At 57.2% G+C, this 121896-nt stretch overlaps 5 protein-coding genes across 7 annotated transcripts; 4 read left to right on the top strand and 1 right to left on the bottom strand.

The window, feature by feature from the left end:
- Positions 1-256: 256 nt before the first annotated feature.
- EHD2 (EH domain containing 2) lies at positions 257-22303 on the top strand. Of its 2 annotated transcripts, XR_013634955.1 has the most exons (6): positions 257-1440; positions 6820-6917; positions 13834-14246; positions 19316-19480; positions 19739-20496; positions 20543-22303. XR_013634955.1 is itself a non-coding variant. In XM_073321735.2 (5 exons), exons 1-5 carry the CDS (start codon positions 1043-1045, stop codon positions 20408-20410), a joined length of 1746 nt encoding a protein of 581 aa, XP_073177836.2. In that variant the 5' UTR covers positions 257-1042; the 3' UTR covers positions 20411-22303. The 2 variants fall into 2 exon arrangements, 1 of the variants encoding a protein (XP_073177836.2); XM_073321735.2 differs by having other exon boundaries at positions 19739-22303.
- Positions 22304-25024: 2721 nt separating this feature from the next.
- On the top strand, positions 25025-35265 carry NOP53 (NOP53 ribosome biogenesis factor). Of its 2 annotated transcripts, XM_078850295.1 has the most exons (13): positions 25074-25308; positions 26988-27052; positions 28203-28287; positions 28673-28884; positions 29876-29946; positions 30056-30151; positions 30464-30568; positions 31338-31511; positions 32353-32528; positions 32988-33054; positions 34344-34420; positions 34898-34954; positions 35195-35265. In XM_078850295.1, exons 1-13 carry the CDS (start codon positions 25091-25093, stop codon positions 35199-35201), a joined length of 1410 nt encoding a protein of 469 aa, XP_078706421.1. In that variant the 5' UTR covers positions 25074-25090; the 3' UTR covers positions 35202-35265. The 2 variants fall into 2 exon arrangements, with proteins under 2 accessions (XP_078706420.1, XP_078706421.1); XM_078850294.1 differs by lacking the exon at positions 35195-35265 and having other exon boundaries at positions 25025-25308; positions 34898-34958.
- Positions 35266-38109: 2844 nt separating this feature from the next.
- On the bottom strand, positions 38110-43987 carry LOC140901912 (gap junction delta-2 protein). Its single transcript, XM_073321364.2, has 2 exons — positions 43917-43987; positions 38110-39215 (listed from the first exon to the last, which is right to left on the bottom strand). Exons 1-2 carry the CDS (start codon positions 43985-43987, stop codon positions 38396-38398), a joined length of 891 nt encoding a protein of 296 aa, XP_073177465.2. The 3' UTR covers positions 38110-38395.
- Positions 43988-72145: 28158 nt separating this feature from the next.
- SELENOW (selenoprotein W) lies at positions 72146-80413 on the top strand. The gene is made up of 6 exons (XM_073321455.2): positions 72146-72444; positions 75143-75167; positions 75719-75772; positions 76726-76800; positions 78274-78393; positions 79603-80413. The coding sequence occupies exons 1-5, from the start codon at positions 72416-72418 to the stop codon at positions 78352-78354; spliced, it is 264 nt and encodes an 87-aa protein (XP_073177556.1). The 5' UTR covers positions 72146-72415; the 3' UTR covers positions 78355-78393; positions 79603-80413.
- Positions 80414-83267: 2854 nt separating this feature from the next.
- LOC140902013 (histone H3.3A) lies at positions 83268-88276 on the top strand. The gene is made up of 4 exons (XM_073321584.2): positions 83268-83415; positions 85528-85683; positions 86655-86808; positions 87588-88276. The coding sequence occupies exons 2-4, from the start codon at positions 85556-85558 to the stop codon at positions 87714-87716; spliced, it is 411 nt and encodes a 136-aa protein (XP_073177685.1). The 5' UTR covers positions 83268-83415; positions 85528-85555; the 3' UTR covers positions 87717-88276.
- The last annotated feature ends 33620 nt before the right edge of the window (positions 88277-121896 follow it).

The following is a 121896-nucleotide window of genomic DNA, read 5'->3' as shown; positions in this document are numbered from 1 at the left end:
CTGTGACTGGCTGCACCTGGTCCCTCCTTTTGCTTCTGGCAGCAGATGCTTCAGTCCCCCGCTTGGTGGCACCACAGGCTGCCTGTCTAGCCCACAGTCCTGCCTTCAGTACAAACCCTGTTCGTACGCCTCCCCGCCCCCCGCAATATTTGTTCTCAAGTTCCCCCCACAGCCCCTCTGTTAATTTATGTTAATATATTCCGCTGTCTGCCTTGTGTCATCTGGCAACTCCTTTACCCTTAGGCAGCCTCCCAGCCCCTCCTCAGATGTTCTGCAGGATCTTCTGCAAGTTCACTGAAAGATTTTTTCCTCCTTTAGGAAAAAAAAAAAAAATTGCACGGGCCAGAGAAGGATTTTTTCTCTGCAAAGCGCCATTAGCAGCTCCGACCCTGCTGAGATTGCTCCTAGCGCCAGCTTTCTCCGTGCCGCTCAACTTTGTTTTTTGAAGGGGGGAAAGGGGAGCGCAAGTTCCTTCCCAGACGGCACCAGAAGAACCCACCCCCCATGCCAAGCGTATGCTCCTGGTTTAGGAGTGATTATACTTGGGTTTCTTTAAATCGAGCAGCATACGCAACACTGTGCCTTTAAATTTCATCTGATTACCAAATCCAGGTCTGGAGATCACCCAAGAGATCCACCCGTCTCCCCACGAAAAAGATCTATCCATTTGGATCTACTGATCAGAGATCTGCTGATTCCCGAGCGGTCTATTGGTTTCAGATCTGCCAGTCTCCCATTTTCAAGATCTTTCCATTTGATCTCCCAGAGATCTATCCATTTAAAGATCTATCAACTTTACATCTGCTGATCTCCAAAAGACCGTGGCTCTTCCTGGTTCTCGACGGGGTTTTCAGCTTGGATTAATTGATCTCTGTATCGGATCAGTTGAAGTATTGACTCTCGGATCTATTGATCTCGGAAAGATCTATCAACTCCGAACTATTGATCTCAGAAAGATCTATTGATTAGGATCTATCGATCTCCCAAAGGAGTCCCCATTGCCCTGTTTCTCCCCAGGTGTGTACGGCAGGACTAGGGGAAGATGTTCAGCTGGATGAGGAAGAACGAGAAGAAGACCCCTGAGGTGATCCACACGGTCACCGAGGGGCTGAAGAACCTCTACAAGAAGAAGCTGCTGCCCGTGGAGGAATTCTACCGCTTCCATGACTTCCACTCGCCGGCCCTGGAGGACGCCGACTTTGATAACAAGCCCATGGTTCTGGTGGTGGGGCAATACTCCACGGGGAAGACCACCTTCATCAAGTACTTGCTGGAGCAGGACATCCCGGGCAGCCGCATTGGGCCCGAGCCCACCACCGACTCCTTCATCGCGGTCATGCATGGCGAGACCGAGGGGATCATCCCAGGCAACGCCCTCATCGTTGACCCCAAGAAACCCTTCCGCAAGCTCAACCCCTTCGGGAACACTTTCCTCAACCGGTGAGTGCTGGCCCCCCGCTCGTGGGCCCCCTGCTGCCAGCGTCCCCATGAACTCGACCCCCGTCCCCACACATGCACAAAACCCCATCGCTCGTGTGATGGCCAGCACAACTGGGCCTACTGGGCAGCCCTTGAGTGAGCTTCCCTCTACAGCCACTTATCTCGGCCCAGGCTAGCCCACCACACAACGATCGAGGGCTGCTGGTCCTCCAATGCCTTTCCTCAATGCTCCCCGGCCACCGCTAACTCAGGCCAGCACTGCCCATCCAGGGCTGCTGCTAGTCCTCCAATGCCTTCCCACAATGCTCCCCGGCCACCGCTAACTCGGCCCAGGCTAGCCCGCCACACAACGATCGAGGGCTGCTGGTCCTCCAATGCTTTCCCACAATGCTCCCCGGCCACCGCTAACTCGGCCCAGGCTAGCCCGCCACACAACGATCGAGGGCTGCTGGTCCTCCAATGCTTTCCCACAATGCTCCCCGGCCACCGCTAACTCGGCCCAGGCTAACCTGCCACACAACGATCGAGGGCTGCTGGTCTTCCAATGCCTTCCCACAATGCTCTCCGGCCACCGCTAACTCGGCCCAGGCTAGCCCGCCACACAACGATCGAGGGCTGCTGGTCCTCCAATGCTTTCCCACAATGCTCCCCGGCCACCACTAACTCAGGCCAGCACTGCCCATCCAGGGCTGCTGCTAGTCCTCCAATGCCTTCCCACAATGCTCCCCGGCCACCGCTAACTTGGCCCAGGCTAGCACTGCCCGTCAAGGACTCCTGGTCCTCCAATGCCTTCCCACAATGCTCCCTGGCCACTGCTAACTCGGCCCAGGCTAGCACAGCCTGTCAAGGACTGCTGGTCCTCCAATGCCTTCCCACAATGCTCCCCGGCCACCGCTAACTTGGCCCAGGCTAGCACTGCCCGTCAAGGACTCCTGGTCCTCCAGTATCTTCCCACAATGCTCCCCGGCCACCGCTAACTCGGCCCAGGCTAGCCTGCCACACAACGATCAAGGGCTGCTGGTCCTCCAGTGCCTTCCCACAATGCTCCCCGGCCACCGCTAACTCACTGTGGCGCAAGAGAGGGCCGCTTATTCTCCAGTGCCTTCCTGCAGGGACTCTGTGCCACGGCCTTTCCTTGCCATCTACAAGTGCCTCCTCTTCCTCGTCTTCAGCCCACACCCGTGCCAGCCCAGGCTGAACTGGCCTGGGTCCTGCAGCTGTTTAATCGGCATGCTCCAGGGCGTGAGCAGACCAGCTCCATGGAGGGGTCAGGAATTTCCCCCATGGGGTAAGATGCCACAGCTGGCTACCTCACGGTCCTCAGGAGTGTCTGGCTTGACCCACTCTCTCGTGGACAGGAGACCTGGCTTGATGGGCCTTTGATCTGGTCTGATGTGCCCATTCCCAGCTCCTTTTAGAGTCTCCTCCTCTCACTTGAGCTTAAGCAATGGGACGTGACATAGGAATGGCCAGCAGGTCCATCTAGCCCAGAGAGCTGTGGGGTAATCTGGCCACTAGGGGATGCTTTCCCCAATCCCCAAGACTTCAGCTCATGCCCTGAAGCTTGGGGACTTATATCCCTTATTAAACCAAAAACGCAATCTGTCTAATAAATGTTCTCTTTATCCCCAGCCCTTGCTTGAGTCCCTGACCACATGGCCTCAGAGCTTGTAGCAGGGAGTTCCACGGGCTAATGCCAGGCTGCATTTCCTTTCATCGGTTTAAACAGCTGCCATTCAGAGTCAATGGGCGCCCCCTGGCCCTTGGGACAAGCGGGGGCAGCCCGTTCCCCTTCTCTAGCCCCTCCCATCCCCAGCTCCTGCCCCTCGCCTCTCCCAGCCCCGATCTATCCAGCCTCGCCCCCGGGCGGAGCCCTGGATCATTTCTACAGCCTGTCTCCACACTGGGGCTCTGCCCCTCCTGTGTGTGTGTGTGCAACCCAGGGGGTGTGTGTGTGTGTGCATACATCCCTGCACGCGTGTGTACGCATCTGGGCGCAACTCGGTGTGAGTCCATGTGCGTGCATTGGGGTGTGTGTGTACACCCAACATGGGGAGGGGCAGGGCACTGCGGGGGTGGTTCAGATCCAAGCCCTCCTTTCTTAGCTTCATACACGCCCGTTAACCTGGGGGAGCGGGCCTGTGGGTGTCAGTGATGGAATTTGTGGCTAAGCCCCCGGTCCTGCTTTGTAAACCTCTCCCATCGAGCCTGTCACGAGTCTCAGAGTATCCCGTGGGGCTGCTCCCCCGACCCGCACTGAACTGCAGCTGCCTCTGGGGTGGAACATGGCAGCGCTTCAGTGGCAGCATGCAGCAAGTCAGGATGATAGCAAGGCCGCATGAGCTTGTTGTCAGGGCTCCTGGGTTCTTTCCCTGACTCTGCAGAGCCCTGCACATGTCATTTCTCCTCTTCGGGTCTTACGTCCTACAGAGCTGGGAACAGGCCCCAGGAGTCCTGGCTCCCAGTCCCTCCCTGCACCAGCCACTCAGACGCCCCACACCTTTGCAGAGCTAGGAACAGAACCCAGGAGTCCAAACTCCGATGTCTAACAGCTAGACCCTACTACTTTCCCAGAGCCAGGGATCGGCCCCAGGAGTCCTGGCTCCTAACCCTCCCTGCTCTAACCACTAGACTCCACTCCTTCTCTGAAAAGTGGAGATCCCTTGCCCCATCTGGCACAGCCCTGCCTTGGCTTCCCGCCCTCACCTTGCTCCACCATTGCAAACAGCTGTTCAACCCTGCATGTCCCTGCCCAGCCCCTTGGGAGAAGCCTGGGATGTTGGGTTTGGCAGGGGAGGGGCTACACCTGGGGGACCGTGGGGCTGCAGCTGTAGGGAGGGAGGTTTAAACAGCAGCAGCCCCCTGTGATGTGCATCCAGCCTGGCCTAGTCTCGTGCAGTGCAGAGGACACCTGTTCCCACCCAGCCCTGGTCTGTGGTGGGGGGGCCAGGCTGGGGGCTGGGGCTGAGCCAGGCTCTCAGGAATGCAGGGCCTGTGGCCCAGTCCCCTCCCCAGCCCGGGCTGCCTGGAAAGAAGGCGTCATGGCTCCAGATGCGCTGGCGGCAGGAAGCCATGGGAGGACAGGCCCCTTCTCACGAGATGGCTGGCAGGAGGCGCCTGGGGCGGGCAAGCTCAGCTCGGGGCTGAGCTGAGGGGTGCAGGCGGGGAAGATGGAGTGAGGGGGGCCTTGAGGAAAGGCTGGGGCCCAGGAGATAGGGGTTCAGTATCTGGCTCTGTCACAGACTCACTGGAAATCGCATTGTGCCTCGGTTTCCCCTGTCTGTAACATAGGGATAATATGTCTATGGGGGACTGGCTCTCACTCTGTGTCTGGGCAGCGCCCGGCGCGACAGGGCCCCAATCTCGGTCGGGGTCTGGGCAGCACCTGGCACAATGGGGCCCCGATCTCGGTTGGGGTCTGGACAGTGCCTGGCGCGACGGGGCCCTGATCTCGGTCGGGGTCTGGGCAGCGCCCGCCGCGACAGGGCCCCGATCTCGGTAAAACAAAATGAATTTTAACTCTGGAAACACTCTCCTTTCTAGACAAACAGGCCAGGACGCCTAGGTTCTTTTCATGGACGGTGGCGGGTTTCCCAGGGAAACGGGCCCTGGAGCCCAACCTAAAGTCCACTGAGGTCAGTGCAACGGCTCCCGATAGCCCCCTGGCTGGAGCAGGCCCCAGGAGACCATCTGGCCTGTAGCTCCAGCCCCTGCTTGGACGCAGCCACAGCCGAGCTGGGAGCCCCCCGCTACCTTCGCTGCCCGGCTCAGCTGGGCCTGGGCAGGGCTATTTTTAGCGTTGTGTTTATATCAGACCAGCCCAACTTCCTCCAGCATGGAGGAGTTTGTAAACACGGGCTCCTCCCCATGAGCCCCCCACTCGCATGCCACGGCCCGGCTTCCTGCTGATGCTGGGCTGCTTTCCTGCAGGCTCCCCCACCCTCCCAACCCGGGCCAGGGAGCGTGGGGCAGCATCCCCCCATCCTCTGCACCAGCCCTGGCTCGCTCTCCTCTTCCCAGATCCCCCAGCCTGCGTCCGGGCTACTCCTGCGTCTTGCTCCATCCTTCATTCCTTCTTCCCCTTCCTTTCCGCCCAGCCCCCCCCCAGCCTTTACCCTGGGCCCTGCCACTGTGGCCTGTCTCTCTGCCCTTGGCCCGCAGTCAGCTGTCCAGCCTCCGTCCACGTGTCCGGTGCCGCTGTGCCCCCGGGAAGGCAGAGTGAGGGAAAAGGCGTTTTCCCGCATGAGCTGATGCACCGGGCGCTCTGCGGTTGGGGGAGGCGCAGAAGAAGGGCGGCCCCAGGCTACGTAGGAGGCTGGCAAAGAGGCCAGGGGGTGTCTGCTTGCACCCTGGGACTGAGGGGGCCGGATCCCCAGGCCCGATGCAGCTTCACGGTGCCACCATCCTCTCCAACCAGCTCAGGGCTCCCCTGAGGCTGCTCTACTGTATGTGGTGGGGTGACCTGGCTCCCCAGCACCGCCAGGGCCCCAGGGTCAGGGGAAAGCAGGGACTCCCCAAGGCTCAGGGTTCTGTGATTCCCCCTCCCAGCACCTGGAGTGGGAAAAGTGGCTTTAAACCCTCTGAATCCTGGGAGCTGTCTGACCCTTAGTGCAAATTACAGCAGCCTCAGGGCTGCTCTAACTCATCGGTGGGACCTGAGGGGCAGAGAATAGCCACAGCGCAGTGCGGTCCAGCCAGGCCCCCGATTCATCCCCTGTGTACTGGGTGGGGGTGGCAGAGAATAGCCCCAGTGCAGCGCGCTCCAGCCACACCCCCGATCTCCTCCTTACGCAAGGAGAAGGGGGCTGGCAGTGGGGTGGATGAGCTCTCTTTAAACAGTAACTGTTTTCCACCTGCTTTCTCAGCAGTAGAGATCAAAGGTCATGGGATAAACCTGCCAACACCCAAACACAGTAGCCCCTGGAGTCTCCAATTACACCAGGTGCTGCCCAGACCCTGACTGAGATCAGGGCCACATTGTGCCGGGCGCTGCCCAGACCCCAACCGAGATCAAGGCCCCGTTGGGCCAGGCGCTGCCCAGACCCAGACCGAGGGGACTGTCCAGAGAGAGTGAGACTGTCCCTGCCTGGAAGAGCTCCCACTTTAACTCGGCATGGGCAGGGTGGGGAGACAGGCACCAGCGGGGAAGAGACTTCCCCCAAGTCCCAAAGCAGTTCAGTGACAGAGCCATGCCGTGAACCCAGGAGTCCCGATTCCCAGCCACCTGTGATCTGACCACTAGACCCCGCTCCCCTCCCTGCAGCAGGATAGGACCCAGGAGTCCTGGCTCCTCGTGCGGAGCCCTAGCTGCTAGGCCGAGCTGCCCCACTCCTGTCCCACGTGCTGCCATTGCTCATGGCTGCTTCCCTCTCCTGACAGGTTCATGTGTGCCCAGCTGCCCAACCAAGTCCTGGAGAGTATCAGCCTCATCGACACCCCGGGGATCCTGTCGGGAGCCAAGCAGCGCGTGTGCCGGGGTAAGGCCTGGGGCGGGGGGTAGAAGGGGACAGGGATGGGGCGAAACTGCACTGGCTCAGTGCTATGTGGCTGGAGCAAGGGGCGGGGGCTTCATCTTGCCACATCTGTAACCCCGGCTCCCCCCCCCCGCCCCGTGGGGATTCAGTCAGGGGCATGTTGATTGCCAGGGTGGGTGGAAGGGCTGCGGAGCCCAGCAGGTCAAGCCAGGACTCCTGGGTTCTGTCCCCAGCTCTGGGAGGGGAGCGGGGGCTAGTGGTTAGAGCAGGGGGGCTGGGAGCCAGGACGCCTGGGTTCTCTCCCTGGCTCTGGGAGGGGAGTGGGGTCTAGTGGAGTAGAGGGGTGGGGGGCTCCCTTCAGACGGGTGTGTGTCTCCATGCACCCCGGGCACCAGGACACCCTCGCTGCAGAACGCCGCCTTTCCCAGCCCCGCCCTGTCGAGCGCACACTTGGCTGGGAGGCCTGTTGCTGCAGGAGCCAGGCCTGGGCCAGGGGCATTTTTTCACCGTGAGTCATCGTCGCGGGATGAAACCACCCGTTGTTGTCGTAATTCGCTTGAACAAACTGTTTGTGCATGTCGGTGTGTGTACGCGCCCCGCGTGGCAATGCGTGTGCCCTGGCTGTGTGCAGGCCCAGGGCTCGGGGGGGGGCCCTTGGGCACTTGCAGGCTGGTGCGTGTGTTCACGGGCGCCCACGTTTGCATCTGTGCCTGCAGGGCGGGGCATGTGTGTGCCCGCTTGGCAGGCCGTGCGTGCGAGTGGTTGCCTTGTGGGTGCCATGCACCAGGGCTGAGCAGGGCCCCTCACTGCCCACTAGCGGGTGTGACTGGGCTTGTGGCTCCCAGATTGACGTGGCCCAGCTCCCCCCCAGGTTGGGGGATGACAGTGGCGGGAGGCGAGAGGCCAAGCCCCAGTGGGGATCCTCCCATGTGGGATCCTGGCCTGGGACAAACGTGGGTATTGCCACACTGGCTTTGGAGGTGGGGCTGGGGCTAGGACTCCTGGGTTCCCAAAGGGGAGCGGGGTGGGGCATGGAGCCATCAGACAAATAAATCTCAGGCTTTGTCTCTGCTCTGTCCTTGGCCCTGCCATGCAAGCGGCCGGGTATGTTCCTGGCACGGGGCTGGCATTGCCCCCCGGGCTCCAGCCGGCCGGGAAATACTGACTCAGTCCTAGAGCCCGACTTCACGGGACACGATGCAGCAGGGCTGATTCCAAACAGGGAGCAGCTTGGGGGGCGGGGGAGAGTGGGGGCTGCATTATCCGAGCCCCCAGCGCCTCCAAAGGGCCAGGGCTGCCGATGCTGCTGGGCGAGCGCCATAGACAGGTGGCCCAGGGGTGGATGGAGCAAGGGCGCTGAGTTACTCAGACACCTGCTCCCCGAGCTCCGCCAGGACCCCAAACACCCAGCCTTGGGCTCCCCTGCCCCCCACAACTCTGACAGTGCCCATCACTCTCAACCCGCAGCCCCTGCTAGCCCAGCCCTGGGCTCCCCGAGCTCTGCCGGGGCCCCTCACGCCCGACCTGCAGCCCCTGCTGTCCAGCTCTGGCTGTCTCTCTCTGCCCCAGCCAGACACAGAGCGAGAGCCAGTCACGGCCCCACGGCGCTGCCGGCTCAGCAGACCAGGCCAGCAAAGGGGAGAGGGGAAACGTAACCCACAAGCAGGGACGTTTTCTTTCTTGCTCTCGTTCCTGTACCCCTCCCTCCCTCCTGCTGGTTATAAAATCATTCCTGGAAGGAAACGATTAGCCACCACGGGAACAAATCCGTTACAAAGGAGGGTATTGAGTGAGAATGAAATGTATCAGGGCCGGAATCCGGTGCAATAAGTAGCCTCAAGGCACGCAACTCGTTAGTGAGCCTCATCAGTGGAGCAGGAGGCATCCTGCAGAGTACCGCCTTTGGGGAGCTGGGGGGTGATGCTGTGTGAGGAGGGATTGGTCCTCAGATCAATGGGGGCTGAGATGCAGGCAGCCACCTCTGGGGTGGAACGCGAGGGCTGTTTATACGGGGACCACTCGCCTAGTGCCGAGATGCAGCCACCTCTGGGGTGAGGTGCAGGGCCCTGTTTATGATTCAGCAATGCCAGCCAGCCGTTCGGGGCAGGAAGTGAGGGAGAATCCTGTCCAAACGAAGCTGGGCGTGCAAACTGAAGGAGGCCGATGACATCGCTCTGCCATGGGATCCGACTGGGCCTCGGAGCATAACCTCCCAGCCAGGGCCGTGACTCTGTTTGGGCTGGATCCCCGTCAGCTGAGCAGGGGCTGGCTGTTCCCGCACTGGGATGCCTGCCAGGGAGCATGAGGCACGGAGGAGTCGGCCCCGCGTGCCAACAAAGGGATGTCCAGGCCTCTGGCCCTGCTGGGCAGGGAGCAGCTGCGGGGGGAAGGCCCTGGGAAAACCAACAGAGACACTGGATAACCTGTTGCCACACAGCAACCCACACCGGGTGTGCGGGGCCATCAGCTCCCAGGGAAGCTGAGGGGCAGTGGCTTCCCAAGGGCAGCTGGGTAGAGAACCCAGGCGTCCTGGTTCCCAGCCCCCCACCCCTGCCCCGCTCTAACCACCAACCCTGCTCCCCTCCCAGAGCTGGGGATAGAACCCAGGAGTCCTGGCTCCCAGTCCCGGTTTTGGACCATAGGACCAGGCTTTGATGGCTATTCTAAACCAGAGTGCAATGCTGGTGTGTAGCAGCTACTGCATGCCACCCCCGAGGTGGCTGCATTTCAGTCCTGGCTGAGGGGCTCTCTGTATAAACAGCTGCCAGGGCCCATCACAGAGGTGGCTGCATCTCAGTGCCGGGTGTGGGATCCCTGTACAAACAGGCCCCCGCCCTGCACCGCAGAGGCGGCTGCATCTCAGCGTCAGGGACCAGGCACCCGTTACAAGACGGTTTATCACAGCACCGTGAGGCTCCTGGCAGCCCAATTTCAGAGGCACTGAGCACCTGCCCTCCCAGTGACCCCTGGCCCCTGCGGGAACGTGCCCTTCCTGCCCTAAGCTGGGGGGTCCCCGGCCTGGATGTACCCTGGCTGGAGGAATGTAGTGGGGGGCGGGGACGTGCTTTCCCACTGACGTGTCCGAATTCCTCGTTGGGATTCCTCCCCTTTGAATTCCTCGCTGGCGAGCTGCCAGGGGCTCCCGGGGCCCATGTGGGGAGGGGGCTGCATTCCAGGAGGGGTTCACCCAGCTGCTAGAACACAAGAGGCCCCCCCCGGGGGGGCTCCCTGGCCCAGCTGCCCACCTGGCACCCTTTGGAGCTGGAGGGAGCGCCATGCAGGCGGTGCCCGGAGGCATGCAGGGAATCCAGCCCGACCCAGGGGCATGGCGGCTCAGTAAACACCCCGATGAGTCCAGGGCGCCCTCGGCTGCTCGCAGCTGTCCCGTGTTCAGCTCACTCCTGTGTGCAAACAGCCCGCTGGGACAGGCCCAGCTGTGCATCCCAAACAAAACCGATCTCCCTCTAGCAGGCAGGCTGCAGTGTTATCGTAGGGTCGCTCGGAGACGGCACGGACCTGTTCGTTATCGTAGGGCCGCTCGGAGACGGCACGGGCTGGTTCGGTATCGTAGGGTCGCTCGGAGACGGCACGGGCTGGTTCGTTATCGTAGGGTCGCTCGGAGATGGCACGGGCTGGTCACACTGGTTCGTTATCGTAGGGCCGCTCGGAGACGGCACGGGCCGGTTCGTTATCGTAGGGCCGCTCGGAGACGGCACGGGCCGGTTCGTTATCGTAGGGCCGCTCGGAGACGGCACGGGCTGGTCACGCTGGTTTGTTATCGTAGGGTCACTTGTGAATCCTGCACCACTACATTGGTCTGTTATTGTAGGGTTGCTCGTGCAGCCATGCGTCCCCACGAGCGGGCGTTGCAGCTGCCCTGGGACTGAACCCAGGAAGTGCCCGATGGGGCAGTTCGGTTCAGGCCAGGTCCCTGGTGTGCTGTTTCTGGGAACAGGGTGGGATCTGAAATCCCCCAGCAACCAGCAGGGCCAGGAGAAACAGAGGAAGAAGCTGTTAAAATAAAGCAGGTGATAAGCCAGGGCAGGGAGGTTTTTGTGGGCAGGATCAGCTGAGCCCCATAGCAACGGGATGGGTCACAACACGCTGAGAAATCATGCCCGTCCTGCCAGTGGGGCTGTGACAGCAGAGGGGAGCGCGGCGGGGGCAGGGCGTACGTCCTGAGGGCGTGATCGTGGGGGAGACGGGGGACAGCGCACGTGAATGGGAGCAGCACAGCCCGCTTTGACATGGGGGCACCGGGAGCATTGCTAGTGAAAAGCTATGGCCAAGTCGACCCCTGTGAGGCCAATCAGTGCAGTTCTCTCCTTGCTTCACAGTTGGGGAAACTGAGGCACAAAGAGGCGGCAGAGACTTGCTGAAGGCCATTCAGTGAATCACTGAACCCAGGAGTCCTAGCTCCCCTCCCCCTACTCTAACCACTAAATTCCACTCCCCTCCCAGAACCGGGGACAGGAGTCCTGGCTCCCAGCTGCCCCTCCCTGCTCTAACCACTAGACCCCAGTTGAAGATAGCTAGTGGCAGTTTTTCGGGGGGAAGGAGGAGGTCCCCTGAGGCAATGGAAGCCCAGAGCCCCGTCCCCTGGTGAACCCCATCACCGAGACACAGCAACTGCCCAGGTGGGCTGCCCGAGGACTGAGCCAAATGGGCCAGAGCGCAGAGGAAATTCCTGCCGTGAGCTGGCACCATCTGGATCTCAGGGTGTTTCCCACGGGGTGAGTTATAGCCCTGCTCCCAGGGCCAGCTTCCCAGCCAGGCCTGAGCTGCATGGCAGCTGTTTATACAGAGATCCTTCACCCAGTGCTGAGATGCAGCCACCTCTGGGGTGGGGTGCGGGGCCTGTTCAGACAGTGCACCATAACCCACCACACAGTGCTCCAGGCCTGCAAGCGAAGGCGAACCCTGCAGCTCGTGACATTAGGTGCAGGGCACCGTGAGATCCAATACACCTTGGCAAGCTGGTGTGGGGGAAAGGCCAGCGCGGCTGTCGGGTAGGCACAGGGTCTGGTCCAGCTGCCGTTCCTGCCCCTCGGGCCCCCCTCCCTCTCTAGAGAATCCCCTGAATCCCATCTGGGCTGGACACACAGCTTAGCCGCGGCTCTCCAGCCGGCCCCAGCCTCCCCTTCCCCATCCCAGCTCAGCGGGGGAAGCAGCCCGTCGCCGGGAGCCCCGGTCCTCCTCTGGATCGGCTCCCGATCGGAGGGCCGGGCGCCAGACCTGGAAACTCACTGGCTCCTTCCCTGCTTGTGTAAACAGCAGGGGACGGAGGAGTTCGCAGGACCCGATTCTCCCCCCACCCCATCACTGCAGCCAACAGGGCCAACGCCTGCTCCCCGCCACCCCAGAGAAGCCGGGGGCCAGAGGAGCGGGGAGAACGTCTGGCTGGCTGCAGCAGGCCAGAGCCCCTCGCCCGGGCAGGGGGCTGGGTCACTGGAAAGCCCCGTGCCCTGGTTTCGCTGATTCCCCCTGGCACGGGAGGCCACCCCAACCTTTCCCAGGACCCCCCGGCCAGCGGAGAGACGCCCGGAGGGGGTTTGCAGCAGCCCCGTCCGGTCCAGCTGGGTTTTTGATTCACGGTGGGGCCCCGGCTGGCTCAGACTTTCCTCTGCTCAGTCTCAAGGCTTCCTTTTTTGGTGCTTTGGAGACACTGGCCGCCTTGGGCTGCCAAGTGGGAGGGCCGGGGGGGGAGAATCTGCTGGGCTCCAGCAGCAATCCTCAGCGAAGCTGTTAGGTTTGCTGGGGGGGATGTAATGAGACGTCTCTTCTCTCAGCCCCTGAGCCTCCCCCAAATACAGGGGACCCCGATCTGGGTTGGGGTCTGGGCAACGCCCGGCACGATGGGGCCCTGATCTCAATGGGAGGCAGTGGGGGGTGAGGGAGGCAGGGTTGGGGGTACACTAGGGGAGGAGCAGAGGGTGGGGGAGGGGGTCTGTTGGGGGGAAGCAGGGGCCCCTTTCCCTCTCTCAACCCATGAGCTAGTCCTCTGGGCCCGGCGCCAGCGGAAGGGGTCAAGGAACTTGCTGCCTAGGGACCCCAAAGCTGGCAGCGAGGTCCACGGGCACCCAGTACACTCTGCAGGGTACGCCCCATGCCCTGGCAGGGCAGTTGTGGGGCACAGGGGCTGGGGACTGGAGGGGCAGGGCTGTGCTGGGCATGGGGCGCAGGGGCTGCGGAGTGGGGGGTACGGGGGTGTGGGGCACAGGGGCTGGGGAGTGGGGAGCAGGGCGGGCATGAGGCAGGAGGGTGAGGCAGGGCGGGCAGGGGGCACAGGGTCTGGGGAGTGGGGAGCAGGGCTGTACTGGGCACAGGGGCAGGGGGGCAGGATGGGTGTGGGGCACAGGGCTGGGGAGTGGGGAGCAGGGCTGTGTTGGGCACAGGGGCAGGGGGGCAGGGCGGGCATGGGGCACAGGGCTGGGGAGTGGGGAACAGGATGGGTATAGGGTGCAGGGGCTGGGGAGTGGGGAGCAGGGCGGGCATGAGGCAGGGGGGCGAGGCAGGGCGGGCGGGGGGCACAGGGTCTGGGGAGTGGGGAGCAGGGCTGTACTGGGCACAGGGGCAGGGGGGCAGGATGGGTGTGGGGCACAGGGCTGGGGAGTGGGGAGCAGGGCTGTGTTGGGCACGGGGGCAGGGCGGGCATGGGGCACAGGGCTGGGGAGTGGGGAACAGGATGGGTATAGGGTGCAGGGGCTGGGGAGCAGGGGGCACGGGGGGCGTGGGGCACAGGGCTGGGGAGTGGGGAGCAGGGCAGGCGTGGGGCAGGCGGATGGGGCAGGGCGGGAGTGGGGAGCGGGGCAGGCGTGAGGCGGGGGGGCAGGGCTGGCGCGGGGCACAGGGCAGGGTCTTGCCCGCCGGGCCCCGCGCCCGCCCCTCGGGCCCTGACGGCATCTCCCCGGCCCCGCAGGCTACGACTTCCCGGCCGTGCTGCAGTGGTTCGCGGAGCGCGTGGACCGCATCGTCCTGCTCTTCGACGCCCACAAGCTGGAGATCTCGGACGAGTTCTCGGAGGCCATCCGAGCCCTGAAGGGCAACGAGGACAAGATCCGGGTGGTCCTGAACAAGGCCGACATGGTGGAGACGCAGCAGCTGATGCGGGTCTATGGGGCCCTCATGTGGTCCCTGGGGAAGGTGTTCAACACCCCTGAGGTGCTGCGTGTCTACATTGGCTCCTTCTGGGCTGAGCCGCTGCTCGTCTCCGACAACCGGCGGCTCTTTGAGCTGGAGGAGCAGGACTTGTTCCAGGACATCCAGAACCTGCCCCGCAACTCGGCCCTCCGCAAGCTCAACGACCTGGTCAAGAGAGCCCGGCTGGTCAGGGTGAGCGGGGGGACTGAGGGGGGTCGGAGGAGGGGACTGGGGGGCCGAGGGGGTGGGGGAGCTCTGGGGAGATGTGGGGGGGGGCACTGAGAGGGACAGGGGGATCTAGGCGGGTCAAGGAGGTGGGAGGGGGATTTCCGTGGGGACGGGGGGACTGAGGGATGCAGGGGATCTAGGCTGGCAAGGGGACCGAGGGGCGTGGAAGGGGGCTCTGGGGAGGGGGTTGGGGAGCACTGTGGGGATCTAGGCGGGCGGGGGGACTGAGGGGGATGAAAGGGGGGTTCTGGGGTCATGGGTGGAGGGCACTGAGGGGGACGGGGGGACTGAGGGGGGTGGAAGGGGGCTCTGGGGTCGTGGGTGGTGAGTACTGAGGGGGGCAGGGGGATCTAGGCAGGTGGGGGGACAGAGCGGGCAGGGAAGGGAATAATAGGGGGGTGAGTGGGGGGCACCAAGAGGGACAGGGGGGACTGAGGGGACAGAGGGAGCAAGGTGAGGGACCAAGGAGCCCCTGGCCACCCAGGTGGCAAAAGCGCCTGGTTATCATCCAAGCCACCAGGACTCCTGGGTTCTATGCCTGGTCTAGCGTGGCATGGGTGGCGTGGGGAGGGGAGAGGTCTAGTGGTTAGAGCAGGAGGGGCTGGAAGCCAGGACTCCTGGGTTCTATTCCCAGCGCAGAGAGGGGAGTGGGGGGGGGTCTAGTGGTTAGAGACCCCTTGGCTGCAGGAAGTCTTACATTCTCTGCTAGCTGGTGGGTCTCAGGCCCATTGCGGGCCCTGCACCCCCGAGCTTGGGGCGAGTCTCTGAGGGCTGCTTTTGGGGCTGCGTTTCCCACCCCCTGCCCCATATCGTCTCAGGGCTGTGACCCTCTTAGGCAGCAGATGGCTCCAGACCCCCAACAACAGCGTGGCTGTCCTGCGCTGAACAATGCCCCCCCCCCGGGGGTGTGCATGTGTCCTCATTGTGTGCAGGGGAGGGGCCGTTACGGGGTTTGTGAGCCCCTCACCCCCGCATCCTGCACCTGGTTTCCTCGTTAAGGGTTTCCCATGCGGCAGAGCCTTCCGCAGCTGTGATCGAGTAACAATCCTCCCTGCCCCCCCCAGCCTGAGAAATGGGGACTCCCTCCCCAGCAACGGCCCTCCCCGGCTCCTGGCCTGAGCAACACCCCCCCCCAGCCTGAGAAATGGGGACCCCCTCCCGAGCAACGGCCCTCCCCGGCTCCTGGCCTGAGCAACACCCCCCCAGCCTGAGAAATGGGGACCCCCTCCCGAGCAACGGCCCTCCCCGGCTCCTGGCCTGAGCAACACCCCACCCCCCAGCCTGAGAAATGGGGACCCCCTCCCGAGCAACGGCCCTCCCCGGCTCCTGGCCTGAGCAACACCCCACCCCCCAGCCTGAGAAATGGGGACCCCCTCCCGAGCAACGGCCCTCCCCGGCTCCTGGCCTGAGCAACACCCCCCCCCCAGCCTGAGAAATGGGGACCCCCTCCCGAGCAACGGCCCTCCCCGGCTCCTGGCCTGAGCAACACCCCCCCACACACCTGGGAAATGCCTCTAGCCAGATCCCCTAAAACACCCTCTAACTAGGGATGCCTCCATGAGGGGTGGGGGGCACTGATACCTCCACATGCCCTGGGCCTGGTTCACCAACCCCCTGCTGCTGCCCCCCATGCTTGAGCCGACGCAGGGGGGGCTGGGCATCCCCCAAGTAGCAGGCGCCCACCTTAGCACCTGGCAGGGTCCGGGCTGGTCCCTGGCCCTGTGCCTGAAGGGGGAGCCCCCCTCGCCAGGGCATGTGGTGCCAGGCTGGGCTGGGCAGGCAGCTCCGAGCGACCCAGCCCCCCCATCCCACCCAGTCCTGGCAGCTGGATTCCAGCCATGCCCCGCCCGGGGCCGGACGCCGGTGAGCGGGCAGCCGTTTTGCCCCAGGTTCGGAGCTCACAGCCCCCCCGGCACGATTTCTCTTTGCTTCAGCCAGGCTGGGGAGGGGGCAGCCCCTGGGTGACTCGTGGGCTGGCGGGGCTCAGTCCCAGCACCCCCGGGCACAGCGAACTTCCAGCCCCCTCCATTGCAAGCACGTTGGTAACCCGGAGGGGAAAGGCCCCGGGCTCCTGGCCCCAGCCCCGCAGCCAGAGCAGGGCCAGCGCCCCCTAGGGGGGAAAGGTCCCAGGACCCCCACCCTGGAGCCAGTTCAGGGCCAGCGCCCCCTAGGGGGGAAAGGTCCCAGGACCCCCACCCTAGAGCCAGATCAGGGCCAGCGCCCCCTAGGGGGGAAAGGTCCCAGGACCCCCACCCTGGAACCAGATCAGGGCCAGCGCCCCCTAGGGGGGAAAGGTCCCAGGACCCCCACCCTGGAACCAGATCAGGGCCAGCGCCCCCTAGGGGGGAAAGGTCCCAGGACCCCCACCCTGGAACCAGATCAGGGCCAGCGCCCCCTAGGGGGGAAAGGTCCCAGGACCCCCACCCTAGAGCCAGATCAGGGCCAGCGCCCCCTAGGGGGGAAAGGTCCCAGGACCCCCACCCTGGAACCAGATCAGGGCCAGCGCCCCCTAGGGGGGAAAGGTCCCAGGACCCCACCCTGGAACCAGATCAGGTCCAGCGGTCCCAGGACCCCATCCTGGAGCCAGTTCAGGGCCAGCGCCCCCTAGGGGGGAAAGGTCCCAGGACCCCCACCCTAGAGCCAGATCAGGGCCAGCGCCCCCTAGGGGGGAAAGGTCCCAGGACCCCACCCTGGAGCCAGTTCAGGGCCAGTGTTCCCTATTCTAACAGGCTTTTGGAAAGCAACACCAACCCCCCCTGAGGGCGCGGCCCCCTCAGTAACGCAGGTTCCTCTCCCCGTGCCCCCGGTGACGTGGGGGAGTTTTAATGAGGCTCCTCCATTGGCCCGAGAGGAAGCGCCAGATTGGCTTTTGCAGCCTCTTTCCCTCCCTCGCGGCCTTATCTTTTCCTGCCACCTGCTGGGCCAGCTCCCCGGGGCCCTTTGTGCGGCCCGGGCCCCCGAGTGGCAATTTCCTCCCGGCCCCGGCCGGAGCCAGGGAACAGAACGTCCATGGAACAGCCCCTGAGCACTTTCCACAGCCGGCTGCCAACAACCGCCCAGGTCACGGAGGCTGGACGCCCGCCCCTTGGCCCCAGCGCTCGCCCGGGGCAGGGCTGGCAAGGGCCAGCGTCACCATCGAGCTGAGATGTTCATCTGCCCCGTCCCACTATGCCGTTGGCATCTGGGCCCAATCCTTAATGCGGAGGGGGGCTGAGTCACTTTCTTAAGGACACAGTAAGTTGGGGCCTTGTTGTGCCAGGCGCTGCCATGACCCTGTCCCCCGTTGTGCCAGGCACTCACAATTTAACTAGACAGAAACCAAGGCACAGAGCGGGGCGGTGACTTGCCCAAGATGGCCAAGCAGAGGCAGGAAGAGAACCCAGGAGTCCTGAGCCCTAGCCCCGTGCTCCTAACCACTCAGTCATGTGGGTTCAGCTGCCATCTGAGCAGGCCAGACCTGGGGTCCCCCCCTTCGGGGGATCAAGGGGCAACATTCAGCTGGTGTTTGCTCCAAGAGCAGCTGTCTGCGGCTCCCTTCCCGTGGTGGGGGTCCACTGCCCTGCCCGCATGGCTAACGTTCACTCAGCCCCCAAAGTCCACCCAAGGCTTTGGGGCACAGATTTTCCTGAGCCCCTCTTTCTCCGCAGAGGGAAGGCAGCGAAGTGCAGCAGCAGGGGGCATGAGGCAGCAAATTCCCTGACGTCTCCGGGCTGGCACGTGGCGGGGGGCAGTGGGGAAAGGCAGGCGGGATGTGGTCCGGGGGGGGGGGGGGCAGGTCCAGGTCCATGGAGCCAGTGCTGGAGGAAGGTGGGGGCAGAGGGCCCCTGCCCCCAAGAGCTCATGGAATAAACTCCCTCCATGGGGGCTGCAACTGTGGCCCATAGTCCCCCACCCTGGTGTATTTTAGCTGGATTTGGGTTGTTAAATCTTTCCTTATAAATCAGTTCCTCAGCCCCCCTGCTTGTTACTAGACCCCCCCTCCTCCTAGAGCAGGGGATAGAACCCAGGAGTCCTGGCTCCCAGCCTCCCTGCTCTAACCACTACACCCTCTCCCTTCTCCTTCTAGAGCTGGGGATGGGACCCAGGAGTCCTGGCTCCCAGTCCAGTGTCCTGGGCCATGCTGGGAGCCAGGCTGGGGGGCCTGTCCCGGTGTGAGGGTGGGGACTGAGCGAGCGCCCCTGCCCTGCCCTGCCCTGCCCAACTGCCCCAGACGGATCCTTCCTGCGGAAGCCGAGGGAGCGAAGCTCTGGGTCAGTGCAGGGCGGGAGAGGGGGCCCGGCAGGAAGAGCTGCTGGCGGGGCCCGCTGGTGCTGCGGGGGCGTCCGAGCTGGGCCGGGAGGGGACTGGTGCTGGGCCAGGCTGAGCTGTGGGCTGAGGAGGGCGATGCTGGGCCATGGGGGAGGGGAGGAAGATAGGGTTGCGGGGGAGGGTGATGCTGGGCTGGGGGGGAGGGGAGGAAGATGGGGTTGGGGGGGAGGGTGATGCTGGGCTGGGGGGGAGGGGAGGAAGATGGGGTTGGGGGTAGGATGATGCTGGGCTGAGGGGAGAGGAGGAAGATGGGGTGGGGGGAGGAGGGTGATGCTCAGTTGGGAAGGAGGGGAGGAAGATGGGGTTGGGGGGGAGGGGAGGGTGACGCTCGGCTGGGGGGAGGGGAGGAAGATGGGGTGGGGGGAGAGGGGAGGGTGACGCTCGGCTGGGGGGGAGGGAGGAAGATGGGGTTGGGGGAGAGGGGAGGGTGACGCTCGGCTGGGGGGGAGGGGAGGAAGGTGGGGTGGGGGGGAGGGGAGGGTGATGCTGGGCTGCGGGGGAGGGGAGGAAGATGGGGTGGGCGGGGAGGGCGCTGCTAAGTGGTGGGGGGGAAGGGAGCTGGATAATTGACAGCTCAGCCAGCAAGCCCGGTGGCCCCTAGCAGCGGGGGCGGGAGCTGTGGTGGGCACCGCGGGGCAGGGGCATGCCTCCTCGCTCTGGAGGTGGGCCCTGCGGATGGGTCCCGTCCCCTCCAGTCCTGGCTGACGCCCGCTCGGCCCCCCCAGGTCCATGCCCACATCATCAGCCACCTGAAGAAGGAGATGCCCTCGGTGTTCGGGAAGGACAACAAGAAAAAGCACCTGATCGCCAAGCTACCCGTCATCTTCGCCAAGATCCAGCTGGAGCATCACATCTCGCCCGGCGACTTCCCCGACTGCGGCAAGATGCAGGTGAGAGCCGGCCCCTGGCGCCGCTGGCTCCTCGGCCCCCTGCCACGGCGCCCCCTGCAGGCTGCCCCACGCCCCTGGGGACAGGGGCGTGGGGCTGGGCTGGACTTCAGTGTGTGGAGCTGGGAGGTGATGGGCCAAGTTAGGCGGCAGGGGAGGGACGGTGCCAGGCTGGACTGGGCCGTGGGAGAGGGGGCGCCCGGCCGAACTGGGCCGTGCCCTCCCCCCCCCGGCTGCTGACCACCCTGCCCCCCCCCGCAGGAGCTGCTGATGGTCCACGACTTCACCAAGTTCCACGCGCTGAAGCCGCGGCTGCTGGACGGGCTGGACGAGATGCTGACGAGCGACATCGCCAAGCTGATGCCCCTGCTGCGCCAGGAGGAGCTGGAGATGCCGGAGGGCGGGGTGCAGGGGGGGGCCTTCGACGGCACCCACAACGGCCCCTTCGTGGAGGGCCTGGCCGAGGGCGCCTACGAGGGGGCGGCGGACGACGAGGACTGGGTGGTGACCAAGGACAAGCCCAAGTACGACGAGATCTTCTACAACCTCTCGCCCCTGGACGGGAAGCTGAGCGGCACCAAGGCCAAGAGCTGGATGGTGGCCACCAAGCTGCCCAACTCGGTGCTGGGCAAGATCTGGAAGCTGAGCGACGTGGACAGGGACGGGATGCTGGACGACGAGGAGTTCGCCCTGGCCAGCCACCTCATCGAGGTCAAGCTGGAGGGGCACGGCCTGCCCGCCGACCTGCCCCGCCACCTGGTGCCCCCCTCCAAGAGGAGGCAGAAGGGCTCGGCCCGAGTAAACGGGCCCCAGCTCACACCCGCCCCGTGCCAGGCTCAATTGCTCCAGGAGACCCTGATTCCGCCCCCCAACCCGTGCCAGGCTGAACTGCTCCAGGAAACTGCGATCCCCCTGCCCCCCGTGCCAGGCTGAACTGCCCCGGGAGACCCCGATCCACCCCCAACCCGTGCCAGGCTGAACTGCTCCGGGAAACCGTGATCTCTCTGCCCCCATGCCAGGCTGAACTGCTCCAGGAGACCCCCGATTTCCCCCCCCCCATGCCAGGCTGAACTGCTCCAGGAGACCCCGATTCCCCCCCCATGCCAGGCTGAACTGCTCCGGGAGACCCCCGATTTCCCCCCCATGCCAGGCTGAACTGCTCCAGGAAACCCTGATCCCCCCGCTTTCCAGCATCAGCAAACCAGTCTCACCCCTCACCCCCCCGGTGAGGGAGTAATTTAGGACCTCATGGATGCAGGATCAGGCCCTCCTCCCCCCGCCCTGCCCCGCAGCATCCCATCTGAGCCAGCCGCCCTGGGATACCTTCACCATCTCCGTCCCACCCCCGGGGCACGAAGCTGCAGCTGGCTCTGTCGAGGTCAGCAGCCCCCGGATCCCGCCCCCCATGTTACGTGTCCGCCGGGAGAGAAGAGAGAGGCCACGAGCTGGACCCACTGCCCGGACCTCCAGCTGCCCCAGGTCATCTGGGGGGAGACCTGACGGACCCGGGGCCGTCACCATGTTAAAGTGGGGGGACTTGCTGTGCTCCCAGATCCCCAGGCCACCAGCCACACTGGGTGGGGATCGAACCTGGGGCCTGCCAGCCATGAGCTGCTCTCCCCCACCCCGCCCCTGGGTAGGGGGGCATAGAGCCAGGCTGGGTTAGCACAAGTCACATCCTGGCACTGCCCCGGCATCCTCCATGCCCATGCCCCGTCTGCGATCTGTGGTGCCAGGCTGGGGGCCAGCACCAGGCCGCTGGGACCCAGATCCGGCCCTGAGGGCTGCCTGGGGCAGAGCTACCCTAGGAGTTTGGGGGGTTCTGAGCCCAGTGCCCAGAACAGCTGGGCGGGCTGCAGGTAACAATCCCCCAATAGCAGGGGGCAGGGCCTGCCAATTGGCCCCATATATCCCTGTATGGCCCTGCCACCTGCCTGCCCCCTGGTGGCAGCCTGGGGTATTACAGCCTCAGTGGACTGCAGCCCCGCTAGACGCCCCCTCCCTAGTGGTAGCAGGCAGTACTGCACCCATATTGTACCAGCCATGCAATCCACTCAGGGTCTGGGGGGCCAGCTGCCCTGTCTGAGCCCGACCGGGTCCATTCAGACCCATCCGGGAAGTGGGACCCAGTCAGGCAGGGTCTGTGAGTCGTATCTTGGGGGGGGGCGCATTTCCCCTCCAGCCACATGCTTTGTGTATATTGACCCCTTGTATCAGACCAGCCACCCTGCGCTTCATGCCCCGACACACCCCACTGCTCCCCCCTCCCGTGCGCTGGGGGGGGCAGCCCCTTGGTATTGTTATGGCAAAACGCTCATTTACTCTGCCGTTAAACCAGGGCCTACTGGGGGCAGAGCGTGAGTCACAGGAGCACTGGGCCCGCTCTAAGTTACACTAGCCGCCCCCCGCCCATCCCATCCCCAAGTGCACGGATGGGGCAACCGAGATTCAGGCCCTCTGTTCCCCATCCCTGGGGCAGGATAGTGGTCGGAGGGATGTGGGGGGGCCCTAATGCAGCCCTGGTCAGGTGACCAGGTTGGGGGGTTCCCCCTGCAGGCCACATCTCTCTCCTGGCTGTTGTGTGAGGTCAGCCGAGGTGGTTACCATCTCTCTGGATCTAGGGTCAGATACGGCTGGGAACTGGCCTTGGCCCATTGAGGGCAACATGGGGCCTGAGCCCAGCTGGAGCCCCAGGAGGTCTTTCCCCCTCGGTCTCACTGGCCACCCCTGTACGAGCCGGGCTCCAGGACTCTCTGTATGTCGTCTCCTCTGCCCCCGGGGCCGTATTTATATCGGTCCTTCTGCAATAAAGAGATCTCGCATTTATCTGCTGACGTGGGCCCCTGATGCTCGGCCCCCAGAGCCAGACGCTGCCTGGAATCGGAGCGCGGCTAGTGGCCCAAAGCCTGGCCCTCTGCTTCTGGACCCAGGGCCCATCAGCCAGGTACCCCTCTTACCCCCATCAGACCAGTGGCCTGCTTTGCCCAGCATTCCTGCCCCCCACTTCCTCCTCCTCCCCTGTCTCTGCCACCCAGATCACACCACTGGGCCCATCCACCCTGGTATCCTGCCTCCCCTCACTGGATCGGCCCATCAATCCGAACCCCCAGGCAGAACTAGATCTCCTGTGCCCTTAAGGCCAAAGAGCCAGGCAGAGGGGGATGATGTGCAGCCACCCCCTGCCCCCCCCCATTGTGGGCACATTCTCAGCCCCCAGGTGGGGTCCCCAGGAGCCAGAGGTGGGTGGGATTAGGAGGCTGCTCCCCAGCTCCTAATCTGCCATCCACTGGGAGGTGTGGAGACCCCGGCCCATGCCCCTGGGAGGAGGCAGGTCCCGGGTGGATCCTGGGCGGGACGAGGCTGGGCTGGGGGATGTGGGACGGACGAGCCTGCAGCCCCGTTGGCTGGGAGCTGCCGCGGGAACAGACTGTCCAGCATTCGACTCCCTCCTCACCTTTGCACCGCAGGGTGGAGCGAGCGTCTCTGGCTGGTGACTCACCCCCCTGGGTGGCTGCCAGGACCCCGGAGCCCCGGCCAAGGGAAACTTGCATTCCTCAGTGTGGCTTGGGAAAGATGGGAGGGCTGGGCTGGCAGGGAGTGCAGGGGGTGTCCATGCAGTGGAAAGTGTGTGTGGCGGGGAGGGATTGGAAACCCTCCATCCCCACCCCAGCACCCTGGCAGCGCCTCCCTTGGGTGCCTGTGGGGGATGGAGGCTGAAGCCAAGAGGCACCTCTGGTCCCTTTCGCCCCCCTGAGTCCCCTCCAGCATGGCCACGTTCCCAGCCTTGCTCAGTCAGGGCACTTCGCCCTCCCCCGGGATCTCAAATCCCTGGGCACATGCAGGTTGGGTTCCCAGCCCCCCACCGGCACCCCGCTCTAACCACTCGACCCCATCCCCCTCCCCGAGCTGGGGATAGAGCCGGGGAGCCCTGTGCTTTAGCCACGGCTCCATCATTCTTTCCCTTCAGACCCGGTTCTCTGGATTTTCCACCCCAATATTTACAGTTTTCAAGAGCCCTGTGTGGATGTGAAAAGTGAACAGGAGGACTTGTGGCACCTTAGAGACTAACAATTTTATTTGAGCCTGAGCTTTCGTGAGCTACAGCTCACTTCATCAGTGTGAAACACAAGTTGGGGGAGGGGAGGGCAGCCCTGCCCTTCCATGCCACCCCCAAGCACCCACCCCAGTGCCGGCAGACCCAGTGGGGAGAAGGGCCCACCCTGGCTTTGGGAAACATCTGTGGGTGAAGCCAGGACGAGCGTCAGCTTGTGAAAGGAAGCCGGGGTGGGGGGGTGTGGATCCCCTGCTTCTGACGAGGCTGAGCAGTGTGTGTGTGTCTGTCTGTCCTTGGGCTGGGTTTTGCGTGTGTATTTTGTGTGCTTGTGGCTTGTGTGTCTATAGGCTGTTTTGTGTGTGCATGTTTTTTGTGAATGTATTTTGTGTGTGCGTGTTGCATCGGTGTGCGTCTGTTGCGTTGGTGTGTGCACGTTTTGTGTGGGCCTGGTGTGTGGGGGTGCGTGTGCGTTCTGTGATTTGTGTGTGCAGGTTCTGGTTGGACCAGCCGGAAGTAGTTTTGTGTGTGTGTGGGGGGGGGTGTTTTCTGTTACTACCTGCAGCCTTGACCCCACCGTGTGCAGCCAGCTGGTTCTGCGGGGGGGGACCCCCTTGGTTTTGACACACACCCCACACCCGCCCTCGCAGCATCACCCCACCTGCCTCACAACTACCCGGCACACAGCGCCCGCTGGCCTGGCCAGAGACACGAATCAGACAAGAATCAGGCCTGACTCTGTGCACGCGGGGGGGGGGGGGATCCTCCTGTCTTCATTTCCAAAAGTGGAAACTCTCCCATGAAAACTGTTCGACCATTCACGAGGGGCAGGAAAAATAGGATCACAGCCCCCGGCAGGGCCCCACCCAAAGCCCAGCCCTGGGAGACCGGCACGAGTCGGGTGGTCCTGCCCCCTCGTGGCTGACCAGAGAGTTCGTTGTGAAGTTGTTCTGCGTTTACACGGAGAACGGAACACGGATTTACAACGGGAAATCTATGCGCGGAGGGGAGGGGGGTCTGAATTTGCACCCAGGCATCTGGGGTATTAATCTGGATTCCCACCAGGGAATCTGGGGGTGAATCTGAATTTACACCCGGGAATCTGGATGCCCACCGGGAAATGTAGGGAGGGGTGTGAAACTGGATTTATACCCATGTAACTGGGAAGGGGATCAGGCTGGGAGGTGCAATGACAGCCCCATTATTCCCCGCCCTAGTCCAGATGTTCCTGGCCTCAGCCCCACATCTGCCCCCTGCGCAGCCTGTCGGGTCTCTTGAGCGGTCCCAGAAATGGGTTGGGGTGTCGAATCTGCTGATTCCAATACCAATCCAGCGACCAAAAAATTAATCGCCCCGTAGTCCGGGTGAGGGGGCGGTGGTGCCATAGGAGGCGGGGATTTTTTATTATTATTATTATTTATTTATTGATGGAGGGAGTGTGGAATCTGCTGATAAAAACCCTCCGCCGGCGCCCTCCCTCTTTCTCCTATACCAAGATGGCGGGGCCAGCCGGAAGTAGTTTAACTGGCACTTCCGGCCCGGCGTTTCCTTCCTTTACCAAGATGGCGGCGCCCCCGGAGACTCGCGGCGGCGCGGCCGCCTCCGGGTTCCTGGGCTTCCGGGCCGGGTCCCGCGATCCCGGCGCCCCCGGCAAGCGGCGGGTCCGGGGCAGCCGCAACCGGAAGAAGAGCTGGAAGCGATGGCGGGGGCCCGAGGCCCAGCTGGGCCGGGAGCTGGGGGCCTTCCTGGAGGACGTGGGGCTGCAGCAGCGCGCGGCCGGGTGAGGGGCGGGGGGGGCGCCTGGTGGGGAGGGGGGGGCGCGAGCCCGGGGGCGGAGCCTGGGTGGTGGGGGGGGTGGAGCGCGAGCCCGGGGGCGGGGACGGGGGGGCGCCTGGGTGGTGGGGGGGGCGCGAGCCTGGGGGGACGGGGGACGGTGGGGGGGGGCGCGAGCCTGGGGGGACGGGGGACGGTGGGGGGGGGGCGCGAGCCCGGGGGCGGCGCCTGGGGGGACGGGGGGGCGCCCGGGTGGTGGTGGGGGGGGGACGCGAGCCCGGGGGGGCGCCCGGGTGGTGGTGGGGGGGGGACGCGAGCCCGGGGGGGCGCCTGGGCGGTGGGGGGGGGCGCGAGCCCGGGGGGGCGCCTGGGCGGTGGGGGGGGGCGCGAGCCCGGGGGGGCGCCTGGGCGGTGGGGGGGGCGCCTGGGCGGTGGGGGGGGCGCCCGGGCGGTGGGGGGGGGCGTGAGCCCGGGGGCGGCGCCTGGGGGGACGGGGGGGCGCCTGGGCGGTGGGGGGGGCGCGAGCCTGGGGGGACGGGGTACGGTGGGGGGGGCGCGAGCCCGGGGGCGGCGCCTGGGGGGACGGGGGGGGCGCCCGGGTGGTGGGGGGGGGGGCGCGAGCCCGGGGGTGGCGCCTGGGCGGTGGTGGGGGGGCGCCTGGGTGGGGGGGGGGGGCGCCTGGCCGGTGGGGGGGGGGCGCGAGCCCGGGGGCGGCGCCTGGGGGGACGGGGGGGCGCCCGGGTGGTGGTGGGGGGGGCGCCTGGGTGGTGGGGGGGGGGGCGCGAGCCCGGGGGCGGCGCCTGGGGGGACGGGGGGGGCGCCTGGGCGGTGGGGGGAGGGGCGCGAGCCCGGGGGCGGCGCCTGGGGGGACGGGGGGGCGCCCGGGTGGTGGGGGGGGCGCGAGCCCTGGAGGATGGGAGAGGTGGGGGCTGGAGGGCTTGGGCAGGGAGGGGGGGCATGGGGAGAAAGCGGAGGGGGGTGGGGGCTGGAAAGGGGGCAGGCTGGGGGCATTGGGGCAGAGGCGGGAGGAAGTTGGGGCCCTGGGAAGGGAAGAGAATTGGTGGCCCCTGATGGGGTGAGGGGCTGGGGGGAGACAGTGATGGTTGGGGTGAGTATGGGGGCCATGTGGGGTGAGCTTTGGGGGGCCCTGTAAGAGAGGGGGTGATTGCTGCTGCTGGGGGATGTGCGGGGACCCTGGGAGGGGTCGGGAGGCTACATGGAGCGGGGAAGCTTGGGGGTTGGAGAAGATCTCATGGGTTTGGGGGTTGGGGTGATGGAGAAACTGGGGGCAAAGGCGGGTGGGAGACCTTGAGGATCCTCATAGGTGCTGGGGGGGGGGCAGAGGACCTCATGGAGTGAATTGTGGGGGGGGGCTGCTGCGTTAGGGCTGGAGGGGTGTCAAGAGGGCCCAGAAGCGGGGGGGGGAGGGGCAGAACTGGGGAGGGTCTAGAGAGAGGGGTGGACCTGGGTAGAATTTGGGGAGGAGAAAATGGGGGACTGGCAAGGGAAAAGTTGATGGGGGACCCTTGGGAAATCGGGGATGAGGAAGGGGAGCTGTGAGGTGGGTGGGCACTTACAGTCTGAACGGGGGCGGGGGCATTTTGGACCCGCTGAGGGCATCGGGGCTCCCTTGGTCCTTCCCCAGTGTGTGGGAGTAACGGGGCATCTCTCCCCTTTGCTCCCCAGGGGCCTGGTGGCCGAGAAGCCGGACGAGAGCCTCTTCTTCCTGGACACGGGGAGTGAGGAGAAAGGTGAGGGAGTGGGGGGGGGGAGTTAACCTGTGCTGTGGGGGTCCCTGAGCTTTGGGGCAGAAGGGCAGCGTCCCCCCACCCCCCAGTCGGAGAACCAGTGTGGGGGGCTCCCTTGGAGTCCAGTGTCTGCCTCAGCAGAGGGGCTTAGCTTCTGTTCTGCTGCTTTGCGGGGGTCCCTGGGGGGCAAGGCTGAGTCCCACTTGGGTGGGGGGGACCAGTCCTCGGCAGAGATGCAGCTGCTTTCCGTGGTGGCCTGGGGTTCAAGTCCCAGCTGGGCCACTGCCTGAGCAGGTTACCCCTGAGCAGGTCCCCGTGTCTGTGTGCCTCAGTTTCCCCATCTGTAACGGTCAGGGGCTGCATGCAGCACCCGGCGCCGATCTCCAATGAGGGGGATCGCCTTAGAGGGGGGCTGAATTGCAGAGCTGGGGGGTTCAGCGCAGCCTGAACATCAAGCCCCTTAAGAGATCTGGAATCAGGGGGCCCCTCCAAATCACGAGCAGCTTCAGGAAGCCTTGCCGCGGGTCGGTAGGCGAATCGCTCGCCATGCGTAGCGAACCGGGGAGCAGCTTGGAGGGAGCTGTGGGGGGCGGCTGGATGCTCTAGCTCAACCACAAGCTAAGGGCTGGGCGTAGGAATCCCACAAGATACCGGGAAGCCAGGTGGCCTAGTGGGTAGAGCACTGGACTAGGAGTCGGTGCCTCAGTTTCCCTGTGGTTAAAATGGCGCTAACGAATAAAGTGCTGTGAGGGACAACTCGGCAGACGGTGAGCGCCAGGGAATGGCGGGGTTTGATGAGACGCAGGCTCCAGGGAGGGTTCTCTGGCCCGGGTTACGCAGGGGGACAGACTAGACGATGGGCCATGGCCTGCGGCTCGAGCTGCGTCTGGCACGTTGGGCTCTGTGCCTGTCGGAAGCCGTGCCATGCACACCAGCTGCTTGGGGGAGACCAGAGCCGGGTTGGGGGGAAAAAAAACACCCCGGTTGGCGCGTCCCATTCCGTGTGGACACGGTGGGAGCCGCTTGCTGGCTTTGGCGATGCAATACCCAGGGGCGGGGGCAACGCCATCCCTTTTTGGGGCATCCTCGCATCTCCGGGGTGCTGCAGAGTGAGTGGCCATCCGTCCATCCGTCTCTCCCCTCCTCGCCCTAGACCGGAAGCTGAACCAAGGCAAAGAGAAGCCCTTGCGAATAGACCTCATCCTGCAGCCGGATTCCAAGGTGCCTGCTCCCAAAGAGTGAGTGTCCCGCCCGGGGCGGGACTGGTGGGATGGTATCGGTGGCTCCCCGTCTCTCCCATGTGTAGACGGAAGCGTGCCAGGGAGCCGTCCCTGCGGGGATCATGGGTGGTTCTCTGCCTGGGGGACCTTGGGCACGGCTCTGTGCCTCAGTTTCCCCATTGGTAAAACTGGGATAATAGCCATGCAGAACTGGGGTGCTTGGTTTGGAAGAGGAGTGGGGTCCAGTGGATTAGAGCCCGGGGGCAGAGAGCCGTGACACCTGGGTTCTATCCCTGGCACTGGGAGGGGAGTGGGATGTAGGTCTCACACGGAGGGAGGCCAAGCGCCCCCTGCTGGCCCAGAGGCCTGAGCCGCCCTCATCCTGTCTCACTCCCCTTGGCAGCATTTTGGCCCACCAGGTCCCCAACGGGAAGAAGCTGAAGCGGAAGCAGCAGCTGTGGGAGAAGCTGGCGGAGCGGGGCGTGGTGCCCAGAGAGCAGCGCCTACTCCAGGCCCGGCTGCAGAAAGCGCGGCCAGCAAGAGCGGAGGCCGCACACGGCCAGGGTGCGGGGCCCGAGCCGGCTGGGGACTTCTACGACATCTGGTCGGACGCAAGTAAGCAGGGAACCTCTGTGGCAGGGGAGTGGAGTCTAGTGGTTAGAGCATGGGGTTTGGGAGCCAGGATGCCTGGGTTCTCTCCCCAGCTCTGGGAGAGGAGTGGGGTCTAGTGGTTAGAATAGGGGGGTGGGAGCCAGGGCTCCTGGGTTCTAGCCTGAAGCCGGCCCAGATTCATGGTTTCCCTTTTTTGGGGGTGACTTTGGCTAAGCTCAGCACAACCGCTGAGCTGTGAGATCTCCCCCAGCTGACTCTGGCCTGTGGCAGAGGGTGCAGCCGTGGGGTGGGGTTGGGGGGTTCTGTTCTGTACCCGGCGGCCCTCCATTGTGCAGCGCTCCCACTGGGGCCCAGGCCTGGCTGCTGCAGGCATCTGCTTGCTGGGGGTTTGTCCAAGACCCAGGAAACTCGCTGCACAAATGGAGCCACCCCCCATACTTGGAGGGCTGCTCCTGATCGCCCCGAGTGGCCTAGACTCGTGTCCCTTGCCTGGCTGGAATGCTCCCCAGAGCTCATCAGAGCTGTGAGTACCGCGGGAGGGGAGCATGGGGGCCCCGCCCCAGGTCTCTCTGGATCTCCTTGAGCTCAAAGCACGCTACAGACCCGGCTCCCCCTAGGGAAGGAGATGTCACCCCAGCTGCCCCCTGCATTAACTACTAGACTCCACTCCCAGAGCTGGGCTAGAGCCCAGGAGTCCTGGTTTCCAGCCCCCCTTCCCCCAACCCACTAGACCCCACTCCCCTCCCAGAGCTAGGATAGAACCCAGGTGTCCTGGCTCCCAGCCCCCCCCCACCCCACCGCTCTACCCTACCCCACTGCCATAGGCTGGGAGTAGAACCCCGGAGTCCTGGCGCTGTCCCCAGCCTCTCCTCTAACCACTAAACAACACAGAACCCAGGCATCCTGGTGCCCCCCGCTCTGACCCCTAGGCCCCGCCGTCTCCGTGGGTGGTACCGTTGTGGGACTGGTGGTAACAGTGCCACTCTCCCGGCAGACCCGCTCGACCGGCCGCTGGCCGGGCAGGACGCCTGGTTCCTGGAGCAGACTAAGAAGCAGAGAGTGCGGGTGAGTGCTGGGTCCCTGCGGGGGGGTGGGCACGGACCCCCTGGACACATGGTGCCGTGCGTGGGGCGCCAGGCCCTTCCCTCCCGGCTCACCCGCGTTCTCTCCTCAGCGCCCCGCCAGGCTGGAGAAGAAGCCGTCGGAGCTGCCGGCCGTGGAAGTCATCCCCGCCGGGGGGTCCTACAACCCCACGTTCCAAGCCCACCAGGTAGGGGGCCGGGGGGTGCCCTGGCTGAGCCCCCCCCCATGCCACCACACACGCCCCGGCTCAGCCTGCTCTCGGAGCATTTGCAGCAGTGCATGCTGGGAATGGAGCAGCCGTGGGGGCGGGATTTGTGGCCCCACTCTGGACTTGGGGGGCAGCTTTCCTGCCCTGTGGTGATTAGGGCTGGGGGGAGGGCTATGTGGGGGGGGGGTCCCAGAACTCTGCTGAGCTGGGGATGCGTGGGGGGTCCCAGGGCCCTGCTGAGCTGGGGGTGAATGGGGGGCTGTTCCTGCTGACCCCTGTGTCTCCCCCCAGGCGCTGCTGCTCCAGGCCCATGAGGTGGAGCTCCGGCGGCAGAAGGCCGAGGAGAAGCTGGAGAGGCAGCTGCGTTTCCCCACGGCGGCCGAGGCCCCCACCCAGGTGAGAGCCAGGCGGCCGGGAGCCCCTGGGGGGCAGCCTTCCTGCAGGGCTGGGGGGCAGGCAATGCCCAGCTAGCTTGGGGGGGCTCGGGGGCCCCCAAGGCTGTGGGTGGAGAGGGGACATGGCCAGACCCACCAGTCCTGCCCCCCAGCCTGGGAGTCGGGAGGTGCAGGGGCACGTGCCCAGCCCTCCCCCTGTCCTTGGCTGGCGGCTTCCCCGCCCCCCACCCACCCGATCCCGCCATATTTAGCCTCGTAGGGAATCGCTTTCAAAGGATGGGCTGGCCCGCAGGACACGGTCAGTAATGCCACCCCAGTGCCAGGGAACCCCCAGACTCTGCCCGGGGAGGGCGTGAGAGGGGCCCTGCCCTTCCCGACTCACTGCGGGTGACCCCGGATGCCCAGCGGGCCCAGCAGTGCCAGTCGCTGAGTGCCACGTTCCCCACCCCTGTAACGCCCCCAGGGTCCAGCAGCCTTGGCAGCTCGGGGTCAAGCGAATCCCCCCCCACAAAGCTCCCTAGAGAACTAGGGTGTTTCAGCCCATGTCCCCTTGCAGCGGTGGGGCACATCAACCCCCCTCCCCCCCGCCTCCGCTGGGGCAGCTCCCATGCAACAGTGATGGAGTTTCCTTGAATAGAACCCAGGAGTCCTGCCTCCTTCCCCCTCCCCAGCCCCACTCTAACCCCTGGGCCCTGCTCCCCTTCTGGCGGTGGGGCCAGAGCCCCATGTGTTTGTCCCTGTCTCATAGCCGTTGCTCGCTCTGCCTGCAGGAGACGGCCTTCCGGGAGCAGTGCGAGGGGCTGCTTGAGGAGTCGGCAGACGAGGGGGGTGACGAAGAGGCGCCCGATGAGCCCCTGGCCCCCGGGGCCCCCCCACCTCCGGCCCCCCTGCGCGAGAAGAAGACGGAGCAGCAGCGCAGGAGGGAGAAGGAAGCCAAATTCCTGGTGCCTAATTCCCCTTGGCTTCCGCTTGCGTGGGGGGATGGGTAATCCAGCCCCAGTCAATAGTGACTGGCTGATGGCAGCTGGCCAGTGCCCTCTGAACACGATCCCATGGGGCGGGGTGTCTGGGATGAGCCCCCCTGCCATTGTCTAGGGCCACCCCAGGGCCCCCTTACCCCGTGCTGGGATCCCCCTGGGTCTGCAGATCGCCCTTGAGAAGCAGCGGGGTAACAAGCAGCTTGTCCGCAGCCTCCCGGGACCCGTGCCAGACGTGAGCTTCATTCTCGGTGCGGCAGCGTGGGGCCATCTGCTGCGCCCAGCCAGTGCCATCTGCTCCCCGCGCCGGCTCAGCACCAAAGCCAACGGGGGGGCTGGCTCCAACCCCCCTGCTGGGGCCCCACGCTGGGGGCGGGGGGCAAGGGAATGAGCGCCTGGGAGGGGCAGTTGTTAGGAGCTGGATATGGGAAGGTGCAGCACCGGTGGCTGGAGGAGCCAGGACTCCTGGGTTCTCTCCTCAGCCCTGGGAGGGGAGCAGGGGGGCTGTGATCCAGGACTCCTGGGTTCTCTCCCAGCTCAGGGAGGGGAGTGGGGGCTAGTGGTTAGAGCAGGGCAGGGCAGGGCTGGGAGCAGGACTCCTGGGTTCTTTCCCAGCTCAGGGAGGGGAGTGGGGGCTAGTGGTTAGAGCAGGGCAGGGCTGGGAGCAGGACTCCTGGGTTCTCTCCCAGCTCGGGCAGGGGAGTAGGGCCCAGTGGTTCGAGCAGGGTGGTAGGGCCAGGCTGTGGGGGCTGTTGCCAGGGGGTGAGGGGCAGCGCCCCGCCGGATCTGACCCACTCGGTCCCTGCAGGCGGCCCGGCGGCTGGGCGAGAAGGCGGCACGGTGCCGGCGGCAGGAGCTCTTCCAGCTCCGCTCCATCCGGCTGCAGGTGAAGCGGCGCGAGGCCGAGCTGGCGTGCCGGAGGCGGGTGCGGCTGGCGAAGAGACGGGCCGAGGCCACCAAGCCCCGGCGGCTGGGCAGGCTCAAGTGAGCAGCGAGGGGCCGTCCCTCTGAGCGCGGCGGGCCCATGGGCACGACTCTCCTGGGTGGGGGCGCGGGGGCGATTTCCCGGGTGCCTGACCCCTGGGGACCCAGGAGGGGAGCAGGCTGTAATTGGGGAGTGAAGGGATGGCTGAAGGGGGGGGTGCAGTACAGGGGTACAACAGGGAGCTGGGGGGGGCCAGGAACTAGGGGTGCTGGTGTAAAGGGGATGCAGGGAGCTGGGGGTGCTGGGCCTGGGGAGGAAGGAGGCGCTGGGAACTGGGGGTGCTGAGCAGGGTACGGAGGGGGCCCTGGGGTGAAGTGGGCGCAGGGGGCTGCCACATAAAGGGGGCTCCGGCGGGGGCTGTTTCTGGGTGGGGGAGGGGCTCTGTTTTCAGGGCAAGCATGTGGGGGGGCTGCTCCTCTTCTAACCCTCCCCCCACCCCCGGGGTCTCTCTCCGGCAGGTACGAAGACCCCGACCTGGAGGTGCAGCTGAGCACGGAGCTGGCTGAGTCCCTGCGGACGCTCAAGGTGGGCGCGTGCACCAGCGGCCATCTCCCTGGAGCCTGGGCTGCCCTTGGTGCCCCCGGGGGGTCGGTGTTTCGGGGGGCGGAGCCGACACTGGTGCCCCGTGATGAGACCCATCCTTGCGCTAGGAGGATTCGCAGCAGTGCATGCTGGGAATGTGAAGGTCACCCGGGGTTTTCCCGGGCCCTGCCCAGTGGGGAAGGACCTGGGGACTGAGGGCACCAGATGTAGCCTCCTTCTCGTCCTGTGCGCACCGACAGACAGGCCAGCCACCCAATCGGCAGCGGGCACCGCCTCCCGTCGGTCCAGTCCGGTCCCAGCCTCCGACAGGGGCCGGTGCCACGTGGTCCCCCCCCCCCCCCCCCCGTGGATGATTATGGGATAACCTGCCCGCAGAGGCAAATCCTGCCTGACCCTCGTGGCTGGCAGCTGCCCCCTGCCCTGGAGCATGAGAGTTTATAGCCCATAGTCTAATCAGGGGTGCCCACGGATGCCCCCGTTATCATGGCAGCAGCTCACACACACACACACCCCCCCTCCGTGGCCACATTCCTCTGCCTTAATTCCACGTCCGCGTCTGCACCTGTGGGTCCCGGCGCAGATCCAGGGCTGGGATTTCACCCAGCCGGCGCCGTGCCGAGGCCTGACGCTGCTGGGCAAGTCTGGGAGCTGCTGCAGGGTCTAGAGACCCCTGTGGCCCCCCGTTCCCCCACCTCTGCACCCCCTCCTTGCTCTGTCTCTACCACTGCCCTCCTGTGCAATACTTCTGCAACCCGGGGGGCCCCACCCATGCCCCCAGCGGGTGCCCAGGGTGCAGCGTCCCCCGCTCTTGTTCGCCAGGTGTAGTTTGCGGGCCTCAGCTGATGGAGGGACAGGAACCGGCTTCCTCTCTGCCTTGTGGGGCCCCCCAGTCTGGGGCAGTGGGAGAGGGGGCTGCAGCCTCCCAGCTGTGGGGTGGTCCCAGCTGCCCCCCAGGGCAGGGATGGGGCTGATGGGGGCGGCAGCTTAGCACTCTAATTCTTCTGGGGGGGCCATCTGCTGCCTCGGTCTCCCCATCTGGCTGCTCTGAGGGTCCCCTGTCCGTCCGTCCCGTCCCCTTGCACGCGCTGCCTCTTGAAGCTCAGTGAGGGGGTCTCTGCAGAGTTGGGGCTGGGGCGTCCCAGCCTAGCGCTGAGATCTGAGGCCAGGGTGAGGGGCGGCTGGTAAATGGGAGCGAGTAGATTCCCCTCCCCGTAGCCAGAGCACAGACTGAACCCCCCAGCTCTGACCAGCTTTGCCCGTCTCTCGCTCAGCCCGAGGGCAGCATCCTACGTGACCGCTTCAAGAGCCTGCAGAAGAGAAACCTGATCGAGCCCAGGGAGCGAGCCAAGTGAGTGGGGTCCCCTGCGCAGGCCTGGGGGGCCCCACGGCCCCGGGCAGCCTGTGCCTGCTCTGCCAGGGGGGAGGTTGGCAGGAGAACCCTGCCCAGAGCACACGTGGGTCGGGAGGGAAGGGGTCTCTGCCCCTTAGCTGGGGCAGGGCAGGGCTGACGCCCTGGGACGGTTCGGGCAGGGTGGGCATCGCTAGCCATAAGCGGTTCATTGAGGTGCTGGACCCAGCACTGGAAGAGGGGGGGCGCAGGCTCCCCCAACCCATTCCCCTCCTCCATAGGTTCCCAAATCAGGCTCCGGCATGGGGTGGGGTAGGGGGTGTTCCAGGGCTCTGGGGAGCAGAGGGGGCGGGGGAGGATCAGGCAGGGCTCATCCTGAGTCCCTCCCCCTGGTTGGTGGGTTTATTTGAGGGGCCTGTACCCCATTCGTTGTGGCTGGGATCTAACCCCCCCTTTCTCCGCTGGCCCCCCCACCAGGTTCAAGAGGAAATACCGTTTGAAGTATGTGGAGAAGAGGGCCTTCCGCGAAGTCACGTAAGTAGGGGGTTCCGGGGGGGACCCACGGGCTGGGGCAGAGGGGGATGAGGGGGGGCGTGCCCGGTCTAGCAGGGTGCATGGGACCGGTGCTGGCCCCTCCCCCCGGGGGTTACACCCTCTTCTGAGGATAAAGAGTTCGGTCTCTGGGATTTCACCAGCAGCAGATTCCCTGAATGCCCCGTTCCTGCCCCCCACCCGCGGCCGAGCCCCCTAACCGCCCTCTGCTTTGCCTTGCAGATTGTAGCACTGTCCCCAGCGCCGGCCGTTTGTACCGACCATCGGATTAAAGCCCTGGGCATCTCCTGTCACTCCAGCTCCTCGTTTCCTGCACGGCCCCCTAGCACCCCCCGCGTCCTGCCCCAAATCCCCTCCACGGGGCTGGCGTTTGCAGGGCGCAGCGCTGTGATTTGATGTGCATGGTTTAGCAACATCTGGCTTCTATTCAGGACAGTATCCCCCCCCCCCCCCATCACCCCCCAGCTGCTGGGGATGCCAGCTTGGCTCACAGCTTCTACCGCAGCATCTGCCAGCCAGCTCCTCTCTGCCCTTCCTGGCCAGCACCTCTGGGAAAGGGGTGGGGGCTGGGAGCCAGGACTCCGGGGTCCTCTCCCTGGCTCTGCTGCTGAGTGGACCCTTCTGGCCCAGCTCCAGTGCTGTTGGGCCTCCCCTGAGAACCCAGGAGTCCTGGCTGTCAGGGAGTCCTCCATCCTCACTGGCTTTCTGCCTCAGTTTCCCCCATCACGTTACCAGTCTGCTTTGTGGAGCTGGGGCCCTCTCCTGGCCAGGGGACGGTGGTTGAAGATTTCTAGCTTTGGTGGGTCTGTTGCTGCCCAGGGGTGACCCTGCCCCCCCACACCGGTGAGGGACTCTGCCTAGCTAGCAGCTCCCTTCCGGCGCCCGCAGCGGCTGGCTCTGGGGGATGTGCTGACGCGGCGTCCCGGCTCCCATGCATAATTCAGGCCACCTAATGCAGTTTTGCTGTCGTGGGCTGCGGCCTCCTCCCAGCCGCCTCCGAAATCGAAACAGCCCCAGCCTGGTTTGGCTCTCAGCTGGCCTGGTGACCCACTGGGTGCCAGGCCCTGCTCTGCCTCTAGGCCCATCTCACCCCACCCAACGCTGGGCAGCCCTCATGCTCTGGGCATGGGTCGGCGTGGCTGTGGGGTGGGGACCCCTGGAGTCGGGGGACAAAGCCCCATGCACCAGTGCGGAGCCCAGGAGGCCTGGCAGGCTCGGGGTCTTGTTCCTGCGTGGGGTGGCTCCCCCTGGGCTGGGGGGCTGAGGAGGGAGGACGTTCTCCTGCTGCCGGGGGGGGGGACTGTGGGACACTCAGATGCCAGAGGGGGGCACGTGTGTCCTGGCCAAGTGCACAGATCAGGAAAGAGGTGAGGGGAACTGAACTCAGAAATCCTGGCTCCCAGCCACTTCCCCCCCCAGCTCTAACCATTACACCCCACTCCCCTCCCAGAGCTGGGAGAGAACCCAGGAGTCCTGGCTCCCAGCTCCTCCCCTGCTTCCTGGTGCCCTGCTCTTCCCATGCTCTGTTAATAGAGGTGTGACTGGGAACGAGGTGTCCCCTCCTTGGTGCTAACGAAGGGGGGCGGGAGGGGGATGCTGTTGCCAGAGGGCCTGGTCCCCTGCTCACCTGGTGCTTCCCCCCCACCCCTGTGATCCCAGCACAAGGGGCACTGTGGGATCTCAATGGGGGCAGGTGCTGGGACCACCCATCTGGCTGGCTGCATCTGCCTTTGCCCCCCCCACCTTCTGGGCCTGGGAGGGGGCTGTGGCCTGGTCACCCCTGCCCTCACCTCCCCCTTCTGCCTCCAGTCCTCATGGGATTTCTACCCACTGCCCCCCCCCCCCGCCAGCTGTCCCTCCCTTCATCCCTCCTCCCACCCCCAGGGGTCACCCACCGTCTGCCCCAGTGGGGGCCAGGTGCTGGCCATGGGGAGGGGTCACCGTTTTAATGGGGCTCTGACAGCCCCCAGCGGGCGCACCCCGCCAATAACACCCCAGCGGGCACAGCCGCACCTGTACTCACAACCCGCCCCCAGCCGATGACGGCAGCCCAAGGGCTGTTCGGGGTCGGGGGGAGCCTGGGGCTGTCACGGGGCGGCTGGGGGTCCGTGCTGGGCTCACACAGGAGTCACTAGGGTGTTGTTCCCCTTTGGGCCCCTTTCTCTCCCCCCCCCACCCCCTGGGGCCGAGCCACGGGGGGGGGGGTGGTTTTGTTCAACAACCCGGAGCTTCAGGGCAGTGAGGGGCTTAAAAGGTGAAAGTACCGGGTGGGGGGGAGATGATGGGAGAGGATTATTAAAGGGAGGGCACAGAGCTCGGAGGGGGGCTGGGAGCTAGGACTCCTGGGTTCCGTCTCCAGCTCTGGGAGGGGAGGGGTCCCTCAGGGTTGGGGAGGGGGGTGGGCTGGGAACTAGGATGCCTGGTTTCTATCCCTGGCCCTGCTGGGTGATCTTGACCATGTCTTGCCCCCTCTCTGTGGCTCAGTTTCCCTCTCTGTAAATGGGGATGATGTTAACATGGCCGGGGGGGGGGGGGCAGCAGGAGACTGCAGCCCTCACAGTGCTTTGAGATTAGTGCTGGCAAAGGACCAGACCATTATCTACAGGGGCTGGTTCTCCCCCCCATGCAAAGAGCCCAGGGAGGGAGGGGATATGGCCAGATGGTCACAGCCCAGAGCAGCTTAAGGGCTGAAATCCCCATGGGGCGGGGGGGTTACTGGGACTGGCAGTGGGCGCTGAGCCAGAACCAGCCCCTGGCACCTCCCCCAGCCAGGCACGCAGGGCCGATGGGATTGGGGGGGGGGACAGGACTGCCCCCTTTGCAGTCCCATCTCCCAGTCTCTGGGGAGGGGGGGTGCTGGCGGCAGGGAGCTGTCCACCCAGGGACACTTTGCCCCGTTTCTCTGCAGCCAGTGTCCCCCTGCCCCCCTACAAGTGAGACGGGCCAGGCCGGACTGCCAGGGAAGAGCCCCCCCTTACTCCCTGCAGCCCAGCCCCATCTACCACCCAGCTTATTTCCAAATGATTAAAAACTGCATCTGCTCATTGGTTTCCTTTTTTATTTCCAGCCCAAGGGCTGAGAAAAAGCCAGGAGCCGTGATCTGCCCGCCCCTTCTCCCTGCAGAAACACAACCAGCCCCCCACCCCTGGCTGATCCCAGGGCTGGAAAAGGCTGATGGGGGGGGGAACCCTCCCCCCAGCTTGCACCATGTTGGAAGACTTCGAGGAACAATAAATAACTTTTGTTTTTTTAAAATGCCTGGGAGCTTCCCTCGCCCCGCCCCAGGCTGGATCTGGGGGGGGGGGGGTCCCATGTCTCCCATTCAGCCCTTGCAGCAAACCTGCGGCGCCCCCCAGTCTGGAGGGGGCGCGGCGCGAGAGGCCCCCGCCGGCGTTCGCACTGGAAAGCGGCCGGCCCCGGGGCTCAGACGTAGGCGGACTCGCTGGACTGGGTCCGGCCCAGCGGTGGCACCTGGTCCGGGGCGGCCGGGTCCTTCTTGCGCCCCTCGCAGACCGACTTGCGCCGGGCCTGCACGCCCCGCACGGCCGTCCGGATCTTGCGCCAGCCCAGGTGGTTGAGCTCGGCCAGGTTGAGCAGCACGCAGATCCCGCTCACGGCGAACATGAAGAGCAGGAAGACGGTCTTCTCGGTGGGCCGGGAGACGTAGCACTCCACCTCCTTGACGCAGGGGTAGCGGTCGCACTCGAAGGTGGCCGGCACGTGGAAGCCGTACAGGACGTACTGGCCCGCCAAGAAGCCGATCTCCAGCGCGTTGCGGAAGACCACCTGGATGATGTAGAAGCGGGAGATGCCCTCCTGCCGCTTGACCTTGGCGCTCTTGGGCGGCCGCCGGGGGGCGCTGGGCAGCTCCTTGACCTCCAGGCAGGCGGGCTCCTCCTTGGCCGAGCCCTCGGGGTTGTGCGCCAGGAGCCCGTTGACGCTCCGCGCCTTCCGGGCGTCCTTCTCCAGCAGCGGGTGGAGGAAGGAATAGCGCCGGTCCCGCTGCTTGGCCGACTGGTGGACCGAGTAGGTGATGAAGCAGAGGCTGGGCGTGCAGACCAGGATGATCTGGAAGACCCAGTAGCGGATGTGGGAGATGGGGAAGGCCTTGTCGTAGCAGGCCTGGTTGCAGCCGGGCTGCAGGGTGTTGCATGTGAACATGGTCTGCTCGTCCTCGTACACCGTCTCGCCCACGATGGCCACGATCAGGATCCGGAAGATGACGACCACCGTCAGCAGGATCCTGCGGGGGGCGGGGGGAGGGACCCAGCTGGGCGTGGCGAGGGGAGCAGGCCCCACTCTGCCGGGAGCCCAGGCTGCGGGGGGAGTTCGTGGCAGGCAGGAGGCCTGGGTTCTTTCCCCAGTGCTGGGAGGGGAGTGGGGTCTAGTGGTTAGAGCGGGGGAGGCTGGGAGTCAGGACTCCTGGGTTTTAGCCCTGTCTCCAAAAGGGCACTGGTGGCTAGTGGTTAGAGAAGGGGGGATCTGGGCTCCAGGACTCCTGAGTCCTATTCCTAGCTCTGTCGTTCTCTTGCTGTAAAATCTCTGGCCAAAGTCCTTTCTCCCCCTGACCCCTCTGTGCCTCAGTTTCCCGCTCTGTATAATGGGATGCCTGATGCTCACTCATCTCCCATCCAGTGCATTAAATTCCCTCAATATTTACAGCCCCAGAGGTGGGGGGGCGGGGCAGGCTCTCTATAATGTTTGGGGATAAACAGTTGGGGGTGACTGTCCGGAGCACCAGAAAGTTTAGCAGCGCTGGGTGATTAAAGCCAGCAGCCTGGCCTCCTCTACACAGCCCAGCTGTGCTAACGGGGGGGCCCTGTTGCCCCCCATTGGGGAGCTGCTGCCCCATGCCTGTCACGTGGGGGGAGGGGGGTGAAGAACGCCAGGAGGCTGGGGTGGGGCAGAACTCATGGGGCAGGGGAGTGAATTGAAGTGGGCCCGAGTTGCTGGAGGCAGGGGAGAATCAAGGGCTGGGTTGTGGGGGGATGACAGCTCCAGCAGCGGGGTTCACAATCCCCCAACCCAATAAAGCTGGGTGAGGGGACAACACTAGCCCCCTTCCCCCCCAAGCCCTCCAGGGCTGGGCAGGGGGCATTCACCCATCACCAGTCACCCCAAGCTCCTGGCGGCATTTCAAAAATCTCTTCTGTCTTGGGGGGTCTGAGACAGGATCGCTGATCTCTGCAGGTTGGCAAGACTGTGGGAGCTACATTCGGGGGAAGGGAGTCAGGACTCCTGGGTTCTATCCCAGCTCAGGGAGAGGAGGGGAGGGGGGTCTCGTGGTTAGAACAGGGCGGTGCTGGGAGCTAGGACGCTCGGTGGCTTTCCCTGGGGCCTTTCACGCCCAACCCTGCACCCTTAGAATGCAGCTACCTCTGGGGTGGAGCGCCGCAGCCAGCAAACCCCAGCAGGCGAGGGGTTAACTCCGTCAGGAAGACAAAGCCCACCCCAGGATCTGAATCGGTGGGGCCAGAGACACCCCCTCCACATGCCCACCAGCCGGGGGGGCAGGGGGCAGCACACGCAAACCCCACAGGGCTGAAACCAGCATCCTCCTGGCCTCAGTGATGGGGCAGCGGCCTCGCCTGTCTCTCCTCCCTCGGCACCGGTCACAATCTCACCCAGGGGGCTGGCAATGAAACACTGGGCGTGCTCCACCAGAACTGGCCCCCCCTTGGGCCGGGCGCTGCCCAGACCCTGGCCAAGATCAGGGCCCCATCGGGTCGGGCATCGGAGACCCAGCAGGAGACAGTCCTTGCCCCAAAGAACTCACCATCTGAGCAAAGGGCAGATTTTTCTCCCACATTACAGCTGGGGAAACTGAGGCCCAGAGCGATGCAGCGACTTGCCCAGGGAATCAGGGCAGAGCAGGGATTAGGTCCCAGGGCATTAACCCCACGGCCGTGCCCTTCTGGGCCACTGACCCGCAGGAGAGCTGGTCCACCATATCCCCACTGCCCCAGCTGCCTAGGGCCCTGCCTGGAATGAGAGCCTCACGCCTGTCAGGGGATCGATCCTCGCAGCCCCTGAAAGACGAACCTGCTAGACCCATAGTACAGACAGGGAAATTGAGTCAGGGGTTTCCACAAGGCCACCCAAGAACATAGTCACAGAATTGGGGATGGAACCCAGGAGTCCTGGCTCTCAGCTCCCCTGCTCTAACCACTAGACCCCACTCCCCCACAATACACCATGCCCAGGGGCCCTTTAATGGAAGCTGATGAGTCAGATGATGGGCATAGGCTCACATGTGGGCCCCTCCCTCCCTGCAGTAAAGCCCCCAGGGCCTTCACCAGCCCAGTGACTCTGGGCGACGGGCCCCCACAGGGCCCCTGCCAGACGCCATGCGCTGGATTCTGCCCTGACGCAGGCTGGGGCCACCTGCTGCACCCCACTCCAACCTGCCCCCACGGCCCAGCCCTGGACCCAGTGGAGAGGAACTGAGCGCTGCCGAGGGCAGCGTTACCGGGCGGCCGGGCAACAGGGCTGTGCCTGGTGGTGGGGTGGAGCGCACGAGGCCTGGCTTCCATTCCCAGAGCTGCCACAGACCACCCGAGTCACCTCGGGCGGCTCGCCCAAGCTCCGTGCCTCAGTTTCCCCAGCCGTAAAATGGGTAGAACAATCCCTCCTCGGTCTACCTGGGCGGGGAGGGCTATGGGGCAGGAGGATGGGGCGTATGCCCCACACCACCGCTGAGAGGGTCCACTAGGAGGCGCCAGGGAGCAGGGATTGATTAATCAGCCAGGAGGCCGGCGTCGGGAGGGGCCTGTGTAAAGCCAGGGAGCTGGCAGCCGAAGGAGGCTGCAGGGAAGACCCAGGCTCCCCTGCCGGTGGGATTCTGATACCCCCCCGGGAAGGGGGAACCCCGGAGACAGCCGGCCAGAGGGCTGAGTCCCCAAGAGGAGGCTGCGGCTCCGGGAGCGAGGGGTCCGCGGGGTGGGACGGCTCCGCAGGAGATCAGAGCTAATCCCCAGAGCGTGCAGGAGATCGCTCACCGCAGGTGATGCTGACCCGTGACGAGCAGGGCCTGTCTCGGCTGGGGGTCTGTGTGGCGTGACAGGGGCCCCCCTGGTCTCAGCCGGGGGTCTGTGTGGCGCCCCCCCCGATGCCCCGCAAGCTGGGATGACGGGTTGTTGCAGCACATGCCAGGGGATCCCTGGGCTGCTCATGTCCTCTCTGATCTGGAGGCCGCTTGTCCTGCCCCGAGGCCAAACCCGCCGGGCCGCCCGCGAGCATCAGCTGGGAACCGTAGGGTGGGGAGTGAGGCTGGGGTCTGGGCCCTCAAGGCCCCACCCCGCTGTGTCCCGCTCGGGAACCCCTCCGCATCCGAACCCTCCTGCTCATCTCCGCCCCGATCCCGCTTCGCTCGGCCGAGGGGCCCTAAAACACCGTATGGGCCCAGCCCGGGCTCCCAGCCTGCCAACAGGGTCCGGAACATGCAGCCAACCAGAGCCTGGGACCAGACCCGACAGCGTGATCCTGAAATGGGGGTCAGTCCCTGCTGGGAAACGGCCCCCCCGACATGAGACGGGTGCCCCCAGGAATCTCACAGCCTGGAGTCAGCGTCCCCCACCATCCGTCCATCCTCCCCTGTCCCTCTCTCTCCTCCCGCCCTGCCCGTCCTGGCACTGAGCGCCCAGCTCCGCCCGTCCCCTCTGCCCCTTCGGTCCAGAGCTGCCCCCTCCGCCCCCCCGTGCAGCCTCCTCCCGGCCCCACTGCCTTGGTGGCTTTGTGCCAGAGCTGGAGGTTGCTCCCCCCCCCAGTTTTCCCTGGCTGACCTCTAGGGTCAGGCTGGCGCATCTGCCCCCGGGGCCTGCGGGCAGGGAGGGGACAGCGAGCGTGAGCAGCTGGCTGGTTCCCCCGGCACTGATCCGCAGCCCCGCGGGGAGGGCAGCTACCGGCTCCTTCATTGCCACCTGGCAGAGGGGTTGCCGGGTCGGAACAGGGCCCCTGGCGCCCCCCACACACATCGCCCCATATCCACACACACCCAACCCCCCCCCCACCGCAGTGCAGGGTGGGTGCTGGGTTTGCTCTTCACGCGGATAGCACCTCCCCCGGCCGGGATCCCACAGCACGCAGTCTGCAAACCCCCCATCCCGTAGATCCGGGGCCGAACCCGCATTCTACAGAGGGGGAAACTGAGGCAGAATGAGGGGATGGGACTTGCTAAAGATCACTCGGGAAGGCTGTGTCCGGAATAGAACCTGGATCCTGCCTCCAGTCCCCCGGCTCTAACCACTAGCCCTGCTCCCCTGCCAGAGCTGGGAGAGAACCCAGGAGTCCTGGCTCCCCTCCCACTCCAGAACCCCAGCATCCTGCTCTAACCATCAGACCCACTGGGCTCTCCCGGCGGGTAATTTGGGCACGTGCCTCTCCTGCTGCTACAGCTGGCAACCCTGGCCCCAGCTCCTTGCAAGGGGCCAGTGCCCCCCCCCCCGCGGCCAGCCCCCACCGCCGGAGGGCTCAGGGGTGCTGGAACTCGGGGTGCCTCCGCTTGACGCGGCTTCCATAAAACCCCGGATTTACCGTTCGGGTCAATGGCTCTCGGCACCCCCACGACACAAACTCTTCCAGCCCCCCAGGGAGGGTGCATGTGCCCCCCGGCTCCCCTGTGGCCAGCGCCCGCTCCAGAGCCGAAGGGTGCACGGGGTCAGACCCCCCCCCAGAGCCGGAGGGTGCACGGGGTCAGACCCCCCCCCAGAGCCGGAGGGTGCACGGGGTCAGACCCCCCCCGCCCAGAGCCGGAGGGTGCACGGGCTCAGACCCCCCCCACCCAGAGCCGGAGGGTGCACGGGGTCAGACCCCCCCCCACCCAGAGCCGGAGGGTGCACGGGACCAGCCCCCCCCCGCCCAGAGCCGGAGGGTGCACGGGGTCAGACCCCCCCCCAGAGCCGGAGGGTGCACGGGACCCCCCCGGGACCCCCCCCGCCCCGCGCACCTGCCGATCATCGTCGAGTGCTGCTGCACCGCGGCCTCCAGCAGCCTCTCCAGGATCGTCCACTCGCCCATCGCGGCGGGACCCCGGGCCGCTCCCCCGGCCCCGTCAGCGGCGGGGACCCCGGCGTCCGGGCCCGCGCCGGGCAGCCCGGCCCATGGGAGCGGGGCTGGGGCGCGCCCGCCGCGCGCGGCCACCTGCGCCGCTGCCGAGGAGGCCGGGGCGGGAGGCGGCGGCGGGGGGGGCGCGGCCCCCCCGGAGCGGGACGGGCGGGAGGCGGCGGGGGGGGCCCGGGGCGGCGGCCAAAGGGACGTGGGATCGATCCCTGCGGGGCAGCGCCGCGTGAAGGCGCCGAGGCACAAACACACACACACACACACTGCAACAACACACACCCATCACACACACACACACCCATCACACACACACTGCAACAACACACCCCCATCACACACACACACACTGCAACAACACACACCCCCATTACACACACACTGCAACAACACACACCCATCACACACACACTGCAACAACACACACCCATCACACACACACACACCCATCACACACACACTGCAACAACACACACCCATCACACACACACACACTGCAACAACACACACCCCCATTACACACACACTGCAACAACACACACCCATCACACACACACTGCAACAACACACACCCATCACACACACACACACCCATCACACACACACTGCAACAACACACACCCATCACACACACACACACTGCAACAACACACACCCATCACACACACACACACCCATCACACACACACTGCAACAACACACACCCATCACACACACACACACCCATCACACACACACTGCAACAACACACACCCATCACACACACACACACTGCAACAACACACACCCATCACACACACACACCCCCATCACACACACACTGCAACAACACACACCCATCACACACACACACACACCCATCACACACACACTGCAACAACACACACCCATCACACACACACACACACCCATCACACACACACTGCAACAACACACACCCATCACACACACACACACACCCATCACACACACACTGCAACAACACACACCCATCACACACACACACACCCATCACACACACACTGCAACAACACACACCCATCACACACACACACACCCATCACACACACACTGCAACAACACACACCCATCACACACACACACACACCCATCACACGCACACTGCAACAACACACACCCATCACACACACACACACCCATCACACGCACACTGCAACAACACACACCCATCACACACACACACACACCCATCACACGCACACTGCAACAACACACACCCATCACACACACACACACCCATCACACACACACTGCAACAACACACCCCCATCACACACACACACACTGCAACAACACACACCCATCACACACACACTGCAACAACACACACCCATCACACACACACACCCATCACACACACACTGCAACAACACACACCCATCACACACACACACACCCATCACACACACACTGCAACAACACACACCCATCACACACACACACACCCATCACACACACACTGCAACAACACACACCCATCACACACACACACACCCATCACACACACACTGCAACAACACACACCCATCACACACACACACACCCATCACACACACACTGCAACAACACACACCCATCACACACACCCATCACACACACACTGCAACAACACACACCCATCACACACACACACCCCCATCACACACACACTGCAACAACACACACCCATCACACACACACCCCCATCACACACACACTGCAACAACACACACCCATCACACACACACACACCCATCACACACACACTGCAACAACACACACCCATCACACACACACACCCCCATCACACACACACTGCAACAACACACACCCATCACACACACACACACCCATCACACACACACTGCAACAACACACACCCATCACACACACACACCCCCATCACACACACACTGCAACAACACACACCCATCACACACACACCCCCATCACACACACACTGCAACAACACACACCCATCACACACACACACCCATCACACACACACTGCAACAACACACACCCATCACACACACACACACCCATCACACACACACTGCAACAACACACACCCATCACACACACACACACCCATCACACACACACTGCAACAACACACACCCATCACACACACACACACCCATCACACACACACTGCAACAACACACACCCATCACACACACACACACACCCATCACACACACACTGCAACAACACACACCCATCACACACACACACACACCCATCACACACACACTGCAACAACACACACCCATCACACACACACACACACCCATCACACACACACTGCAACAACACACACCCATCACACACACACACACCCATCACACACACACTGCAACAACACACACCCATCACACACACACACACCCATCACACACACACTGCAACAACACACACCCATCACACACACACACACACCCATCACACGCACACTGCAACAACACACACCCATCACACACACACACACCCATCACACGCACACTGCAACAACACACACCCATCACACACACACACACACCCATCACACGCACACTGCAACAACACACACCCATCACACACACACACACCCATCACACACACACTGCAACAACACACCCCCATCACACACACACACACTGCAACAACACACACCCATCACACACACACTGCAACAACACACACCCATCACACACACACACACCCATCACACACACACTGCAACAACACACACCCATCACACACACACACACCCATCACACACACACTGCAACAACACACACCCATCACACACACACACACCCATCACACACACACTGCAACAACACACACCCATCACACACACACACACCCATCACACACACACTGCAACAACACACACCCATCACACACACACACACCCATCACACACACACTGCAACAACACACACCCATCACACACACACACACCCATCACACACACACCCATCACACACACACTGCAACAACACACACCCATCACACACACACCCATCACACACACACTGCAACAACACACACCCATCACACACACACACACCCATCACACACACACTGCAACAACACACACCCATCACACACACACACACCCATCACACACACACTGCAACAACACACACCCATCACACACACACACACCCATCACACACACACTGCAACAACACACACCCATCACACACACACACCCATCACACACACACTGCAACAACACACACCCATCACACACACACACACCCATCACACACACACTGCAACAACACACCCCCATCACACACACACACCCCCATCGCACACACACTGCAACAACACACACCCATCACACACACACTGCAACACCACACACACCCATCACACACACACACACTGCAACACCACACACACCCATCACACACACACCCATCACACACACACTGCAACAACACACACCCATCACACACACACACTGCAACAACACACACACCCATCACACACACACACTGCAACAACACACACACCCATCACACACACACACACACACTGCAACAACACACACACCCATAACACACATTGCAACCACACACACATACACACACATTGCAACCACACACACACATTGCAACAATGCCCAGATACATACACCGATAACACACATTGCAACAGTGCATAAAGACGCGCGCACACACACATTGCAACAGCATGCACATATTGCAACAGTGCGCAGACACACACATTACAATGTACACACATTGCAACAGCACACACGCACTCATTGCAACAATGCACAAAGACACACACATTACAACGCACATACATTGGAACAGCACACACTTCGCAACATTGTAGATACATACAGCCATAACACACATTGCAAACACAATGCACACAGACACACGCACATTACAACAACGCACACATGCACACACATCACACACACTGCAACAACACACACTGCAACAGTGCGCGTGCACACATCGCAACAACACACATTGCAACAACACACACAAATACACACATTGCAACAACGCGCGCACACACCTTGCAACAATGCACTCACACAAATATTCACACATCCCAACACACATACACACACATACACATCCCAAGCATGTGCGCACACACAGACACACTCACAAATTGCAGCACTAAACACATGCCACAACAAAGCGCGCACACAAATCACAGTGCAACAATATACACGTCACAACAATGCACCCACACCCAGCTGTGAAGATCTTAGAGGAGGAGCCTGGGTGAGGAGGCGGCGAGGTGGGTTTGTTTTTCCTGTACACACACATTGCCGCGTTGCAGTGTGTTCCCACAAACAGCCGTGAGCGGGAACGCGCGGCAGGTTTGTGTGCTGGTGTGTTGAAGTGTCACGCGCACACACAGGTGTCTTGCAGGACTTCGGAGCCGGCACGCAATAGCCACACACCCTGGATGCGATGCGGTATCCCTGCACACACACACTTCTCTCTCCGAGGCTGTTCTCAGCTCCCATTCCCCCTGAGGGTCACTAGCAGGGGGCTGGGGCTCAGGGCTGAAGGGCACCGGCAGAGCTGGGGGTGGGAGCGGCTCCACGGCGAGGGCAGAGAGGGAAACTGAGGCACAGAGCGGGGCAGTGGAGAGGTCGGTGGCCGAAGTAGAGCCCTCGGCCCGGCCCGGCATTGCCCCGCACTGTCTGACGGCCAGCTGTCTGTCGGTCTGTGTGTCCGTCCCGTGCTCATCCCACAAGGAGCCGGGAGGGGGCATTTCCGTTCCAGGGGGAGCTTCATAGGATGAGCCCCCAGACTGGGGAGATGATTGGGGGGGGCAGTTATTGGCGGTGGGGGGGCAGTTATTGGCGGTGGGGGGAAGGCTGTGGCTGATGCTGGCAGAGCCCCAGGCCCACGTCCCATGCTGCCCCCCCCCCGGCGGGGTCTGTCCCCGGGCGATCCCAGCCAGGGCACCCCGCGACTCCCTCCGCCAGCGCCCCGAGGAGCCGCCCGCAGCAGTGGGACAAAGGCAGGGGGCTGGCTCAGAGCAGGCAGCCTTCTATGTCCCCCCCTTAGTGATGCCCCAGCAGCGCAGAGCAGTGGGGTTCAGGGGTGACCGAAGTGGGGGGCTGGTTTAGGTTCGGCTCCTGCATGTTTTTGGGGGGGTAGATTTGGGGACCCCCCCGCAGGGTTGGGTTGTTTTGCAGCATCTGCTACAAAGCAGCCCAGGGGAGGTTCAGGGTTGTGTGATGAGCACTTCCTCACCCCCACCTAATGGCCACACCGGGTATTGCAAGACCTGTCTCTGGCAGCTGGGAGTTGGTTAATTAAGCAGGTTCGCTAATTACCCCAGCCCTGGTTGGTTATTGAACGGTGCTGGAGCTCCTGCAAACCAGGGCCGTGGGCTGTGGTATGAATCTCCACCGTGCCAGACTGCCCCCCTCTGCGTGGTGCTCAGCATGGGGACACGGCTTCCTGCAGCCCCCCCAGGTACGCGGGTGTGTACACGCTCACACCCGCACACGCATGCGAGTCTCGACAGCCCCTGCCTCGGAGGTCAGGGCTCCTGGGTTCCATGTCCCCCTCTGCCGGGCAATGCCAGGCAAGCCGCTTCCCCGTTCCGTGCCTCAGTTTCCCTTCCCACCCTTTGTCTGGTTAGACTGGCAGCTCTTTGGGGCAGGGACTGTCTCCCGCTCTGTGTCTTTGCTGCACCCGGGACAATGGGGCCCTGTGCCTGGCCCGACGGGGGGGCCCCGATCTCCATCGGGCTGTGTGCACCAGTCATGTGCCTAATAACTGTTTAACAGCGTCAGGATGCGATGCATTCTCCCTCCCTGGGGAGCGCTTTCCTCGGAGGGCTGCTTAGCTCAGCCTCCGGCATCTGGACTGGAACCAGGGACCCGCGGGGAGGTGCTGGGGGGAGTCAGGTGCCCTTGCCTAGCGAGAGCCGCCCAGCGCCACGCTCGGCCCTTAAAAGACATGGCCCCGATCGCCCTCCCTACCCCGTCAGCCGCAGGGCGTCGCTGGTTGACGATGATACAGGGCCCGCACGCCCGCTCCCTGCCGTCGGCCGGTTCTGTCCTCGCGCAAAGAGCTCAGCGCCCGGGCGGGGGGTCGACGCCGCGGGCCAGGAGCCCATTCGCTAGCGGAATGGGGTTAGCCCAGCCGTAGCCTCGCTCCCGGCGCCCCCGCAGTGAACTAACCCCATTGCCATCGTAGTCATCAGCTCCCCCCCGCCCCATCGCCTCCAGCTCACGGGCGGGAGGGGGCCGGCGACGTGTCCGGTGTCTGACTGGAGGCTCAAGACGTAACACGCGGCGCTGGGACTGGCAGGGCGCTGTACAGGCTGGAGATGGGTAAGCACGGGGCGGGGGAGGGAGGGAGGTGGATGTTTGTGTCATGGGTGTACTCTGCGTGTGTGAGCGCACACGCACTGGATGGATGTTGCATTGGGTGCGGCGTGCATGTGTAATGAGTGTGTGTTGGGCACGCAAGGTGTGGAATGAGCATGTGGGGCGTGCAATGAGCGTGTGTGGGGCGTGTAATGAGCGCCTGGTGGGCATGCGGGGCATGTAATAAGCGTGTGCGGCGAGTGTAATGAGCATGGAGGGCTAGCTCAGTGGTTTGAGCGTTGGCCTGCTAAACCCAGGGTTGTGAGTTCAATCCTTGAGGGGGGCATTTAGGGATCTGGGGCAAAAATTGGGGATTGGTCCTGCTTTGAGCAGGGGGTTGGACTAGATGACCTCCTGAGGTCCCTTCCAACCCTGATATTCTATGATTCTATGTGCGGGCATGTAATGAGTGTGAGTGGAGTCTGTGGGTCATATAATGAGTGTGTGGCCATGCAGGGAGTGTAATGAGCCCGTGTGGGGTGTGTGTAATGAGCACCTGTTGGGCATTTGGGGTGTGTGGCATGTGTAATGAGCATGTGCAGGCGTGTAATGAGTGTGAGCAGGTTATGTGGGTCATGTGTGGCTGTACGGGGCGTGTCATGAGCCCGTGCGGGGCGTGTAACACCCCCAGCCACTCTGGCCCATGGCTGTGTCTAACCAGGGCCCAGCTGTGCCCTAGGCAGGCCGGGGGAGAAACAAGGGCTGGCAAAGTGCCACACTGCCTGGCCATGTCTCCCTGCCCCAGAGACAGCGGCGGGCAGGGAAAAGGGTTGTGTCCTGGGGGGACTTTTGGGGCTGGATTGTTAAGGGGGTAGAGCCCCCCTCTCTGCCCCAATGCACCATACTGGAAATGGGTGTCCACAGATAAGAGCCTACTACTGCTGCCAGCTGGCAGAGCTGGTCCCACAGCAGAGCCCCAAGCTCTGGGGACAAAGGCAGCGGCTCCAGCAGAGGCTCAGGCAGGCAGTGACGGAGGTTCGGTTCCTGGCACCACTGCAGATTGTGTGTGGGACCTTGGGCCCAGCGCGGAAAAGGAGACAGTGACGCTCCTCCAGTGAAGGAACGTGTGTAAACGCTCCGGGAGCATCTGGGTGCCCAGTGCGGGGCCGGTGCTCTGTGGGGGGCGGCTAGCTGGCTCTGAATGCAGCTCTCTGGGGGTGGCCAGCAAGGTTTATTGCAATGATCCGTTTCTCCTCCTCTAGGAGTGTAATATCCCTGCCGCGATCCTGCCACCAGGGTCGATCTCCGGCGCCCCTCCTAGCACGGAAGCTGCAGCGGAGATCAGAGCTGTTTGCTTTGCTGTGGTTACAGGGACGCGCCAGCTGGCCTGATGGGCTGGAAATCCCACGGCCGCCCTAAGGTCATGTGTGCAAGGAAAAGGCCCCTCTAGCCCTGGGTCCTCTCAACCTCCAGAGATAAGTTGGTATCAAGCACAGCGGCCTCCAGACAGCTATTTATGTTGCTGTAACACTTGGTCGAGATCAGGGCGCCGTCGGGCCGGGCGCTGCCCAGACCCCGACCGAGATCAGGGCGCCGTCGGGCCGGGCGCTGCCCAGACCCCGACCGAGATCAGGGCCCCGTCGGGCCGGGCGCTGCCCAGACCCCGACCGAGATCAGGGCCCCGTCGGGCCGGGCGCTGCCCAGACCCCGACCGGGATCAGGGCCCCGTCGGGCCGGGCGCTGCCCAGACCCCGACCGGGATCAGGGCCCCGTCGGGCCGGGCGCTGCCCAGACCCCGACCGGGATCAGGGCCCCGTCGGGCCGGGCGCTGCCCAGACCCCGACCGGGATCAGGGCCCCGTCGGGCCGGGCGCTGCCCAGACCCCGACCGGGATCAGGGCCCCGTCGGGCCGGGCGCTGCCCAGACCCCGACCGGGATCAGGGCCCCGTCGGGCCGGGCGCTGCCCAGACCCCGACCGAGATCAGGGCCCCGTCGGGCCGGGCGCTGCCCAGACCCCGACCGAGATCAGGGCCCCGTCGGGCCGGGCGCTGCCCAGACCCCGACCGAGATCAGGGCCCCGTCGGGCCGGGCGCTGCAGAGATACAGCTGGAGACAATTCAGCTGAGTGACCAGCGTGCTTAGCCCAGTGAGCCTACAACAACAAACCTGCTTGAGCAGTCCCAGTGCTCCCGAGAGACCCTACAATAACAAACCGTGTGCATAGCTCCAGCACTCAGGAGGGACCCTACAACAACAAACTTCGCTTTCCCTGCCACTTCTTGAATTCCCCACTCCCTTGCCTCCCAGAGCTCTCCTGCTCGCTGGCTGGTGGGGGCGCGGGTGTTAAACCAGTGGAGATGGGTCGGGGTCCCCCCCCGCCGCCTCCATGCATGAGGCGGGCTAGGAGTGCGAGAAAGTCGTTGCCATGGCGACGCAAGGTGGCAGGCGGGTTGGCTGTGACCTCGTTAAAGCTGATCGGCGTGTGGGACTTGCTCCGTCGTTAGGCAACTTAGGGCTCAGCGGGGGATTTGTGTCCCACCCCAGGTGTCCCGGTTATCCCAGGGCCCTGCCGGGCCGCTGGTAAGAGCTGCTGGCTGCCCGCTGACCAGGGGGTGCTGGGCACCCAAGTCACTGAGAGCTGTCCTTTTATCTTCGTTAATCGGAGCACGGAGAGCTTGAGGGCCGGCAGCATAGCTGGGGCAAAGGCTGCCCTGGATGTGGGGCAGGGGGCATGCAGCAGGCAGGGCCTGGGCATGGCTGGCTAGCAGTCCCGGACTCCTGGGTTCAATTTCCTGCTCGTGGAGGGAGCAGGGACAGTGCAGAGGGTGGGGATGGGACGAGGCGTCTATTCCCCGCTCTGCCGTGGGACTGCAGGCAGCTCCCTTCACTCTCCGCACGACGGTTTCCAGTTTTGCTTGCTTAGGCTGGGGGCTCTTTGGAGCAGGGATTGTACCTTGGAATCTGGGTGGTGCCCGGCCCCATGGGGGCCCCAATCTGGGTCCTGAACAGAGACTCCCTGAGTCCCCAGTGCACAAATCCTCAGATTAATGGGAATAAGGAGTGTCTGTTCTTAGAGGGGTGGAGCCCAACCCTGCTCCTTTCCTCCATATTTCACTCCTGGCTGCTTGCAGTGGGAAAGACCCCTAGGAGTCTGTCCACACTGCGCACCAAGCCCCGGCTCTGACTCCAGTTTGAGCCCACACACAAATTCGTCTGACTCGGGTCAGCTCAGGACCCAGGTCCAACTAAGGACCCATCTGTGGGGGTCTGAGCCCAAGTCCTGCTAAGACTCCGGTCTGAGCCCTGCTATCCTGCAGTGTGGACGCGGCTCCAGCTGCAGCGCCGAGGCAGAAGGTCTGTGTCATGCAGTCTGGATGGGAGACCTGGGGCTGGCAATTGCAAGCCCAATGCAGCGTGGACCTGAGTCCACCTGGGTCCCCCAGACCTGGTTTTACAAAGTAGCGTGGACATATTCTAACTCCCGCCAATGCACTGTACAGGAGCCTGAGCACCTGACGCCAGGCTGAGGGGCTCAATCACATGGCAGGGCGCCTAGGGGTTAGCTGTTGCAGGGTCTTATGTCCCTCTGTGGAGTTTAGCTCTCTCGGGCTTTTGGAAACACAACTCTCTGAGCCCTTTGGTGGGCTGCGGACGAGAGGAGAATCCTGTGGCAGCTGTTTCTTCCGTCACAAAACAAGCTGGGTGCAAATCGCTACCAACTCACCAGCCTCCCCTCCTGGCCACGTTGTCCCAGATTGCTGAGCCCAAACCTGCTCTCGTTACCGGGCAGCTGACATCTGAGTTATCTGCAGACCCAGCGTTGCTCCAGAGGAGGGCAGACGGCTGTGTTGATGCTCTGGTTAACCAGAAACAGGTACGGTGGGGGGGCAATGGGAGATCAGTGTTGGAGTTAATGATGCATAAAGAAGCTAGCAGTGTGAGATGTCTCCTCCCAGCACCCAGAGACCTGGGGGGAACCCAACGGGCCTGCTCTGTGCTGGCCCCCAGCCACCTGCATCACAAATCTAGGTGCGTCTTTTTTTAGATCCTGTGAGAGCAGCATGATTTGATCTAAGGGACTGGGCATGAGGCTCTGCGCCCGGCCTCCTGAGTTCCCCACTTTGAGAGCTCGAATAGTGCAAGGGGACTGGGAGTCAGGATGCCTGGGTTCTGTTTCCTGTTATGGGAGGGAGGGTCATCGAATGGTAAGAGGGACTCAAAACCTGGAAAATCCCCCAAAATGAAACTTTTTTTTTTTCCTGAAAAAAACCCCACAACCAGCCAAACAAAAAAAAATAGTGTGTTTGGTGGGAAAGGACTGTTTTGGGTTGGGAACAAACAACAATGACAACTCACTGCAGCCGACAGCCTCCCTAGGAAGGGTGGGGCCGGTAGGAGTGCTTTCTGCTCCATGTTTTGGCAGCAGGTAGCTCAGTAACAGGCCATGGCTTTTACCAGTGGGTCTCAAAGACCTTGACAAAGGAGCGCAGGGTCATTATACCCCTTCCACAGATGGGGAAACTGAGGCAGAGGGTTTGATAAGGTCACCCACAAGGCCAATTCTCTCTTCACTAGGCCACGTTGCTTTCCCTTTCAGGCCATACGTTATAACACCAAATGAGCTGATTCCTCACCTCCATGCTGGGGTACCCTGGGGATGGCACATGGGCAAGGTGGGAAGGTTTCTCTGTTTCTGTCTGAGCCCTACCTGTCCTGTGGAAAGAAGACATTTGTCTCCAGAGCTGTCAGTCAGCAATAGATTCCCCCCCCCCGCCCCCAAATACAGGCTAGATCAAAGGGGCTTGAGGGTGGGGGGTGCAATGCCTTTGAAACCTCCCTTGTCTTTGCTCTCCAAGGGAAGCCTGTTGACTCGAGCTCCTGGAATGTTAGTCCTCAGGGCCCAGCTGTTTATCTAGCAACTGAAGTGTGCAGGGGTTGGGGAGAAGGTGGGTTTTGCCAGCTGGCTTCGCTCTGAAATGTGCGCCCTGTTGCCCTCGGTTTGGCACCTGCTTCCTGGGGAATGGACACAGCAAATTATTAATGAACTCAGGGCAGGCAGGGCACTGGCCACTCCAGCAGTGAGTCATCCCTGAGCAAAGGGACGAGCATGTGGCAAAAATCACCTGGGAGATGGGGGTTCAATTCCTCCCTGGGTGACCTCGGGTCTGCATCTCCCTGGGCCTGAGTTTCCCCAGCTGTAAAATGGGTTCCTTTGTCTGATTAGATTGTAAGATCTTTGGAGCAACGACTGTCTCTGGGTCAGGGCAGCACCCGGCCCGATGGGGGCGCTGATCTTGGTTGGGGTCTGTGCAGCGCCTGGCCCAGTGGGGCCCTGATCTTGGCTGAGGTCTCTGTGTGCTACCATATTAAAGTAAGTTGTTTTGCCAAATCAAAAGCCCAGATCCAAACAGTTCTCCCTAGCACCTGAGAAAGGCTTGAAGCTGGATCTGAACTTCCAGCAGGTCTATTCCCTCCGCTGAAATGAACCACACCCTGGAAGTCTGGATCAAACTTTAGCTGCTGGCACAGTCCAAAAGGAAATCCCAGCTCCTGACAGCCACGAATTTTGAGCCCAACATTCCTCTCTCAGACTCATCCCTAAGTTAACTGGGGGCTTTTTGTGCTGGACACACCTAAGAGTCCAGCACAAAAAGCCCCCAGTTAATTTAGGGCTACATTTGCAGGAGGGGATGTGACAGAGAAATCAGTAGAGAAACCTGCCCTTTACTGAGCAGATTAAGCCCTTTAACTACCTTGATCAAGCTGCCTGGCCAAACTCAGGATCAAACAGCTACTTCTACTAATCTCAGAAGCAGAGTCAACACGGCTTGTTTTCACTCCTGGCGCCACACGGGAGCCTGTCCCTGTCTCTGTCTCTCGAGGGGCTCCCAAGAAGCAAAGCAAACCACAGGCTGACTCACTGAGGGGTGGGCAGACAAGGAAGCTGATAAATCAATATTGACCCAAAGCACTCTTGGCACACAATAGATCTGCAATAGATGAGGTCATTACCTCTCCCAGAGTGCCGAGGTGGCTGGGGGTTTGAACCAGCCCTCGGAAGAGGGGGGAAGCGCCCTGGCCCCCTTCGGAGAGATGAAGGAGGAAAACAAATAATGATCTTTTGGGTCAGCTTCCGTGGATGGGGCAGCTGGGGCCATGGGGACTGGGATCCGCCTAGATGGCGAGCACTAGGAACTCCAGGGAGGAGGGCTTGTGGGACAGGCTGGCTCAGGGGCGTGGGGAAAGGGACTCTGGGCCTTTCTCTTCTAGAGGGTCCTGGCTCTGGTCTGGCCGCAGACTGGGGGCATAGGCGGGCTCAGGGAATAGGGGGTCTCTTCCCCCCTAGGGTAGCAGTTTCAGTCTGACCCCAGGTCAGGGAGGGAGCAATTGGCATTGATCCTGGGGGGGGGTTGCCTTCCTCTGCCACATGGGGCACAGGTTAGTTGCAGGTTTAAACTAGTGTAACTGGAGGATTCTCTGTCACTTGAAGTCTTTAAATCCTGATTTGAGGGTTTCAGTAACTTAGCCAGAGGTTAGGGGTGGGTGAGGTTCTGTGGCCTGCAGTGTGCAGGAGGACAGGCTAGATCAGGGGTTCTCAAACTGGGAGCTGGGACCCCTCAGGTGGTCGCAAGGTTATTACATGGGGAGTCGTGAGCTGTCAGCCTCCACCCCAAACCCCGCTTTGCCTCCAGCATTTATAATGGTGTTAAATATATATATAAAAAAAAAATTATGTGTAAGGGGGGGTTGCACTCAGAGGCTTGCTGTGTGAAAGGGGTCACCTGTACAAAAGTTTGAGAACCACTGGGCTAAATGATCATGATGGTCCTTTCTGGCCTAGTTCACAGCTTCCAGGCCTAGTTCAGGATTGAGCATGGGGGTCTAGTGGCCAGCACAGGGGACTGGCAGCCAGGATTCCTGGGGTTCTCGATTCTGTGTGTGACCACAGGCAAGTCACGTCCTCTCGCTGTACCAGGCTCCCACCATGTGTAAAACACTTACCTCAAGGGGCAGGACGATTTGCCTTAATAGTAGGAAAGTGCTTGGAACCGTGCGGATAATCAAAGCGTTCTTGAGGTGCCGCCAGATTCTGTCAATACCCTTTTTCAGAAATTCAGCAAATCGGTAGCATCAGATCCCAAAAACGCATGCTGGGGAGAAGAGATTGCTGACTGTTAAGTGCGTAATAATACACAAACCCCAGCCTCGGTACATATTTGCCTGCGAGAACAGAGTGGTGCAGGTACATAACCTGCGTTATATTGATTTTAAAGGCATGAATGGTATTTACTCAACCCAGCAGCATGGCTTCTCCAGCATCCAGCAAATAACAGCAGGTCTTAACACAGAAACACACCAAAATATTTACCTGGCAGCAGAAATTGTCCTGATCTCTCAGCCAGGTAAGTTATAAGGACCTGGTCCCGAAGGGCAGCGCTACCAGCTTTCGTAAGTCTCGCTGCATTTTGTTGTTTTCAGATCCCCAGCTCTTGGAGTCACGTGACTGCTTAAGAATCTCCGCTTTCTTTTCTTTTGTTAACCAAAGGTCATTGTCGAGCCCTCCGGGTTGCAGAGAAACGCTTAGAAACGTGATCTGAGCACCCCGAAAGGAACTGCAACAAATACAAAGATCCCAAAATTCATTTAAAAAAAAATCTCCTGAGTTTTTTTATTTTTAAAACAGTCTCGTAATCTTTGGCCATTCAGAGTTGATCCTCTGGGGTAGCAAAGTCAGAGTGGAGTGTAAATTAGCAGGATTGCAAATGAACATCAGAATGGCCATAGTGGGTCAAACCAATGGTCCATCTAGCCCAGTGTCCTGTTTTCCGACAGTGGCCAGTGCCAGCAGCTTCAGAGGGAATGAACAAAACAGGGAAGTTATCAAGTGATCCTTTCCCTGTCGTCCACTCCCAGCTTCTGGCAGTCAGAGGTGTGGGGATGCCTAGAGCATGGGGTTGCGTCACTGACCATCGTGGCTAATAGCCATTGATGGACCTGGCCTCCAGGAACTTATCTAGTTCTTTCTTGAACTCTGTTATGCTTTGGGCCTTCACAACATCCCCTGGCAATGAGTTCCACGGGTGACTGTGCATTGGGTGTAGGAGTTTTCTTATGTTTGCTTTAAACCTGCTACTTATTCATTTAATCAGGTGACCCCTGGTTCTTGCGTTCTGTGAAGGGGTAAATAGTATGTCCCTAGTCACTTTCTCCACACCAGTCATGATTTCATAGTCCTCGATCATACCTGCCCCACCCCTTAGGCGTCTCTTTTCTAAGCACCGTCCAGCAGGGGTCAGAATTAGAGGGGTCAGGTTGGATTTACACTCCTATGGGTGAGAGGCCAGCACATTAGGTACCTGTTTCCCACAGGGACAGATTTTACCCCAGGGTCCCTTGATTTGGATTGATTTGGACCAAAGGAAAATCAGACACTGAAAAATGACCACAGGGTCACCAGATTGGTGCATGATGGGAGACGTAGCCCAAGCAGGGAGCCTGGCCTGGGGGTGAATTCGAACTCTGTGCATCGTGGCGACATTTCAGAAGAGAGAGATTTTTATTTTCAATTTGTTTTACTGAAAACGTGAACATTGCCCTGAAACATTTTAATGAAAACAAAACAATTTGTGTGTGTTTTGTCTCAATTTTCCACGGAGGAAAAAAAAATTTCCAACCAGTTTTAATGGTACGGCCAGACAGGACCACTGTGATCATTTGGTCTACTCCAACCCCCTGTATAATACAGGTGTTGGTACTTATATGCCAGATCTTTCGTTTTCTTAATTCTACTAAACGCTTAGCTTCAATGAGATCCTGTGGCAAGGAGTTTCAAAAGCTAATTATACCTGGTATGAAAATGTATTTCCTATGGATGAATGGAGAAATACAACCAGAATTGTTTTCTTTTTTTAAGCAAGGTAGCAATATTTTATTTAACTCTTTGCCTTTTTCCTGTCTCTAAAGAAGTTATAAAATATAAACACAGGTGTGACATGAAATATATATATATGAGTGCACAGGGAGATTCCAACTGCAAGTGTTTAGACTGTCCCTGATTTTCAATATTATTCTAAGAAATGAAACAATCAAGTTAAAAAATAACCAATAGCTTTTTCCAATCTCTACATTTTTCTTTAAAGGCGAATAAATAAATGGATTTGGAATGCATTATTAAGTACAATTAAAAGGATTATGTGATGATTGTGATCATGTTAGAATTGTAATATCTAGTTCTGATGCAGTGCATTCCATCTGTAGATCTCCAAGCTACAGCCTGTTAAAAAAACAAAACAAAACAAATTTATTTCCCAATAAAAATGGCTTTTAGACCAGAATGAACATTTGAATGGAGAATTTTCATTTAAGCCAACATTTTCTAGTTTTTTTTTTTCATAGATTCCATGGCTAGAAGGGACTGTTGTGATCATCTAGTCTGACCTGTAAAACACAGGCCCGAGAACTTCCTCAAGATCATTCCTAGAGCAGATCTTTTAGAAAAACATCCAATCTTGATTTAAAAAGTGTCAAGTGATGGAGCATCCACCACAACCCTTGGGTAACTTGTTCCAATGATTAATTACTGTCATTGTTAAAAACGTGCCTTATTTCCAGTCTGAATTTCTCTAACTTCATCTTCCAGCCACTGGAGAACGTTACACCTCTCTCTGCTAGATTAAATATTTGTTCCTCATGTAGATCCTTATAGACTGTAATCCAATCACCCCTTCACCTTCTCTTTAAGTAAATAGATTGAGCTTGTTTGTTTCTTTGTTTGTTTGTTTTGTCAAAAAAAACCCCAAAATCCTGAAATTTTTTTAGCAAACATTGTCAGTTTCGGGTTCAAATGTTTGTGTTTTGATTTTTTGAAACCCAAGTATTTTTATCTAAAACGTTTTACAAATTAGCCTTTTTCAGGAGGAAAGAAATCAAGAAAAATTTGGCAGAGATTAAAAAAGAAAAAACTTTTTTTTTTTTTTTCAAAATGAACAGTGAAAACTAACTGGCACTTTTAAGACCAACACAATACCCAGCATTTTACAAAGGAGGTAAGTGTCGCTAGCCCCCGCTGTCCCCCACTAACGCTGCCATGTAGTCACCGAACCAAGCGTCTGTGCTAAAAAGAAATGCCTCATGGTTGTGTTCTTTGTACCCTGGAGAGAGCAGAGTGGAGTAAATGGGAGGTGTGTTGTGAACAGCTCCGTTGGGGTCTTTATTCTCAACCTTTGCAATCAGGCACCATTAGCTACGTATGCCATGCCAGTTCTGAAGGCTCCCTCAAATGTCGGATGCAGCCATGGCCTAGCCCACTCCAAAGTACCACCCAAACCTGCAGGCAGGAAAGTTTGGGGAAAAAATGGTGAAGGCTAGAGACTTGGGTTCAGTTCCTGCCTCTGTTGTTCCCCGTGTGACCTTGGACAAGTCATTTCTGTCCTCAGATCCCCAGCTGTAAAATGAGGTGCATCAGGCCTTCTTAGAACTGGGGAAAACTGTTTTTGGCTGAAACTTTTTTTGGTGGAAAACTGGAGATTTGGATCGTGCGAAACATTCTGTGAACTTGTGGAATTATCTCGGTTCAGGAAAATAATCTCCCCAGATGAAGCTACCACGACTTGCTAAACATGAGGCTTCTGTTGCTGGCCTTGGGCTGACAGTCTGCAGCAGTGTTGGGGCTCATGGCCAGGCCTTGGCCTCTGAGACCACCTTGCTCAAGTCCGGGGAGCTTGTAATGGGCCTCTGGAGTGGATTTATTCTCCAGCTTGGGATCTGCAAAGCTATAGTCAGCGTGGGAGGTGATGGGGCTGCTGGCACAGGTCTTGTGGAGCGCTGAGATTGGGCTAGGTGGCTGCTCCAGGTCCCGCTGCTTGGCTTGCCTCTTCATCTTGTAGCGGTGGTTCTGGAACCAGATCTTCACCTGGTTGGGGGTCAGGTGGGTGACCTTAGCCAGATGCTCCCGCTCAGGAGCAGTCAGGTATTTCTGGAGCTCAAATCTCTTCTCCAACTCGTAAACCTGAGCCTGAGAGAACAGCACCCTCCTCTTCCGCCTGGACATGTTCTGGAGGAAGAGGGTAGATTTGGCCGCCTCGCCAATATATCCCAGGCAACCAGTGCTGGGCATGTTAAATCCAGGCGGTCCCATGTACCTAGAGACTGGGAAAGGAACGAGAAAGTTGGGGTCACTTTGGTGCCGATTCTGTCAATGGGCCCCTGCTCCCGGGCAGATCCCCAGTGAAATCGACGGCCTCCCTATAGGATGATGTCAGACTGTATGGGGCAATGTGTGTCATCAAGTCTGCTCTCCTGGGTTCCATCCAGGCGGATCCGGAGCTAGGACTGGGCCCTTGGTTTTAGAAGTTCATGTAAAAACAGCTGGTGGCAACATCACTTTCAAATAGTAATCAGAATTATTTAGCATAATAATTAACTGCTCCCAGTAGCTAAGGAGCAAGGACAATGGGAAGCATCCCACCATTAGGTTCAGCCAGGGCTTAATTTGTGCCAGGGCTGAGCCCCAGAACCGCCAAGCTCGGCAGTTCACAGCGCCAGCACCTCAGGGCTTGGTGCGTCACTTACGAAAGTAAAAAAGTGGCTGGAGCCCAGGAACCTCTTTCATTAGAAATGAAGCCCTGATTTCAGTGGAGATTTCTGTTTAAAAATCCACCACCCAAGCAATACTTGGCAATTGCATAGGGTAACGCTTTTTATCCCAAGATCTCAGAGCACTTTACAAAGGTCACTCGGTGCCATTATCCCCATTTTACAGATGGGGAAACCGAGGCGAGGAGCAGCAAGTAGGGGATAAGTAGCATTAACTCCTGAAGTGAAACTAGCTTAAATGGACACAAACCAGATATTAGGAATGGCAATATACAAAAATCTGTAGGAGAACACTTCAATCTCCCTGGACACACACTAGCAGATTTAAAGGTGGCCATCCTGCAGCAAAAAAACTTCAGGACCAGACTTCAAAGCGAAACTGTGGAGCTTTAATTCATCTGCAAATTTGACCCCATCAGCTCAGGATTAAACAAAGACTGAATGGCTCGCCAACTCCAAAAGCAGTTTCTCCTCCCTTGATGTTCACACCTCAGTTGCTAGAAGAGGGCCTCATCCTCCCTGATTGAACTAGCCTTGTTATCCCTAGCCTGATTCTTGCTTGCATATTTACACCTGCCTCTGGAAATTTCCACTACATGCATCTGAAGAAGTGGGTATTCACCCATGAAAGCTTATGCTCCAATACGTCTGCTAATCTATAAGGTGCCACAGGACTCTTTGCTGCTTTCACAGATCCAGACTAACATGGCTACCCCTCTTATACTTTCAATCTTGGGCTTTTTAAAGTCGAAAAGAACTGCTGGAATCGCTGTTCTAATCATACTGAATTTTAAAAAAAGCTTTGATGGTAACATTTTAAATATTAGGGTTTTAAGTTTCATTGTTTTTTAATAATTGTTTTAAATCTGTTGAGTAGAAAGGATTTTAGAGCACAGAAAAACCGGCTGTTGAACAGCAAAGCTGGTTTAAACCTTAAACTATAGAAGGGCCACTGGAACAACTTTGGTATCATTAGAGTTTTATTTTAAAGCAAATCATGTGCCTGCCATGCAAATAGATTCAATGTTACACTGGCGTATGTAGCTGTGTGAGAGGTGACTGGAAACGTAATTATAGGGTTGCATTTGGGGGAAGTAAGGAAATACACAAGCAAACGTGCTGAGTTATTATTTGACACAGTTTGTTCTCTTGGAGATGACAGTGGATTCATGATAGATTCCCAGGTCAGAAGCGGCTACTGCACTCATCCAGTCTGACTTCCTGTTTTACACAGGCCAGAGATAAATAATAAATAATTTCCCAAAATAATTCTTGTTTGAACGGTGCGTATCTTATAGAGAAATAGACTTTTATGCTTTCCATCCAGTTTCCTCGGCCCACCACCAGAAGGAATGCTCTGAACTGCCTGGCAATTATTTCCAGGTAGCCAATTCGATTCCCTTTTTGAATGTTCCAGATCTGACAAGCAGATCTTAAGTATCGGTTTTAAATATAGAGCCATGATGGGTTTCTATTGGGAGGGGGGAATGAGTAACTGATTGTTCTTAGGTAAACAGCAATAGGTATTAGCTATTAGGTAAACCCTGAGTTACTTAGCCAGTGTCAAGGAGATTGGGGGGCAGATTCCCAGCCCCATTGACTGTGATTTTACACCAGCTGAGGATCTGACAGTCGCCCTTATTGGTTTCATGGGTGTAAAATGCGACTTTGTTCTGTTGATCTCTTTGAAATTTGCTCCAGAGTCACGCGGCTGTGAAGGAGATTGGAATCTGACCCAAATATTAATTTCTCACCCTGAATCAGCAAGAGACACACGCAAACACATACGCCAAAATATCTCACCAGTGCCCTAGGAAATCTGCACCGCTCAGCTGGGGAATAACTTGGTCACTTTCCTGTTTCAAATGGCAGCTAGATTATAAACCTCAGGGGAGAAATTAACCTTGATACATGCCTTTTAAGCAACAGGATTTTAAAAGAATGAGAACCCAAACTGTGCATCAGCTGATCTTAAATTGTGGCTTCTGTTTTGAAGGGAACACATAATTCTATGGCATGGGTTATACAGGTCAGATTACATGACTACAAAGGTCCCTTCTGGCCTTGGAATCTATGAATTATATAAATCCTAGTGATATACTTAGCAAAGCAGCATATGATTAGAATCAGTTTCCTGGGGATCAGATAAATGGGGAAACATTTGGACAGGAAAAATTCAAAATATTCTAGCTGGGTGGAGTAAAAGCTGATTTGCTGCTGCTTCTTTCTTTATTTCTCAACATCAGTTTCCCTTAAAGTTTAATATGATCACTGAATACAATTTAATAATTTACAGGTTGTATTAATTGTGCTTCCATATTTGATTGCTACATATTGCTGGGGGTTTGCTTTATATGTACATGTTAACATGCCACTTTAATAACAATGATTAATAATAAAACCTAGCTCTTGTATAGATTCATAGATTCCAAGGCCAGAATGAACCACTGTGATCTAGTCTGACCTCAGGCCAGAGAACTTCCCCAAAATGATTCCCAGAGCAGATCTTTTAGATGAACACCCCGTCTTGATTTAAAAATTGCCAGTGACGGAGAATCTGCCATGACCCTTGGTCAGTTGTTCCAATGGTTAATTACTCTCCTTGTTAAAATTAATATAGTGCTTTTCATCAGTAGATTTCTGCTAATCAAAATGCTAATGTTTGAGCTAGTTTTCCTCTTGCAAGAGGACTTGTTAAAATCTCTTTTCTTCAACCAAGTGAGATCTTCAGTTTTATGAAGTAATGTTAATGTGCATATGTTAATTTTCATTAAGATTTTGCAGAAACTGGGTCAGGTAATTAAACGTTCCCATAAATTATACACAAATCAGTGATCATAGTGGATTGAATTGGAGAAATCTCACTTAACAGCTAATTGTTTGGAATTTTCTTTTTTAAAAATTACTGGGATCAAGTCATTTGCAATCTAACCATTAGAGACGGACTTTGGAGTTTTAGGAACAATCCTGCAAACTATCCAGTACCCAGCATAACACTTACTGCTCAATAAATCTATTAACACCAACGTCCAGATCTCCAACTGCTGTAAATCAAAGTCAAGGCAACTGTGTTGATTTATGCTAGCTGAGGGTCTTGGCTAGGAAGCTTGATTCTCTGCTCACACTGGTGTAAATCACAAGGAACTCCATTTAAACCTTTGGTGAAGTGAGCAGCCTATTGGCTTCAGTGGTGCAATTCCTTTTTGTAGCTAGCCTGACCGTACAGGGCTGAAGTTTGTTTACTGGGGTAGTGGCACATGTGGGGTGTTCTTAAAAACTGGAGGACCAAATCCTGACACCTCTACTCAGGGCAAAACTCCCTTTGACCTGAAGGAGTATTTCGCTACATTTAGTCAATCCAGGGCTTATATTTCTTCATTCGTATTTTTTCACATGCCGCGTGAGGACTCACAATTAGGTGCATCTGAGATCTCTCTGTCTCTTTAGCTATCTCTCTATCCATCCACATACACTGTATCTGTCCTAATGCACACACTTGTCTAATCTATCTATCCCCATATACTGCCTCTATCTATCTATCTATCTATCTATCTATCTATCTATCTATCTATCTATCTATCTATCTATCTATCTATCTATCTATCTATCTATCTAATCTGAGTTATAAAATCAATGTGCGTTTTTCAGAGGCAGGTGAATCAAAAGTCCTTTTTTTTTTAAACCAGAGGAGTTTACTTTGCCTTCTTAATCAAGCAAAAATCAATGTTATGGGGCCATATCATGCAATTTAAAGCAATAGCCCCAGTGCAACAAGGGTTCAGTGCGGATTAAGGCTAACAAATAAGAGAGTTCTGATTTCCAGAGCCAAACTGTGTTCACCTCAACTCCGATGAGTGGCTCCATTGAAGCCAAGTCATCTGGGGAAGGTGAGCTGATATTGATCTGGTATTTCTAATGGGCCGGAGGCTGTAGCATCTATAATCTGTGTTTCTTTCACTTACTTGGTGGGTATGGTCCGTCCTGCGTCTGCCCGTACCAGTCTCCGCTGGTGACCCCATTGCAGTAATTGTCTTGGTGGTAGGTTGGTAGGTCAGCAGGGCCTGGGAACGTCCCAGCACAGTAACCTCTCATGGAGCTTTGAGAAACGCAGTGAGTGACGGAGAAGCCAGAAGGTCCCAGCGCAGGCTGAAGACAAGGCTGGTGAGTGACCTGCATGAACTGCCCGAACCCTTCCATGCATGAGGTTTCCATGGCTAAAAAAACCTTTTCGGCTCCTCTGTGGAACTTGGCTTGGTAACTAAGTTAAACTGGCTGGTCCCAAGAGCTCATGTGAAACTTGCCGGTCCTGAGACCTCAGAGGTGACTTTTTCTTTTTCTTTTTTTTGCTTTGGTGACTGTCATAAACCCCAGACTTTTGCTGGAGGTTTCAGGGTAAACCCAGCTTCTCAGCTTTCATCTTGTGCACACACCTTATCAGGGCTTATGGGCAGCAGACGCCACAAGGAGAGGAGGGAGAGGGAGGAGGAGCCTTCCTCTTCAGAGCTTCAAACAATAGGGGTGAATATACCATGAGCCTAAGTTAATTGCAACTCTGATCAGTTTAAAACTATGTAAGGCAGTGGGTGGGGGAGTGATGAAACGCAAGGTTATCCAACGTCCAGTGGAGTGAAATTGCGGCTCAAGGGAAGAGGAATCAGAGAAATCCTCATTTAGGATCCTGGTGCCAGATCCTTAGCCAGTATAAATTGTCAGGTTTCAGAGTAACAGCCGTGTTAGTCTGTATTCGCAAAAAGAAAAGGAGGACTTGTGGCACCTTAGAGACTAACCAATTTATTTGAGCATGAGCTTTCATGAGCTACAGCTCACTTCATCGGATGCATACTGGTTAGTTGGTTAGTCTCTAAGGTGCCACAAGTACTCCTTTTCTTTTTATAAATTGTCGTAACTCCATGGAAGTGAAGTGAGTGGCACTGGGGATCCAGCTCATTGATTGCAATGGAGGGACCCCAGTTTGCACTAGCTGGGGATCTGGCCCAATTAGGGTGATCAGATGTCCTGATTTTTATAGGGACAGTCCTGATATTCAGGTCTTTTTCTTATACAGGCGTCTCTCACTCCCCCCACCCCCTCCACTCCCTGTCCCGATATTTTCTCACTTGCTGTCTGGTCACGCTCGGCCCCATTGACTCCACTGCTGCGATCGTGATTTATGCCTGCTGGGGATCTGGCCCCATTGACAGAAAATGTGAGAAGGGAAAGATCATGTAATCAAGTTTCAGAGTAGTTAGTCTGTATTCGCAAAAAGAAAAGGAGGACTTGTGGCACCTTCAAGACTAACCAAGCATTGCTCAAATAAATTGGTTAGTCTTTCAGGTGCCACAGGTACTCCTGTTCTTATCATGTAATCAATGCACTCCCTCTTCGATGAGAGGTGGGAATATGGAGATCACTTGTTCAGCGCAGAGGCATTTGTCTCCTTGAAAATGCTGCACCTTTGGGCTGGTCTATGCTGAAAACTGGCATCAGCCTAGCTATGTTGCTCAGGGGTGTGGAAAACCCACAAGAGCCAGAGCTATGCCAGCCTAACTTCCGGGAGCCAGCACAGTTCTTCTGTCTCTGGGAGGTGGATTACCGCCCATCACTGTAGCGAGGGTCTACACTGAAGCACTACACCAGCGTAGCTGTAGTGTTTTAATTGTAGACAAGGCCTTCGATGGGTTTTGTGATTTTTTCGGTGTAAGGTAAAAATAAAAAAAGGGATTAAAGGTTGGCTAAGTTTCCACAGAAAGGGAAGACCTTAATTTTCCGCAACTCAGGACTGAATCGGTCTTGTACACTCTGTGCATAAGAGAGCTTGTGTGTGTGAATCTGTTTTGTGATGTGTGTGCGTGAGAGACAGTGTGTGTTTTGTAGTGCACGCAATGGTAAAGTCTGAGTCTGTGTGTGCTTAAATCTATTTTGTAGGGTATATGTACCTATGGAGTGTGTGAATTGTACCAGAAGCCACATGCAAAATGTGGATCAATTAATAACATGTGAAAATAGACACTCTTTGGAGAGTCATGAGTAAATGATTGAAGTGAGAACACTTTTTCCCTGGATGTGGGTGAAACACCCCGTGATCATCCTTTTGACATACACCATAAAAAGTGACTGTGAATGATAACAAATGATTGACCAGGTGACTCGTTTGGTAACATCATCCCTTGGGTTGCACCCTGGCTCTGGGATGACGTCATTGCATGGGAAGACAATCCTAAATTCTTGTTTGATCTCATCAGAATGGTCTTTAAGGGGCGGCTCTCCCTCCTGGACTGGGTTTGTATTTTTAACAATATGCAAATGGAAGTATTTAGTAGTTATCGACGCATAAGGCAGTGCCTACAAACCTTTCATTTGCTAAAGAAGCCCGTGTTGGATGGGTGTTCAGGTTATCAGGGCTCAGATGATGCAACTGATCACAACTGTTTGTGCACTGTTGTTTGTTGCAATCTTGCTAAGACAAAAACTCTGCTTGTGTATTTAGGCCTTGGCTCAAGACAACACTTTAGCTCTTGCTTAAAGTCAAGCTTTGGCTTAATGGGGATGCTAATCAGATTCACACACTACTTTGTCACTAGATTTAGCGACTTTTTGGTTTGCCTGGTGAGAAAATAAGTGTCAAACAAAGTGACCACTGACAAATCTAGTGACTTTCACTGCCAATCACAGTGACATTCAGAGAAAGAAGTCACCAATATGTATACTCACAAAATCATTCTCAAGCAGCTCAATAGTGTTATTAAAATCCATTCCATGCTCTTCTTACTACTTTCTTTTGCACACCAAGTCAATTTCATTACGGCCCAATTGAGCATGTCCTCGGAAGGAATCACATTCCAGGGCTTCTTGGGCTGAGATCACTATAATCTGTAGGTGAGGAAAAGAAGTTTGTGGAGGCTAATTAAATACTTTGCTAAAGCCAGACGCACGTTGGAGAGATTTCAGAGTAGCAGCCGTGTTAGTCTGTATTTACAAAAAGAAAAGGAGTACTAGTGGCCCCTTAGAGACTAACCAATTTATTTGAGCATAAGCCCACTAGTACTCCTTTTCTTTTTACGTTGGAGAGAGCAGCATATTAGCCAGTTTGTTTTTAGCCAAATGTTCTTTCTCACCCCTCCATAGTAGATAGCACACCCTGTGATGCAGGGAAAGCTGGCTAATGAAGTGAGCAGGGTGGGGGAGGCAGGCTAGCCAGCGAGGAGAGCTGCACAGATGGAAAGTGGAGTGGGATGAGACAGAGCCATGTGCCCCAATAGGGCAGGGGGCGCCATGCCTGTGGGAAGGAAGCCCTTACTACAGGATCAAAGGTGGAGCTAGCTTGATTTTGGCACCCCTTTACTCCTTCCCCTGGCTTGGCCTGGGGTTAGCTGCCCAGCTGTTTTCAGAAATCAAACCCTGGAAGCGTGGGGAAGGGGTCCGGCTAGCGGATTTTTGTTTTTAAATCTACTTTCTTGGCTCCTTGCAGTGCCGAGCTCAGGTCAGCGAATGCCCTCTTCCCCAGGCTCTGGGCTCTCCCTTTCACTAACCTGTCAGCTCAAATCCAAGCTGGCAATCTTGCTCATTCTAAGTAAACGTATGAGCTTTTGAGTTACCAGATACCTAGAAAGTGGTGAATTGGATATGGGAATTGTTCTTTGCTTTCTGAGATTTCATGAGATTGGCTTAAAATCATGAGATTGTTTTTAAAATAGTAATAAATATTGAGCTCTACTTCATCTTCCGCTTTCTCCCCTTTTTGGCACACGGTGGTCATGTTTCCGAGCTTTTCTCTGCTACCATGAGAGCTAGAAACTCTTATTATTATTATTAGTCACAAGCTCAGATTCTCCTGACTCCAGAAGCTGGGGCTTTCTTCAGAACACCAGCTGTCCCAAGCCTCATGACCAAAGGGTAAGAGCTGACAATGCTGATGTAGGATGGTATAATTTACACCTCCCTACAATGGCAACTGCAAAATAAAAAGGGGACTTGACTGTTTCTTCTGGCTAATATTTGCCCAGTGCTTTGAGGATTCAGAAGGGGCCACGTGGGCATGGAGTGTTATATCAGGTTGAGTTTAAAAGGGGAGGAAATGAATTATTCTCCACAGTTCCACTAGGAGGGGGTAGAACCTCTGGGTTGTTTTATGGTCACCGTTCCTGGTCACTGTAGGCGATCAGGCTATTCCGCTCTGGGGCTTGCCACCCTCCTAATTGATTCAGCAACCCAGGGCATCCCTTGGGGCAAACAGGGCCCTGTGAAAATTCCCACCAGAGCCGTACATTCAAAGCCATTCCACAGCCAGCGGGCGGTTTGATCTCATGATGCCGTGAATAAAGGGTGCTCTGATTTAGCATAGGACATGGCTGAGTCAGATTTCCCCAAGCTCCCTCTCCACCCGGAGTTGCAAGCTAATCTTGTGACAACAGGGGCACGGACGCCACCTGTCTCCTGTTCTGTGTCTGCTTGGTGGGTGATATTTGCGTGGCCTGCTCAAAGCCTAATGAGGTGGCGTCCATGGGCTTTGGGAACGTGAAACCCATCACCCTCCCCACCAACCCTGGTGCCAGGACTGCACTGCCCCTCTCCCAGGAGGACCCCTGCTCCGGTGTAGGGCTGTAGCCAATGTTCCTTCTAATTTTTGACAGGCCATGTGCGCAAACAATTTCTTCTATGCAAACTTTTGACAAGCCGTGTGCGCAAAAAATTTCTTCTGTGTAAATTGTTGTGCTTCTGTGCAAATTGTTGTGCGCACTGTGTTTCGCCGTGTGCGCGGGGGTTTAGGATCTGTGCACAGCTTAGAGGGAACAGTGGCTGTAGCCCCAGCTTCTCTGCAGCACTGGGGCCATGGGGTTCCCTGTTCTTCTTGCTAAAGCCTTCCGTAGGCTGGGAGATTGCTTGACTGATCTGCCTAGTCACGGCTCCACCAGCCTTGTCCCCAAATCTTGCTTCGTGCTACTGTCCACCAGATTGCAGGCCCTGGCAATGGGGAATTCTCTGTGGCCTGTCTGCCCCTGGGCAGAGAGGAAGGGTGGCCTAATGGTTTGGCTGATCACCTGGGACTAGGGGTGAATCCCCTGCTCTGCACAGCCTCCCTGTGTGACCGTGGGTAAGTCTCTTAGCCCAGATCCTCAAAGGTATTTAAGTGCCTGACTCCCATGGGCTATATAAGTACCCTCTGATGCAGGAATGGCATTGGATCTGCCCATGGAGCGTGGGGCAGTGTTTGTATAGCACCCAAGAGCATGCTGGGAGCTCAAATATGGTCCCTGCCCCAGACAACCTACAATCAAACTGCAGATGCAACGCAGAGAGAAGGCTTGTCTTGTGGCTAAGGCACTGGGCTGGGACTCTGGTGATCGAGGTTCAATCAGGGGCTCTGCCATGAACTTGGCATGCCTGAGCGGGGACTAATGTCAGTTGTTGGGTTTAGCAGGCAGGTGGTGGTGGTGATGTGTGATACGCAGGAGGTCAGACCAGATGATCTGGCGGTCCCTTCCGGCCTTGAACTCTGTGACAAATGTGGCTTTATGCTACATTTCCATCTGCTTGATCCTGCAGCCAGTTCATTTCCCTCAGTAATGTGGAGCAGCCTAAGGGCTGCTCTCAAATCTGCTGGTTTGTAATGGCCAGCTAAGGCTCATCCTAGTCCCCTTGATACGCCCTTTCCCTCATGAGGAAGGCAGAAGGAGGGAGTGGGAGAGAGACAGTTGTAGGATTCCCTTGCCCTCAATGGATAGGGGGATTTGTGGGGTCAAAGCAGGACAGTCAAGCCAAACCCAGGACTGGTGGAAGGTCTGCGTGTGCCCATTGAACTGTACCCATGCCCTGGCCCAGGAATGCTGCTCTTGCACAAGTCTGACTTTGATCGCCGTGTGGGGAAGGAGCAGGTGTTGTGGGGAATTCATTTTCGAAACCCTGAGTTTAAGGATCTGTAAGGCCGGAAAGCTTTTTCTCCCTTGCAAAGAAATGCCCTAGCCTCTGGATTGTATAGGCTCCTCTCTGCAACGCTTTCGTTATGGGACTGGACCTTCGTCCACATGTTCAGGGCAAAGTCCTAGCTCTGGGTAGGGGAGGGAGAAACTTCTTTCCTAAGGTAATTGCGCGTTAGTAAAATGATTGTCAGGGAAACACCAGCGAATTTCTCCGCCCCCCCCCCCGGTTAATGACGCGACAGGGCGCGCCTGGGGCCAGACCACTGCAGCGCAGGAGACAGGGGGAGTCCTATGCGCCATTACCAGACCGCTGCAATCACTTCTACACCCGTTTCCCACGAAACACAGCCCTAGTTGTGCCGAACCCAGCGTTCCGGCGGGCGGAGGAGGGAGCAGCTAAGCGGACTAGGTTTAACGTGCGGGGGAACAGAGGTGCTGTCCCCCGTCCCCTCCCCTCCCCTCCCCTCCCCTCCTTTGCTGCCCGCCGGTGGAGGCGTCGGCACGGCGCTGGTAAAAGCGGCCCGTTCCGCCTCCGCACGCGCCAGGTGCCGGGCTCCCCGCGCGAAGGCCGCGGCCATGGCTCTCCGGGTCCGCGTGCTGTACTGGTAAGCGCGGGCGGGGAGCGGCGGGCCGCGCGGTTGCAGCCCCCTGGAAGAGCGAGGAAACGGGTCCGCGGCGGCTGCGGCAGGCTACGCTGGCGGGCGTGGCCCCGGCCCGACGGAGCTCGAGGCCGGCCGAGCGATGCGCGTGTGGACGCGGGAGTCGCAGGAAGCGTCTGGCCGGCGTTAGGCTGCGGGTGTTGCGGGCCGGTTGCCTCCTCTCGGGGCTCGTCTCTCTCGCCAACAGAGGACGGTCCCGTAAAACGTGTTAGCTCCCACGCCTCCTGGGCTTCGTAGCAGAGCCGAGGGCGGGGTCGTGTTTTCGGGGTAGCCCTGAGCACCCCGGTTACAGGGTGGGTGGCAACACCCCTTGTTCCATGCTCTCTGTGTATGTGGATCCCCCCGCCCCCCGTGTTCGCCACTGCCTGCATCCGATGCAGCGAGCTGTAGCTCGCGAAAGCTTATGCTCAAGTAAACGGGTTAGTCTCTGGGGTGCCCCAAGTCCCCCTGTTCTTTTTGCGGATACGGACTAACCCGGCTGCTGCTCTGAAACAGATACACGCAATCTGCTAGCCCTGCGTTGGCCCGGGGTGGGGTATTTTAGCAGACGCCCCACAGGCCGGGGAGGAAACCTGCTGATCTAGCGAAGTATCCGTTACAAGCAGCGAGACCGGGGGATAACTCCCGCTTCTTGCCCCAGCTGCTTAGTGGTCCTGACCCAAAGCCCCTTGAAGGCAGTGGGAGGCGCTCTGTTGATTTCGGGCCCTTCGGGTAAATCCTTGTATGCTGTTACTGGCCAGGCCACAGGACAAACTGTGGGGAATGACCCTGTGCTGCCCTCTCGGGGATGGTCTGGCTGGGGGCCGGTTTCACACCCCCTTGAGATCAGTTGACCGGCTTGGAGGGTAACTGGGCTGATACCTTGGCTGTTTTGGGCTTAAACTGAGAGCTCTTTAAGAAACCTGCACGGGTGTTGTAGGGGATTAAGCTGCTTCTATCCCACAGGGTGAATGAAGCTGCTTACAGCCTAGCACGCACTGGCTGAATGGTAGGTGGACTAATGTCGCCTCTGTGCAGTCAGGCGAGTCCTCGTTTATATTTGGCACTTCTGCTGCAAAGTGGCAGCTTACACGCCCTCTCTGCCCACATTCAGTCAGCCAGAGCTTGAAATAGGTATTGTCACCCTGGAATAGACCGGCATCTCTCTTGCTTAGTGCAAGACACCTTAATCCTGACCTGCTGCAGCCTTTTCTAAGCGAATCCTCTGACAGGGTGCCTCTGTGCTGATCTGCATCTCCTCCTTCTGCTAGAGTAACCATGGCCTCCCATATACACAACTCATGCCCCTCAAGCATGACCCACAGCCCTCCATGCACCTATAGGTCCGGCCTCCCCAGGCACGGCTCCCCAGTATCTCCTGCTACTCTGACCTGAGCTGCCTCGCTTTCGGTCCATAGACTTCAACTTTCTAACTCGCCTCTTGCAGCTTCACCTGTCTTCAAGAACGTGCGTAGTCATGGTAGCTGTGTATCCTCTGGTTATCGCGGCATAATGAAAGCGCCAGAGCAATACTGAGTCTTGTGTGCTGTGGAAGTGGAGGGGTTATTCCGTGCTCATGGGGCAGCGGTGAGAAGTGACTGCTCAAGCTGGGGTGGAGTTTAGGGGGGAGGGGAAAAAAAGGGGGGGGGTAGGAATCTCACCTCCTTGCTAATAAAATAGTTTTATCCTGCAGAGTTAGTTGCTGTGACTCTAGGGCTTAGCCAGCTCTGTGACGGTGTTACAGAACAGCATTCGGGGTCTTCTGAGAGGTTTCTGTTCATGGCAAAAAGCACCCTCCTGCTCTACATTCCCACGCATACTAGAATGACTTCTGGAAGCGCTCTCCTCTGCTCCCTGAGCATCTAAAATAGACACAGGAAGGGCTGGTATGACTTCCCTCTTTCAAAGCTCTTTCTCAGCAGCCAGTTGCTCTCTTGCACCTCCGATAGAAGGTGGTTAGGGGGCCAGTTTGTCCCAGCACCAGCAGGTGTGAGCGCAAAGTTCATATGCGCCCTATTCCAAATATTAGCAATTAGCGTCTGTGGATAAAGTCAGCAGTTGACTGTTTCTTGACACAATCTAAATGCAATGAAAGTAACCACATGGCAAGAAGGTTCAACTTCAGTCTTAAGTTTCTAATGAAAACAACTAGCAACAATCAGCATCGTTAGTGGGGTTTTACCCTCCCCGTGATTTGTAATTATCACTTTCTGTGGACCAACATCGATGCTCAAAACCCAGGGAGATGTCCTCAAAAAGGGTGTCATGTTCCCATCTACTGTCTTGTCCCATAGAGAAGACAACAGCCTACTACTTCTGGAGGCAGCATGGCCTTGTGGACACAGCACTGGCCAGGGTTTTGGGATTCCCAGCTCTGCCACTAACTTGCTTGGGTGTCCTTGGACACGTTCCTTTCCCTTTGTAAAATGGAGCTACTTGATGCACCTTTGCAAGGCACTTTGAGATCGGTTGATGGAAAGCACTGTAGAAGAGCTAGGTGGTGGTATTATTTTCAACCTAATGTCGTTCCCCTTCATCTCAAATAGCAGGAGTCCAGGTGGGATTAAAGGAAGCTAGGTGCTCAGCTCCTGTTTGAATTTCAGCCTTTGTTCCTTCTTTGGTTAGTGTCTAGATGCTGAAATAATTCTTCTTTGTCTCCCTGCAGCGGGGCCTGAGGCTACCTTCCCAAGGTAAGCGACCAGCTTCCTCGGTTCAGTTCCAATTATAACTCTAGCGGTGGTGGGTGACCTGGACTGAGGTGCTCTAGGATCCCATTCCTGTTCCCAGCACTTGGTCCAAGTTACTGGCCATCTGCAAGGAGAGGAAGTTCTGCTCCAGAGAAAGTTGGGCCATAGCATGTCATTGGATCTGCTCCTGGAGCATCCCCAACCCTTTGCCCCAGCCTGACCCAACGAGAACTGCTGGGCTTTTCCTCCCCCTTCAGTCCCCAATTGGCTGCCTGGGCTGTCTGAACCTGTGCATGAGGAGGTATAAATGGAGTTGCACTGGTGAGAAAATTGGTGCAAAGGGAAGCAGGAAGTTGGGGTAGAAAGGGCTCCTGTACTGCAGCAGGCCACATGGCCTGGCTGTGTGAGGCTTGGCTCGCTAGCTGGTATTGTTGCCAGCTGTTTTTTTAGGTGCGTGAAGTAACAGCAGAGCCAAGATTCAGCTGGGGCAAGTCCTGACGAAGACTTCTCAGGCATTAACTCTGGGTTCTGCCTTTCCCCTCTCTCCTCTCTAGTATCAACAGCTCAAGAAGGAACTTGAAAAACAGTTCCCAGGCAAGCTGGAGATCGTGAGTATCCCAGGACTGTCCAGTTCGTGCAGAGCACGTAGCTTTTGTGTCTGTCTGACTCCCAGTCAGAGAATATGCACAGCCAAGGAATGGCTGTGTCCTCTAAAGCTCCGGTTCTATACTCTCAAAACTCCTGTTGCCTTCAGTGGGAATCTGCGATGCAGGAGGCTCTAAATAAGTCCCTCCTCATCTGGTGGGACCTGACTGAGAACTGTTGGACTAAGAGCATGTCATGTCCAGCATAAATCTGGAACATAGTTGTCAGATCCATGGTTCCTCTAGTCTAGTATCTTGTCTCTGAAAGTGACCAGTGCCACACGCTTCAGGGGAAGCGGTTAAACCTCTCAGATGGGCAAACAGGCACAAACATAACCATGGGGAAAGCTTTGACCTGATCCTGGGCTGCTGCTGGTTGGCTTACAAAGCATGCCCCGTGTGGTAGAGGTAAGGGAAGCCTTGATCAAGGAAGCATGGAGAGTGGCGTTAAGGTGGAAGGAGGACGGTCCTGCAGGACTGAAGATGTTTGGACAATCTAGTATCATGTCCTGGTTTCCTTGTGCGCTTCAATCTATATATACTCTTCTAGATTATAAACTGTTCGGGATAGGGATTCTTTGATATGTTCAGCACCTGGCACAATGGGATCCTGGCTTCTAGAATACAAATTAACTTAATAGATTCTAAGGTCAGAGAAGGGCCCATTATGATCATCTAGTCTGACCTCCTGTATGACTCCAGACCAGAGAATCCCAACCTGTCATTTCTGCATCAAGCTCACAACATCTGTTTGCAGATGTATTCTCCTCTCTGGTGAGAACTGTAGGGAGCACTCCTGTTGAATTAGGAATCTTCAGAAGAAACTAACATGAAGGGGAGAGCTGGCTGCTTAAAATAGCCCAGACCCCCTTGGGGCTCTTCATTCTCAAGGTGACTGACTCCTCTTCTCTGCTTAGAGTGGCGAAGGGACCCCTCAGGTCACAGGATGGTTTGAAGTGACAATTGCAGGCAAACTGGTGCATTCAAAAATGGTGAGTGGTCTCTTCCTCCCCTCCCATCTAGTTCCTAACCGAACTGCTCAGCTGATAGTCACCAGGGCGGGCGATGTGCATGATCCAGAAAGACTCCTTCATAGAGATGTTGTGAGCACAAGGCTGGGAGCCTTGTCTGGGCTGACATCTGTAGCCAGAGTCCGCTGTTGAAGCTGGAGCAGTAGTCCTGTCTACAGTTGTACCAACTTGTACAATGATCCCCTTAGAATCTGTATGCCGAACAGGGATCGGGGGGGCGCTTCTAAGGAGCACTCACTGTGGGTCAGCAGGTTGGTACTCTTCCTTCGGTGCTGCTGGAGATGAGACCTAAAACACCTATCAGCCACTAACTCCTACTAGCCCACTCACTGGGCTTGCTAGTGTTAACTCAATGCTGTGTTCATGTTGCAATAGGAGTAACTTATCTTGACTCTCTAAACTTTCTCTGCAGTTGCAGTAGTATACAGGCTGTGGTTTTTTATTCTCTCTTCTTCTCCCACCCCTTCTCCTAATAGCTGGCATTTTCCACCTCAAAGATGGCTGCATTTCAGTGGTGGATGAAACCTGCATCCTTTATCGCCAAGGATAGCAAATTGAAATGTCTTATTAGCAGCCACCACTGCTGACCTTCACAGGAGGAAAAATACAGCTCCTTAGAAAACCTCTTTGACGCTAAAATAGCCTTTGGCTCTTGCAGCTGCTGATGCTGCAGGTCCGGGAGGGTGGGGGGATTAGAGCTGTTGGTCCTACATTAAAAGTTCTTCCACTGTCGTGTCAATGTGAGGTGGCAGGACTGTTGAGCTCTGTGTCCTTAAGGATGTTCCAGGGGCCTGCTGAACTTCAACTGTCCTGTATGTGACACCTTCTAGAAGCAGTTGTGTTTGCCCATATTTCTTGGCAGGGGGAAAGGGGCTGTAAGTTTCATCTGAGCTTTTTTTTTTAAAGCTAATATTTTGTTTGAGCTCTTTGTGAGCCAGGGTGGTCCAGCAGCAGAAACAAGCTTTCTGCGCTCGCTGCTGTAGCCAAGGAGTAGCTGTGAGGTTTTTCTGAGGCCGCTTTTCAAACACTGCATAGTCCCTCCGATCCTGGCGCTGCTGTCCTGTAGAAGGCATCTTGCTGAGGAATACTCTTAAATAGGAGTGGAGATCTCCGTGGGCATAACTCTGGACACAATCAGTGGCCATGTTACCCTGGAGAATTATAGAAGCTTTAAAACATAAAAACGGCCATACTGGCTCAGACCAAAGGTCCATCTAGCCCTGTATCCTGTCTTCTGACAGTGGCCAATGCCAGGTGCCCCAGAGGGAATGAACAGAACAGGGAATCACCAAGTGATCTGTCCCCTGTTGCCCATTCCCAGCTTCTGGCAAACAGCCTTCTCATGCTCTGACTACTTTGAGCCTTATGGGGCATGTTTGGGGGGCAAGGGGGGGGGTTCAGCTGTCCCCTTGCTAACTGGCTCCTCTCTGGCAGAACGGAGATGGATTTGTGGATAATGACACCAAGCTTTCCAAGATTGTGGCAGCCATTAAAAAGGCGTTGGCTTTGGGATAGGAACAGCAGAATGCATCGATGGCTCTGTACATAGCACAGGTAAGTTTGTGGGTCTGGCTATCCCAGTAGTCCTCTTTGTCATTCCTCCTTGGATAAACGGAGCCTTGCTGCATGTGACTTTCTAGGAGACCTTTAACCAAGGTCCTATCCCCCTCGGCATGGGTATTATAAATATGATGGGGCACCCGAAAGAGCAAGGACTTGCCACGTTATGGTTGGTTAGAACGTCACCCCACCCCAACCGCTATTATGCTGACTGCTGGGGCAGCTGTTGTGCTTCACCCCAGAGATAGCTGCATTTCAGCTTATATACATAGACAAGGAAACACTTGGGAAAGCTCTCTGTTAAAATGCTGTAATGCTGCAAATCCTAAAGCTCCCAGCCACTCTGGTTATGCTGGCAACCACCAACAGGGCAGAGCATTCATGGGAGGCAAAAAGATTGGCAAAAGGGGGTCAGAAAATGAGCATGGCTCTGGTTGGCTGAGGTGCTGTGAATCCAGGTGGTGATGAAAGCAGATTTGCCCCCTTGGTAAATCATACATGCAATCCCCAGAACCAAAGCTAGAACCCTGGTCTGTTGGATCCTAAAATGCACCCTTTGCACTGCCAGGCTCCCCCCTCCGCCCCCGACTTCCTTAATTAGTCCTACGAGGTCTCTTGTCCTCTGTGTGGCGATTGTGTTATCTTGGGTTTGTCTACAGTGTTTTTATGTAAACAGTAGAGGGCACGGTTACACTTGCATGATGTAGCTGCTGCTTCCGGTACATCAGACTGGAAAGGGCCTTTCTGAGCCTTCAGTCCACTGCTCTCACAGACGCTCCAGCATAAAATTCTGGACGTAAACTTATCAGTCTCCATCTTCAAACTAGCTCGCCCCCACTGCTCCGTTTCGGAGGCTGTTCCAGACCCTTGGTTCCTAACCGTCAGAGGAGCTTCTCGTTTCCAGCCTAAACGTATTCACGCTCAATTTGTAGCCGTTTGTTCTTGTGCCAATAATGTCCTTGAGCTTCAATAGCTCTTCTGGTGGTTTTCCCCACAACACCCTGGCCTATTTAGAGAGAGCAATCAGATTTTCCCCCTCTCAGCCTTCACTTGGCTAGGCTAAACAAGCCAAGCTCTTTCCATCTCCTCTCCTAGGATGGGCTCTCCAGCCTCCTGATCATCCTAGTAGCCCTTCTTTACACCTAGTCCAGTTTTATTTTTAAATTTCAAGTTTAACTATATATGTTCCTTTTCTTCGTCTAGCTTGATGAGCATTTGCTTCATTCAGCTTGGCCGAGCGCTTGATGATGGGAGTTGCTGAAATGTCCTCTGGAGCGTGGCCATTCCCAGAAGTTTTTGCGCAGGATGCTGGTTTGAACGAAGGCAGATGAGAATCCAGTTCTGTGCTTTGGCATGCTTTATATCTGTATGCAACACCTGTCTAGAGTTGAAACGGCCCCATTAACGTGCCCTGTTAACACACTATGTGCCATTAAGGTGCCTCTAACTTTGAATAATTCTTGAGTGAGTTTCACTGTTCAACCTTACAGAGAAATCTGTCTTAGTGCTGATATAGCAACAGCAAGCTCTTTGTCTTTGGGATGAAGGCTGTCAAGTAAGGGAGGGTTACCATCTGGGAATCCCATCAGTGTGGGAAGAGGAATTAACTGCTCATTGTCCGGTATGGGGGGAACTGGGAGGGAAATGAGATAAAATGTTTTAAGGAATGACTCAGTAGTCTGTTTATAAAACTCCTGAGTTTTAATTTAAACTCCCTATGTTTTCTTAAACTGTCAAAACAGTCAAAACAGTTTTTCCCTCTTCTGCAGAACCTTGATACAGTCCTGACAAATCACATTGAGATGTCCCAGCTAGGCAGTGGAGCTTGCTCACAAAACGTAACCTCTAAATCTTGGCATTTCTGAATCGTGATAATGCACTTCCCCCTTCCAGGGTCACCCAGTGTTTTAAAAAAAAAAACCCAGAAAGACAGTTTTGCAATTTTGCTGTATGATTTAACTTTTGTTGCACTTCAGAAAGGTGTCTGTCAAATAAAATAATGAAAATTTGTAAACTGGTTGTGTAGTGGCTTCTTTCTAGTGCTTGCTATCTGACCAAAGACAGAGCAATAGCAGAATCTCCGTTCCCTTGCACTAGGGTGTATAATTCTTCTATACCAGTACTCCGAAACAAGCGGCGAGTGGTCCAGCGCTTCATTGCAGTGTGACGATCATGAAAACAGCATTCCAGGTCCTATATCCAAACCTATCAAGCTCCTTCCATCTACACACTCCACTCCAGCAAGCCTGATGCAGTTTTCATCTTTCCAGACTTCTTTGCAACCTCAGTAGTGGGGCTACTATTGAGATGTCCTAACTAGGCAGTGGATATTTTTAAAGCAGCCAGGACCTTGCTTTTTGTGACATCAAAGTTCTCCTGCTACATCTTCAGGGTCTTGTTACAATGACTTTGATCCACAGTCCCCCAAACCTTGAAACAAAGGAAAACTGGTGGCATTTGCAGACCAATTCTGTATTGTGACACCCCCCGCTTCAAGCTACAGTAGCAGAGAGTGCTGCAAGTCAAGATTGTGGAGCTGGGCAGAGCTGGGATGGAGAGTGAGCTGTAAATGGGGACTGAAGTACATCAGCTGTGTGCACAATGCCTACCCTCTGCTAATATGTTCTTAGTCTCATTTTCATGAATACTAAAATAAACCTCCATTTAAAAGAAAAATTAATCAGCTTGGCACAGTTACCCTTGTAACTTGTACCTATTATGAAACAACTCTTGTAAGTAACCAGTAAAGGAGTAAATCCTCTGTCTGCTGGGGCCAGGCCAGTAAGAGTTCTCTCTGCTGCATAGGGTGAGACTTATTTAAAGCTCTGACCTTCCATTGCCAGGACAACTTGATGCCCTCTCCTTACCTCCCCAAACACCGTTTTTTGTAATAATTTTACCCTTTAATCCAACAGGCCTGTTTTTGTTCTTCCACAATTGATTTGATTTAATGGGGAGCCTAGGAACCCATGACCATCTCTGTAGTGTTTAGGGATTAGCTCAGAGCCCCCAGATTTCCAGTAGAGCGGAGCTAGTTGTAAATGAGTTCTCTCACATCCTGGATGTCTCCTATATGAAAATAGTTTAAGATAATGCACCTTGGGGACGGTCTTAATTCAGATCTATTGTCAATCGGAACTCTCCTTTTTAAAGGAGGTCTTAAAAGGAAAAACGGTGGTCTTGTGGCTCAGGCCTAAAACAGAGGTTCTTGTTCTGGGTGTGCCAGACTTGCATTGTGACATCACCTCTATCTCCCATTCCTCATCTGTAATATCTATCTTGCCAGAAGCAGCTGAGGTCAAATTTCAGTCGTGTTTGTAGTGTTGCAAGAGTCGGGGTGGAGGGATGATAGGGGAGGACAAAAAATACAATTTATTAAAAATTAGTTAAAAAAATACACAGTTTAGTCCAGTTTTTAGCAACTCTGGTGAGGGTGACGAGATACAACTGTGCCCTCTGGTGCCCACAATGATAAATGCAAGTAGTATAAATTAGTGATTTCCTGGTGGTAGTTTTCTGAATATCCTTGCAAGACAAATCTAGGAATTCATGGTTTATTTCTAGTGGGGTAATGTCCTGAGGAGCCTAGGCAGCATCAGATGCCTGACTGTGCTGGGCTACTGTAGAAACACTCAGGGAGAGATGGACGCTGCATTTAGGACTCCTATATCTTTGAAGAATGAGGCATCAGAGTGAGTTTTGAGTTGTCTAGTAACAGTGGGCCTTAGTCCAGTTTGAGCAGAACTGGATCACGCAGCCACTCCTATCCGTTCTCTGCTGTAATTGAGTTTGTACCGGCAACCCCTTAGAAATTATTACCAGAAGGCCGCACGCTTTGCTGCTCATGTAGGCTGAGTTTTGTGGGTTATCCAAGTGCAAATGGAGGCCCAGCTGGATGGGCTGCCGAAGAACAGGGGCCGTTATGTTGGGTATTTCACATTCATACAGTAGGAGATAATCCTACCTCAGAGAGCTTATATATGTTTCACACCATCTACCGTTGGACCATCTTTTGAAAGGGATCCATTGTTCTTCATAGCCCCTGAGGGTAGCACAAGAAGTAATTGGTTTAATTTGTAGCAAGGGAGAGTCACATTGGATACTAGGGCAAACTTTCTTAGGCACCGGAGCAAGTGACCCAGGGAGGTTGTGGAGTCATGTGAGGGTTTTATAGTGACATATGTAGCTAGTAGGCATGACTTGGCATGGCTTATACTGGGAGGTTCATATGACTAGTGCAAAGGGCTTGATATAATTTGTCCACTGGAAGGAGTTGCCAAAGCTTCTGCAAGGGCCTTGACATGGTATATGTTGGAACGGTTGGTGTAAATATGCGGGGGAGGGGTTGGCATGTTACATGTAGGGAAGGTTGGCATGACACACATGGGGGAGGCACTTGGTGTGATATGTGCTGGGGTTTCACATGTTACATGTAGGCAAGGTTGGCAAGATGCATGCTGGGGGGCGCTTGGCGTGACTTGTAACAGAGGTTTACTGTGTTACATGTAGGCGAGGTTGGCGTCACACATTCCAGGGCTTTGGCGTGTCACACGTAGGCATGGGTTGGTGTGATGCACATGGGGGGGGCACCTGGCGTGACTTTGTGCCAGGGATTTTACATTACATGTAGGCAAGATTGGCATGACGCATGGCAAGGGTTTAGCCTGACTCGAGGGAGGTCTTAACGTAACTCACGCAAGGGGCATAAAATGCAGTAGGGTGTGTGGTTAAATGAAGGCTCCCCCTTGCCAGCCCTGTGACTGGGGGGAGGCAGGGGCAGCCTAGGTGGCGCTTACAAGATGGCGCCTACACAGCCTGGTTCACCTCAGCTGACCTCCCCACCCCTCCCCTCTGCCCCATTGCATGATGGTTAAATAGCCCAGCCGGGGAACCCGCCATTTTCTGCTAGGGCTGGCGGGAAAGGCGGGAAGGGAGCGAGAGCAGCGCGAGCGCCGGCGCGGGACTCCCAACGGCTCCAACGGTCGCTGCTGCGAGGGGCGCGAGCCACACACACAGGTAATAAGGAGGCGCGAGACACCCCCGTACCCGGGCTTCCCCCTCGTCCGAAAAAAGGGGGGGTGAGTAGAAACCGAGATCGTCTGAGGAGCCCCTTCCACCAAGTAAGTCCCGCCTTCCGTCTGTATCCTGCAGCTCATTGGTCGGGCGATGCGAGAGCACGGTGGCCGCGCTGATTGGCTGGAAGCCCCTGAGGCAGCCCCGAGGTCGATTGGTCATGAGCCGCGTCAATCACCGAGGAGGCTTCGCGGCTCAACCCCCTTTCTTGTCAGGTTACATACCGGTTGGCTGGCGACGCTGGCCAATCGGGAGAAAGCCTCGGTTAGCCTGGGGAAGCTCACCTGACACTAGTTAGCTAATCAAACCCAGACTTGGCGCAAAGGCTTCTGGAAGATGTAGTCTTTCTTTAAAAATAACACTTTATGTGGGTAGAGGGGGGCCACCTGGGGCGGGGACTGGGAGCTGGGACTCCTGGGTTCTCTTTAAAGCAAACTCTGGTGGCTTTGCAGGGGCTGCATATTGGCCATGGAGGTGGGATGCCATGGCACAATTTGGTGTGGGGTTGCTATTGTCCTTGGCTCCATCGCCATGGCGCCTGGTTACCACGATCGCCATGGCGCCTGGTTACCACGATCGCCATGGCGCCTGGTTACCACGATCGCCATGGCGCCTGGTTACCACGATCGCCATGGCGCCTGGTTACCACGATCGCCATGGCGCCTGGTTACCACGATCGCCATGGCGCCTGGTTACCACGATCGCCATGGCGCCTGGTTACCACGATCGCCATGGCGCCTGGTTACCACGATCGCCATGGCGCCTGGTTACCACGATCGCCATGGCGCCTGGTTACCACGATCGCCATGGCGCCTGGTTACCACGATCGCCATGGCGCCTGGTTACCACGATCGCCATGGCGCCTGGTTACCACGATCGCCATGGCGCCTGGTTACCACGATCGCCAGTGACTTCAGCCTGGTGCCCAACGTGATGGTGCTCATGTGGAGCCAGCGCCTCAGCGGGGTCTCACGTGGCATGGAGCCGGCTCTGAGGCCAGATCTCTCTCGCTCTTTTCGGGCCCAGAGCAGCCTCCGCTCCAAGAAGGGTTAATGGCCCCTTGCTTTTTGCAGCCTTGCCCCCCAGCTTCCAGCCAAGGTGACCCTCCCCACAACAATCCCTTTTCCAGACTCTCACTCATGCCATTCCTAGCTGGCTCCCTCCACTGCCTTCACTTCCCCAACCCCACATGTCTTCCCGCCCTGTTTCTGAGCGATCGGGGCAGCAGGTTCTTTCCTCCCCCGCCCCCCAGCTGGCCCTACTGATCAGTGGTGACCCTCAGGGGGGAAATCAGTGACTTTTTCTCACTGTTGGGAAATATCACTTGTGGGTCTGTGCAAAAACTGGCAACTGCAGAGGGCGGAGAGGAAAAGAACCCAGGAGTCCTGACTGTAAATCCCTCCTGCTTTAATCCACTAGACCCTAGTCCTTTGCCAGACCTGGGACTCGAACCCAGGAGGAGTCCTGGCTCCCAGACCTACTTCCTAATGTAATCACTGGATCCTGCTGCCTTCCCAAGCTGGGACTAGAACCCTGGAGTCCTAGCTCCTAGTCCTAAGCACTAGACCCCATCCTCCTCCAGAGCTGGGAAGACAACAGTTCTTGTCCTCTTCCATGCTGGGCAAATCAGGTTACTGACTGAAATGATCATTTTATATTACAGCAGAAACAAAACACAGGTTCATCTGTGACACTCTAGTCGGGCACTGTTATAAATGAAGTAATTCTGAGTGAGCAGTTGTGGAACTAACAAAAGCTTTTCAGGGATTTTCTAGTCCTTTTTTTTTTTTTTCCTACCATATAGTGCCGGAAATGTTCCTAAACATTTATATGACGACCTCTAGGGTTTCCATAGTATCTGAGCGTCTCACAGTCATCAAGAGATTCCTCTTCCCAACACCCGGGAAGACAGGGCAGTGTGACTAGCTCCATTTTACCAGTAGGGAACCACATTGGCTTAGTGACTTGTAGGTCACACAGGGAGTGATGGGACGCGACCCCAGGTCAAGCTGTTCTTGAAAAGGTTAAACTGATTTCTTCCCCTTTTCCCTGCAGATTTCTTCTGCACTAAAGACCGTCCAGAATGGCCCGTACCAAGCAGACTGCTCGTAAATCCACTGGTGGGAAAGCCCCCCGGAAACAACTGGCCACTAAAGCAGCCAGGAAAAGTGCGCCTTCCACTGGGGGAGTGAAGAAACCTCATCGTTACAGGTATTTGGAGTCACGCTTTCTCTGCTGGTATGCATGGGAGACGTAAAGGGGAGTTTTGCGGTTTGCCATTATGAGAAAAAAAGTAACGTGATATGTCATAGTACATAAGAATTAAGGCTATGTCTGAGGGAGCATGGGCTAGTAGTTAGGGATTCAGATGCCTGAGCTGGAGTTCTCTTTGCCAGCCATGCCACTGACCTGCTGGTGTGGTCTTCGGGAAGTCGTTTCCCTTCTCTGTGCCTCAGTTTCCACTCTCATCCTTTGCCAGTCTCATCTACTTAGCATGTAAGCTCTTCAGAGCAGGGACAGTTTCTCACACTGGAATGGGTGCGTACGGGGCTGAGCCCAGAGAGGCCTCGACTGAGATCAGGGTTCCGAGCGGCTACTGTAATTAGAAATAATAAATAATGTTTGTAGTGAGTAGTTTTATAAAATATTATCCTCTCGGCTGGCTTATTAGAACAGAAGCGTAAGGGACAAACGCGTGCATACAAAGGCGCTTGTAGTCAGCTCAGCAACCCATGTTTGATAGGGCTCCTGCCCAGCGGTTGAGATGTCATCATTGTTCCAGTCCTTGTTTGGAAGGAGCTGCTAAAGTACTTAAAAAGCCACTTAAAAAGAAAAAAAGCTTAGATCTACCAGTGGCCTAATATTAGGGGCTGTCAACTTTTGTTGATTCCCTTTAAATACTGCACTTTATTTTGTAACAGGAAAGTTTGTGAAATTGACAGCAGTGAAATAGGCCAGCTTAACAACCATGGAGTCCTCTTTGTCCCCAGAGACTGTGGCAGGGCAAGCTTCTTCTATGCACTGTGTGTGTGTGTGTGTGTGTGTGTGTGTACAGCTGAGACACTTGCAGAGGAGAAGGGAGTTCTGTCTGCAGTCCTTGGGACTCTGATGTCTGGGTGTGGTTGGGATCATTGGGGTTAAATTTGGAGCCCTTCAGGTTATGTCTTTGAAATCTCTTCCAGGCCTGGCACTGTGGCCCTTCGAGAGATCCGGCGGTACCAGAAATCCACCGAGCTGCTGATTCGCAAGCTCCCTTTCCAGCGTCTGGTCCGTGAAATCGCTCAGGACTTCAAGACGGATCTGCGGTTCCAGAGCGCAGCCATCGGAGCCCTGCAGGTAGGTGACTTTGTCTCTCTTCCCCGCCGGGGAGACAGAAGGAAACTTGTCTAACTTGCCCCCAGACAGTGGGGAAGTACCTTCCAAAGAGTGAGCCCGACCTGCTTTGCACTCATCAAATCTGTGGAAACTAGACATGGAGGCATCTGCAGAACATACCTCTGCTGCTCAGAGCCTCTGGCTTCAGAATGTAGAGTCTAAATTCACTGTTGATGTCCACAGATTACTGCTTTTGCCCCAAGGGGCCACTGCATCCTAGTGGGGGTGGGTGGGTGTGGGTGGGTGTGTGTGTGTGTGTGTTTTTACAGGCAGAGGAGAAACACTGACATTAGTGACTGCTGCAGTGCTCAGCTTCTCTGTCATTCCACTCACTCATGGCAGGGGAAAGCATCCATGTCTCAAAGCCGCTGGCGTGGGGGTGTTGAGCACATAGCGTTAGAAAGAGCTGCCACATTTGAGACTGTGCTGCTTGCTAGTGTAGATGGGTGGGGCATGAATTTGGGATCTCTGAATTGGTTTCCTCACCTGCCAAATGGGGTTCAGCTGACACTTGGGAAGCCCTTGATGCACACAGAGCTGGGTAGGTGCTAAGCATGTAGGGTCAGTTTTCCAAGAGCGCTCAGCCCCCCTTTAGACATCAGAATAAATGGCCAAATAAACGTCACAGAGCAGTAGGAAAAATCTGGCCCTCTGTACAGTGGGAGCATTTGGATGCCTCCGAAAGAGACTGTTGCGAAACAAATAGAGCTGTTACTTCTGTTGTGGTTTTTCCTTGGTAGGAAGCCAGTGAGGCTTATCTCGTGGGTCTCTTTGAAGACACCAACTTGTGTGCAATCCACGCCAAAAGAGTCACCATCATGCCAAAAGACATCCAGCTGGCGCGTCGTATCCGCGGCGAGCGGGCTTAACTCACTGGCGGCTGATATCTGCTCTCACAGTGTATTAGAGTAGACTCTAGGTTTGTGTTTTTTCCTACTCCTGTTTGTAGTGGCTAGGACACGGGGAGATGTTATAAACCTATCTTGGCAAGATGTAAGCCATCAGGAGAGTTGAATCCGTTTGTTCATAATGTACAAGCAAAAAAAAAATTTGAGAAATTTACAAGACTTGGATTTTTTTGTTTTGTTTTTGTAAACTTTTTTTTCAGAATTGCAAAAAAAAATATATAAAACAAGGGGGAAACATTTTTGAAATGTCTGGTTTTATACACAAAACTAAAGTAGATTTAGGCATAACATAAGGAGCTTTTGGTCTTCGGTTTGTAAAAATATATCTGCAAAAGATCACGCTACACTATATTTTTCATTATTTGATTTCTTTTTTTCCTTTATATCTAGAATGGGCATGATATTTAAACTTGTTTTCTTATTTCCATCTGTCTCGTGAAATGTGACTTGGACCTTTGTAACTTTCAGGTTTCTTCACCCTGTGGTGGGAACAAAAAAAAAAAATAAATGCTGAACAATAACCTTTTTGCTTCCTTAATCTTGTATTTGCTGTCACACTAAGACAGGGGTGTCCTCCTCTACAGTAAATCAAAGCAACGTACTGTGTGCTGACACAATGTCCAAAGTTCTGTAGCTCCTTTTAAGGATCTCCGAGCCTTTCTGGGAGCATTATTTAAGCCTTTCAGAGCCTTGAGGGGAAAGGAGTGTTAGATCCTTTTTGAAGATGTGGGAAAATAAAACTTAAAACTTAAAAAACTGTTGTAAGTGACTGGCCCAAAACCACAGCAAGCCAGTGGCAGAACCACAAATAAAACCCCGGAATCTGGAATCCCAGGTCCCTGCTCCAGCTAAGCGACGGCACATCCAGTTACTTGATGTGACACTATATCCTGCAATTTGGCTTCAGGATACAGAGGAAAGAACCTCCCCCCTCCCTTTTCCTGTTGTAGTGTTCACTTCATGCAGTGGGATACAGAAGACAGGGACTCAGGACTCCTGCGTTCTTGGGCTGACTTGCCATGACCTTTGGCACAGCAAAGCTGCCTGTCTATCTCCTCACTGGTAACTCTGAGAGTGACACATCTGTGCCGGTTAGGTAATATTTCTGAAATGCTTTGGGCTCATCAGTTTGAAGGGTACTACCTAACCGGTAGGTGCAGGGGTTATTGAACGCTGATAGATGATAAGCCTTTGTTTTAACAGCCCTTTGAGAAGATGATGATTTAGAATTGCAGTGTACTTGTAAACACCTACTATTTCAGCGGTCATGTTCCATGCAGGCCGGGCTGTCTTTTGCTCTGGGGGTCAGATAGTGGGGGGGAATTACCTATGCTGATAGGGAGACCCCCCTCCTGTCACTAGGTAGACTCCACACTGAAGTGCGACAGCTGTTCTGCTGTTGCATTTCAAGTACTGACAAGCCCTTAATTTCACTGCATGCTCTTCCTGCCCCAGAGAACTCTGATGGCACGCAACTGGGCCCTGCTTAAACTCACTGAGTCAAATTCTGCTCTCCGCTGTACACGACAGTGACTTCAGTGGCGTTACTGCAGTGCTACAAAGGCATAGCCAAGATCAGAATCGGGGCCACTGCACATTTCCAGCTCATCTCTGCTGGTGAAGGGTCTGGAATTTCCCATCTGTCCTTTCTTGAAATGCCCTCAGCCACCCAACTGGATATTTCGTACTTGTTTTCCAAGAGGATCTGTTCTGATTGGAGCAGTGTCTTTGCCTTTAACACATACTGCCCTTTAGAAAAGAGCGGCGGGCCTCTTGCGATATGCATGGAGGGAAAGGCTTTCTGTAGGTTGAGTTGGTGGTGGTGGTTTTGCACTGACCTACTTTTTGCATAGGCGTTCTGTCCTCTGTAGGATTTGCTTGGGAATCTTAGCGTCTGACTCCATAAGACACCATTAAAAAAGCACTTTCCTCTCACGTGCAGTTTTGGATTGCTGCTGCCATTCAGTGCCCACTTGCTTAATGTCTCGGAAAATTCAATCGCAAAATTACCGTGGTGGGTGGGTCTGTATCTGAAAGCATCATAAGTTGAATAGAAAACGTAGCAAGGGTAAAATAACGTGCCAGTAAAAAGTTGGAATATCTGTAGCTTTATTTATCTATTTCAAGTATCTTCTCTTACAAATGCTAATGAATTTACACCTGGCAGTGTGCCTGGGAGGTAGATCTGTATTACAGTCCCTGTTTTTTAAAGAGGGGTAGAGAGAGATGAGTGTCAGTGGCAGAGTGAGAGAAAGAACCCAGGAGTCCGGACCTACTGTCTTCTGCCTGGAAGTGCCAAGCCAAGCACAATCCAGGCCTGGATTCTGTTCCTTGGCAAAGTGGATGTAAAATGCTCACATTCTGCTATAAGTGTCTTTCATTCACTTTGCAGTAGGGTAAATAACTGCAAGGTAACATCCATTCAGGCCCAAGATTTCTGCTGCAGGCTCTGACCTGTGTCTTGTGCATTTCCAACCTTACTGCTCCCACTTATTCTCTTTCAACTGGGGTATGGAGGGAACCTTCCATCTCTTGGTACATCTGTTCTGTCAAATCACCACAATGCAGGTGCTAAGGGCTCTGAGCAGATTACCCTGCAGCGCTGACTTGATTGCACTTGACAAGTTTACATTAAATGTAGAGACAGAGCGAAAGCCCTGTTTTAGCCACCTTAAGTGGGATTACAGTGCTGGTGTGTCAGGGCTGCTTTATTTTTTCTGGGGTAGCATAGGCAGATGGGCCTTTGAGGACATGCAGTCCCCTTTGCTTAAAAAGGACAAGTGTGTGGAGTTTGCGGGGGGGAGGGGGTGTTTTTTCTTTCTTTCTTCTTGTTTGCAAAGCTCTTAATATCTCTGTATCTTACAGGGAGGCAATGTGGGCTAGTGGTTAGAGCAGGGGGGGCCGGGACTCAGGCTGCTAACAGTTCTGTTACCTGCTCTGAGGATACTGATTAGAGCAGGAGATGAGGAGGCGGGACTCCTGGGTTCTGGTCCCTGCTCTGGGTGGGGCGTGGGGGGGGACAGGTTGAGCAGGGAACCACAGAGTGGATTTTCTGATTTCTAGTCCTGAGCTGGCCCCGACTCATTCTGCGTCCGTCAGCAATTTGCACCCCCTCCCTCGGGCCCTTTGTAAGATGAGGATAAAAGTGCCTACCCTACAGAGGGGGTTGGCCCGGCTTTGTTGTTAGCAGAGCACTTTGTGAGCGTGGGTGACAATGCTACTCAACAGCCAAGTATTTATTATTAATAAACAGCCTTGTCAAAAGGAAAGGTACAGCGCTGTTAGGAAGCCAGCACTTATCCTCTGCATCCCAACAGACCGTCCATCTAACCAGTTCCTTTCCACTCTGCCTTTGGATCTGTGTTGAGTGGGAGGCCCGCAATAAAGGGCATGCTGTTTAGGGGGAGCCGGTGCCTGGTGGGCGGTCAGGACACAAAACCTGATGAACTTCTATGCTTAAAATAGGGCCGCTGCTCTTTACCACCTCCTCAGCCCCCATCTGTGATCATCCAGTGCTGCACAATGTGATCACTCAGACTTCATAAGAATGGCCATACTGGGTCAGACCAAAGGTCCATCGAGCCCAGTATCCTGTCCCCTGACAGTGGCCAATGGCAGGTGCCCCAAGGGGAATGAACAGACAGGTTATCATCAAGTGATCTGTGCCCTGTCACCCAGTCCTAGCTTCTGCCAAACAGGCTAGGGACCATTCCTGCCCATCCTGGCTAGTAGGTCCATCAATGGCTATCTTCCATGTATCTATCTAGCTCCCTTTTGAACTCTGCTATAGTGGTGGCAGTGGGAATGGAACCTGGAACCCCCTCCTCCGAAAGCCTAGGCCTGGTTCTAAAAGAAATTCCCATTAGCTGGAAGTTCTGATTCTGTCTGTCCGAGGGCACACCCCAGCAGTGGGCCGTGAATGTCAGGTGATCTTTCCCTTCTAAAATACCCAGGCATACTCAAGCCCCGGGGTCTGCTTATTGTGAACCCCTAAAACACCAGGCAGGATATTTGACTTGTCCCACTGGTATTAGCTTTGTATAATCAGTGTCATTCTTGCCAGCCCAGCGAGGACCGAGGACTTTGTGTGTGCAGTGATCTGCCTTGTCAAATTCAGCCAGGCCAGTGAGCAGAGTAATGTGTTAAGGCCCAAACAACCCTCCTAGATAAATATTGTTAAAGGAACTAATTATATCCTCCCCTTAAAAGGGGGGGAATGCAGAGCACCAGCCCCCTCATTCCAAACATCTCCCCCGTTATATGGGATGGGAGAGCACCGACTGGTCTGATGTGCTTAGGACAGAAGGGGGTGAGTTAAGGAGGCAGCTGGCGGCCTGTCAAGGCTGACAGCAGACTCTTGGGAGCTCCCGGGAGAACAGGTCAGGAGACTGGGAACGGAGGGATTCAAGTTCTAATCCTGAGCCCTGCCCCTGGCCCGCTGGAGCAACCCTGGGATTAGAACCAGGCAAATCACAGCCTCAGTTCCCTAATCTTTTAGTGTCCCAGAAATATCACCTTCTCCAAGGCATTTCACGGATTATGAAGCCAGACTGCACCACTGTGATGGTTTAGTCTGGCCTCCTGTGTACCATTGGTCATAGGCCATCCCAGCATGAATTCCGGTTTCAGGTCCAATAGCTATGATTGGATTAGAGTTGATCTTTTACAAAAACATCCAATCTTTTTTAAATGTTTCCAGTAATGGGGACTCCACCGCGACCCGTGCTAGGTTCTTCCAGGTGTTAATCACCCCAACTGTTTAAAATTTTGCACCTTAATTCCAGTCTGAATTTGTCTAGCTTCAGTTTCCAGCCACGGGATCTTGCTGGACCTTTGTCTGCTAGATCGCAGACCCTCTGGCATCATCAAAATGTTGTTCCTTCTTTAGGTACTTATACCTTGGGATGAAGTTACCCCTTCACCTTCTCTTTGATAAGTTAAACAGGTTGAGCTCCTGGAGTCTGTCACTATAAGGCATGCTTTCCACTCCTTTAATGATGCTTGTGGCTCTTCTCTGGCCCCTCCAATGTATCAACCTCTTTCCTGAATTGTGGGCACCAGAACTGGACACAGGATTCCCACAACGGTCACACCAGGGCCAAATAACCTCTCTGCTCCTATTTGAGATTCCCTTTTTCGGTGAGGGGATCGCAACCCTCCCCTTACCATGTTGCTACGTGCGACGGGAGCGGGATCCCTGTATGTGGAAGAGGGTCATGGCCTGGACAAAGTTGAAAAGCACCAATTCAGATTGCAAGCTCTTTGGGAGCAGGGTATGTCTCTCACTCTATGCTGCACCTGGAGCAATGGGGCATGGATCTGTCACTTTTAGGCGCTACCATAATTCAGATGCTATTAATTTCTGCATAAGAATTGCAAATTTATGGATGTTGCTTGCGTCCATTGGGAACAAATTTTGTTTTTTTCCCCCCGACCCAAAGGAATTTCAGATTCAAAAATGTAAACAACAAATCGTGTGTGTTTGCACTGAGAGAGGATCATTTTGAAGGAGGAGAGTTAAAGACACACTTGGTTCTGGAGAAATTGGTAGAAATTTCACTGCTGGCAAATGAAACCAGTGTCTTGAATCTCTGGAACGTAATCTGACAGGCACAATTTCTAGTCCCCTTGTAAAGAGGCTTAGTGACCATGGGAGGGCAGTGGTGTGTTAGCTAAGAAGTGTATCCTCGAACCTTGGCTCTAAACCGAGCTGTTCATTATCAACAACCATCTGTTGTTGGAACCAGGTTTAAGTCACAAAAGCTTATACTCAAATAAATGTGCTCCAAGGTGCCACAAGTACTCCTTTTCTTTTTGCGGATACTGACTAACACGGCTGCTACTCTGAAATCTGGTGGGAAAGCAACTTTGGAATTTCCCTGGGTTGGAAATTCTTCAATCAACCAGCCCTAAAGTGGATCCTTTGCCTTCCCTTTCCGGGTGGTGTCTTGAGAATGAACAGGACCTTTGGACTGAATGACTAATGGGAGCTGCTTTGTGTCCTGTTCTATCCAAATATCTTTTTTTAAAAAGAAGGCAAAGTTGGTCAACACCAGCCATGTAGGAGGAAGGGTGATCTGATCTAGTGGTTAGAGCCAGGACTGGGGAAGCCAGGCTCTATTCCCAGCTCTGGGGGGGGAGTGTGGTCTAGTGGCTAGCAAGAGAGAGGGCTCCTGGACTCCTGATTCTGGGGAAGGAGTGTTATCCAGTGGTTAGAGCAACACTGGTAGTCAGGACTCCTTGGGGTATTCCTGGCTCCCTGTGTGACCTTCATCTCTGTGGGCCTCAGTTCTGTTGTCTGTAAAAGGGAGATAAATAATCTTTTTTTTTTTTTTTCCCCCTTTCCTCAGTCCTGGCTCTTTTGCCTGTGAGCTCTTCAGGGCAGGGCCTGCCTCTCACTCCTGGTTGGAGATGCTAGGTGCTGCCATAACACAGATGAGAGACACACTTGTTTGCAGCAAGCTACACTGGTGGCAAAAAGTTTAGTGCAGGCAGGGCTTCATGTGGGTTAGGAAGCTAACAGGCTGGGAAACATTGGCCTATTCAAGAAGACTTTCTCCCCAGGGACTTTTCATCTTTAATTTGGCTGCGATTCGTTTGTGTTCCTTCCCTCCCCTGCACTCTGCAAATGATTCCCACGTGGCTGGAGATGCACTGCGCCATTTGAGGTGAGGTTAGGAAGTCAGTCTTTCAATTAGGGCCGCTCTGCCATGTGGCCACAGCTCAGGTCTGGCCTTTGACCCCGGGGCAGGATTTGAATTAATGTCTTAAAGGTTTGGAAATAGCTGCGCGTGGCGCCACTTCCCACTGGGCTTGAAAAAGCACTTCTTGATTTCTTCCGCCCCCTCCCCATCCTCGTCCTCTCTCTGTCAAATAGGACAGATCCAGGCTGTAAATATGCCCGGAGGAAGATGCTACTGACTGTGCAAAAAGAACTAGTTTGCTTCTGTTGCTTGGCTTTAAATTCAGCCTGTGCTAGCTGAACACAAAGAGTCACAGTGTGGCTACACACACAGGGCATGCAGCTTGTAAAGAACTGATTGGATGGAATCAGAATGGCTTGGCTGTGTGTCATACCCCCTCTATGGCCAGCAGTTAATGGGGATTCTCCTTTAGCTCAAGAGGCTCGGGCCTGAGCTTTCAAAATAGGAGCAGCAGGGTTCCAGCCCTGTTCTCAGCAGCCAGGGCGTACGCTGATTTGTTACACTGGCACTATGAATCACGTCCCCATGCTGAAATGCAGCCACTCCTGGGGTAGGATGCAGCAGCCGCTGGCTAGGACAGGAAGTGAAGGCCACTCTCCAGCTGAGGCAGAGGAATTTCAAATGCCTCGAGGTGGGGAGTCTGGAGCGAACACCTTTCCTGCAGCATGAGGTTGAAAGGGCCTGGCTTTCTGGAAAATGGCACACCAAGCTGCCCCGGGGGTCTGAGCATGGACTGCGAAGGGACAGCGCCTCCTCCTGACTCCTCCACCCCACTCCCTGCAGCACAGCGCCCCCCGGCACCACGCTGGGGCTGGGGTGGTTGGCACTGACTCCAAGGGAAGAGCACCCCGTATTGAATGCCCCACAGCACCCCGGATTTCCTTTGCACTCTCCCGTCCAAGGGCTGGCCAGACCCTCCCCAAGCGGTACATGCTACAACTAGGGTGGGGGAGTTTCTCGTGTGAGGCGGCTAGTGGCCCTGAGCTGCCCAGGGCCCCGTTCGTTCCTGCCTGTGCCTCTGCATGGCAACGAAGTCGACAGGAGACCAAACAGAAGCGCCGCTAGCGAGGCCAGGCCCAGCACTCTGAGGAAGCAGGCGCCGCGTTCCTGAAAAATAATCCTCTTAGCCGGGCAAAGGCTGTCTTTGTTGGGCTTGTGCTCACAGCCTCCAGAGCAAACCCAGAGCCGTGTGCTGGGCTGCAGACATGGGCCCAGAGCCTGGCTCTTACTCCGGGCTGCCTTCTCTCCCGGTACATCCATTCCCCTCTGCCACAAACGCCCCGCGGCTTACGCCTCTGGCCAGCGGCAGGCCTGTCTCTGTGTCTCTTGGGACCGGCCGGCATCATGCGGCTGTCACACCCCTTCCGAGCAAAGGCTCTGCCGACGGGCTCATTTATGTAACGGCTGGAAGAGACCCACTTCTGGATCCTTCTAATGACAGATCCAGCTGGCAGGAAGAGCGAGCAGACTCTGTGTGTGACCGCGCTGGGCAGAGCTGTAGGAGAGAGATCTTGATGGAGCACACCGAGAGGCCGGTGTTAGATAGTGAGATGTCTGTGTTGGCCTGAGAGTAGCCTGACCACCAGCTGGCATAGCTGAGCTCCAGCTGGCAAGCTCAGCTAGGGCCCGGCTGAAATCGGACCCTCTTGGTTCAGCCCCACTCGTCCCCCCACCCCAGGGTAGTGGATAAGGCAACGGGCTGGGGCTCGGGAGATTTGCGTTTGGTTTCTGCCTCTGCTGTAGCCACCCTGTATGAACTTGGGCAAGTCACTGAACCAGCCTGGACTTCGGGTTCCCCATCTCTACAAGGGGGAAACTCACCCTTTCCCTATTTGCACTGGCAGCTCTTTGGGGCAGGGGGTGTCCCTCGCTCTGGGGTCTGGGCGGCGCCCGGCCCGACGGGGCCCTCATCTCGCTCGGTGTCTGGGTGGCGCCCGGCCCGATGGGGTCCCCATCTCGCTCGGGGTCTGGGCAGCGCCCGGCCTGATGGGGCCCTCATCTTGCTCTGTGCTCTGGGCAGCACCCGGCCCGACGGGGCCCTGATCTCGCTCTGGGGTCTGGGCGGCGCCCGGCCCGACGGGGCCCTGATCTCGCTCGGGCTCTGGGCGGCGCCCGGCCCGACGGGGCCCTGATCTCGCTCTGGGCTCTGGGCGGCGCCCGGCCCGACGGGGCCCTGATCTCGCTCTGGGCTCTGGGCGGCGCCCGGCCCGACGGGGCCCTGATCTCGCTCTGGGCGGCGCCTGGCCCGACGGGGCCCTGATCTCGCTCTGGGCTCTGGGCGGCGCCCGGCCCGACGGGGCCCTGATCTCGCTCTGGGCTCTGGGCGGCGCCCGGCCCGACGGGGCCCTGATCTCGCTCTGGGCTCTGGGCGGCGCCCGGCCCGACGGGGCCCTGATCTCGCTCTGGGCTCTGGGCGGCGCCCGGCCCGACGGGGCCCTGATCTCGCTCTGGGCTCTGGGCGGCGCCCGGCCCGACGGGGCCCTGATCTCGCTCTGGGCTCTGGGCGGCGCCCGGCCCGACGGGGCCCTGATCTCGCTCTGGGCTCTGGGCGGCGCCCGGCCCGACGGGGCCCTGATCTCGCTCTGGGCTCTGGGCGGCGCCCGGCCCGACGGGGCCCTGATCTCGCTCTGGGCTCTGGGCGGCGCTCGGCCCGACGGGGCCCTGATCTCGCTCTGGGCTCTGGGTGGCGCCCGGCCCGACGGGGCCCTGATCTCGGTTCGGGCCCCTAGTTGCTGCCGTATTAATGATACACTGGGTAGCAGCCCAGCTGGCTTGCCCTGGCCTGGCAAATCCTTCGTTCTCTTGAAGCAGGTGGGACTAAAGGAGCCAGATGTCTGTGCTGTAGCAAAGAGGAGGCTCAGGAGGCGACTAATAAGGAATAATGCCCAGAATCACTGTGGAAATGGCATAGGGATCCTGCCTCTCGGGGCTGCCACTCTGCCGTGGCACTCTGTCATCGCAGCGTTGTAATGCTGCAAGGCTGCATGGGAAGGGAGGGTTTACGGAAAAGCTGCCAGGCCGGGGGTCCCTCTGGCTCAGTCCCCAGGAGCGTCCAGTGCTCATTCCACCTCCCATCTTCAGGACCTGATCCCCTCGTGATCCAGAACTCCACAGCGCCCCCACAACGGGGGCCTGATTCTGAGGCAACCCTGAGTTCGGGTGGAACCAGAGCCAATTAGCAGGGGCCTCGTGCAACTCTCTTCACTGCAGATATTACGAAAGGGCTTCAAGCTGCACCTGCGCTCATTCGCAGTATCAGGCAGGCGTGCCCCAGCCTCTGCATTTGCACCACGGGATCTTGGCAAATCTGGCCTTTTCTGTCTTTCTAAGCTCCTGCAGCAGTGAGTCCCCCAGGGGAGCGTTTCCTCGAAGGGCATGGGGTGGGGATCTAAAGGTGACATGGAGCATTAGGATGGCGGCCAACTCGGACGCCTGGGTCCATTGGGAGAAGGCTGGGGGGCAGGACACAGACACCTGTGTGTGTGTGTGTGTATAACTCCAGTGCATGTGGGCTTCCATCACACTGAAAGGATTAGGGCTCACCAGCTCCAAATCCCTGCGTCTAAGAAACAAACTAATCATCAAGATTTCAGCACTCTCCACCCAGCTGCTCCCCGGAGGCTCGGGGACAGCCTCGGTCTAGGGGTGGGCAGTGGGTGAGGGGAGTTGAAGGCGGACGAAGATGGCCACGGTAATATTTCCCGAGCAGAGAGATGGTGGTGGAGCAGAATTTGGACTTCGGCACCTTTTTCTGCTCCGTCACCCCCACCCTCGTCGCCCGCGGCAGAGAGCAGGATGGATGCTCAGTCTGCTCTGCAGATGTCTGCTCTGCGTACGTGAGGGCCGCTCTGTCTAGCCGCCGATCGGGCTCAGGGTGTTGGCTGGATAGATGGTGGGGGCTGATCCTGCCCTCCTGGGTTGCTCCCATGTTTCGATTCAGTGAGGCCCGAGCCTGTCACGGCCAGTGACCCCTAACGGCGGCGTCTCCCTGGCCCTGCTGGGAATGGCCAGGAGGGACCGGCCTCCTCCCGGAAGGTGCAGCTCGTTGCCCAGGGCATTAGCAGCCGCTTGGGATTCCTGCGGGGATTTGCCAGCTTGGCTCACAAGGCCCGCTTTGTGCGCTGCACTCACGTTGAAGCACTCTCCCGGCTGACACACCGGCCCTGGGGCCCCCTGCCAGGGCAGCCCCGCTGCACCCAGCGGCAGGAAAACCAGACACGGATCGAAGCTGGGAAGTTCAGAGTCCCCCGGGGCTCAGGGTGGGGAGGGATTGGGGGCGGGGGCGGGGGCAGGAGGAGGATTAAATTTGTGGGGGTGCCAGCTCAAAGCAGCCCCCCGGAACCAGGATCATCTCCCTGGCTCTACGGGGTGGTTCCCACTTCCCTAGCAGCGCCCTTTGTCTAGGAACGTAGGAACTACCAGAGTGGATCAGACCCACAGGGCCATCTAGCCCGGTATCCCGTCTCCCGCAGTGCCCAGTGGCGCTCGGTTGTGAGAAGAGACACTGCCCCAAGGGACGGTTGCCTCTTGACCCTGATGGAGGTTTATGGGCCCCCCACTTGGTTCCCATTGCCTGGATTGTTCATGCCGTGCTGGCTTGTTCAGGTGGAGCTGGAGTCGTCTGAGCCAGCAAACAAAGTACCCAGTGGGGCGCATGCTCCAGGGCATAAATCCAGCTTGAGCCATCGGGGGTCAGAAGGGTTCAAGCAGCCGGTGCTGGCCAGAGATGGGATCCTGTTCTGATCCAGCTTCGCAGTTGTGGGGCTGCGAAGTAACGGAGGGTGTGAAGTGACGGAAGCTCACTCCTCCGCAGTGTGTGTGTGTGTGGGGGGGGGTTGTGCTGCTCAACACCCCCCTCGTGGTTTGATTTGGGGCGGGCATTTGGGAGATGGAGCAGTTTGATCCATCAGTCTGGTGCCCCACCTCCCCTACATCCTGATGGCTCCGTTCTCCAAGAGCCCAGTGAGCCTGTGGCAGCTCAGCCACCGACTCCAAGGGGTTGCGGGGGGTCCCCACTGAGGTTTTCCCCTTGTGAGAGGCCCACCCCCTTTATGGTCCCTGTCCTGCCTGTCCCCCAGACCTCACAGTCGCCCTCCAGCCCCGGGAGCAGCGAGGGGGGCTCCCCACCGCAGGCAGACAGGTACCATCCTTCCCCAGCGCGTGCAGGCCTGGCCTCAGATGCAGACAGCTGTCCCAGGGAGGATTAGTCTCCCTCACACTTGATCCCCTGCTGGAGTGGAAATTTCGTTTCCTTTGTTCAGTTCTTTTCTGTGAGTCATGCACAACGTTCGGGGGCATCACCAGATCCCTAAGGCCCCGGGAGAACCCCTTTCTCCAGGAGGGCAGTGCAGTCTTGTGGATAAAGCCCAGGACCTAGGATGCCTGGGTCCTATTCCCAGCCCCCTTCCCTTTTCTCTGCCTCGGTTTCCTCTCACACCCTTCATCTGTTTAGCCTTTGTTTGTGCGGCGCCTGGCACAACGGGGCCCTGCTCTGTGGCTGGGGCCTGTGATGGGGTTCCTACCCTACACAGGTGGGGAAAGGGTGAATGTGGGCCAATTAAAACACCTGGCTGCACCTGGAGGCTGATCAGAGATGACCTCCAGCTGGCTCCTGACAGAAAGACAGGAAGTCCGGAGCAGAAGGGAAAAATTCTGCAGTGCCTGCTCTTGGCAGTAAAGTGGGGAGCCCCGGGGGGAAGAGGAAAACTTCAGGGGGATGAGGAGGAAGGTACAGGACTGGAGCAAGCTCCTGTGGGACTTGGGGGAGCAGGCCGGAGAGGAGAAGAAATGGGGGACCAGGCCTGGAGAAAGGCCAGTGATGGGAAGTGGTCTGATGGATCGGCCTTTGTCTGCTCACGTGAGGGTCCCTGGGCTAGAGGTGGGCGTGAAGCCCCCGATGCAAGGGGATAAGGATGACTTAAAAGCCCGGAAGGGAAGGGTGTGAGGCCCACAGGGCTGGGCGTTTGGGGCCAAGGATCTGATGTAAGGGTCCTGGATTGTCTGAGAGACTTGCTGTTACCCCTGGAAGGAGTGGAACGAAAACGTGACCTGGCCGAGGCATGAAGGAACAACCTGGGACCGAGCAACCGTCTGCGGGGGGCGCGAGGGAGGAAAGAACGGCTATGCCCTGCCCTGCCGTGCCTTTGGTGAGTCCTCCTTTCTATGGGGTCCCTGTAGCCTACCACAGTATAAGCAGTGCTCCATATTCTCTCACGGGGGGTTGCGAAACTGGTCAGTCAGTGACGATCCAACCTCCAACCTGGCTCCCTTCAGATCTCGGTGCCTCAGTTTCCCCAAGTGGTGAACTACTCTGGAAGTAACCTGTGCTTTGAGATCTGCTATTGGAAAGTGCTGTGCAAGGTTTCAACTAGTGTAAATGGCGCATTTCTCTTGTCACTTGTGGTCTTTAAATCCTGAGTTGAGGGTTTCAGTAACTCAGCCAGAGGTGAGGGGTCTGTTACAGGAGTGGGGGGCGAGGCTCTGTGGCCTGGGATGTGCGGGGTGGATTGGCCGTTATTTAGGGAGAGGGTCGGTATATCAAGACTGGGTGTCTTTCTAAAGGAAACACAAGACTGGACCATTCCACCCCAGCTTATACCTCTTGTTGTTAGTCCCAGAAGACAGAGCAGAGAATGGAACCCAGCCCCCCTGGCTCTAATCACCAAGCCACACTCCCCTCCCAGAGCGGGGCACAGAACCCAGGAGTCCTGCCTCGCAGTGACTAGGCTAGACTCCTGTCTGCTCACCAGCCCCTCACCCGAATGAACTCCGTCTCAGCCAAAAAAGTGCAAAGAACAAACCCCAGCCCCGGAGCAAAGTGGCTGGTTAGAGAAGGCCCCTGCCCAGCTCCTGGCTGGCTTCGTGCTGGGTCTGTGCAGCGCCTTGCGCAGCGGGAACCTGGTCCAGGAGTGGGGGGCTCCAGCTGCTCCCCAGATCTGGCTCCAGCCCTGGCTCAGGCACCAAGACACTTCCCACTTCTCTGAAGGAAAACAATTCCTGTAGCTTCCCTCCCCCTCCCGCCCTTGTTCCTACCTCCCAGCTTCCGCCCCTGCTCCCTGTAATCACGGTCCCGGCTCTGACAGCAGCGGGGGAGCAGGGCCTGCAATGCTGGCGTGCTGCGTAGATGGGGCACTGCTTAATTCGACAGCCTCTCCAGGCCATGGGGCAAATTGGGGGCCTGCCCCCATGCCTCTTCTTGCTGGTTCTCTCCTTCTGTCCACTAGAGGGCGGTAGACACAGCACTACTCCCCCTCATATTTGATGTGGTTGTGGGGTGTTGTTGAGTGCCACAAAATCGGCCTTTGGCTTGGAAGGGATCTAGAGGGCGTCACAGCCCAGGGTGTGAAATGCACGCCGGTTTTGCAGGCCTATGTACGAGAGTCTGCGTCGGTGCAACCATTGGCAGGACTTGCGTGTCCAGAATGATGTGTGTCAGTTTGGTCACGCAAAGACAAGCACCTGCCCAACCTTTCACACACGCTAGATCACGCAGTCATTTGCACACACATCCAATCACACGTGCAGACACAAGCACAAGTGGAATTGTGCCCTCACAGCTGGTCCTACAGCGGCAGTCCTTGGGCGCGCCCAGAGCGATGCACGTCTCAGAAACCGAAATTCTCCTGAGAACGTAATAAGAGTGTTAAAAGCAGGGTAGACGGCTGGTTGCGGCTTTGGGGGCCTTTGTCCCATTCACAAGGGTACCAGCGTTCTGAAATATCAGCCTTGTTCTCGATCCAAGCGGGAATTTTCTGATAAAAGTTTTGGTTTTGGTTTTTTTGGTCGGGAAATAAAACCGCTTTGGAATGGTCAAAACAGGCCAGGTTGATGTTTTTGGAACAAAATATCAATCAAAATGACTTTTCTTTAGGGAACTGGAGTTCTTTTATACTAAACAGTTTTTTTAAAAATTAAAGGTTGTAATTGAAATGAAATGTCTCAGTTGAATTTTTTCCCCCGGATTATCGGTTTGTGAAAATTTTTTAGAGTTTTTGTTTTTCCTAGTTCTGTGTGGGACAAAATCCCCTAAATCTTGCAAGACAGAAAACCAGCATCCAACCCGCTCTGACTTATTGCAGGGATCTGGCTTGGTGAATTTGATGTTTCCCTCTCGCACTGGATAAAGGAGCTACTCCAGATTCTAGCAGCAGACACAGAAAAGCTTAGTGTGTTTGGACACCGGGCTGGGTTCTCCTCCCAGCACCCCAAGGTCTGAGGGATGCAAGCTGGTTTGTTCTTCCATGGGGGAGAACGTTGCAAATTTCCAAAGTCACGGGTCAAGGCCTCCCAAAAATCTCAAGGTTGGTGTCAGAACCGTGAGATTTTTTTAATGGCGCCTTTGGGTTTGTTCTTTGCGATTCTGGTTCCCTGCTTTTTCTCCGCACTCGCACAGGCGAGACCCATTTTTATTTATTTTATTTGTTAACAGACGCAGAGATTCCCAGGTGGTCCCATGATTCCAGGAACTGGGGCTTGGAGAAAAAGAAGCCTCTCTCACTTACCCCAGCTGCCCAGGGACAGTGCCTCAGGTATGTCCGGGCTCCAGTATTGTGCTCAGGAACACCCTGACTTCCATCGCTGCAGCTCAGAGAGCAGGGAAGGGCATGTGGGACTGAGTGGGGGGGTTTGGGGCTGCAGGCACCAAGGATGTCACTGTGACCCATTGCCACAGCTTTGCTCCCCTGGGGCGATTCAGATCTCACTGCCTGCAGCAAGTCACGTGAAAGCTGGGGATGAACGATGGATGGTGCAAACATCTTCCCGAGACGAGGCGAATCCTGAATCTCTTTACTTTACTTCCACCTTTTCATGTTCTCTGTCTGTATAAATATCTTCTTACTACATGTTCCATTCCATGCAGCCGATGAAATGGGCTACAGCCCACGAAAGCTTATGCTCAAATAAATTTGTTAGTCTCTAAGGTGCCACAAGTCCTCCTGTTCTTTTTGTGGATACAGACTAACACAGCTGCTACTCTGAACCTGTCTGTAGGAAACATCGCACAGCCTTCCTCTCTGAGAGCGCCTTTCCACCATCAGCGGCGCTCACGATCCCAACACCATGCCTCTCCCATGCTCCCCTTCCCCCCCAATAGCCCCTACCCCAAGCTGAGTTCTGACCCCTAAAGGGAGACGAGCCAGAGCTCCTGCTAGGGACTTTGCTAGTGCCATTTATTGTACACGGAAGATGCCCAGATCCTACGGTGATGGACAGCCACATAAAGGTAGGGAATGATCCAGTGGATCGCCGTAGCAACTGAGCCAAGGATACATGAGCATCCGGAGGGGAAACTGAGGCCCAGAGAGAGATGTAGTGACTGGCACAGGGAAATGAGCAGAGATCTCCAGCATCCTACTCCAGTGCTTCGGCCTCTTGTCGACTGTTCTGCTGGGGCCCAGTGGGAGGTCTCTTGAAGAGGGAAAACTGTGTTTCTCTTAAAATGTCAATTTCATCTGCTGTCGGAGGTGGCGGGGGGGAGGCTGCCATAAACCCCACCCCTGGCCAGGCTCTAAACACCAACGTTGTCCCGCCTGTCTCCATCCGACGCTTCCAGCCACAACACGACCCGAGCGAGTCCTAACCATCCCCAGCTGGGCGGCGAGCACAGGGTGGATCCAGCACTTGTAGGAACATGCCGGCGGCTTGGTTTGTAAAAAAAAAAAAAAAAAGGCAGATGGGGAATAAAATGGAGACCAAGGGTCGGACCGGGATGCTTGCCTAAGAGCAGCTGCGGGGGAAACGGGTCGGCGGCGGGGTGTTAGCCTGCCATCGCTGCTCACGGTTGGTAGCTCGTCTTACTGAGGCAGATTTGGGGTTTGTGCATGGGGGCTGAGTCTCCCAGGATTGGGGCATGAGTCTAGGGTGGCAATGACCCCCCAGATGTGATGAGAGATCGTTAATAATGGGGCCTCTCCCAAATTGCTGCCAAAGCAGCACCAGAGCCGTCTGCAGATGCAAATGCAGATTAGCAATGGGATGCGGTTGTTCAGTTTGTTTTGCTTTGGTTTTGGAGTGGGCGTAACCATCGGAAGACAGGACCAAGGGACGGGGTGGCTTGGCCATCATTTCTGGGGGCTGTAAATCAAGACTGGGTGCCTTTCTAAAGGAAACACAATGGTCCCTTCTGGATTTAAACCTTCTGCATGGATGCAAGGTGCCAGGACTTAGCCAACCTTCCGAGTGGGTTGGAGGGGAGGGCTGGGCTGGAGGATAACAGAGTTTCATCCAAATGGTTTTTCCATGAAAAATGCCAAAAGGTTTGGAGAAAAACACGTCAATTTTGAAATTTCATTTTGAAACCTCCCCCTCCTCCCTTTCCCGAAAGGCAGCGGTTGGGTTGGGCCAGACATGATGCAGAGATTCACTGGTTTTGTATTTTAAAAAATAGAAAGTCAAAATCTGAACAAAACGTTTTTGTTCAACCTGAAACGCTTTGGTTTTTTTCCCACCCTCCGAATTTGTTTCATGGGACATTTCTAAGTGGTGTTTGTTTGTTTGTTGCTTGTTTTTCCTTCTGTTTCGGAATAGGAAAAGGTTTGCAGTGGCAGAATTTGACACGAAACAGAGTCTGTGTTCTCGCCCGCGGCTCTGATGGCCGAGCGGATCCCCTTGCCCCAGGAGGCAGGTAACCAAAACGAAATGGGCCAGAGGCTCATCCCAGCCAGTCTCTCTGCCATGGGTTAATATCATCCGGCTGTGAATGGAGTTGGCGGGGGTAGGGTGACCAGACAGCAAATGTGACAAATCAGGACGGGGGTGGGGGATAATAGGAGCCTACATAAGAAAAAGACCCAAAAATCGGGACTGTCCCTATAAAATCGGCACATCTGGTCACCCTAGGCGGGGGGAAGCTGCCTTAGCGAGGGGTGCTGCGAGGAGCAGGAGAAACTGACGCAGCCCCATGCCCCAGCGTCGCCCAGAATGCATGGAAAAGGGGAAGGACCTGACTCCTCCGACTTTAACCCCTGGCTGGGGGCCACCCTCCCGGTGCCAGGGGAGGGCGCTGCAGGTTTGGGCCCTGGGGCTGTACATGGGATGGGGCTGCTAAGATCTGTTTGCATTCGGTGACTCACCTTGGGGGCGGGGCGGGGCTGCACCCCTGACCCCACCCTGAGCCCCCAGGGCGAAGGAGGGTGATTCCAACCCGCTCAGGAGAGGGTGGCAGGGAAAACCCACCACCGCCCACCCCGCCCTGTTGCTGCAGGGGTTGGCAGGCATGCGGCTTGGATGGGAGATGAGTTAAAGCAGCAATAAGATTAATCGTGGCTTTTACCGGAGTCTCCCTGGGAGACAAAGGAACAAAGCACCCTCCCGTCCCGCGAAGCAGCAGCAGTTCCAGGAAGTGTAAAAGCAGCAGTTCCAGGAAGGGAGCTGGCCCAGGCGCCCAACCCTGTGCCCCACAGCCAGCGTTCGGGGGGTGGGAGGGGGGTGGCTCCTGGGCTGGCACCCAGCCCGGGAGAGCCCTGGGGTCATTTCAGCCCTCGGATGTCTGCCTTGTGCTGGACGCCGCCGTGACAGCTCATCATAGTCATGCGGAGCTCTCGCCATGAGTGCTCATTCTCCCCATTTCACAGATGGGGAAACTGAGGCACGGAGGGCAAGTGACTTGCCCAAGGTTACCCAAAAGCAGAGCCGGGAATAGAGCCCAGGAGTCCTGAGGCCCAAGCTGGTGCATTAGCCACTAGGCAACACTGTCTGTAACAGGGGGTTAGTTTAGGGATAAAGGGCTGGATGGATAAGGAAGGCGCTGAGCTGGGCCTCAGGAAATCTAGGCTCTCTAAATGAGTCACATCATTGTGCCATGCCTCAGTTTCCCCATTGTGTGTGAGCTGAAAGGCCCCACTGAAACAGGTTTTTTGGGATGGCGGGGGGGTGGCAGGTTTTTCTGCTTAATAACTAAAAAGACATGAAAAGCCAAGTTCACTGTAGGTTTTTAGCTCTGTCCAACGTGTTATCGTTACCGACCGAGAGCAGGGCCCCCATCATGCTGGACGCCACATGGACAGTGGAAGAAGACCAGGAGGGCGGGGCGAGGGGGGCGTAACCCAGCTCCGTTATGCAGGGAGCTCTGTCCTGGGTGCTGGCTGGGCCACACTTGAGCCTTCTGCAGCCTTGGCTTTTAGTTCAGGCCGGAGAGACTTGTGTTTTAAGATCCAGAGAGTCCATGTTTGATCTCCCCTGCCCACTGCCAAAGGGGGTCAGGGTCTCAGAGAGACCCACTCGGCTCCCCTCCCACAGCCAGGAACAACCCAGAAATCTTGATGCCCTGCTGTAACTGCTAGACCCCACTCCCCTCCCGGAGTTGTGGAGAGAATCCTGGCTCCCAGGGATGCACAAGGAGACACTAATGCTCAGGTCCTGCAGGTGCCTCCTTGAGGAAGCCGCCTGCCTGGTGATAGCTGCTGGGCCCGTGGCTAACACCAGTGCTTCCCTGTGTAGCCATGGCTTAGCTGGCCCCAGGCAATTGTGTCCCCCCACCACCTAATTAGGGAAGCCATCAGCAGGCCCATTGTGTGGGGATGAGGGTCATTGATAAGGAAACTCTGCCCATTGTCTGCTAATGAACCACTCTAATGAAATCAACACCCCCTCCCCACAGGGATAATTACCCTGCCCCAGCCACTGTCTGCTTCCCTGCCTGCCCCCCCCCACAGCCTGCCCCCCCAGGGGTTATTGTGTTGCAGAATCTAACCTCCGCTCCCTTCTGTGTCTGTTAATAATAGGGTGCTTCTAGACCAAGGGTCTTTCCTCCTGTGCTTTACAGAGTGTGTGGGCATTGCCTGCCTGAGATGCAGCGACCTCTGGGGTGGGACTGTTTCAATGCATTCTAACGGCAACATTGCTAGTAAATCTCTTTCCTGTTCTGTGCCTCAGTTTCCTCATCTGTAGGGTACTGACCTGCCTTTGCAAAGCGCTTTGAGATCTAGGGCTAGGGAGGGTCTAGGTTTGGCTGTATGGAGTCCACCCAGTCCATAGCCTAGACCCAGCAGACCCCCCACCTCTCGGGGGCTGCCAGATTAGCAAATCTGAGGGGAAAGGCATGGACATGGCTGGACAAACCCCCGTATGGCCCTCCAGGCTAATGGCGGGGGTGGGCAAACACGTGCCAGGCTGAATGATTTGCTGGCTGCATGGCCTTCCTCTGCCTTGGGCCTATGCTTGGGAGCAGGCGAAGCCTGGAGGCTAGGGTGATGGGCCCTCTGGAAGCATCCGCCAGGGCTAGGTCATGAGAGCAGCAGGTGCACGGAGGGTGGGGGGGTGGGGATGGGGTAGCAAGTCTGATGGGGGGAATTTGTATAATGGGTGTGTGCATAGGGTGTGTACAGTGTAGGTGGGTTGGTGTGTGTATGTGGTGTGTCAAATCGTGTGTAGTTGTGTGTACGGTGAGTGGTTTGTGCACATGGTCTGTACAGTGTGTGCACACGATGAGTGCTGTGGGTGTACTCTGTGTGTGTGTGTGCATGCAGTGAGGTAGTGTGCGTTGTGTACTGGGGGCGCATCGGGGGCTGTGTGCATGGTGAGGTGTGTGTGTGCGGTGAGGTGGGGTGTGTTGTGTACAGAGGGTGTGTAGGGGGCTGTGTGAGCGGTGAGGTGGTGTGTGTGTGGTGTACAGAGGGTGTGTAGGGGGCTGTGTGAGCGATGAGGAGGTGTGTGCGGTGAGGAGGTGTGTGTGTGGTGTACAGAGGGTGTGTAGGGGGCTGTGTGAGCGGTGAGGAGGTGTGTGCGGTGAGGAGGTGTGTGTGTGGTGTACAGAGGGTACGTAGGGGGCTGTGTGAGCGATGAGGAGGTGTGTGTGTTGTGTACAGAGGGTGTGTAGGGGGCTGTGTGAGCGGTGAGGAGGTGTGTGCGGTGAGGAGGTGTGTGCGGTGAGGTGGTGTGTGTGTGGTGTACAGAGGGTGTGTAGGGGGCTGTGTGAGCGATGAGGAGGTGTGTGTGTGGTGTACAGAGGGTGTGTAGGGGGCTGTGTGAGCGGTGAGGAGGTGTGTGCGGTGAGGAGGTGTGTGTGTGGTGTACAGAGGGTGTGTAGGGGGCTGTGTGAGCGGTGAGGAGGTGTGAGCGGTGAGGAGGTGTGTGTGTGGTGTACAGAGGGTGTGTAGGGGGCTGTGTGAGCGATGAGGAGGTGTGTGCGGTGAGGTGGTGTGTGTGTTGTGTACAGAGGGTGTGTAGGGGGCTGTGTGAGCGATGAGGAGGTGTGTGTGTGGTGTACAGAGGGTGTGTAGGGGGCTGTGTGTGCGGTGAGGAGGTGTGTGTGTGGTGTACAGAGGGTGTGTAGGGGGCTGTGTGTGCGGTGAGGAGGTGTGTGTGTGGTGTACAGAGGGTGTGTAGGGGGCTGTGTGAGCGATGAGGAGGTGTGTGCGGTGAGGAGGTGTGTGTGTTGTGTACAGAGGGTGTGTAGGGGGCTGTGTGAGCGGTGAGGAGGTGTGTGCGGTGAGGTGGTGTGTGTGTTGTGTACAGAGGGTGTGTAGGGGGCTGTGTGAGCGATGAGGAGGTGTGTGCGGTGAGGTGGTGTGTGTGTTGTGTACAGAGGGTGTGTAGGGGGCTGTGTGAGCGATGAGGAGGTGTGTGCGGTGAGGTGGTGTGTGTGTTGTGTACAGAGGGTGTGTAGGGGGCTGTGTGAGCGATGAGGAGGTGTGTGTGTTGTGTACAGAGGGTGTGTAGGGGGCTGTGTGAGCGATGAGGAGGTGTGTGTGTTGTGTACAGAGGGTGTGTAGGGGGCTGTGTGAGCGGTGAGGAGGTGTGTGCGGTGAGGTGGTGTGTGTGTTGTGTACAGAGGGTGTGTAGGGGGCTGTGTGAGCGGTGAGGAGGTGTGTGTGTTGTGTACAGAGGGTGTGTAGGGGGCTGTGTGAGCGATGAGGAGGTGTGTGTGTTGTGTACAGAGGGTGTGTAGGGGGCTGTGTGAGCGGTGAGGAGGTGTGTGCGGTGAGGAGGTGTGTGTGTGGTGTACAGAGGGTACGTAGGGGGCTGTGTGAGCGGTGAGGAGGTGTGAGCGATGAGGAGGTGTGTGTGTTGTGTACAGAGGGTGTGTAGGGGGCTGTGTGAGCGATGAGGAGGTGTGTGCGGTGAGGTGGTGTGTGTGTTGTGTACAGAGGGTGTGTAGGGGGCTGTGTGAGCGATGAGGAGGTGTGTGCGGTGAGGTGGTGTGTGTGTTGTGTACAGAGGGTGTGTAGGGGGCTGTGTGAGCGATGAGGAGGTGTGTGTGTTGTGTACAGAGGGTGTGTAGGGGGCTGTGTGAGCGGTGAGGAGGTGTGTGCGGTGAGGTGGTGTGTGTGTTGTGTACAGAGGGTGTGTAGGGGGCTGTGTGAGCGGTGAGGAGGTGTGTGTGTTGTGTACAGAGGGTGTGTAGGGGGCTGTGTGAGCGATGAGGAGGTGTGTGTGTTGTGTACAGAGGGTGTGTAGGGGGCTGTGTGAGCGGTGAGGAGGTGTGTGCGGTGAGGAGGTGTGTGTGTGGTGTACAGAGGGTGTGTAGGGGGCTGTGTGAGCGATGAGGAGGTGTGTGTGTGGTGTACAGAGGGTGTGTAGGGGGCTGTGTGAGCGATGAGGAGGTGTGTGTGTTGTGTACAGAGGGTGTGTAGGGGGCTGTGTGAGCGGTGAGGAGGTGTGTGCGGTGAGGAGGTGTGTGTGTGGTGTACAGAGGGTGTGTAGGGGGCTGTGTGAGCGGTGAGGAGGTGTGAGCGGTGAGGAGGTGTGTGTGTGGTGTACAGAGGGTGTGTAGGGGGCTGTGTGAGCGATGAGGAGGTGTGTGTGTGGTGTACAGAGGGTGTGTAGGGGGCTGTGTGAGCGATGAGGAGGTGTGAGCGGTGAGGTGGTGTGTGTGTGGTGTACAGAGGGTGTGTAGGGGGCTGTGTGAGCGGTGAGGAGGTGTGAGCGGTGAGGAGGTGTGTGTGTTGTGTACAGAGGGTGTGTAGGGGGCTGTGTGAGCGGTGAGGAGGTGTGTGCGGTGAGGTGGTGTGTGTGTTGTGTACAGAGGGTGTGTAGGGGGCTGTGTGAGCGGTGAGGAGGTGTGAGCGGTGAGGTGGTGTGTGTGTGGTGTACAGAGGGTACGTAGGGGGCTGTGTGAGCGATGAGGAGGTGTGTGTGTGGTGTACAGAGGGTGTGTAGGGGGCTGTGTGAGCGATGAGGAGGTGTGTGTGTTGTGTACAGAGGGTGTGTAGGGGGCTGTGTGAGCGGTGAGGAGGTGTGTGCGGTGAGGTGGTGTGTGTGTTGTGTACAGAGGGTGTGTAGGGGGCTGTGTGAGCGGTGAGGAGGTGTGTGTGTGGTGTACAGAGGGTGTGTAGGGGGCTGTGTGTGCGGTGAGGAGGTGTGTGTGTGGTGTACAGAGGGTGTGTAGGGGGCTGTGTGAGCGATGAGGAGGTGTGTGCGGTGAGGAGGTGTGTGTGTTGTGTACAGAGGGTGTGTAGGGGGCTGTGTGAGCGGTGAGGAGGTGTGTGCAGTGAGGTGGTGTGTGTGTTGTGTACAGAGGGTGTGTAGGGGGCTGTGTGAGCGGTGAGGAGGTGTGTGCAGTGAGGTGGTATGTGTGTTGTGTACAGAGGGTGTGTAGGGGGCTGTGTGAGCGGTGAGGAGGTGTGTGCGGTGAGGAGGTGTGTGTGTGGTGTACAGAGGGTACGTAGGGGGCTGTGTGAGCGATGAGGAGGTGTGTGCGGTGAGGAGGTGTGTGTGTGGTGTACAGAGGGTGTGTAGGGGGCTGTGTGAGCGGTGAGGAGGTGTGTGCGGTGAGGAGGTGTGTGTGTGGTGTACAGAGGGTGTGTAGGGGGCTGTGTGAGCGATGAGGAGGTGTGTGTGTGGTGTACAGAGGGTGTGTAGGGGGCTGTGTGAGCGATGAGGAGGTGTGTGCGGTGAGGTGGTGTGTGTGTTGTGTACAGAGGGTGTGTAGGGGGCTGTGTGAGCGGTGAGGAGGTGTGTGCGGTGAGGTGGTGTGTGTGTTGTGTACAGAGGGTGTGTAGGGGGCTGTGTGAGCGGTGAGGAGGTGTGAGCGGTGAGGTGGTGTGTGTGTGGTGTACAGAGGGTACGTAGGGGGCTGTGTGAGCGATGAGGAGGTGTGTGTGTGGTGTACAGAGGGTGTGTAGGGGGCTGTGTGAGCGATGAGGAGGTGTGTGTGTTGTGTACAGAGGGTGTGTAGGGGGCTGTGTGAGCGGTGAGGAGGTGTGTGCGGTGAGGTGGTGTGTGTGTTGTGTACAGAGGGTGTGTAGGGGGCTGTGTGAGCGGTGAGGAGGTGTGTGTGTGGTGTACAGAGGGTGTGTAGGGGGCTGTGTGAGCGATGAGGAGGTGTGTGTGTGGTGTACAGAGGGTGTGTAGGGGGCTGTGTGAGCGGTGAGGAGGTGTGTGCGGTGAGGAGGTGTGTGTGTGGTGTACAGAGGGTGTGTAGGGGGCTGTGTGAGCGGTGAGGAGGTGTGAGCGGTGAGGAGGTGTGTGTGTGGTGTACAGAGGGTGTGTAGGGGGCTGTGTGAGCGATGAGGAGGTGTGTGCGGTGAGGTGGTATGTGTGTGGTGTACAGAGGGTGTGTAGGGGGCTGTGTGAGCGGTGAGGAGGTGTGTGCGGTGAGGTGGTGTGTGTGTTGTGTACAGAGGGTGTGTAGGGGGCTGTGTGAGCGATGAGGAGGTGTGTGCGGTGAGGTGGTGTGTGTGTTGTGTACAGAGGGTGTGTAGGGGGCTGTGTGAGCGATGAGGAGGTGTGTGCGGTGAGGTGGTGTGTGTGTTGTGTACAGAGGGTGTGTAGGGGGCTGTGTGAGCGATGAGGAGGTGTGTGTGTTGTGTACAGAGGGTGTGTAGGGGGCTGTGTGAGCGATGAGGAGGTGTGTGTGTTGTGTACAGAGGGTGTGTAGGGGGCTGTGTGAGCGGTGAGGAGGTGTGTGCGGTGAGGTGGTGTGTGTGTTGTGTACAGAGGGTGTGTAGGGGGCTGTGTGAGCGGTGAGGAGGTGTGTGTGTTGTGTACAGAGGGTGTGTAGGGGGCTGTGTGAGCGATGAGGAGGTGTGTGTGTTGTGTACAGAGGGTGTGTAGGGGGCTGTGTGAGCGGTGAGGAGGTGTGTGCGGTGAGGAGGTGTGTGTGTGGTGTACAGAGGGTACGTAGGGGGCTGTGTGAGCGGTGAGGAGGTGTGTGTGTGGTGTACAGAGGGTGTGTAGGGGGCTGTGTGAGCGATGAGGAGGTGTGTGCGGTGAGGTGGTGTGTGTGTTGTGTACAGAGGGTGTGTAGGGGGCTGTGTGAGCGGTGAGGAGGTGTGAGCGATGAGGAGGTGTGTGTGTGGTGTACAGAGGGTGTGTAGGGGGCTGTGTGAGCGATGAGGAGGTGTGTGTGTGGTGTACAGAGGGTACGTAGGGGGCTGTGTGAGCGGTGAGGAGGTGTGAGCGATGAGGAGGTGTGTGTGTGTGGTGTACAGAGGGTGTGTAGGGGGCTGTGTGAGCGATGAGGAGGTGTGTGCGGTGAGGAGGTGTGTGTGTGGTGTACAGAGGGTACGTAGGGGGCTGTGTGAGCGGTGAGGAGGTGTGTGTGTTGTGTACAGAGGGTGTGTAGGGGGCTGTGTGAGCGGTGAGGAGGTGTGAGCGATGAGGAGGTGTGTGTGTGGTGTACAGAGGGTACGTAGGGGGCTGTGTGAGCGGTGAGGAGGTGTGAGCGATGAGGAGGTGTGTGTGTGTGGTGTACAGAGGGTGTGTAGGGGGCTGTGTGAGCGATGAGGAGGTGTGTGCGGTGAGGTGGTGTGTGTGTTGTGTACAGAGGGTGTGTAGGGGGCTGTGTGAGCGATGAGGAGGTGTGTGCGGTGAGGTGGTGTGTGTGTTGTGTACAGAGGGTGTGTAGGGGGCTGTGTGAGCGATGAGGAGGTGTGTGTGTTGTGTACAGAGGGTGTGTAGGGGGCTGTGTGAGCGGTGAGGAGGTGTGTGCGGTGAGGAGGTGTGTGTGTGGTGTACAGAGGGTGTGTAGGGGGCTGTGTGAGCGATGAGGAGGTGTGTGTGTGGTGTACAGAGGGTGTGTAGGGGGCTGTGTGAGCGATGAGGAGGTGTGAGCGGTGAGGAGGTGTGTGCGGTGAGGTGGTGTGTGTGTTGTGTACAGAGGGTGTGTAGGGGGCTGTGTGAGCGATGAGGAGGTGTGTGTGTTGTGTACAGAGGGTGTGTAGGGGGCTGTGTGAGCGGTGAGGAGGTGTGTGCGGTGAGGTGGTGTGTGTGTTGTGTACAGAGGGTGTGTAGGGGGCTGTGTGAGCGGTGAGGAGGTGTGTGCGGTGAGGTGGTGTGTGTGTTGTGTACAGAGGGTGTGTAGGGGGCTGTGTGAGCGGTGAGGAGGTGTGAGCGGTGAGGTGGTGTGTGTGTGGTGTACAGAGGGTACGTAGGGGGCTGTGTGAGCGATGAGGAGGTGTGTGTGTGGTGTACAGAGGGTGTGTAGGGGGCTGTGTGAGCGATGAGGAGGTGTGTGTGTTGTGTACAGAGGGTGTGTAGGGGGCTGTGTGAGCGGTGAGGAGGTGTGTGCGGTGAGGTGGTGTGTGTGTTGTGTACAGAGGGTGTGTAGGGGGCTGTGTGAGCGGTGAGGAGGTGTGTGTGTGGTGTACAGAGGGTGTGTAGGGGGCTGTGTGTGCGGTGAGGAGGTGTGTGTGTGGTGTACAGAGGGTGTGTAGGGGGCTGTGTGAGCGATGAGGAGGTGTGTGCGGTGAGGAGGTGTGTGTGTTGTGTACAGAGGGTGTGTAGGGGGCTGTGTGAGCGGTGAGGAGGTGTGTGCGGTGAGGTGGTGTGTGTGTTGTGTACAGAGGGTGTGTAGGGGGCTGTGTGAGCGGTGAGGAGGTGTGTGCGGTGAGGTGGTGTGTGTGTTGTGTACAGAGGGTACGTAGGGGGCTGTGTGAGCGGTGAGGAGGTGTGTGTGTTGTGTACAGAGGGTACGTAGGGGGCTGTGTGAGCGGTGAGGAGGTGTGTGCGGTGAGGTGGTGTGTGTGTTGTGTACAGAGGGTGTGTAGGGGGCTGTGTGAGCGATGAGGAGGTGTGTGTGTTGTGTACAGAGGGTGTGTAGGGGGCTGTGTGAGCGGTGAGGAGGTGTGTGCGGTGAGGTGGTGTGTGTGTTGTGTACAGAGGGTGTGTAGGGGGCTGTGTGAGCGGTGAGGAGGTGTGTGCGGTGAGGTGGTGTGTGTGTGGTGTACAGAGGGTGTGTAGGGGGCTGTGTGAGCGGTGAGGAGGTGTGTGCGGTGAGGTGGTGTGTGTGTGGTGTACAGAGGGTGTGTAGGGGGCTGTGTGAGCGGTGAGGAGGTGTGAGCGATGAGGAGGTGTGTGTGTGGTGTACAGAGGGTGTGTAGGGGGCTGTGTGAGCGGTGAGGAGGTGTGAGCGGTGAGGAGGTGTGTGTGTGGTGTACAGAGGGTGTGTAGGGGGCTGTGTGAGCGATGAGGAGGTGTGTGCGGTGAGGTGGTGTGTGTGTTGTGTACAGAGGGTGTGTAGGGGGCTGTGTGAGCGATGAGGAGGTGTGTGTGTTGTGTACAGAGGGTGTGTAGGGGGCTGTGTGAGCGGTGAGGAGGTGTGTGCGGTGAGGTGGTGTGTGTGTTGTGTACAGAGGGTACGTAGGGGGCTGTGGTGTCAGCTGTGCAGGTATTCGGGGTGCGAGCTCGTCCTCCCCGCCCCAGTTCCCGTGCGGGGGGGCCTGGCCTGGCCATTAGGGGCCTCGTCACCCCAGGAGCGGAGGGGAGACACACACAGCAGCACGTGTCGTTAGCGAGCGGGTTTGCATAAGGCCCAGCGTCATGTGAGGGCCCCCCCCCGTGCCCTCCCACCTGACATAACCCAGAGATTTACAGACTCCCCCCCGCCCCAACCTGGGAAGCTTTATCATATTATTATTGTTAAATCACCTCCTTTGTTCTCTGTCCCCCTTCCCGGGGGCTGGCCACATGATGGGCACATGGCCTGGTGGGGCGAAGCTTTTCCAGGATTAGTGCATTCCCGGAGCCAGGGGCTGCCCCCTGCCCTGCTGGCAACGCCCCACGGGGCTGGGGGAAACGAGACTTCGGCTCGGCTTCCCTGCTTTGCCTTGGGCCTGGTATCACAGACGGGCCCTCTCCCCTGGGCATCAGCAGGCACCAGCCCCAGCCTGCCATGGAGCTGAGCTCCCCCCTCGGCCCTCCCAGTCCTGGGGCAGCCTGTTCCTGTCTGGGGCCCTTGTGTGCCCTATGAAGCCTGGGCTGGGGGTGGGGAAAGTGTTAATTGGCCCTGGGTGGGGAGTGTGGAATTAGCCCCCTGAGTGTTGATTCGAGTTAATTAGCAGGGAGGAGCCGGGTGACAATAGCAGCTTGTTTGGAGAGGCCACCCTGGAGCAGGGAGCTCATTAAGGGGGACAGGGAGGGAGGTGGGGGGCCCGGGGCGTGATTGGAGTTTGCTGATGATCGGCCAGGTGGGGGGAGGTTTTGCTTAGTCCAGATTCAAAGCTCAGAGTTAGGGATGGAGTTCCAGTTATTGTTTATTAGGTGGTTTATGGTAGTTCGTACACGTCCCAGTCAGGGGCTGGGGTCCCATGGTGCTAGGCACTGTACATTTTTATTGCTATTAGATGTATTATGGTAGCACCTAGGGGCAACAGGCAGGGACCAGGGCCCCATTGTGGTAGAGGCTATACATTATTAGGTATATTACGGTAGCGCCTACAAGCCCCAGTCAGGGGCTTCATGGTGCTAGGCACTGTGCATTATCAGGTGTATTACGGTAGTGTCTACACACCCCAGTCCTGGGCTGGGGCCCCTCGACACTAGGCGCTGTGCATTATCAGGTGTATTACGGTAGTGTCTACACACCCCAGTCCTGGGCTGGGGCCCCTCGACACTAGGCGCTGTGCATTATCAGGTGTATTACGGTAGTGTCTACACACCCCAGTCCTGGGCTGGGGCCCCTCGACACTAGGCACTGTGCATTATCAGGTGTATTACGGTAGTGTCTACACAACCCAGTCCTGGGCAGGGGCCCCTCGGTGCTAGGCGCTGTGCATTATCAGGTGTATTACGGTAGTGTCTACACACCCCATTCCTAGGCTGGGGCCCCTCGGTTCTAGGCGCTGTGCATTATCAGGTGTATTACGGTAGTGTCTACACACCCCATTCCTAGGCTGGGGCCCCTCGGTGCTAGGTGCTGTGCATTATCAGGTGTATTACGGTAGTGCCTACGTACCCCAGTCCTGGCCAGGGGCCCCTCGGTGCTAGGCGCTGTGCGTTATCAGGCGTATTACGATAGTGTCTACCCTCCCCAGTCCTGGGCTGGGGCCCCTCGGCGCTAGGCGCTGTGCATTATCAGGTGTATTACGGTACTGTCTACCCTCCCCAGTCCTGGGCTGGGGCCCCTCGGCGCTAGGCGCTGTGCATTATCAGGTGTATTATTGACAGACCCCTGTGCTGGTGGCACCATGACCCTGTCCAACGCCCGCTCGTTTGTCTCGCTGTGCTGAACGATCTCAGCCCACTATGCCGGACGACACAAAGAGACTGCGAGCAAGGGGCTGCGGCGCTAATCTGGCGACTTGGGAGACCTGGTTCTGATTCCCTGCTGTGCCACTGACTGCCTGTTGGACCATGGGCAAGTCAGTTAACCGCTCTGTGCCTCAGTTCCCCCATCTGCACAAGAGGGATCACAGCCGTGCCCTGCCTATCCCTGAGGATCAATACATTTGCAGATTGAGTGGCGCTCGGACCCTGCAGTGATGGCGCCATGGGGAGCTGCCAGTGCTAAGCCTCCCAATCAAAGGATTCAGAGCAGCAGCCGTGTTAGTCTGTATCCGCAAAAAGAAAAGGAGGACTTGGGGCACCTTAGAGACTAACCAATTTATTTGAGCATAAGCTTTCGTGAGCTACAGCTCACTTCATCGGATGCTCAATATATTTATGCTCAAATAAATTGGTTAGTCTCTAAGGTGCCACAAGTCCTCCTTTTCTTTTTGCCAATCAAAGGAGCTTTTCTTAAAGCCTCAGCACCTGGAGTCATATGAATCTTAACTTCTAGTTAAAAAAATACATTACTACTCTCCTGGTCACAGAGAGAACCTTAAAGGCTCCAGACCCATGCAGCAAATAAAAATAACCCTAAAATGTATTTTTAGAGTGAAATCTCGTGATTTGGAGCCAAATCTCATGGTTTTTATGCCAAATCTCAGAGGTTTTACACCAATCTTGTGATTTTTTGGGCGGGACCCAATCTCATAATTTTAGCAGGACCAGACTCCTGCTTCACTGGTGTTGCTAACACACTCTGGTTCCAAACAGGCCAAACCTGGGCCTAGCTCCCAGCCTGCTCTGTGTAAGACTAGGTACTTCCCAAGGATGCTTAGTAGGGAAAACACAACCGAATACAGGCTAGTTCCAGGTGGTATCTTTAAGACCTGAACCAGGGCCCTGCCCTGTGCCAGGCGGCATTTTAAACATCCGGGTTCAGTCAGTTTCCCCTGTTTTCTTTTCAATTTCCCCTAAGCCAGTTGGACAAATTAAATTGTAAGTGTCTAATTGCAGAGGGTCGCTCCATGCGTTGTGCCTTTGCTGGGAGGGATTGGCAGGGGGATTAAGGACGCTGGCAATCCATTTTCATCAGCGTTTAATACCTTTGGACGTGCTGTTTTAGGGACTGGCTTGCCAGTCACCACTGCCACTCTGCTCAGTAATTGCAATTTCTGTTTGGGGTCAAAACTACCATAATGTCAGGTTGAAGCGTCCCCCACCCCCACCCCGGATTTATTCTGCGGCGGAGCCGTGTCGCTGCGTTTCTTCGCTATAGGGTCTTCGGTCTCCGGGGGTACGTTTCCGGGGGAAGAAAAGAGGCAGATCTCTAGGACTAACTTCACTGCCTGGGGCAAAGGGTGAAGATATGGGGACAAATCTCATAGCTGGGGGTAGAATTTTAGAAACTCAGTGGGATTATTCGAACCACGCTGGGGTTTGGCCTGGCCGCTGCGGGTAACCAAGCCTCTGCTCCTGCCAAAAGTTCCCACCAAGTCTTTGATGGCCGCAAGCGGCCCTAGTCTGGTCTCATCTGCAAAAGGCAGCGTGGGCAGCAGTGACCTTCCTACCCGTGCCCCCTGCCCTGCCCCCTGCAGCGCAGCGCCCCCTGCTGAGCCCCCCACCCCGCTCCCTGCAGCACCCCCTAGCACTGTATGTGGGGAGCACCGATTCTCTTGGCAAATTCTTCCAGGCTGATTTCCTGTTCCCTTTCCTCTGACGCCCCCTTTGCCCGTTTTTAAATGAGACTCTGGGCGATGCCGGATTTGGGCCGGAGGCCCAGGGGCAAGAGACGATGCGTCTGCAAAGCCACTTCAAAGGGGCCTCTTCCCATCCAATGGGGGTTAGCCCAGCCCAGCCGCATCCACTTGGCGTGCGGCGTATATAACCCGGCCGCTGCTCGGCCCTATGGTACGGCATGTAATCTCCTCCCTGCTTCTATTCCAAGACTGGGGATTTTCAATTAAGAATACTTACGGCCTTCCTCTCCTCTTGCTGCTATTTCCCTAATGAGCAGTGGCTGGTAACAAATTAATAGCCCTGACAGTGTGACCCTAATCCTCCTGTGTATTATAATTAAGAGAGGGAAGGCCTTGCTTCGGTCCAGCCTGCTGTGTGTAATTAATCAACCCGTGGCCCGGGCAAGGCTGGGGATTAACGAAACCCTTTAGTTTAACTTTTCTCTTTCTGGACTCATTACTGTAGCCCCCCATCCCCGACCCAGGGGGAATTATTAAATACAGCCCTGGGCCCGGCCCCGCTTTGCCGGCCCGGCTGCTTTTCTGCGAGGTGGCAAATCCCATTGCTTTGTTTTGGCTTGGCCGGGAATTAATGGTAATTAAAAGTGCATTGTTGTCCCGGCTTCCCGGATTGATGACAATGGAATATTCCTTTCCCCTGGCCTCATTTTAAGTGCATTAGCTAAAGGGGATAGGCGAGCTAGAGTCCAATTAAACAATGGGCTTGGAGATGGCAGGGAGCGAGGAGTTAAAAAGGAGGTGGGTGGTGAGGGCAGGACTCCTGGGTTCTATCCTCGGCTCTGGGAGGGGAGTGGGGTCTACTGGTTAGATCAGGGGGCTGGGAGCCAGGACTTCTGGGTTCTATCCATGGCTCTGGGAGGGGAGTGGGGTCTAGTGATAGGGTTGGGAGCCAGGACTTTTGGGTTCATGCTGCGGGCAGGGATGAGGCTTCACCTCTTGTGAAAAGGCTTCCTTGGGGTGGTATTTGGGAGGCGGCGGGGAGTCATCCCTTCTCTGCCCCCGCACCCCAGATCTGAAGCAGATGGAATGAGCCTTCTAATTACTGATTGCAAACGGAGTATTGGGTGGGGCCATGAACCCCCACAACCAAATGCCCCCAAATTGTCACCCCACACCTTGCCCGGGGCACTGAAGCCCCATGCTGAATCTCAAGCCAAGCGCCTGGAGGGAGGGGAGAGAATCCAGCCTGGGTGTTGACATCATCCCTACAGCTGGGGTCTGGGCCTGGGCTGCCCCCAGCCCGACTGGGGCCCTGGTCATTTAGAGCCTAGGTTCTATTGTGGGGGTCTGTAGTGATAGATCTAGCCCCAGTTTTCCCTCTGGGGCAGGCTCGGCAGTTATAGGGGTCGCTCCCTGTGGCTGGGCCGTGTGGTGTGACTAGCCAGGGGCCGGGAGAGGGGGGCTGGGGATGAACAGAGATGGGGTAGTGAGCTGCTCCCAGATGAAGAACCCAGCCTCACTGCGGGTCTGGAGCCCTGGGAGCCCCCTGCTTCAAGGAACAAGACATGGAGGGTTCTGAAGAGAGATAGGGGTGCAGAGCTACTGGGGAAGTGCAAGAGAGAAATCACAGCATACGCTCCAATCCAAGGACACACCCTAGCCCCATTGACTCCAGCAGAGCATAGCACGTGAGTCTGTTCTGTCCTGAATTGGGTCCCTCCCAAGAAGGATCCTGGCTGGGAACACAAACTCTCGAGGTCTCCCTGCCGCCTTGGGGCAGGGACAGCGTCCAAAACACAGGTACTGGCCCCAAGCGTAGTTTGTAGGATGATCCTATGAATGGAATTACGGTAGCACCAGGGGGTCCCCATTGTGCTGCGTGCCCACACAAAGGGTGGGAGGGGAAACTGGGGCCCAAAGAGTTGCAGTGAGATGCCACAGCAGGTCTGTGGCAGAGAACCCCAGAGTTCTGAGTCCCAGAGTAGTGGGGTGCTGGGAGCCAGGACTCCTGGGTTCCATGCCCCGCTCTGGGAGGGGAGTGAGGTCAGGACACAGGCCAAAGCTGGCTCTAAATGATCCCACGAGGTTGGGGGGAAACTGAGACTTGGGTCCTGATTGCCTGGGAGGTTCTCAGGCTGACTGGCTCTGCCACCCAAGCAGCTGCCCCTCTCCCCGTCCATGCCACCCTCTGGGCTTGCGGAGAGACCCCCTTTCGTCCCGGGGGATCACGTTTAATTGCGTCTGGCATTTCGGCCGCGGATTAGCTACTCGCTGCCAGCCGGGCGGACTGTCTTCCCCAAAGTCACCTCGCTTGAGTCCACCTCCGACCCCCTTCCCTGCCACCCGCCCAGGATTAAGGGGTGAAATATAGACAATGACAGCTGACATCACAGCCTCCCTTACTTAAATCTTCCACATGTAGGTGGCCTCTTCCTCTTCTATTCCTTTCCCCCCCTCTCTCGCTCTCTCTCTCTTCCTCCCCCTCCTCAAAGTCTTCGCCTCCTGGAGTTGGCACACCCAGGTGAGTTGCTAGCAAGAGAGATCAGCTAGTCTTTTTATTGTGTGCGACGGGGAGGTATGATTATTTGCCACTGATCCAGATTTAGGGCAGGGTGGGGGGGTTTAGCGCTCTTGATAAAATTATATCTAATGATTTAAAGTCTTTACATTCGTAATGCCACTCGTCTGGCTTTAGCGCGCTTAATTCAAGTGCTGTTGGACTGGGGAAGGCCTGCACGGGTCCAGTTCTTCCTCCAAATGTTTTGAGGTGGTTCTTTTTTTGGAGGGACGCAGATGATGGGAATTTATTGGTAGATGCTGGTGGCGAGCTGGGTGTGAAATGTACGCTGGCATGTGGAGCGGGGGATCGGTCTGGGTTGGGTCAATTGTTGGGATTGAGTTTTAAAATGGGAAGCGAAGAACTATTGCGTGACGTGACCATCAGACACTTAGTTATTTGTGCTGTCTCTGGAGCTGGTTTTGTGCCACTGGGCAATGGAGAAGGGGCATCTGCCTTATAATTTCAGAGGGGGACTTGACTGGTAATTAGGAAACCAACCACAAATAACATAACGGTTGGCGTTAAAACCACACTGGGCTTGGAGATGAACCGAGCACGTGTGCTGGGATGCTGGTGTCTTTCCGAGTTCTTTTTGCAAGAACAGGTGACAAAGAGTTATAGGAATCTGCGCCGCCAGGAGAAATTCAATATTTGTTTCTTCCTCTGGGTGCCGTTCTGAATAGCGAGCGATTTTCATCATTCAAATTGATTGGCTTTGGAAAAACAACCCGACAGTAATGTGTAGCATTTCA

This window comes from Lepidochelys kempii, chromosome 23, assembly GCF_965140285.1.
Source record: "Lepidochelys kempii isolate rLepKem1 chromosome 23, rLepKem1.hap1, whole genome shotgun sequence".
Taxonomy (NCBI): domain Eukaryota; kingdom Metazoa; phylum Chordata; order Testudines; family Cheloniidae; genus Lepidochelys; species Lepidochelys kempii.
This window is presented reverse-complemented; position numbering and strand designations above follow the sequence as displayed.

Coding starts and splice junctions, on each gene's coding strand:
- EHD2 (XM_073321735.2), top strand. CDS start 1,043: ATGTTCAGCTGGATGAGGAAGAACGAGAAGAAGACCCCTGAGGTGATC. Junction 6,918..13,833: donor CAAGCAGCGCGTGTGCCGGG/GTAAGGCCTGGG, acceptor CCGGCCCCGCAG/GCTACGACTTCCCGGCCGTG. Junction 14,247..19,315: donor AGAGAGCCCGGCTGGTCAGG/GTGAGCGGGGGG, acceptor CGGCCCCCCCAG/GTCCATGCCCACATCATCAG.
- NOP53 (XM_078850294.1), top strand. CDS start 25,025: ATGGCGGGGCCAGCCGGAAGTAGTTTAACTGGCACTTCCGGCCCGGCG. Junction 25,309..26,987: donor CTGCAGCAGCGCGCGGCCGG/GTGAGGGGCGGG, acceptor TTTGCTCCCCAG/GGGCCTGGTGGCCGAGAAGC. Junction 27,053..28,202: donor CACGGGGAGTGAGGAGAAAG/GTGAGGGAGTGG, acceptor TCCTCGCCCTAG/ACCGGAAGCTGAACCAAGGC.
- LOC140901912 (XM_073321364.2), bottom strand. CDS start 43,987: ATGGGCGAGTGGACGATCCTGGAGAGGCTGCTGGAGGCCGCGGTGCAG. Junction 39,216..43,916: donor CACTCGACGATGATCGGCAG/GTGCGCGGGGCG, acceptor CGCCCCCCGCAG/GATCCTGCTGACGGTGGTCG.
- LOC140902013 (XM_073321584.2), top strand. CDS start 85,556: ATGGCCCGTACCAAGCAGACTGCTCGTAAATCCACTGGTGGGAAAGCC. Junction 85,684..86,654: donor AAGAAACCTCATCGTTACAG/GTATTTGGAGTC, acceptor AATCTCTTCCAG/GCCTGGCACTGTGGCCCTTC. Junction 86,809..87,587: donor CAGCCATCGGAGCCCTGCAG/GTAGGTGACTTT, acceptor TTTCCTTGGTAG/GAAGCCAGTGAGGCTTATCT.